General features: G+C 46.7%; 9 protein-coding genes, 1 long non-coding RNA gene and 14 other non-coding genes across 31 annotated transcripts; 8 read left to right on the forward strand and 16 right to left on the reverse strand.

The window, feature by feature from the left end:
• The first annotated feature begins 9,424 nt into the window (after positions 1–9,424).
• trnas-gcu lies at positions 9,425–9,506 on the forward strand. Its single transcript has one exon. It is a non-coding gene; the product is annotated as a tRNA-Ser (tRNA).
• A 544-nt stretch (positions 9,507–10,050) lies between these two features.
• On the forward strand, positions 10,051–34,196 carry gphna (gephyrin a). Of its 4 annotated transcripts, XR_005609385.1 has the most exons (24): positions 14,665–14,933; positions 19,068–19,146; positions 19,231–19,288; positions 19,729–19,821; positions 19,896–19,990; positions 20,531–20,597; positions 21,660–21,965; positions 22,975–23,076; positions 23,489–23,626; positions 25,853–25,895; positions 26,032–26,169; positions 26,847–26,939; positions 27,032–27,087; positions 27,541–27,660; positions 27,736–27,794; positions 27,877–28,152; positions 28,395–28,482; positions 28,877–28,950; positions 29,237–29,301; positions 29,819–29,922; positions 30,157–30,253; positions 30,907–31,045; positions 31,120–31,342; positions 31,516–34,196. XR_005609385.1 is itself a non-coding variant. In XM_039603253.1 (23 exons), the coding sequence occupies exons 1-22, from the start codon at positions 10,138–10,140 to the stop codon at positions 31,038–31,040; spliced, it is 2,301 nt and encodes a 766-aa protein (XP_039459187.1). In that variant the 5' UTR covers positions 10,051–10,137; the 3' UTR covers positions 31,041–31,045; positions 31,120–34,196. The 4 variants fall into 4 exon arrangements, 3 of the variants coding, with proteins under 3 accessions (XP_039459187.1, XP_031605548.1, XP_031605549.1); XM_039603253.1 differs by lacking the exon at positions 14,665–14,933 and adding an exon at positions 10,051–10,153 and having other exon boundaries at positions 31,120–34,196; XM_031749688.2 differs by having other exon boundaries at positions 31,120–34,196.
• Positions 10,057–13,287, forward strand: LOC120434829. Its single transcript, XM_039603254.1, has 3 exons — positions 10,057–10,109; positions 10,305–10,333; positions 11,993–13,287. The coding sequence occupies exon 3, from the start codon at positions 12,213–12,215 to the stop codon at positions 12,975–12,977; it is 765 nt and encodes a 254-aa protein (XP_039459188.1). The 5' UTR covers positions 10,057–10,109; positions 10,305–10,333; positions 11,993–12,212; the 3' UTR covers positions 12,978–13,287.
• On the forward strand, positions 15,353–17,417 carry LOC120434830. Its single transcript, XR_005609386.1, has 2 exons — positions 15,353–16,132; positions 16,275–17,417. It is a non-coding gene; the product is annotated as an uncharacterized LOC120434830 (long non-coding RNA).
• Positions 34,197–34,910: 714 nt separating the features above from the next.
• On the forward strand, positions 34,911–37,097 carry LOC116328023 (translocase of inner mitochondrial membrane 9 homolog). The gene is made up of 4 exons (XM_031749736.2): positions 34,911–35,157; positions 35,395–35,443; positions 36,466–36,561; positions 36,643–37,097. The coding sequence occupies exons 2-4, from the start codon at positions 35,405–35,407 to the stop codon at positions 36,775–36,777; spliced, it is 270 nt and encodes an 89-aa protein (XP_031605596.1). The 5' UTR covers positions 34,911–35,157; positions 35,395–35,404; the 3' UTR covers positions 36,778–37,097.
• A 613-nt stretch (positions 37,098–37,710) lies between these two features.
• On the reverse strand, positions 37,711–40,076 carry LOC116327996 (SRA stem-loop interacting RNA binding protein). The gene is made up of 4 exons (XM_031749702.2): positions 39,962–40,076; positions 38,600–38,658; positions 38,257–38,364; positions 37,711–38,001 (listed from the first exon to the last, which is right to left on the reverse strand). Exons 1-4 carry the CDS (start codon positions 40,023–40,025, stop codon positions 37,933–37,935), a joined length of 300 nt encoding a protein of 99 aa, XP_031605562.1. The 5' UTR covers positions 40,026–40,076; the 3' UTR covers positions 37,711–37,932.
• Positions 40,077–40,195: 119 nt separating this feature from the next.
• Positions 40,196–44,586, forward strand: alkbh1 (alkB homolog 1, histone H2A dioxygenase). The gene is made up of 6 exons (XM_031749679.2): positions 40,196–40,650; positions 41,167–41,275; positions 41,765–41,927; positions 43,034–43,124; positions 43,249–43,442; positions 43,518–44,586. The coding sequence occupies exons 1-6, from the start codon at positions 40,513–40,515 to the stop codon at positions 43,957–43,959; spliced, it is 1,137 nt and encodes a 378-aa protein (XP_031605539.1). The 5' UTR covers positions 40,196–40,512; the 3' UTR covers positions 43,960–44,586.
• Positions 44,587–45,150: 564 nt separating this feature from the next.
• LOC120435053 lies at positions 45,151–45,290 on the reverse strand. Its single transcript, XR_005609490.1, has one exon. It is a non-coding gene; the product is annotated as a U4 spliceosomal RNA (small nuclear RNA).
• A 375-nt stretch (positions 45,291–45,665) lies between these two features.
• On the reverse strand, positions 45,666–45,805 carry LOC116328032. Its single transcript, XR_004200046.2, has one exon. It is a non-coding gene; the product is annotated as a U4 spliceosomal RNA (small nuclear RNA).
• A 365-nt stretch (positions 45,806–46,170) lies between these two features.
• LOC116328031 lies at positions 46,171–46,308 on the reverse strand. The gene has a single exon (XR_004200045.2). It is a non-coding gene; the product is annotated as a U4 spliceosomal RNA (small nuclear RNA).
• A 365-nt stretch (positions 46,309–46,673) lies between these two features.
• Positions 46,674–46,811, reverse strand: LOC116328030. The gene has a single exon (XR_004200044.2). It is a non-coding gene; the product is annotated as a U4 spliceosomal RNA (small nuclear RNA).
• A 364-nt stretch (positions 46,812–47,175) lies between these two features.
• LOC116328029 lies at positions 47,176–47,311 on the reverse strand. The gene has a single exon (XR_004200043.2). It is a non-coding gene; the product is annotated as a U4 spliceosomal RNA (small nuclear RNA).
• Positions 47,312–47,685: 374 nt separating this feature from the next.
• Positions 47,686–47,824, reverse strand: LOC116328028. Its single transcript, XR_004200042.2, has one exon. It is a non-coding gene; the product is annotated as a U4 spliceosomal RNA (small nuclear RNA).
• A 366-nt stretch (positions 47,825–48,190) lies between these two features.
• LOC116328027 lies at positions 48,191–48,330 on the reverse strand. Its single transcript, XR_004200041.2, has one exon. It is a non-coding gene; the product is annotated as a U4 spliceosomal RNA (small nuclear RNA).
• Positions 48,331–48,705: 375 nt separating this feature from the next.
• On the reverse strand, positions 48,706–48,845 carry LOC116328026. The gene has a single exon (XR_004200040.2). It is a non-coding gene; the product is annotated as a U4 spliceosomal RNA (small nuclear RNA).
• Positions 48,846–49,211: 366 nt separating this feature from the next.
• Positions 49,212–49,351, reverse strand: LOC116328037. Its single transcript, XR_004200050.1, has one exon. It is a non-coding gene; the product is annotated as a U4 spliceosomal RNA (small nuclear RNA).
• A 365-nt stretch (positions 49,352–49,716) lies between these two features.
• Positions 49,717–49,854, reverse strand: LOC116328036. The gene has a single exon (XR_004200049.2). It is a non-coding gene; the product is annotated as a U4 spliceosomal RNA (small nuclear RNA).
• A 375-nt stretch (positions 49,855–50,229) lies between these two features.
• On the reverse strand, positions 50,230–50,369 carry LOC116328034. The gene has a single exon (XR_004200048.2). It is a non-coding gene; the product is annotated as a U4 spliceosomal RNA (small nuclear RNA).
• Positions 50,370–50,744: 375 nt separating this feature from the next.
• On the reverse strand, positions 50,745–50,882 carry LOC116328033. Its single transcript, XR_004200047.2, has one exon. It is a non-coding gene; the product is annotated as a U4 spliceosomal RNA (small nuclear RNA).
• Positions 50,883–51,247: 365 nt separating this feature from the next.
• LOC116328025 lies at positions 51,248–51,387 on the reverse strand. The gene has a single exon (XR_004200039.1). It is a non-coding gene; the product is annotated as a U4 spliceosomal RNA (small nuclear RNA).
• Positions 51,388–52,395: 1,008 nt separating this feature from the next.
• LOC116328010 (growth/differentiation factor 6-A-like) lies at positions 52,396–54,498 on the forward strand. Its single transcript, XM_031749718.1, has 2 exons — positions 52,396–52,609; positions 53,588–54,498. Exons 1-2 carry the CDS (start codon positions 52,396–52,398, stop codon positions 54,496–54,498), a joined length of 1,125 nt encoding a protein of 374 aa, XP_031605578.1.
• A 916-nt stretch (positions 54,499–55,414) lies between these two features.
• ldah (lipid droplet associated hydrolase) lies at positions 55,415–63,487 on the reverse strand. 3 transcript variants are annotated; one of them, XM_031749725.2, is made up of 7 exons: positions 62,578–63,461; positions 62,121–62,300; positions 59,797–59,931; positions 59,554–59,723; positions 56,927–57,167; positions 56,484–56,566; positions 55,415–56,101 (listed from the first exon to the last, which is right to left on the reverse strand). In XM_031749725.2, the coding sequence occupies exons 2-7, from the start codon at positions 62,236–62,238 to the stop codon at positions 55,862–55,864; spliced, it is 987 nt and encodes a 328-aa protein (XP_031605585.1). In that variant the 5' UTR covers positions 62,239–62,300; positions 62,578–63,461; the 3' UTR covers positions 55,415–55,861. The 3 variants fall into 3 exon arrangements, with proteins under 3 accessions (XP_031605585.1, XP_039459732.1, XP_031605587.1); XM_039603798.1 differs by having other exon boundaries at positions 62,121–63,459; XM_031749727.2 differs by having other exon boundaries at positions 55,945–56,101; positions 56,905–57,167; positions 62,121–63,487.
• Positions 63,488–65,836: 2,349 nt separating this feature from the next.
• Positions 65,837–89,791, reverse strand: apoba (apolipoprotein Ba). The gene is made up of 29 exons (XM_039603594.1): positions 89,272–89,791; positions 88,688–88,729; positions 88,175–88,287; positions 87,986–88,089; positions 87,586–87,733; positions 86,656–86,802; positions 86,244–86,368; positions 86,091–86,167; positions 84,514–84,970; positions 84,100–84,250; positions 83,847–83,993; positions 82,715–82,926; positions 80,819–81,026; positions 80,574–80,744; positions 80,284–80,487; positions 79,826–79,990; positions 79,549–79,754; positions 79,290–79,466; positions 79,043–79,173; positions 77,215–77,422; positions 76,943–77,115; positions 76,686–76,861; positions 76,467–76,588; positions 76,004–76,377; positions 67,968–75,503; positions 67,756–67,867; positions 67,522–67,554; positions 67,221–67,407; positions 65,837–67,104 (listed from the first exon to the last, which is right to left on the reverse strand). Exons 1-29 carry the CDS (start codon positions 89,324–89,326, stop codon positions 65,956–65,958), a joined length of 13,110 nt encoding a protein of 4,369 aa, XP_039459528.1. The 5' UTR covers positions 89,327–89,791; the 3' UTR covers positions 65,837–65,955.
• Positions 89,792–92,227: 2,436 nt separating this feature from the next.
• dglucy (D-glutamate cyclase) lies at positions 92,228–101,103 on the forward strand. 3 transcript variants are annotated; one of them, XM_031749687.2, is made up of 15 exons: positions 92,228–92,396; positions 93,489–93,574; positions 94,660–94,813; positions 95,399–95,485; positions 95,780–95,933; positions 96,400–96,550; positions 96,930–97,052; positions 97,127–97,348; positions 97,911–98,028; positions 98,217–98,359; positions 98,474–98,573; positions 99,033–99,181; positions 99,289–99,408; positions 99,831–99,991; positions 100,167–101,103. In XM_031749687.2, the coding sequence occupies exons 2-15, from the start codon at positions 93,499–93,501 to the stop codon at positions 100,323–100,325; spliced, it is 1,917 nt and encodes a 638-aa protein (XP_031605547.1). In that variant the 5' UTR covers positions 92,228–92,396; positions 93,489–93,498; the 3' UTR covers positions 100,326–101,103. The 3 variants fall into 3 exon arrangements, with proteins under 3 accessions (XP_031605547.1, XP_039459530.1, XP_039459529.1); XM_039603596.1 differs by lacking the exons at positions 92,228–92,396; positions 93,489–93,574 and adding an exon at positions 93,589–93,931; XM_039603595.1 differs by lacking the exons at positions 92,228–92,396; positions 93,489–93,574 and having other exon boundaries at positions 93,938–94,813.
• The last annotated feature ends 8,751 nt before the right edge of the window (positions 101,104–109,854 follow it).

Consider the following 109,854-nt stretch of genomic DNA (forward strand, 5'->3'; position numbering starts at 1 on the left):
AGACTTCAATGTCCAGCCAATCCGAATACTTCCTGCCAGCACAGTGAAAGAGTTCAGATAATGAAATGAAAAAATAAGAAAGTTTGAACTGAAGAGGAAAGAACTCAGCTGGAGTGTTTGTTGACATCACATTTCCAGGGTTAAGAAGGACATTCAAGCTTAACAAGATAATCTGGAAGACCTGAGAGTCAAAAAACCTCATGTGTTTTTCAAATTTTAGCCTGATTGAAACGGTTTCCTGTCCTGTGTTTGTGGATGAACTCGTCTGAGGTAAAGCACCATCACCAGCTAAAGCCTGTTCCTCACCTTGACCTTTTGTCTTACCCTTCACCTACTCCTGCTGTCTGTCCTATCACAGGAGCTCTTTGGTAATGTGACTGGATGTTCCTAAGAGAACCTGGCTGTGACCCAGTATGACCATGACTGGTTGGTAAGTTGGTGTTTGTGTCTAGGCTAAATTGGAAAGTCGTAGAACCAACTCCTCGTTGCTTTGGGCGCTGACAGATTGCTGTGGTCACTCAGAGGTTTCAGGGAAGATGCTGAGCTGCCTGTAGACACTCGTCATTTGCTCTCCCGTTGGCCTTCAAAGTAAAAGTCATCCTACCGCTGAAAACAACATACTTTAAAAGGCACAACTTTTACTTTGAAGGGGAACAGACTCTGTTTCTAGTTTGGTGGGTGTCTGCAGACAAGTCAGCCTCTTCCATGCTGGTGACTTTGGCAAATTGTTATCAACTAAAGCAACAACCTCCTGCAACCATCAACCAACTGGCAGTCAGCAGAAGGTTACTGACCGGTTTCTAGGCCTGTGTGAATGTGGCTTTAGCAACTACTCACACTCAGGTAACACACATCTTTGACCCTATGTGACCCATATCCAATCATGGTCTGACAGTGTGAACAGCACAAATCCGATCTGGGTCACTTTCGTATGTGGCACTGAATCCGATACATATCCGATGTTTTAGAAAGCGACTGCTGTTTGAACGGTCATGTCGCATTAAATCCGTCTTTTACGTCACTGACACAAGACAGATGCCAATAATCAGCGCCCGAGAAGACATCGTGAACGCTTCCTGGCCATCCCGTGTAGATGTCAGTGAAACTGTTGGGAAGACAACGTTGGAGAAACGTGAACATTTTTTTTGTACTGTATAATCTGCACATTCTGACAGAAATCTGCAGCTATCCTTTGAAGCACTGCTGGTCTCTAAAACAGCAATAAGGATCATTATTAGGCCAAATGTAAATAACAAAATAACTTTATGACTTAGAGCAAAATTGGGAAACGTAAAGTCCGAAGTCTTTATATTAAGGACCATCAGTCAAACAATACTGTTTGCTCTGGGTCTAAACAGAGCGCGCTGTGTGTGACGTCTTCTTTTGCGCATGCGGGCCGCTTTGAGCGTTCACACTAGAGCGCGTTTGCTGTCATATTTTATTTGTAGTGTGAACAAGCAGACAAAAAAATCTGATTTGATCAAAAAATCGGAATTGAGCATTAAGACCTGCAGTGTGAACGTAGCCTAAGTCGTCACTGGTGGTGACCCCAAAGGGAGAAAATCAGAAAGGTCAATTATAACCACGAAATGGGTTTTTTGTCCTCTGATTGAATGGATGCTAATGACGACCTGACACTATCAAACTCCTTTAAAAATAACCCCTTCACGCGCCCCCGTTGGCCTTATCTCTGTCTCCCTGGTGAGCATTAATTGAGTCATCTTCTCTTCTTCCTGCTGTTTGCTGTCTTTGTTGACCTGTTTGTTGTTCATTCCTTTTCTGGATGTTGGCCTAAACACTGAATTTCCTCTTTTAATTGAATCATGCATATTTTGTGGAAAACTCGCCATTTTTACCCCCCTGCCATCTGTCTCCCCAGGCTTCCTCTAACAACTTGTTATAAAACTGGAATTCATTTAGTGCGGTATCTAAACGAGCGACGAAGCCAACCCCTGGTTGCAATTTAGGAAATGAAACTTTAATTAGAGGTGCAGCGATTTCATTGATATCAAATCAGCGACATCGGGCTGTGTGATTAATCATTCCTGGGAAAACTGTGAGAGGATTGGAGACGCACAGCCAGCCTGCAGAGTCATCTGTGTGTTAAATAGTACATGGTGCAGGAGGAGCTGTGTCAGTAATGTAGGTCTGTCCATCTATTTAAGGCTGATTAATTAGAGCACTTTGAATAAGGCCACGGAGAATGAGAGAGAGAAAGGGGAGAGAGACCACCGTGATGAATGGATAATCCATGTGCCATTTGCACAGCCACCGCAGGGACTGTGGTGATTTACTGGGCCAGATGACACAGTCTGTTTGCAGCACAGTCTGAAAAAATATGCGAGCAGATTTCATCTGATTCTCGATCTAATTTGGAGAAACTTTTGAGGATCAGCGACGGTAAACACAGACAGGCGTCCTGCTCGCCACATGAAGACACATAAAGCAGTCATGGCGCCGAGCGCCTACAGGGACCTGCGAGGCTGAGACCGAGGCTTCGTTTACTGATGCCGGTGATTAACACATCTGAGCGCGCTCACGGTAACGCTGACACAGCCAGCGGAACGAAATCGGGATAAAGTTCCTCGCGAGAATCCAGATTTCCTCCTGATCGTCAAATAAAGACACTAAAGACGCTCTGAGGGATCTTCACGTAGGATGACGTTCTTGTCCACAGATCTGATTGGTCAGTTGGGGCATTTTTGGTACTCGCTGATCACCGATCAGGAGCAGGTCAGGCCTGCAGCGTCGGTTACCATGGTGAACGCCATTATAAAACACAGAATGATCCTCGGCGACCTCAAGTCCTCCTTCAAAGCACAGACGTCTGATTTTCAGGTGTCCTGTCAGCCACACAGTTGTTACTGTAACTAAACAATGAAGCGCTTCTGTTCCTATTAATGTGGCCACTTTGACCTGAGCCCCGTACTGTTTCTCCAGTCGTTGAGGCGTCTGTCCCGTCTGCTGCTCATTTCCTCCCCATCAGATCAAAATTAATTAGATGGCCCTTGGTTTTTCAGCAGACAGCTCTCTCTCTCTGGCTTTCCTCCGGCTCTTTGACCTGCAGTCAGGGCATGCTCAGCTCTGATTGGTCAGTTTAAGAGGAGACCAGAAAACTTTCTGAACCAACAAGTTTCATGCTCAGCGCCTAAATCCTAAAATCACATAGTCACCATAGCGATGCACCATCATGACGAAGATCTCTGTCTCACTGTTGAATTGTGGCTTTGCTGTCTCCTCTGTGCCGCGTCCTCACCGTCAGTCTGTCTGTTTGTCATGATGAATGTTAGCGTGTTGGTCTGCTGTGACTGCAGGGGTCATCATCTCCAACCTGTCCTCTACTGGTCCTCTGGATCATGGACCCAGCTGCAGATTAGTCATTGAAGAACAAAACGCATCATTCTGAGCCACAGTGAGAAAGGTTAGTCATCTAGCGTCAGGTTTAACCTTGAAGGTGGTTCAGTTCTTGGTGAGGTACGCCACCAGACCCCGGGCACGCCGGAGAGACAGCTGAGCGTGAAGGTAAAGGTGGTTTAGCATTCGATCGATGTCCTTACCCTCAGCTGTCACCGCGGGCAGCAGAAATGAGCTTCGTCTGAAGGGTGAGGAGGGTGAGGAGCTCAGCCACGAGCTGCTACTCCACATCGAAGGGAGTCAGCGGAGGTGGCTCCAGCAGGCCAGCTGGGTGAGGTGATTCAGGCAGGCGGAGAGAGTGGGGCTGTGTATGGACGGACAGACCAACACATGGGTGGATGCTCACTGAGGCACAAAAGGCCCTTAGCGTTTGAGCGAGTGTGTGTGTGTTCAGGGGTATGTATGTGCATGCATATGAGTGTGTGTGGGTGGCTGCTGGCTTTTGTCGTGGTGTGTGTGTGTGTGTGTGTGTGTGTGTGTGTGTGTTTGTGTGTGAGTGTGAGCTGTGTGGGTGCTGGCTGTTTGTATGCACTGCATGTGTGAAGAGAGGCTGCTGTATCTCAGCAGAATCTAACACACACACACACACACACACAGAGGAATATAAAGTGGAGGGCATCAGGATTCAAGGCTGACTCTCAGGCTTGTGAGATAAAAAGCCACATACTGAAGCATCAACACTCTCAGATCCTCCAGTAATATTAATAACTCTCATCATTATCATGGATATTCACCAGCAGTCACCTGTGACGTTTACAAATAAGCAGCTCTTATAAGTCAGTGTGCTCTGTAAGCAGGGTTTTGGGATCTCCTCTACGCTGGTCCAGGTGGGTAGCATCAAGAACCAGATGGCTCATAGCTTCGCCTTCGCCTGAATGAGGATAAGACAGGAACGGTCCTTTTCATCTCCTCTAACTCCATCAGAGGAGACATTCTGATCTGCTTGTCCACAGATGCCAAAAACCTCTGACCCTGGCTTTGACCTCAGGGTTTAAAAAGAGCTTCTTTCACCTCCGCTCCATATGCGGGCCAGAGCTGTGTGAGATCGTGAAATGCTCTCGTTTCCTGTCAGTTGTACACCTACACTGGTGTCAGTCGGGCCTCTCTGTCCCGCCTCCAGCTCTTCCACGATGCTGCTGTCGGCTCCTCGCAGGCTCCATTTTAGCTTCTCTGCACTGGCTGCAGTCAGGTCTATGAAGCCCTCCTCGGTCTGGGTCCTTCTTAAATGTCGGACCTCTTCCCTCAGCATCCAGGTCCCTCCGGTCAGATGATCTGTGTTTGACCCAAACTTTGAGTTTGGCTCTGAGTCGGTCTGATTTCTAGTTATTTCTTTTCCTTCACAGATCCTGGATTATTTCTTCAGGATTCAGGAATAAAAACTGAACAAGGATATTTTCAGGCTCTCTGATGACTCCATGTGTTAGAACATTTTGTTTTTATTCTTCACACGTATTCAGAAGGAAAACACTGGAAATTTGCAGCATTTAAAAAAATCGTCTGCAAAACTTCTTTAATAATCTGAGATGTTTCCATCATCTACAGCCCAGTGAGCTGCAGTGGCGCCCTGATCATCTGACATACTCACAGACATACACAGAGGATAATAGTTTAGTTTAACTTCTGATAATATAAATATGAACATTCATGAATTCGTATTTAATATTTGTGCTGGGAAACTAAAGCGAGCGAAGACACGCTCTGCTAAAAGGTATTAAACAGATTCTGTGTCTCAGTCGAGTTTCTGTCTTTGCTGTTTGTTGATGAATCACAGCCGTGGGCTCCTTTCACAGGAGCAGGAAATAATTCCACTAATGGCGACTCTGGTCCAGCGATCAGCGCGAGTCGCTGTGCCTCGGTGATGTAATCAGCCTCACCTGCATTCAGACAGGTCAAAGTGATGCAGCAATGGAGGATTACTCAACAGTCTGCAGCACGTTCATGCGGCGTCTCCAAAGACGGAAATCCACCCGGTAACGATTCAGATCAGTGATTTATTTATTCCCACCAAAGATACGAAGCAGGAGGTGAGGAAAGAGGGCGAAATAGAGACATTGTTCCCTTTAAAGCATCATGTTTGACTGACTCTGCACTGACCTCTGATAAGAACACGAGCACAAACTAAAGAACAGCTCCTGTTTGAAGAGTCCTCCTCCTCGTGTGATTTCCATATTCAATTCAATTCAATTCAATTCACTTTTATTTATATAGCGCCAAATCACAACAAAAGTCGCCTCAAGGCGCTTTATATTGTACAATAGATAGCACAATAATACATACAGAGAAAAACCCAACAATCATATGACCCCTATGAGCAGCACTTTGGCGACAGTGGGAAGGAAAAACCCTTTAACAGGAAGAAACCTCCGGCAGAACCAGGCTCAGGGAGGGGCGGGGCCATCTGCTGCGATTGGTTGGGGTGAGAGAAGGAAAACAGGATAAAGACATGCTGTGGAAGAGAGACAGAGATTAATAACAGATATGATTCGATGCAGAGAGGTCTATTAACACATAGTGAGTGAGAAAGGTGACTGGAAAGGAAAAACTCAATGCATCATGGGAATCCCGGCAGCTCACGTCTATTGCAGCATAACTAAGGGAGGATTCAGGGTCACCTGGTCCAGCCCTAACTATATGCTTTAGCAAAAAGGAAAGTTTGAAGCCTAATCTTGAAAGTAGAGATAGTGTCTGTCTCCTGAATCCAAACTGGAAGCTGGTTCCACAGAAGAGGGGCCTGAAAACTGAAGGCTCTGCCTCCCATTCTACTTTTAAATACTCTAGGAACAACAAGTAAGCCTGCAGTGTGAGAGCGAAGTGCTCTAATAGGGTGATATGGCACTACAAGGTCATTAAGATAAGATGGGGCCTGATTATTTAAGACCTTGTATGTGAGGAGCAGGATTTTGAATTCAATTCTGGATTTAACAGGAAGCCAATGAAGGGAAGCCAAAACAGGAGAAATATTCCAGCTGTGGCCACGCCTCTTTCAGAAAAGACACACCTGTGCATCCTCCTCTGTCCGTCTGATGCATAGCAGGATTTGAGAGGTCACCCGCAGGATGTCAGAGCAGCTAAAGTCCCAAAACCCCCTCAAAGCTCCGCGACACGAGGCTCCGCCCACTGTGCAGAGTGAAAACAGGCTTTAGTCTGGCGGTGACTTCAACATACGTAATCTGATCTGTCCTCAGAGTCCTAGGGTTTCAGTTCAGTCAGCTGATGAAACCCCTCTGTGGGGTCTGTGGAGACAGAGCCACAGCCTGCACAAGCTGCAGTTCCACCGACGTCCAGCAGAGGCAGCGGTGAGTCAGTGCACATAGACTCCCATGTTAGAACTGTACAGCAGAAACAAACATGCTTACAGGACGATACAGACGCTATTTCTGTGGATAATTTCCCCCTCATAACGTTTTTATAACTCACATTAAAGTTTGCACTATTGGGGGCGTGGCCTCTTTGACCCGCAGCCTCCCTGAGCTGGCCCTCTGCACCATGTTTGTGCTGTCTGTGCCTGTCGGAGCATCTTTAAAGACATCATGTGACCAATAATATGGCCGCTGTGAGGTCACTGTACCTACACAGCGCCCAGTGTGAGCCCGTCTCTGTTTCAGCGCTCCTATGTGCTGCATATTCGAGCCCAGCAGCCCGCAGTAAAGAGTGCACAGATAGACGAAGCTGTCACAGATAAACGGGCTCTTCAGTTTGTGTAGGTAGAGTAAAATGCAGGACCATTAGCGTAGTGATCATCCTTTGTGCTCGCTGCATGTTTACCTCATAGGCAGAGTGCGATGAAGCACAATGAAGAGGAGGATTTTTAATGTCTGTCTGTGTGAGGGCAGACGGGTAGGTCTCTCTGACAGATTCATCCTGCTGCTTTTGTCAGAGAGAGTGAAAGAGATTCAGGCAGAAAGAGAATGGGATACAAGCTCCAGCATGAAGAGGAAGAGGAGATCAGGAGGTGCCGATTATATAAAACCCTCACAAATATCAGCTGAGCTATTTTAAACCCAGGCTGGAGCTCAGAGAAAGCAGCAGTGTGGGCTGATATGTTGGCCATCACAGCAAACCGAGCGCTCGTGTGTGTGTGTGTTCCCTCCCTGGCGGACTGGGACTTTAAAGGCAGGTTACATAATGTGTAACTGGGGCTTTCGTCAGCATCGAGCTCCTCCAGGTTTCTCCTGGTCGGAGCATGCCCAGTCCTGACTCACAGAGGAGGCCCTGCATCCGTGCGTGGAGGGCGTGCGGACGAGATGCCGGGAATCTGTCAGCAGGGATTTGGACATGGCATGAAATCAAAGACAAAGTGTCTGCTATCTCTGAACGCTGAAAGCTTCACTTGAACGGATACCTGCTCTGCACGTCCACGCAGCCTTTGAACCCGAGCAGGGCTGTTTGGAGCTTTCTAACTCACACTCCATGCTGGCAGGATCCAATCAGACCCATGATACACAAAAACGTCTACCTTTGGTTTTCTGAGCTGAAATCCCACCAGTGTGCACTAAAAGAGCACCTCAACAATTCCTCTGAGTAACATTTTACATCTTTTGCTTTATATAAACCGACTGCCAAATAAAACAGGCCAAGCGGCGAGAATACGAGCTGTTCGCCACCTGTGAACGGCTGCGTTTGCACTCAAACCACAACCAGACGTCAAATGAATCTGCAAATGAGCAAAACGAGAAATGCAGAAAGCTGAGAACCGAACGAGGTTCTCCAGGCCGAGGAACCCCCAACTGATGAACGCGGGGCGACAAATAAAAGAGATGATCCCCCATCATGCGTGGATGGACAGCTCAGTTGGGAGAATCCAACCTGGAGGAAAAATAAATGCACACCTGCACAAAAAATAATAAATAGTGATAATAGTGGTGACGGAGGTTCTGGGACACAGGACGTGCTCACGAGGTGGAGGTTCAGAGGTCAGCAGTACCTGAGCCTTCAGGTACGTGAAGCCTTGAGCCATCTCTGGTCTCTGGTACAGTTTAGGGTTTACAAGCTGTGACCTGGCCCGTTTCCTCCACACCTCTCCCACCCGTGGGAGCGCAGAGTCCACGTCACACGCTCACCTACATATATTTATAACCATAAACCGATGTTCCCTTTTCCCCTGAGCTTTACGGGAAGCTGGAGCTCCTCAGAAAGCTGCCAGCTCTCGGCAGAGACCCAGATCTTTCGCTGCTCGGCCCCGTCCTCACACTCTGCGCCGTTCACGTCTGCAAACGGTGAGTAGTGCCAGCTGATCTGACACATCCGCGTGACGTCCTCCCTCCCCGCGGAGGCCAGGTGTCGGGTTCACCTTGAAATTCTCCCACGCAAACAAAAAGCGGCGTTTAGAGAACGAAGCTGGATGCTGGTTAAACATGACTCACTCCTGCTCTCACAGCGCCTCAGTGATCCTGCCTCAGATAAAAGCAGCAGAAGCCTCCAGGTGCAGCCAGGTGGGGCTCACAGCGCCTTCTGCTGGTGTAACTGTCGACACCCCACAGGCAGCTCCATCCTCCACAAACACGACACACGGGCAGCTGCAGTTTGCACGTTTAATGATCTCAGACTTTGGCTCTGTTGTCGCTTTAACTACAATAAAATCGCTGCCTCCAGTTTATTCGTTGTCATTTGAAGTGCTGCTGAAATACTCTCGTTACTCGTTACATTACTGTCACTGCTGCTAAACTTTTTATTATTATTTTTATATATTTTTCATCTTTATTTCAGTGTTTCTGTCTCTCGTTATAAATGAGCACACGTGGAATCTGTCTCCACCTTCAGGTTTGTCCTGCGCCTCCACACTCACTGACGGCTTCCTCCCACGGACGATCCGGACTGTTAACCCCCCACACACACACACACACACACACGCACACCCACAGCCCGAGTGATCCCCACAACCTCCCCGTACACTATTCTCCAGTGTGTGTTTTTCCTCAATCCCACGAACTCTGACCTCCGCGCTACTCTCTCCTAGTAGTTGCGCTCCGTGGATTGGTGTGGGTGGGGGTTGACGCGGGCACGCTGATAGGACGAGGTGGCCGAGTGGTTAAGGCGATGGACTGCTAATCCATTGTGCTCTGCACGCGTGGGTTCGAATCCCATCCTCGTCGGTCAGAAGTTTTTAGCGCGTGCACGACCCGCGGTTCACCTGCATCCAGAAAAACACTGGGGAACTTCCGGCGGCAGCTTTCACAATAAAATCACATCATTGTCGTTCTCATGATCAGCTTCTTTTAAAATCCATACATTATTCAATTCTTACATTTCTGGGCTGATTTCCTGACACCAGGGAGAGCTCCCGGGACTGATCCGCAGGGGGCGCTGTCGCGCTGGTTTCTGTTTAATCACATTAATGCTCAGATGTGCAGATTTATTCATACTGCCTCATCATAAACGCATCACAAATATAAAAACCTTCTTCAGATTAATTAAAGCCAGGAGTTTATGATCAAATAAAAATTCACGCCTCACACGTGACTTCGTCTCGTTATTATTATTATTACTGTTGTAGTTCCCGACATTGACCACAGGGGGGCAGTGTTCCCTCATGGTTCAGCTGTTTCTGCTTCATGTGCTCTGTGGGGTCATTTCCTGTTTCTGATTTTGTTTTTAATCACCACACATGTCACTACCGATAACACATCAATGCTGGCTCAGTGATGATGTCATCTTTACGGCTCAGACCTGTTCATGAAAAGAAGCACATTTCATTGGTAGAAGCGTTTTTCCCACGGTTACGGCATGCTGCACTTTATTCGTGAGTTTAAAACTGATCACAGACATTTTCTGTATGAAAACAAATTTTACTGGACGGTTTTTACATGTTTGGATCTTTTTGTTTGGGTGAAAACAAAAAGAGTCATATTCAGAGGGTAATAAGATCCTGTGTTAAATTCCTTGGTTTTTAGTGATTGCAGAGGAGTGGAACGACACCGAGGTAATCATAAACATTTATTTTAAAATCATTAGGAAATTAAGCCTGGTATAAACTGAATGTTTCATTAAGTTAAGTGTTTTACTTTGTGCTTGTGGAACAAAATTCCATGTAACCAACTTACTTAAAGCCCCCTCAGTCACAGCTTGATGTAAACAACTTCCTGTAGAACTTTAGCCAAAAACAGCTGTTCTGATCCAGGTCGATGATTATCAGGAGTCTGTGAAACAGCTGGATTACTGCAGGCTTAAAACAGGAAATACACCAGAAGCATCACAGCCTGTTCCATCAAAACTAGTGTGATAAACCAGAGTGGAAGAGGACACACACACACGCACACACACGCACACACACACACCTTCCTCGCTGGCTGTTGGTGGAAAGAGTGAGATCACCAGGTGAGTCTCGGCCTGTACAGGTGGTGTTCGGTGTCAGAGGCCATGCTGCAACTTTAGAGCTTTAGTTCATCAGATGCACTGTTGAGAGTGGCATGCACGTGTTTGTTGGCGGTGGACTGAACACGCTGAACTGTCTGGACATTTGACAGCGAGCCAATCAGCACACTGCAATAACTGCTAACCCCCCCACCCCCTCCTCCATGTGGACAGACTTTATTAGGTGAGCAGGAAGTGGGACTGGATGGAGGAGCTCTTTAAAAGAGAACGTGACTGGAAACTGAAGTCTCGGGTTTAGGTTTGCGGTCCTGCCGTCACTTCCTGCTCCGATGATCGCGTCCAACGTCCACGGCTGCAGATCAGATCTCACCTGTGAATACTTTACAGGAGGATTCATCAGGCGAGAGAGGCAGCTGAGAAATATATTTATTTAAATTCAGGTAGATTTCATCAGAGACGGGACAATAAACCGAAAACCCCGACATCAGGCCACGCGTACAGATGCAAAAAACTGCTAATAATAATAATAATAATAATGATAATAATAATGCTTTGGGGCATTTTAAAGACATCCTGTGGGGCTGTGCCAAACTTGCAGTTCCTCTGACGTCCAGCAGGGGCTCCAGCAGTGCGTCAGTCTCATAGACTCCCATGTTAAAACTTTACTGCAGAAATAAACATGTTTACAGCCTGATACACAAACTGTTTGGTCTCCATAGATAATTGAAAGTTTATTAGGGGCGTGGCCTCTGTGACTGACAGGTGGGTGGTGCTACAAGCAGCTGTCTGGTAGGCATCACCTCAGCTAACTCGAGTCCCATAACTGGACTTCTGTACCATTGTTTGCATACAGTCTATGGTTTTCCAGCTAAACTGCAGGGCCGGGTGAATAAATAATGTTTTTAATTAAGCGAAATTAGAAACGAAGTGCACCTGGACAGGAAGTTTAACCTGCAGACGTGATGATTTTGTGGTGTTCTGTTTCCTCTGACGGCCGATCCCAGAGAATAATTCCTTTTCTCAGAGTATAAAATATCACAGATGTGTTTTTATATCAAGAATCAATCGGATTTATAACTTCACTGAATCCATTGTGACTTGTTTCTTTTCTGAGGTTAAATCTGCACCTAAAATATTTACTGTGACGTCTGATTTCAGTTTTAATCAGTTTTTAATTTTTTTTATTGATTTACGATAATCGGAGAGTGCTGTAAAGACCTCCAGCCCTGTGCAAACATCACAGTTTCCTTTCTGCGCTTCTTTAAAGGCTCTGTGTTTGTGCACTGGTGATGGGTGGCTCATCGTCTGCAGTGAATGAGCTGATGAAGAGTCTGAGTCCTCGCCGGCCTGCCCGGAGTACTGTTACAGATCAGGTGACTCCTCGGGGCTGAGCTGGGACGTGGGTGGAGGAGGCACCGTCTCTCGGAGCGTTTAAAAGAAGGGCTCGGCGTCCGATCCGTCTCCTGAGCCAACAGCAAGCAGGAGCGATGAGAAGTTCGGACGCAGCCGTGCACAGAAAACACGATCGGTTCGATTTAAAGAGGAGCAGGAAGTCCGGGCGCTGGGGTCTGCCTGTCAGCGAGGGGACGAGTCAGACTCTGGAGAGCAGCGTCCAGCGGATCAACAGATCATCTTCTAAACTTCACACCGTGAGCAGGTTAACCACGGGTCAAAGGTCATCACAAACAGGCCAATCTGAGCTGAAACAGGCCGCTAACATCCCTCTGCCGCCCATCAGGGGCTCCAGACCCGTCGGCGGCAGAGGAGAAGTCCCTGCAGCTCCGCCTGCCATCAGAAATACGATCCTTCATGTGTTTGTGGCAAAGCGGGGGAAACCAATCCAGAAATCGGACAGACTCAGCGAAATCCACGGCAGACCGGCGCTCGCTGAGCGGCTGGAACAGCAGAAGAGTGATGACATCATTGGTGTGGACGGTGGCCGTGCGACGACGATGCTGGTCACGGTTAAAGATGATGGCGGCGCCTGTGAGGAGCGGCGGCAGCAGAGAGAGTTCTGCTCCGATGACTCAGCTGCTGAAACATTATCTGAGGACTCAGAGGTCAGAGGTCATGTAGAGACACCGGAGGAGGAGGATGGCAGTGATGACGAGTACTACAGCGAGGAGAGGATCACAGAGTGGATCCTCCAGGTCAACTCGAGCCTCTTCTCTACAGGAAACACTCAGAGAGGCGCCGAGTCTGCAGAGGAGCGAGACGTGGCCACCATAAAGATCATCTACAGCGGAGACTGAACTCCCAGCTCAGCCTCTTCCTCCTCCTCATCAGCCTGGACCTCCTTTCACAGGACGCACACAACCAGGGAGGAGCCTGAGGTCCTCGAGGAGCAACGCTGGCAAAAATACAGAAAAAGTTTCAGCAAATAGAACAGCTGTAATCTGGGACACTGGTGATACCAGCTCCAATTCACTTTCATTCAAATTCATGCATATAAACAAATAACTGTACATGAGTAACTTAAACTTGTTACTGTGGCCCACCTGCAGTACCATCGCAGCCCACCGGGGGGGGGGGGGGCACAGTGCATTAATTTAAATAAATGGAATCAACCTGGACGAGTGTCAGCAGATCCTTTCAGATCCCACCGAGGCTTTGCTCCAACCAGTGTTCTTCATCAGAAACAGAGCTTTTGATTGGTTAGTGATGTCCTGGGCTGAACGTTTCTCTGTAGCTTCTGCGCAGGTTGAATTCCCACAATCCTTTTCTGTGTGCCACCAGAGAGCAGGAGCATAAATCCTGCATACATGGGGCATAAATCAGTTCTATTAAATATTATTTATATAGCGTTAAATGAACATCAGCTTTTATTCACTGAGCCTCAAGTGAGAGACTAACCCGGCTCGGTCATTCTCACCTGATTTTCTCGATGGGCGGGGTTAGTGCTGATGACTCGAACTGCGATCTCGTCCTAATCTCAACAATACGAAGAAAAAAAGACCGAATTTAATTATCAGATAAAAAATAACTGTCCGTTATCTACGTTCACTTATCCTAACATCAGCCTGTTTCACCTGGCTGAGTTCACCCAGGGTCTAACCTGTACGTTCAAGGCGCGGGGCTAGCAGCATCTGACCAATCAGAAACATGGATAAATGTGCTCACAGCAGAGCGGCTGATTTCACAAAGGAGGACCCGTGTGTGTGTGTGTGTGTAAACACTGGAAGAGCTGCTGTATTAATAAAGTTTAGCCTGTGTGACAGAACAGACTGATTAATATCACAGCCGTGTCTTTACGATCGAGTGTTTCATTAATGTGTTAAAGACGGTCTTAGCTTTTATCCTCTGAGCTGCAGACTCGGTGGACTTTAACGCTGAGAGGAAAGAATAAAACCTGTTTAAATGCTGACAGAACAAAACACTGCTGAACAGCTCAGAGGGATCTTTAGGGAGTGTGACGCTAATTTCCAGAGATCTGATTGCTCAGTTATTTCATACCTGCTGATCTCTAATCTAGAAACTCCCCTACTCCTGGGCAACATCAGTTGCCATGATGATAAACCCTGATAAGAAGGATCCACCTTCACAGTACAGGATGGGTGACATTATGACTCCGACCTGACGTGGATGCTGTGGGTCTGTAAAGGTGAACATAACAGAAACAGATAACTTATTTTTAGAACCGGGGGTCTGATGGCGTGCACTCAGACGACAGCTTCCTGCTCCGTCCCGACTCTAATGCCACCAAGGTTTCCAAAATAAACTTCCAGTGTACTTCAGTCACACCTGAGAGCAGCGAATGAGCCTGTAAAGGCAGGAAGGTGTTCACTGAGCTCAGGTGAGCAGGACGCTCATTTCTGTTACACTTCTATCCAATCAGGCTTCAGAGGAGTCGCCCCCTGCTGGATGTTAGACAGAGCGCAGGTCTGAGTTTGGCACCTGCGTTTGTTTAAAGCTGCTCTGTGATTGGAGGAGATGGTGGGGTCAATGTCACGGTTCCACTCAGAGGTCATCCAGCTGCAGGTGCGGCTCTGGCGGTACCGGGTCACCCGATCGTATCGGTAGTTGGAGGGGATTCAGAATGCACGCGCATGCACACACCGGTCCTCCTCCAGAGGTGCAGCACCCCCTCCCCCTCCACCCCCCAGCCTCTGTATGCGCCGTCACAGTGCAGACAGAGGTTGTAAACATGGCGGCGGACGGGATGGTGCTCACCAACCACGACCATCAGACCCGCGTGGGGATCCTCACAGGTAAGGACACCGTGTCATCACATGCGCTAAAACGCCTCTGGGCAGCGCACCTGTGCGCCGTTTTGTGCCCGGCTGCCTGCGCACGTCGGTGTCACGATACGGGCTGTCTCCGCTGCAGAGCGGGCTAACGTTAGCCGCATGCTAACCGGTTTCCCCGAGAGCCGCGCGGCTGCTGGCGCACAGGTGCGCGTTTCACGCTAAAGAACGGGATTAACGTGTTTGTGTGTGACTGCGGATTAACGTGTGAGCACCGGTTGCACCTGTCAGCGAAACTGCGGCGCTCAGAGGTGTTTTATTCGGCGTGAAGCGGCCAGGAGGAAGGAGAAGGGCCGGGGAGCTCTTTCAAAATACGAGGCGAGCTGTGCGTGCTGCAGTGAGGGTCTACGAGAAACCGTGCTTTTATTTTGGAGGTAACCCCGCGGTGTTCCGGTGTTAGTGGCTAGCTTGCCGGTGATATTTTGAGCAGTGTGCCGTTACGGAGCCGACATGAGCTGCATTATTCATGTCTCTCTGCGGGTCTGACAAGGGCCTCGGCTCACGGTGGGCTTTTTTAAGATAACGGGACCTCGCGGCTGTTTAACGGCCGGGGTTTTACCCCGTTAGTGTCCGTTTAACGCAGTAATGAGCGTTTTTCCTCCTCACGCCATTTAGTCCAACATTAAACATGAACGCGCAGCGCGGCACCAAAGCTGTAGCTGATGTTTGCCCCGGAGTCGTGCTCGCGAGAGGACTGGGACCAGTGAACCCAGTATGCGAAACTGGACAGGGATGCTTAGCTAACTGAGGATAACATGGGCAGTCCACTGTGCGCCCAGCAGGGGGCGCTGTGGGAGGGCCCTCAATGATTTCCACCGGTTTCCACACAAAAACACGCTAGTTCCCACAAATCCAGAATCAGTACTGTGAACTGAAACAAATCAACTGTAATGATCAATATTTTATTCACTGTGACGCTGATTTTTGCCCACAAAACACTAGCATTCGGCTAACACGTGCTGATTGGTGAGTTTTAGAATAGGACGTCCTCTCTCGATGGCGTTCTTTTCCAGGTGATGCCTCCTGCAGGTGTTACCGTCGTAGTTACTATCAAGAAGCAGACGGTGGTTGAAGTGTTTGAAGGTGATGCTAACTGCTGCTGGCTTCATGCCCCAAATCAAAATGGAGGATGTATTAAAGTGGCTTGTGGTGCTCACAGAAAGGTACTTTACTGCATTAAAAACCTGTTAAAATGTCTAAAAATACAACTGTATATATTGTTTCAATCCTTTCTAGTAAAAACATGCTGAAGATTTCCATGAGAAAAATGTTTATGCCACGAAATGTACATTTTTTGTTCCTCAGCTCCATAGAGCTCCATTCATCCAGGATGAGCTCGAGAGTGCCCTCTGTGGAGCAGGAAGAGAACAGCTGCTCTTTCATCCGCCGTGCTCGCAGTTCTGTCCTCGTTAGTGACTTTAACGAGCAGAGAAAACAAAGTTTGAACACACCAAATAACACTGACAACCAGAGCATGATACTGCATCGTACACCTTTTGTCTGTCGTAAGGTTTTACATGTCAGGACATCAGAAAAAAATAGGTGTTAAAATTAAGAAAATACAACCTCAGATGAACAACACGTTGTACATTACACAGTAATTATTTAACAAAAAGACCAAATCCAGAAGTATTGTAGCTCCTCCTTCAGCAGCAGTAACCTGCAGTGATCGGTCTGTGTCATCACTGTGGGCGAGCTTTGGTCCGCTCTTCTTCAGGTCGTTGAGGTTTGCAGCATTCGTTCATGCACAGCTCTCTGAGCTCTGCAGCAGCTCCGTTCTTTCCTTTTTCAGCCGTTCCATTGGATCTTTGTCCTGTTGATGACCCAGTTTGGTCCCAGCTTTATCTGTGGGGCAGCCGGCCTCACACTGACTCTGGGACAGTTTGGAGTTCATGGTGCGCTCAGATCATCATCCCTCCTCCACCGTGCTCACAGCTGCTAGCTGTTTGTTTCTTCCAAACGTGCTGCTGCGCATGTTGGAGAAACATCTGCACTCTGGTCTCGTCTCAGAGCACATCGTTCCTGTTCAGTTCCTTTGAGCACTGCACGCTCTGATCCTGGGGTGAATTTGCTGCATCCACTGCTGGCAGAATGTGGATCCACCCTGTTCTCTCCTATAGAAGCAGCGAGGGTGGAGGTTTCACACAGTTTCTGTATTTTGACCTATTTTCCCTTAAATGAATACTGACTAAGTTTAATATGTCACTTTTTTTTTACGGTTGTATTTAAATCATTTTAAACTAGCTAAGGACTGGAGTAATAGTATTATGTTCTGCTCACTTTCCTACTTTCTTTTGACTGTGACTGTTTCTGCTAATATTCGTAGGGGAGCACTGATCAAACGTTTCTCAGTCCGGATGCTGACACCTTGTATTTGAGTTCCTGACGTAAAATAAAGTAATAAATGACGAGAGGAGCATGATAAATAAAATAAAAAAACAACCTATGTTTTGGCGTTACTCTTCTCGTTTATTGTTGCTCGTCAGATTGGAGTGTGAGAGTCTTTCCTGCTGTTATGTACACAAACAGTTTCAAACCTGCGAAGCAAACCACTGAAATCATACTGGAAACCAGACTGAGCTGTGAATCAGGTGAGGATACTCGGGTAGAGTCCAGGGATCAGAAAGCAGCAGGAGGAAATTAACCAAACAGCTGAAGTGGACTGACGTTGTCCCCCTTTGAAGTCCAAAGTCTGGATGAGGAAGATCAGGGCTTCCTGTCATGTGATGTGTGAGCTCTTGGTCTATTCTTGGTTCCTTAGATGCGCTGCTTTTTGCCATTTCATTGTTTGTCTTGGTCCGTTAACTCTGGACTTGCAGCGGCACTGAGCACGCCTGCAGGAGGGCGTTCTTCTACGAGCTTCGTAGTTGTGAGCAAGGGTTTTTTGAATCTGCCGAGGTCTTCCCTGCCCACCCCTCAGAGTTATCGGACCGCCGTTTCCTCCGTCTTCCTCTGCAGCACTTCACCCTGAGCAGGTCCTTGAAGACTAGTCCTTCAGCTCTGACGACACAGCCGCAACATTTCATCAGTAGATCTTCACATGGAGCTCTTCAGCTGTTACTTCATTGTGGTCATTGTTGGTCATGTGATCAGTGCAGGAGGTCTTCCCCGTGGCCGTGGTTTTGTTTGGACGCTCTGCTGGAGTCGACGAGGACCTGCAGGTCTTGTTTTGTCCCGCTGCTCTCAAACTGTGCAGTTGTTGTGTCTTGTTGGCACAGCGTTGCCAGGCGTCCTTGAATTTGTTGTTTCTGTCATTCTCATTTGTAAGTGCCATTTATTCTTTGTGATCATTACTCTCTCACTTCCCCTCAAAAATAAAGATTTGGTTCACACGGACGACGCTAACAACGACCTGTTCTGCTCACTTCCTGCTTTTTCATTTTGAGACTGGACGATGATATTTTGGTGTCTGTGTTCTTGTAACTTGTGGAGAATCTTCGATCCTCCAAAAAACTCATCCTGTTCATTTCCAGCTCCCTGTTGTTATCCTTGGACTCTGCTACAGCAGCTTTGCATGGTTCACAGCTGATAATAATCCTTCTTTATCTCACACTGAGCCCAGTGCAGCTCCTCAGTTCATCCATGCCTGAAATGAGCCGATTTAGCTCCTCCACCTTTAAGACAGCTTTGTTCTGATTGTCTGTGAAGGTTCTCAGTCATCCAGGTGATCGTAGTCGAAGGAGCTTGGAAAGAAAAGCGTCTGGACTTCTTTAAGTAGCTTGAAGACGTTTCACCCTCATCCATGAAGCTTCTTCAGTTCTTCAGAACTGAAAAAAACAACTTAAAGAAGTCCAGACACTTTTCTTTCCAAGCTCTGATTGGCTGCCTCTCACAAACAGAGGGTTCGTACAACAAGTAGGCGGGGCTTCCGCAGCTGAGATGAGCATACAAGGGCATCCCCTATTTGTGACATCATGCAGGTCCAGCCTGAGAGTTCAGAGCAGCCTGAGCTTTGAGCTCACAGCGTTCACACTCTGAGCTCAGTGTTAGAAACCTGCAGCACTGGAACTCGAGACGTGACAGGAAGTGAGGAGGAGCTGTGTGTGTGTGTGTGTGTGTGTGTGTGAGAAACCGTGCTGAGCTGTTCTTCCCCTGCAGTGAGCGACAGCTGCTTCAAGAACCTGGCTGAGGACCGCAGCGGCGTGAACCTGAAGGACCTGGTCCACGACCCCTCGCTGTGAGTCGTCATCAGCAGATCTGCAGCATGCATGTACACACACGAGCAGCGTGACAGTAACTGTCATTGTGTCACTTCCTGCAGACTAGGAGGAGTCATTGCGGCCTACAAGATCGTTCCAGATGAGATTGACGAGATCAAGGTAATCCCAAAAACAGGAGTCCTTTTTTAATATCTCAGTTTGTGCCACTAAAGGGAAAAGATTGAACGCTTTTTCACAGACATTTGTCTGTCAGTGGGCGGGGTCTTTGTGTAAGTGAGGTCATCCGTGGCTCTCGTCCTGTCAGATGTAAGTAAACTGGTTTAAACCCGCTGAGCATCATAAATACACGTTAAGGATTTGGATTGAAACAAATTGGAAATCAGTAAAAATTCTGAGTTGTGATTATTTCTAATTGTGTACTGACGTCTGCTCCAGCATGGCCGCTGTCTTTATGCATCCTTAGCTGTGTCCACGTGATCGCCACCGCCGCCATTTCAGACTCTGACACGTTTCTGTTTCTCTGACTACAGAGTCAGAGATTGCGGCCGCTCGGTGTTGGTGCTTTTATTTTGGCGGTGACGAGCTGTGTGTGTTTGCAGGAAACTCTGCTGGAGTGGTGCGACGAACAGGAGCTGAACCTCATCCTCACGACCGGAGGGACCGGCTTTGCTCCCAGAGATGTTACTCCTGAGGTACAGGAGGTTCAGAGGCGCGGCTCGACGGCAGACCGCCGTGTTCTAACTCGCTGTGGTTTGTCGTTTTCTAGGCCACCAAGGAGGTGATCGAGCGAGAGGCTCCGGGAATGGCTCTGGCCATGCTGATGGGATCTCTCAACGTCACGCCACTGGGCATGCTGTCCAGGTGAGCGCTCTCACTGCTCATTGACCAGTCACTGTAACGTGGCGTGCGTTTATTTTTGTAAATTCACATCTGGATCTGGAATGTTTTGGGAAACTGTCTGAATTTAATGCGGCAGCACGTCTGCCCACCGAGCTGCGTCGCTTTAACCCTCTGAGGTGATCAGCAGGTGTGTCAGAGGGTGATGTCATGGCTGTGCTCGGGTCAGTTACCGAGCTCCGTGAGGTTCGTTCACTGTCTGCCTGGATAAGAAGCAGACGGTGGCAGATGTTCCTCCTGAACCTCCAGATGTGCTGCAGCATTAATGGTGCCTTAACAGTCCTGTCACGTGACCATCTTGAACTCTCGGCCTCTCTGGGAGGATCTTCTTACAGCCAATCACATCTCTGATTCACCTGGTTAGGTGCTGTCAGTCACATTGAACGTGTCACTTCCTGTTTGTTTACACACAGGATTCTGATGAATGGTGTAGTTTAAGTTTGACACAGCGTGGAAACGGTTGTTTTCTAACCTGCTCTGTGTGCCGTGTCTTCTCCTCTGCAGGCCTGTTTGTGGTATTCGTGGTAAAACTCTGATCATCAACCTTCCAGGAAGCAAGAAAGGCTCTCAGGTACGAGTCTGACTTTACTCTGCTCAGTCTGCACCGTGTGGATCTTTGCACTGAACTCGCCGGGTAAGACGCGACGATCCGGTCAGGTGGAGCTCAGCGTTTGAGTTATTTACCGTTAAAGTAGGAAGAGTTGAACTGCGTTGTTACAAAACTACAGATGTTGGATTGCAGACCTCTGTGGGCGTCTCCAACCTTCTCCCTGACCAGCACGGTCTGAGTGCGTTTAGGCAATGTCCTGAAATGATGTCGAGCAGCTTTAAAAAGTACAACAGAGTCTAAAAATATAAAGTTTGAGCATCCAAGCCACCAAATCCACAGCTCAGAGTAACACAGGCTGAGTCAGGAGGACGGTGTATCTGAGCTCAGACTCTGTGTGCACCAGTGAAACCAGTACACTATACTGTCATACATCACTGCAATCCAGTTCACATGCATCTGTAAAGTGTGGGAGCTCATGGACCTCTGTGTGTCCCTAACGCCCACACTGAGTCCGAGCTCGCTCCGTGTTGCCGGCAGTGAGTCGGACTGTTTACAGACAGGATTTGTAGGCGGAGCCAGGTGGTGCAGGGTCTCACCTTTGTGCTCTTGAGATCTCGTAGTTCTGTTCAGGTGGCCTCCAGCTCACACAGGAGCAGTTCGCGGCGGGGATGAGAAAGCCAAAAAATGGCAGGGTAACCACCCCGACTCTGGAAAACTCTGAAAGGAGCAGCTCGCCCTTCGGTGGCTGACCTCTCCCTTACAGATGGAGGGAGGAGTTCAGACTTTTGACATGTGCTCAGAGTAGAGCTGCTGCTCCTCCACATCGAAGTTCAGATGGTTGGACATCTGACCAGGACGCCTCCTGGACGTCCTCTGGCTGAGGAAGCCCGGGGCAGACCCAGGACAGGCTTGGGAATGACTTGGATGAGCTGGAGGAGGTGGCTGGGTTTGGGATGGGGGAGTCTGGACTTCTGTGCTTGGACTACTCCGCGCAACTACCATTCGTGTAAACGATCCACTGTGCGTGCAGAGTCTGCCGTGAGCGTTTGACGCCATGATGATGATGAAACTTTGATTTTTCAGGAGTGTTTTCAGTTCATTCTCCCCGCTCTGCCTCATGCCATCGACCTGCTGCGCGAGGCCACGGTCCGGGTGAAATCCACGCACGCCGCCCTGGAGCAGCTGCCCTCCCCCTCCCCTCTGCAGGCCAACACGTACGCCAACACACACACCAACACACACACCATGGAGCGCGGGACCCAGTGTGAGGAGGAGGAGGACGAAGAGGAGGACCGGAGGAGAGGTCGGCACGCACACAACCACCACCATCATCACCACCACCACCAGCACGGCTCCTCCCACATCACCGCAGCCGCCATCGCTGCCAAGGTAAGCCACGCGCAGGCCGCATGTAGAGCGGCGGCGCTGCTGGAAGCTGCCAGATGAAAGTTTAATGATCAGTGTGGGGAAAGTGGGTCACTGCAGCAGCTACTGTACTACAGCCGCATGCAGCGGCTGCTGCAGGATGCACAGACACCACCGGGAAGCGAGCGCTCCACGGGCAGGAGGGAAGGCAGGAGGCCCGCCTCCCGGTAGCGCAATGACATTTACAAAACGCTTCCGACTCAGGGTCCCGCGGGTCATTACAGGCTCTGCCCACGGGGCATTGCTCTGCAGGTTCTTATAACCGTAGAAGAAATGAGCACCAACGTCTTGATGCATTCTCAATCATCCAGGAAAGTAAATCTCCAAAAGTTGAATCTGTTCATCTGGACGTAGCGTTTTGTGGGAGCGTTTTCTCCCACAAAACGCTACGTCCAGATGAACAGATTCAACTTTTGGAGAAAATGACCACCAAGAAAACTCGTTTTTCAAACTGTCATCGCGTTTAGACCCACAGGTCACATGACAGAGCATCACGTGACCTGTGTCGGACGCTGTCGAGAAGTTTAGATCAAACTGGTCATTATGGCTTGTTTATAAAAGGAATAAATTGTCAGGTTTTAACACTGAAGCCTCGTTATGGTTTATTAGAGAGAAGACGACAGGAAGTGATGACGTGAGGACAGTTTTGGTTCATCAATACGCATGTAAACATGACCTCCATGGTGTAAGGGTTTACCCAGTGCAGGGATGTCCGGTGTGGACTAACTGTTGGCTTTAGTGTTGTTAGTTTGTAACGTTCCTCTTAAAGCCACGCCCCCACAGTGACTGCGCACAGCCTCCCGTCGTATCAGTTTATTTACAGAATGAGTCTGTGTGTGAGCTCAGGTTTGAGCTGTGACGTGTGGAATGTTTCACTTCATCCCATTTCATGTCCTTCACCTCTGTGTGTGTGTGTGTGTGTGTGTGTGTGTGTGTGTGTGTGTGGGTGACTGCATGCCTGTGTGTCCATCAGATGAGCCATGCTGTGCTCATGGCTAAAGGGAGTCCCTACCTGCCTGGCAACACCCTCGCCCCTCCCACTCATTTCACCTGCTCCTCTGCTCATGGCCATCAGGTGAGACTCCACACGTGCACCTGTCCTCTCCTCTCATTGGTCAGTTCATTGTGTCAGTCACCATTCTTCATCCGCTCCTGCCTGAACTAGCTTGAAGATTATCTGATACAGCCTTTTTTTTAAGGTGGACCTATTATGAGTTCCCTTTTTCATTCTACATATGATACTTACGCTGGTAGTAAAAAAAAAAAAAAATCAGAAAGTAATTAGAGTATGAAAGTAAAACTTTGCATGACTTCATTAAATATAGTAAAGTTATAAAAAGAACAGCTGATTGTGAGGGGGTCAGGGGTTATGGAGTAAGTGTTCAGCTTTGCAGCTTTAGGTTCCAATAAAACAACTGAAGGAAATTCTTGGACTAGCATTAAGTGTGTGTGTGTGTGTGTGTGTGTGTGTGTGTGTGTGTGTGTAGATCCCGGACTCGATCATTTCTCGAGGTGTTCAGGTGCTTCCACGAGATTCGGCCTCTTTAAGCTCCACCCCCTCCGAGTCACCCCGGGCGACACAGGCGACTTCCCGCCTTTCCACCGCCTCGTGCCCGACACCCAAGGTACACACAAACCTTCACACATGCACACAGACAGCACCGCTAAGAGCTCGGCAACAAAGAACGCCATTCTGCATGAAACTGCAGCTTCCTGTTTGTGCTGTGTAACGGTCATAGAGCATGCCCAGTACATGTACGCTGATTGCTGATCGAAGCCCTTTATCAAACAATGACAAGCACTTCCTGCATGATGAGAGCTTTTAATTACTTTCTTTATTTCCTAACCTCCTCCGTTCACTTCATAGAACCAGAAAAATCACATTTGAGTTCCTGACATAAAAAGCGAGCTCCAGCTTCAGGGCCGAGCCGATTTATGGTGAATAACAAACTCGGTGTGTTCGATTTCACTGGAGCAGAAAAACGATTATTCACAGTTAGACTTGGTTCAGGTGCCATTTTTTTCAAATATCAAATACTTTCTTATTGCCAGTATCTGAACAGATTACCATGTAATTTAAAAAACACGCTAAGAAAAGTTTCTCCCTGTTTATCCCGTGGCGTTCCCTAAGGTGCTATCCTGGGTCCTCCATTATTCCTTATATACTTGTTTTCTTGTATATGTTTCCATATTTTGTTTTGTTTTGTTTTTTCGTTGTTGTTGTTGTTTTATTTTTTTTTAATCACTAGTATTTGAACTGATTGTAACATTACTGAATCAATTACATATTCCCCAGCTTTCTGGTCACCTCTAACATGTTATTTGAATGAGCGCCACTAGCTAATGTTAGCTTAGAAATAATTACCAAATGAACATCTCTCAAATACAAACCCTTCACACAGGGTTTAGATAAAGACTCTAGACAGCGAGTTAAGGTTAGCCAGCTACATGCTAAGTTGACTATGAAGTAATTTGTGTGTGTTAGCAGCTAAGTTCATATTAGCTACCATTAGCCAAAAAACCTGCCAATGTAATGAATAAAAAGCTATCTAAAATGAAACCCTAAATACAATCTGATCTGGGAGCTTTATTGGTTATTTTCACGTTTCTTTGTCAGTGAATATTACGAGCTAATCCTTACTAGATTCATGCAGTGTAGCTAAGTCATAGCTTGTTGGCTAACTTTGTCTAAATTATGCCTAAAATGAATTAAATGCTAGGTGGCTAGCTTGCCAAAATCATTTACCTGTTAAGTGAACCATTATTATAATTTACATTTTATATAAAAATATGATTTTAGTCAAAAATTAAATGGTGTAACCGTTTAAATAGATGGCGAACTAGCCTAGAGCGCGCTTGGTTACCTAGCTGGCTGTAGCTTAGCTTTACAGCCTGTATCAGACATTTATAACATCCAGGTCAGGTGTAGTGTGTGTATGCTGCTCTGTCAGCTGTTGGACAAACATACATGACATACAGACCATACAACAGAGAAACATGGCAAAGTAGGACAGTCTGTGTATGACTCAGCATATTTTAGATGCTAACGTGTTCTGAGCAACAGATCGGTTTCTGAGGTTTTATGCCTCATGCTTTTAATTTTAACTTGCAAAACAAACTTAAAACCGATAACTGATGAACGTGCCAACGGTCAAAGTCTGTTTTAAAGTTTGGACCAAAAAATCCATTTAACCAGAGTTAGCATTATGAAGCCCCCCCCCACGCTCCCAGTAACCATCGGTAACCATCATCACAACGTCATTAGACTGTTACAGATGAGTATCTTTAGGTCAGATTTGAATATCACTGTCAGTCCGGGTGTCAGCAGTGTCCTGAAGCTCTCGTTATGTGCATGAACTTTATTCAGGAAGTCTCGGGACGTGTGCTGTCTGTTGAATGGGAATGAATGGGACTGTGATGGTTGGAAACACTCAGATCTATTGAAATGTCTTCAGTTGTGGTACATTTAAAAATAAATGGGCTAAAAATGTAGCATCAAATTATGCTTAAATCATCTCTGCAAAGCAGCCAATCATTAACCTTATTTACCTTTGCTTTTAGTAAGAAGACGCCGGCTTTCTGACCTCTGGTTTTAATTTGCTGTTCATCTTCAGCTGTTAACATCAGCTAGGAGAGCAGAATTAAAGCTCTGGCTTATATCTGCTGTTTATTCAACACTCAGACTGCTCTGATGATTAAAATTAACCCAACTCGCTCTCTCGGTGCTCCTGAAATGCTTGAATGTTGCATCCAGAGTCATTGTTTGTGTTTCCACATCCTGTGAATGAGACGCATGAAAAGAAAATTATTCTATAAGATGATTTTAATCAAAATAATCTGTTTCTCTGCAGGTTCAGTCACGATGTGGCAGCAATGAGAACATACTGAGAGCCAGTGAGTTCAGTGTGTGTGTGTGTGTGTGTGTGTGTGTTTCGTTTACCTTTAAAGCTCGAAAAAATAGTTTGCAGGTGTTTACAGGTGTGTGTGTGTGTGTGTGTGTGTGTGTGTGTGTGCGCGCGCGCGCTCGTAGGCCACAGCGCAGTCGACATCAGTAAAGTGGCGCGCCGTCATCGCATGTCGCCGTTCCCGCTGACATCCATGGACAAAGCCTTCATCACTGTTCTTGAGATGACGCCTATTCTGGGAATTGAAGTCATTAACTACAGAGGTGAGTGTACAGTGTGTGTGTGTGTGTGTGTGTGTGAGTGTACAGTGTGTGTGTGTGTGTGTGAGTGTACAGTGTGTGTGTGTGTGTGTGTGTGTGTGTGTGTGTGTGTGTGAGTGTACAGTGAGTGTGTGTGTGTGTGAGTGTACAGTGTGTGTGTGAGTGTGTGTGTGTGTGAGTGTACAGTGTGTGTGTGAGTGTGTGTGTGTGAGTGTGTGTGTGTGTGTGTGAGTGTACAGTGTGTGTGTGTGTGTGTGTGTGTGTGTGTGTGAGTGTACAGTGTGTGTGTGTGTGTGTGTGTGTGTGTGTGTGTGTGTGTGTGTGTGCTGCTAATTAACTCTAACACAGGAGTATCGAGCCCTGCACGCCCACGTGTCCACTACAGAGCTGCTGCTGCTGCGGCATCTGATGGGAAATAGTAGTATTATAAAAAGTATTTCACCACCTGCACACGCTGTTTGAACTGTATACATGTTGCTCCACCTGAAAGTCAATCCAGGTTGACGTCAGTCTGATCGGCTTTTCCCCGCTGTCGGTCAGCTCGTCCGGTCAGGACCGTAGGCGGCCTCCTCCGTCGTTCCTCCACAGTCCACGAGAATCGCTCCTCCCACAGTGTTCAGATTGTAGTGAAACCATGAATTTGTCCTGCATGAGTCTCTGAGAAAGTCTTCTCTCCGCAGATGGTTTGGGTCGAGTTCTCGCTCAGGACATCTATGCCAAAGACAACCTTCCTCCGTTCCCCGCCTCCGTTAAAGACGGCTACGCTGTGCGAGGTGAGACTGTCGGCACCGCCTCAAACATCTGCGTTGTTTTACCTTTTAGCTGTTGAACTGAAAGCTCTAACCGACTCACGTTTGACTCTTAGCTGCCGATGGCCCAGGAGATCGCTTCATCATGGGGGAATCGCAGGCTGGACAGCAGGTCAGCTCTCACACAGCAGCTTTGTGCATAACCATCATCCGTCAATCAGATTCTGTGCAAGACGCTGCTAAGTAACCTCAGTGTTATCTATGAGTGGGCTCATGGTACACTCTCTATGAGCGGTGCAGCGTGAGCCATGCTCGGACTGTTCAAGTTCACGTATGTGCAGAATGTAGATCAGGAGGGCAGACTGATGCACATCACTGAGTTCGGTCTTTAGAGCCACACGTGTCACAGAGCAGGAAGTCCTGGGAGTCGACCTCTGCAGCCAGACGCTGGCGTACTAACAGCTGCAGTTCCTCTAACGTCCACTTGAGGCTCCAGAATTTAGAAAACTTGCTCCAGCAGAGAAGTCGTCGTCTTCTCCTGATTACTGTGAATTTCAACCTTGACTAAAAGCCTTATTACCTGATGATGTCATCGCTCTGTAAACTGTGCTTCTTGTGTTTTCAGCCCACCCACACAGTGATGCCAGGTCAGGTGATGAGGGTGACGACCGGCGCTCCGATTCCCTGCGGAGCTGACGCCGTGGTCCAAGTAGAAGACACGGAGCTGCTGAGGGAGTCTGAGGATGTAAGAACACCAGGATAAAGGTTGATGGAGTTGTGCGTGTGCCTGCTGGCTTTACTTCCTGTTCGTCTGTTACAGGGCACTGAGGAGCTGGAGGTGAGGATCATGGTCCAGGCCCGGCCTGGGCAGGACATCAGGTGAGAGGGGAACGCTTCTCAGGTCGTGGATGTCAAATGGGTGGAGCAGCGCAGACAATTTGGTGCTTTTGTGTCCACGCAGGCCGATAGGTCACGACATCAGGCGAGGAGAGTGCGTGCTGGCTAAAGGCACTCACATGGGCCCGTCTGAGATCGGCCTGCTCGCCACGGTGGGAGTGACCGAGGTCAGCGTGCACAAGTTCCCTGTGGTGGCCGTCATGTCCACCGGGAACGAGCTGCTGAACCCGGAGGATGACCTCCACCCGGGGAAGATCAGAGACTCCAACCGCTCCACTCTCCTCGCCACCATCCAGGAGCACGGATACCCGACCATCAACCTCGGCATCGTCGGAGACAAGTGAGCGCGTTTCCCTGCCTGTCACTGCGGTCTGATTATTTCCTGTTCTGACATCATAAAAAAGCTCCAGGAGGGTTTGGTAACCCCCCACCCCCACCCTCCAGCACGGTGCAGTCAGGGTCTAATCTTTCATCCACCGTCTGAGGTTCACGGATCCCTCAGTGGGGTCCCTTCACTGGTCGAGTCCGACCTCAGTCTGTATCCTGAACTTCCTGTGATGCCCGTGTGTCCTCTTTCTGCAGCCCCGACGACCTGCTGTCCGCTCTGCACGAGGGAATCAGCCGTGCTGATGTCATCATCACCTCAGGGGGTGTGTCCATGGGAGAGAAGGTACAGTAACTTCAGTAACTTAACTAACTTCAGACCACGCCACCTGCTGAGAGTCTCAGCTACAGTATCACCTGCACGCTCGCTCAGGAAGTGAAGCAGGACTGCGCGGACTTCTTTGCCGCTGCTGCAGGAAGTGTCTCTCTCTGTGGAGTGAGACGGCAGAGAGAGCCAAACGTGAAGGCGGAGCTGCCGATTTACCTTTCTTTCTTCAGCTCTGACCGCGAGCTGTAAATCCTACTCGAGCTGAGGGCCAGGTGAGGCAGCAGGTGGGCGTGGCCTAAAGTTTTTCAGTGTAAAGCTCACTGAGAGAGTGATGCACTGAGCAGATTTTCTGATCGTCAGTGTGCAGGAAACCTGACTCTGTGTGTGTGTGTGTGTGTGTGTGTGTGATCAGGACTACCTGAAACAGGTGCTGGATATTGACCTGCACGCGCAGATTCACTTTGGCCGAGTCTTCATGAAGCCAGGGTAAGACGGGAGCCGAGACTTCCTGCTTTAGTCCCAGAACTTGGGCACAGATCAGCTGATTTGACCTTCATCCACAGTCACTATGTGTGAAATACCTGAGAGCTTAAAGCGCTTCAGGCGGCTGTTAATGAGCCTCACCTGTGGCTGCACTGTTAGTCTGTTCACTGAAGTCACGAATGTTTCTTCTGATAGCTGAAGGAGTTCCTCACAGTACTGCAGGTACACCTGAAGGTTGATACCACAGTCTCTGCCTCTGCTCACACTGCTCTGTGTTTCTGTCCCTCAGTCTTCCCACTACCTTTGCCACAGTCGACATCGACGGGACACGAAAACTCATCTTCGCCCTGCCAGGTAACAAAATACCCCTGCTGTGTAATTCACCTGCCTTTGAAGCGTCCTCAGGTCGTCCCCACAGACGTCTGTGATCAGTGTCACGATTCCTGATTGTGGATCCGAAAGCGAAGCAGGAAGCTTGAGAGCGTCCTGAGCCCAGCCTTTAACCTCCTGGAGACCAGAAAGCTTCAGCGCAGGCTGAACGTCAGCAGCCTCCACAGAGACGGGCTGAGAATTAGCAGTTCATGTACTTCACAGTACACGATTGTACTGTGAAGTACATGAAGTAAGGAGGAAAAGAAATGAATACAAATCAACAGATGACGCAGAAACTCTGCAGCCATGTTTCATATTCGTTGCAGGCAGATATGTGTCTCTTAAAATAACTCCATCAGGCCTCATCGACACGAGTAACTCCAACCGACCACCGTCACGTTTATGACATCGTTCAGAGGCTGCTCGTAAACACGCCACATCATGTTATCGAGCTTCTGCACCATCATCACACGTGGTCTGTGTGTTTATTGTTTCCAAGGTAACCCAGTGTCCGCTGTGGTGACGTGTAACCTGTTTGTGATTCCTGCTCTGAGGAAGATGCAAGGCATTCTGGATCCTCGACCTACAATCATCAAAGCGAGGGTAACACACACACACACACACACACACACACACACACACACACACTCTGAGGTCATGCTGTAACCCTGCCTGCAGGCGAACGTGACCCTACAATAAATAAATAAAATAATAACATGATGGTAAAAAGAGCGCGCGAGTGTTTGATGCATCACTCGGGTTACATAACACAGTTATTGTCGTAGTAACAATAATATTAATAACAATAATAATAATAACAGCACAGTTTCTCTTCAGCTCTCCTGTGACGTTAAGCTGGACCCCCGGCCTGAGTACCACCGCTGTATTCTCACCTGGCATCACCAGGAGCCGCTGCCCTGGGCTCAGAGCACAGGTGAGTGCACACACACACACACGGTGATGGTGTGTATCGTCAGTCATTGCTGTCTAAGCGCTGCTTCATGTTTCCTCCTCGCCGTGGTAAACTCTGCCCTCTTCTCATCCACACGAGTGACTTTATTGTTCACATCATGGAACCGTCATAAAGATGCTGCACATGTTCATGCAGCATCGCGTCGTTCAGCTTCCTCACTGCACTTGGCCCAAATGAGCCGGTACGCTCGTGTCCTGTAGCGCCGCCCTGAGAGCTTTACATCAGCTCATCCAATCAGATTTGTCGTCCACCGGTGATTTTCCCGGCCGCTGCCACGGTGCTGAGTCCAGCTCACGGATACTCGCTCCAAAGTCTCTGAATCTCCCAACAAGGACTGATCTCCGACCGGCTTTCTTAGAGACGGAATCGACGTTTTCTCCCAAATTCATCGTGCATGTCCCCAGATACCCGAGGCTTCCGCAGAGCGTCCAGTGACGCGCCCGTTGCAGGCCCGGCCGTCAGCGCTGGCTCTGTGGTCAACATCAGTCAGCTGATTTACGTCAGAGGCGTCGTAAACGAGCCTCTTAAATGTTGTTCTGACCGCTGCCTCGGTTAGTGTCCTGTAAGACATCTCACTTGGGTAATGTGAGTAACCACGCCCCTCCTCCCTGCAGGTAACCAGGTGTCCAGCAGGCTGATGTCCATGCGCAGCGCCAACGGCCTGCTGATGCTGCCCCCTAAAACAGAGCAGTACGTGGAGCTGCACAAGGGAGAGGTCGTGGACGTCATGGTCATCGGACGGCTATGATGCAGGTACGGCGGCCCCGCAGACGCACTGAGCACGTGCGAAGCATGTGCTTTCTGTTAACACTCCTTTTTCTCTCCAGACTGAAACGTCACTCGCTACCGATTACCATGGCAACGCCAGGACTTCTTGTCTGCACAGGAAACAGTCGGGGTGGGGTGGGGGTGGGGGGGGGAACCGGTGCATGTCTACCTGGTCGCCATTAGCTGTGATGTCATATGCAACAGCCAATCGGAGCCAGCGCAGGCTGAGTCCTCATTGGTCTGCTCTGAGGAGATCACTGTATTTCAAAGGAGAAAAAAAATGTGAAAAAATATACGAAATATGAGATTTATTCTGTAATATTATTATTATCCTGATGATAATGATTATTAATATTCTATTTATTATTATCATGGTTCTGACAATATCATCATCTTAGTAGTATTCATGCCCTCTTCTCTCCTCTTCATTTGCTTTGTGCGTTTTTCCCGGATAGATTAGAGACATAGAGACCCTCCTCCTTTTTCTACCCTTGCTCTGCTCTGGCGTCCTCTCTCCTGCTATAGAAACTTCCTGCCGTTTCACTGCGTCTCCTCCTGGATCACACAGACTCCAAACATCAGCAAAACACGGCTGATGAAGACGTCCTCCGAGTGAAGCTGCTCACGTTGTTTGTGCCACTGAATATTTTCTGCCAAACAATGAAAAAAGAAAAGAGAACAAACTGCAGGCGTCCTCTGGTGTTCCTTTTTTACCTTTCTGCAGATTTAACCCTCTCAAACATCTGGAGACGTCTCAGCGAAGCCATGAAATCGTCCTCGGTGGGTCAGCGGCTCGTCTTTGGGGCGCCGAGCGATTTCTCCGCTCCGATATAAACGCGATAAAGACGTCTCTGATCGCGGTCGTATCAAAGCTGCGCCACGCTGGCGGTTCGGTCCAACCCTGCGTTCAAGTGGTGTTCGACCAGAGTGTGACGTTTACAGCAGGAAGACGTTTATGTTAACCTCTGGGATCACCCGTGTGACGGGCGCGATTACATGATTAATCCACATTTGCGTCTGGAGTTCTGGGTGTGGGATTTGTCCTTTCACTCGCTCTGATCAGGCTGTCCAATCAGGAGTCTTTATTCAGATTTTTACCCACGACCACATGTGCAGGAACCAACTGCTTCGGCGAGTTCGGAGCACAGACGCGATTCACGGTTTTCCCATCTGCTTGCATCACTTGAAGGCAGGGTGTCACATTCAGGTGCTCGTAACTACACCACGTGTATTTTTGCCATGACGGTGTTAAGGTGCTCGTTATGGTCGGTTCGAGGCTGTAAATCAAAACGTCATCTGACCGCCGTTCTCTCCGCGTACTGTATGAGCGTGCAGAAACCCTCCTTTGATAGTTCGCCGACTACAAACGCAGAAGCATCTGAGCTGCTGGCCGTAGATCCTGCTGATAAATGTTTACCGGTTACCGACAACCAGAAGCGTCCTGTGAGATCTGAGAGCTCCAACGCAAACTGCCCACTTCCTCTCATCCTTCCCGTTTAACCTGTTTTCCTGCAGCGCGGTGTGTGTGTGATGTATAATCGATAACCAGCTCATATTTTCCCAAATTTCCCAGAGTCCATGTTGGTGGTAAAATGGGAACACGGTTCTTCCTACTTTGACCCATTTTCCATCGATGTGGTACCGGGGTGCTACTTCATCAGATGTTAACAAATAAAAAGTGCCACAAAACCACTGGCACCTCAAAATCAGCGGTCCCAAAGCGCCCATTTCCATTTGTGATGCTTGGCATTCCGGCCTGTGAGACTGAGTCTGGTCTGCTGCACCCACACCAACAGCTCTGCTTTGGAAATCAAGTGGACAACTCATCCTGTTACCACCTTTTTCCAACAACTCAGTGCCGCTGCCTCACCCAGACCCGGGTCCTTTCCGGGTTGTCCCGTAGTTGGATTCATGGATCGATGGTGGGAGTGGGAACTGCACGAAATTTCTCTTCTTACCACAGACATTACGCCGGCTTGTGCTACCTAATGTTCTGGCGCTGCGTTTGTGGGAAAATGGATCCGATTCTTCCTGCTGGGACTTCTTTTCCACTGGTGTGGTACTGCTGCTAAATCTAGAAGCAGGTTATTGACTTTCCACTGAAATGACAGTTTTCCAAACATTGTAGCCCACGGTTGGACTCAGAGAGGTCACCAATGATTGGCCGAGGCAGCTCACAGCGGTGGTTGGTTCTCAGCCTGTTCTGGGAGAGAACCCAGGCAGAACCAGCTCTGTAACTTCTTCCTGTGAGGCTCTTCACCTCGACTCCCAAAACCAACCAAGAGCCGGCACCACGTCAGTGGAAAACCTGATTTAAATATGATCAACCAAACCCACAGGTCAAAGGTCAGGCGCTGCATTCAGGTCATACTGGAGTAACTGCTCTGTCTGATTTTAACGGTACTGACACGGCGTCCTGAATGCAGCGCGGCTCTTTGTCCTGAGCTCTGACCCATCCCTCTTTCCCCCTCCTTCTTGTCACACCTGCATGCCCATAAAAAAAGGGGGCGTGTCTTTCTCTTTGGGCAGGTGTGATTCCAGGCGTGAGAGTGGGGTGCAGCGCCTGGGCGGGTCCTCTGATCTGATTAAACGTGACACTGATGCTCTGGTGCCAACACTGTCTTTAAGTGCTCTGGCTTGGTTTCCAGAAACTTCCCAGTTACCTCAAATGCACCGTATATATACAGCATATATGTGAGTGGCTCGTGCTGCGTCCGTGTCACACGGGAATGGCGCGATGACAAATGGCTGTTCGTTCAGAGAAATTCCTAAAATAGTAAATATGAGCATTTCCTCGCTTGCCGTTTGGCGGCTCGCGTTTACGGCGGCTCGCGTTTACGGCACAAACGCAGCATCAGTGCGTGTCCTGCCGCCTGCCCAAGGAGGACCAATCAAACCCAGATAGATTCATCAGAGCGAGCAGAAGCAGGTTGTTGAGAAACTGCCTTTGTACCGAGTGATTCGTAACACTGGGCTGAACTCAGTGTCACACTGCACACACTATAAACTATGACCAGCACTTGTAATGAAGCAATGACACAGCATTCTACTACTACTGTATAAATATAATGAAGAGGATGTTTTTCTGTAATATTATTGAACCTGAAGATGAATTAATAAAAATAATCCTGATTATTCTGTAACTGCTGTTTGGCTCGCTTCATTCATAACAGCAGTCGTCTCAGAGCAGGGATGGTAAACGTCACTTCCTGTCAGTGTGAAGAGCTTTAACTGCACATTTAATCCCTCAGATAATTGAATCTGAGAGAAAAGCGCTGTTTTTCTATATGATAAAGAAATGCTGATGTAGGAAATGAAAGACCTCTGTCAGATGTAAACATCCAGAAAAAGCTCTGGTCGCTCATTTCCCAGATTCTCAGTAATTATAAATAAAGTTTTGTAGTAAATTATGAAGAAATGTGAACTTTTAAGATAAGATAAACCTTTATTAGTCCCACACGTGGAAAATTTGTTTTTTCAGAATATGAAAAATGTTATTATGATGAAATATATTATGTGTGATGAAATATTAAATATTTAATATTTCTTTGATTCTTTTTCCACAATATTACGTTTTTATAAATAATGAGTACTTCAGGCTTCCATACTGCATGTTTGAAGGCAGGTAGGAACCATCCAGCAGGAACCTTTTGTTGCTGCGCTTGTTGCTTTCCTGACCTGAACATTCGTCACATTTTTCTCTCAAATGTAATTTTTTATTCGTGTTTTAAATTTAATAAAATTATTAATTTAAATAGCTGAATATTAAGCTTAATGTAAGCCTCATGTTGAACGTGTGTGTTTTTTAATTTAAATGAAAAGTCGCAAAAAAATGGGAGAGAATCTGCTGTTCTGTGCGCATGCGTCCTTCAGTCCGTCACTCGGAGGCTCCCCTCCTGCAGTTGGGATCTCAGGTGGAATAAAAACTGTCTTCCTGCTGCTGTAAAGGGGAACTGAGCGCTGCTGCTCGGGAGGCTGAAGAGGAACATCTCCAGGAGAACACAGGAACCCTCATCGGAGGGCGGGATCACGGAGCTTACCGGGCTAGCCGATAGCCGTTAGCAGCAGCAGTCCGTTTAAACGCGCTGTTTTGTCAGGTAGGTTTGTTCATCATGTCACTAAATCCCGAGTAACTTCTGCTCCCTGAAGCGTTACTAAACCAGCCAACCTAAGCTGAACGGCACACCTGTAAGGTCACATTGAAAGAATAACACGTGAGCGCCGGGGAGCTTTAAAAGAGGCGGACCGAGGAGAGGGCTAAAATGGAGGATTTATGAAGGGAGTCTGGTGTGTTAGCATTGCTGCTAATTGTTGCCCCGTTTCCCCTCCTACAGAGTCCGAATCATGGCGGTCCAGGTGTCCGAGTCCGACCAGATCAAACAGGTAAGTGACCCCAAGAGTTTTCATGTGGACTCTGAGAACAGAGGCTCAGAATTCAGAGGCACAAAGTCCGGTTACTGTGGCCTCCGGGGTCCATAGAAAACCCGCACTGAACTACACAGCAAGGAGGCCTGTGAGGGACAAAACAGGAGAGAGCGACAGAACCGTAGGTTAAAATAAATAGATAAAAATAGAAATCAGTCAAAACAAACTGAAATACCGTCAATGCCAGAAAACTGTGGCAGCTTATTGGGACCAATACAGGAGTGACAGTGTGTGGATATAAAAAATATATTAATTGGAAATAATAAGATTAGTATAAAGCAAGAAATATATAACCGAAGCACAATTTAGATATTGAAAAAGTAAGAAAAACATTTTAGGTCAAAAGATAAAGTTTAAGAAGTTAAATACGCACAAAATCAAGTGATACAGGAAATGGTTTAAAAAGTAAATAAACGTAAAACAGCAGAGTCTGAGGAAAACATGACAAACATCTGAGTATTTAAAAAATTAAAAATGACAGGAAAAAACAAAAGGAATTTATCTGAAAGTTTTTTATGATGACTTCATAATCCCAAAAGTCGCCCCGTCGGTTCGCCTGGACGTTTTCAGTGGAAGAAACATTTGAATTTATACATTTATCAGAATAAAGTTCTTTGAACTAAAAGTCACAGCTTTGATCCAGTGGCATCGCTCTTATCATTTAAACCTGCAGCAGGAAGCCTCTGTCACACACGCAGATCTGAGGTAATAGATTTGATCCTGAGCTCCCACCTTGGGTCTTTAAGGCAGCTTCACAGTCTTGGAGGGCTTGAAGAAAACCAAAACTGTTGACTGCATCAGTAAAACTGAGCGTGCCTGGAGCAGCGAGAGGACGGAGGTCTCCGCTGAGCGTGAAACCTGTTTCAGGAAATTTCTTCCCAGACCTGAACCTCGGATCCTTCTCGGTCGTCTCTCAGATTGTTTTGTTGAATTGCTGCTCTGCAGCCGTTTTCTGAGTCGTGTCTGTTTCCTGTGTTCAGTTTAAGGAGTTTCTGGGGACGTACAACAAGGTGACGGAGAACTGCTTCATGGACTGCGTCCGAGACTTCACCACGAGAGACGTGAAGCCCGAGGAGGTAAAAAAAGATGATTGGATGACAGAACCATGTAAGTGAAGGAACATCTGGATAAAATCCTCACAGCTGTTTGTGTTTCAGTCGAGCTGCTCCGAGTCGTGCCTGCAGAAGTATCTGAAGATGACTCAGAGGATCTCCATGCGTTTCCAGGAGTATCACATCCAGCAGAACGAGGCTCTGGCGGCTAAAGCTGGCCTGCTGGGACAGCCGCGCTGACCCTGAACCTGTGCCGGGCCGTGCTGGTCCTGGTCCAGCGGATCCTCCGGCGCTGTAAAAACAGACTCTGAAGCTGCGCATGAGGACGTTTTGTTACAGTTTCTGACCGGAAGCTCCGCCCCCTCAGAGTCTGTCTGCAGGGTGAAGGAATCAGTCGGCTGTTCTGTGCATCATGGGAAATGTAGTTTCAGATTCTTTATTAACATGCAGAATATTCCTTTAATGTGCAGATTTGTCTTTTTATTGAACACAACAACGACGATGATGATGATGAGCTGACCTCATTTTTCATGTCTGGAAATAAAAATAATCCGACATCAGGAATGTGTGGACGTTTTCATCCCTGTTAGGAAGTACTTTACTGCATCCGACCTCACTCTGGCTCTGCTGCAGATCACACAGAGTCCTGAGAAACGTTCAGACCAGCTGCAGCGTTTCACATTTTCTTTCTGTTTACTGTATTTTTAACAACATGCAAAAGTATAAAGTTACTCAGTTACTTTTAAAGTGTTTTTCCTGCATATTACATGAAGTGTACTTTGTCTTGCATCATGATTCAGATCATTACCAAATAAAATCAAACTCAGAATGATGAGGTTAGATTCTGAATGCAGGGCTTTTATTTTGATAGTGTTGAAGGATTCTGATGTTCCCTCAGTGTGGAGCAAACTGCTTTAAAGACAGTCGTGCGGTTTCATCAGGATCGACGCTTTTCTATTGTTCAGTTTGGTTTTTATTGAAAAGTAAAAACTAAAATCTTTGTCGTTTTACAGTTTTGTGTGGAGTCCGTCTGCTATCCAGACACTTCCTCTGCTTTATTGGATTTTGAAAGAAGCATCCTCCTTTTTCTAAAGACTGTTCAAAGTTTTTCCTTCATTTTGTTCCCAAAGTCAAGGAGGAAGTCTTTTACTGACAATAGAACCACGAGACAAATGGAGTTTAGTTTGGTCTTTATTGGCTTTTTTCTGTACAGCTCGGCATGAACGGTTTCACGTTGCAACAGGAAGTCCAGCACGGCGGCTGACAATAAATAACAAGATGAGGACTGACGAATCGGTCATCAATTCACTGACGATAATCAAACAGGAAGTGTGACGTCGGCCCGAGCAGGCAGCCGGAGCACGGAGAGAAGAAGAGCGGCGCGTCCTCGGAGCGTCAGTCGTACTCGGCGTCTTTGTCCGACTTCTGTCCTGCAAATAGGCGTCTGTTCCTCTGAACCTGCAGCTGGAAACAGACCGAACGGTCAGGACATCTCACAGTGTCCCCGTCTGTGGGGGCGGGGACACTGAGCAATCAGAGGCAAAAAATTTTCTTTGTTGTTTCTGCGAACGTGCAGAAGATGACATCACAAAAGTGATCTGGTTTAATCCAGAAGATCAGAGGAGTACAGAGGTTTTCTGATTTGACCACTGCTGGTTCAAAGAGACCACAGCGACTCCATTACCCAGAAGCCCTTGCTTTGGTGACAGATGGTCTTACCTTGGCGCCCTCGAGCACGTGCGGGTCCTTCTGCAGAGCGTTGTTGAGTCCTTCCTCAGAGGAGAAGCCGATCCAGCAGAAGCCTCTGTGGAAGCCCGTTTCTTTATCCTGAGGACACGCAGAGACGTCACTGACATGCAGGTGCACACACACACACACACACTGCCACCACCTGCTGCTTGCATCATCATCTCAGGCAGTGCTCACACACTAAAAACATGCAGAGCTGAATTGAGGCGTGCGTGTGTGTGTGTGTGTGTGTGGCTGTGAGGCTACAGGTGGTCACTTCCTGTTGGGTCATGTGACTGTGTGACACGGTGTGATGTCAGTGATGACTACTTACAAACGGCAGCAGGCACTTCTTCACGGCTCCAAACTGCCCGAAGTACTCCTTCATCTCCTCTGAAACATACACACAGGAACATGTCAGTCCAAACACCTGAGTGTCTGCACCTCACCTGTCCTGCTTCCTCTCACGTCCCCTCACATCTGTCGTCATCTAGTGTTTCGAGTGGGTAGTGTCTCACACATCACAGACTGTCCACTCCCTCCCTCGACCCCACAGAGGATGCCATCACCCTTCACAGAGCGCTGAGCCACCTGGAGAAGAGGAAGAGCTCCGTGAGGATGCTCAACACCAAACTGGACCAACTTCAGATCCTGATCCTGGGATCCAGAGAACAACCTGAAGCTGAACATCCTTAAAACCAAAGAACTCATAATGGAGCTCAGGAGGCACAGACAGGTCCACTCCCCCCTCATTATAAATGAAGAACAGGCAGAATCTGTTTCCACCTTCATGTTTCTGGACACCCACATCTCCCCTGATCTCACCTGGACCTACAACACCATCGCCCTGGTAAAGGAGGCCCAGCAGCGCCTGCACGTCCTCGGTGTCCTGGGAAAAAGAATCTGGACCAGGAGCTGCTACTGGCTTTCTACTGCTGCTCAGTGGAGAGCGTGCTCTCCTCCTGCCTGGTGTTTGGTGCTCAGGGGCCACAACTGAGAACAGGAAGGCGGTGCAGACAGTCATTAACACCACCCAAAAAAGCACTGGCTGTCATCTGCCACCCCTGGAGGCCATCGCCAGATCCTTCTGTCTCAGGTAAACCAGAGCACAGCCGACCCCGCCCACCACCTGTTTGACCTCTGGTGGGCGCCTCAAGTCAGTCAGGTCCCACACCTCCAGACTCACTCACAGTTTCTTTCCCTGGGCCACTCGGACACCCACCCACACCCTGCCCACTATGAGCCAGTGTGTGAGTGACCCTCATCACTCAGGTCACTCACACACTGGCTGACTTTGACTTTGCTCTCCACTGTGGGCCTTCCTGTTGTTTCTGTACATATTCCTCCTCTTATTTATTCCTGTTGTCTACTTTTATATTTTGTTCCTGCACAGTGTGCTCCAGAGGTTGGATGGAAGCTCAGGATCAGACAGAGAATCACTCTGAACTGTGACTCAAGCAAAACTGCTCTGACGTCATCAGCCCGGCCTGTAATTAGGGCAGTCCTTTAATGTGAACTGCCTCAGGTAAAACACCTGTAAGCTGCAGCCACGTGACTGACCTACCGGACACCTTACTGCACGTTAAATTCTTCCCGTGCCAATCTACCTGACGATAATCGACATGCGTGATCGGCTGCACACGTCACATGTCGTCACAAAAATCAAACATGACTGATCGATAATGAGCAGACTCACTGGTGGCCACAGTCCACGGCACTTTGGACACGAACACCTCGAACACTTTCTTGGACGCCGCCATGTTGCTTTCTCTGACCCGTGACGTGATGTTGCGTTCAGGGCCACCTGGGACCTGAGAGCGATGAAACGGCGTCTGATTGGTGGCAGTGCAGGAGTTAAAATATGTGAACTCTTTCAAGCCTAACTTTGAACAAATGTATTTTTCTGAGTTGGTTGTTTTTCCTTTTTTCTCTCAAATCCTTTTAACCAATATTTCGATGTGTCTGCATTTTATTTGTAATCTGTTTCTTATTGCTCATCAATGCTCTGAAGAAAATCATTTTTAAGAAAAAATGATTTCCGAGGTTCAGTAAATGCAGCTTCGATCACGTGATTGAGCACCATAAGTCTGTGACCCGCGTGGACAGTGACGCTGAAACATGTTACAGTTTGTCTCTCCCCGCTCGCCCTGTTAACTGTTTAAATATATTTTTATTTGTTTGTTTGTTTTGTTCTTTAATTTTTGTTTGTTTTTACTTCCGGAGTAGGACGCGCAGGACAGTGACGTCATGGCTAAGATGGCAGCCTCCATGGTGGAGGGTGGAGAGGATGCGTTTCGGAAGATCTTTAAGTTTTACAGGAGGAGAAACCCCCCACCGGACCTCAGCGACGTCATCGACTTTTCCAGGTGTGCGCCCGGTGAACAGGTGAGAGCATAGCGCGCTCCCGGCGTTTAGCAGCCATCTTTCTCCTCCTTGTTCTTTTTCATGGGTCAGTTTGAAGTTTGACTTCTCTGACCAACAAAGTGAAAAGTTCCACAGGTGACCTCCACCTGCCCTCACCTGTCCACTTTCATTTCTGATCTGGTTTTCGTGTGAAGCAAACTCACCTGGATGAACAAATACTGATCAGTGATTGATCATTTCATTGGTCACACCGATGACTGTGTGTCACAGAGTGAAGGTTGAAGGTGGTCGACGCAGCAGACAGGTGTGAGGGTCAGAGTTCAAACACGAACAGTCTGAATCTGCAGATCACCTGAATCCACCTGACTGACGTCACAGTGGACTGGGTCTCACCTGACTGGTGCAGGTCTGCTGAAGAACAGGTGTAGACAGCATCTGAGCGAAAATGATTTTACAACCGTGACGTCTGCTAATGATGTAGGTGTGTGTGTGTGTGTGTGTGTGTGTGTGTGTGTGTGTGTGTGTGTGTGTGTGTAGATCATTCCAGTTAACCTCGCCGCCGCCGCAGTGAGCGATGTGGAAGCCACCAGAGTCGGATTACAGCCCGTCAGAGAATGGCAAGCCTTCGGCCTGCGAGGACACCCAGGTACACGCTCACGTTAGAGTTTAAATAAAGTTTTGATTGGAAGTGCAATGCATGCGGTCTGGTTCAATTCAATCCAGCTGTAAAGAACCAAATAACAGCGACAGTCGCCTCGCAGCGCCTCATACAATAAGGTAAAGCGTAGGGAGAAGCCGGCTCTGAGGTTACTGAGAGTTAGTCTTGTTTTTCCACGTTTCAGGAACTGAAGTGTTTTTAGTCTAGCTCAGTAGAATGGTCTCGACTGTAATGGACAGTTCTGATTGGCTGCCCACTGGGAATTTAATGTCAGCAGCGTGTTCCAGCGAGGACTCGCTGGATGAAGACGATGCTCTGCATTCATTCAGCTGTGGCCTGCTGCTGAACACACGAGCTGCTTTATGTCTTTTTACCTGCTTCAGATGAAACTGGGCTTCATGTGGCCCATGAACTGGACCGAGTTTAGTGCTCTGGGTACACGATGATGATGATGACTCTGCACTCTTCCTCGTTCAGGGTTCATCTTCATTTCCAATCCGTTCCTGCGTGGCACGCAGCCGTTCTGGCTCCGACAGTGTCTGAAGATTTACCCTCAGAAACCAAACATCTGCAACCTGGACATGCACATGTCCCCCTTAGAGACTCAGGACATCTGGGGACAGAGTGTGCACAGCCTGAGGTGAGACTCACAGGTGTCTACAGGTACATGCTGCACAGGTCACAGCAGGAGGAGCTCGAACTCCCAATGAAGGTAAACAGTCTACTACCAGCAGGGGTCACTGCGACGCCACCACAGCCCTCCGGCTGCTCAGGTGTATCTGTGCCTCGTCATGCATGTGCGTGTGTTTGGAGGTGGCGGTCTGAGCATGGCTAAAGATTATTAGAGCTCTGAGTTTACAGCTGATTTTCAAACCATTTCGCTTGTTCCAAATCCTCCAATTATGCAAATGACCCACTTTAAAATGCAGCTTTTTCTCCCCCATAGTTCCTCTGACATTTCCCCAGTGTTCCTCAGATGTTCCCCCAACGATCCTCTGATGTTGCCCCGACGTTCCTCTAATGTTCCTCAGACATCTCCCCAACGTTCCTCAGACGTTTCCCCGATGTTCCTCTGACGTTCCCATGACATTCCTCTGACGTTGCCCCGGGGCTCCTCTGACAATTCCTCTGTTTCCGCGACGTTCCCCCGACAATTCCTCTGACGTTGCCCCGACGTTCTTCTGACATTCCCCTGACGTTCCGCCGACGTTGACAGGAGCGCAGATTTTTTCTTTAACCTGATGTTCATATTGCCATCGTTGGTGTAGAGCAGCTGCTTTTTGTGACGTTCTGCTGTGAAAGCTGAGAGTGAAGTGAAAAAGTGAGGAAGGGTTAGTGTTTATGAGAACGCAAACAAAACCTCTGTTTCCTATTTTATGCGACAAAAAGCAGCTCAGGTGTTTAATTACTGAAAATCCTTGGTGCTCGACTGCTGTGGTGTCTAAAGAATTCAGTGCCACCAGGGGGCGCTGTTGTAAAGTCCGCTGTTGTTTGCAGGTTTGGAGAGCTCAGCTGCTGTCAGATCTTTGAACAAACTGTGTGGACGTCACTCAAACTCTTCATGTGTGCTCTCGTCTTACTCTTTAACCTATTTCAGAATCATACTTTACTGACCCCTAAGGAAATTATGTGGGTTACAGTTGCTCCAGTACAGTAACAGTAACAGACTAGCCTATTTAACAATACGATATGTTCCAGATTTACAGATTTAAGAAATAACACAATATGTACGAATTTGATCCGCAGATCTTCTCAGGCTGGAAAACGAGAAGCTCGGACTCTCCTGGAACGGCTGCGCTGGGTCACGCTGGGCTATCATTACAACTGGGACACAAAGGTGAGCATCTGCTTCACCGCTGCTCCCCCAGAAGCACAGGCGGCGACGGTTCTAGAGCAAACGTTTGCCACGGTCTGTTAGGCCGCTCTTTCTCTTCACCTCATTCCTCCCCTCCTGTTTGCAGACGTACTCTCCCAGCAGTCACACTCCTTTCCCACGTGACCTCCACCTCCTCTCCGCTCACGTGACAGCTGCCTGCGGCTTCCCTGGCTTTATCTCGGAAGCGGGAATCCTCAACTATTACCGATCGGACTCTTCTCTGGGAATCCACGTGGACGAGTCGGAGCTGGACCACACTCGGCCGCTGCTGTCGTTTAGGTGGGACGCTTGTTTTTTCACAGTCGTTATGGGAAGGACATGTTTGAATTCCATTTTTCCGTGTTGTCTTCACAGTTTTGGTCAGTCAGCCATCTTCCTCCTGGGCGGCCCCCGCAGACAGGACCCCCCTACAGCCATGCTCATGCACAGCGGGGATGTGATGGTGATGTCGGGGCCGAGCCGCCTTCTGTACCACGCGGTCCCACGAATCCTCCCCGCACCTCCAGAGCGTCTGGCGTTAGAGACGGGGGGATGCATCCAGGCCCCCCCCCCACAGGAAGGCTCCGTGGTGGAGCCGGTGTCCGAGGAGGAATGGGCCGTCTGCTCCAGGTACATCCAGAGCTCCAGAGTGAATGTGACCGTCAGACAGGTGCTGGCGCCTGGACAGAAATTTCCAGAAACTCCCTGTAGTCACCAAAACACAGACACTGGACAGACAGACGGATACAATGATGGAGAGAGCAGAAAGAGGAAGAGGAGCAGCAGCAGAGACTCTGCTGATGCTGCAGAGACATGAACTCACTGAGGGGCCTGTCCAGACTTACAGCACGGGCCTCAATGAAGGACGGCTTCTGATTGGTTACTGGGTTTACTTCTTAAAGGATTTATGAATGGGTCGGTGACGTAGATGCTGGCAGACATGGGACGAGACCTGATCTTAAAGATGAACTCTTAGGAGTCGGTGCTAATCTGGATCCAGTTCAGTGTCAAAATGATTTTTTTTTTCTTTTTAACCATTAGTGTGATCGGACTACGTGTTGAGTCCTCACTAATATCTTAAACTGATTCAGTTACGAACAGTGAGTGAACAATCAATGAACAAAACAAAACAAAACAAACCAAAAAAAAAAAAGATAATAATAAAATAATGATGAAAAATATCCACCTGGATCCTGATGCTACCACCAGGACTCTCTCCAGAACATTAGCTGCTGAAATGTTGCTTCATTGTGAACTTTTTTTTTGTGTCATTACAAAAGCCTGCTACTCTACTTCATAGATGCTGTGTACCATCACTTTGGTAATGCCTCATCACAATATCATTGTACCTGAGGTGCCTTTGAGCTGCCACCAGTTCAGTACTCTTGAACTTGCTCTCATTGCTCTCTCTCAATGAATTACAACCTTACATTCAAAGTTAAAATTCTAATGTCCCTTCTTCCTGATGTCGCCAACCTCGGGAAGGACGATATCTCCCCCCCTTACTTGGCGTCCTGGCTCCCCCTTGCCGTAGCATGTGTGTTGTACCTCATCACCATGAGAGCGAAGTACTGGATGCAGAGGCCCAAGTAGGACTTGAACTTGTGACTCCCACTCCAAAGGCGTGGAGTCTCACCACTACACTATCCAGCTGATATCGACTGAAGCATCAATACATTTATATATACGAGATTTCACTGAATCACACATTGTATTAAAGTTGCCATGTACGCATTTTCACACCTTGGCTCAGGGTCCGTGACCCTCTTCTCCACCACTTGCTCTAAGAACTGAAAAACCTTCTCAAATGAAATGTCGGTCAAGGACACTGAAAGAAGTTGAGCTGCTTAGCTACCAACAAATCTTAGTATCTAAACACGATTGGAATCCCATATTGTGTTAATGTTGCCAAGAAATCTTAATACCTGACAACCTCCCTCAATAAAAAGGACGGCTAGATATCGTAAATCGACAACTCCAGAAATTACCATTGAAACAAGCTACAAAGTCTCCTGAGAGACTAGCAAAAATTGCCATAGCTGACTGTGTTTCAAATCATCCAGGCGGGAATTGGTTAAAGTTTTCAACCAGCAATAATCACATCTCAGTAGAACTTCATAGACTATGAAATTGTCTCTGCACAAGAATAACCAGTGAGTTTCAGCTTTTCAGGTGGGTATGAATCAACACTCACATCACTGATGGTGCACTGTCAAATGTTGGGTGATGCAAGAACTAATTGGGTTTGAACTGGGGGATTACTCACGTGATTGGTTGATCATTTGGAAATCCCGCCCATTTACTGGCTCAGTGACTGTCGAATAAAGAATGTACGGTCCCTTTGTATGTATTGACCAAGAGCAAAGTGTCAATACTTTGTTTTACTGAATGCAGGATTGGAATCCCATATTGTGTTAATGTTGCCAAGAAATCTTAATACCTGACAACCTCCCTCAATAAAAAGAACGGCTAGATATCGTAAATCGACAACTCCAGAAATTACCATTGAAACAAGCTACAAAGTCTCCTGAGAGACTAGCAAAAATTGCCATAGCTGACTGTGTTTCAAGTCATCCAGGCGGGAATTGGTTAAAGTTTTCAACCAGCAATAATCACGTCTCAGTAGAGCTTCATAGACTATGAAATTGCCTCTGCACAAGAATAACCAGTGAGTTTCAGCTTTTGAGGTGGGTATGAATCAACACTCACATCAGTGATGGTGCACTGTCAAATGTTGGGTGATGCAAGAACTAATTGGGTTTGAACTGGGGGATTACTCACGTGATTGGTTGATCATTTGCCCATTTACTGGCTCAGTGACTGTCGAATAAAGAATGTACGGTCCCTTTGTATGTATTGACCAAGAGCAAAGTGTCAATACTTTGTTTTACTGAATGCAGGATTGGAATCCCATATTGTGTTAATGTTGCCAAGAAATCTTAATACCTGACAACCTCCCTCAATAAAAGGACGGCTAGATATCGTAAATCGACAACTCCAGAAATTACCATTGAAACAAGCTACAAAGTCTCCTGAGAGACTAGCAAAATTGCCATAGCTGACTGTGTTTCAAATCATCCAGGCGGAATTGGTTAAAGTTTTCAACCAGCAATAATCACGTCTCAGTAGAACTTCATAGACTATGAAATTGTCTCTGCACAAGAATAACCAGTGAGTTTCAGCTTTTCAGGTGGGTATGAATCAACACTCACATCACTGATGGTGCACTGTCAAATGTTGGGTGATGCAAGAACTAATTGGGTTTGAACTGGGGATTACTCACGTGATTGGTTGATCATTTGCCCATTTACTGGCTCAGTGACTGTCGAATAAAGAATGTACGGTCCCTTTGTATGTATTGACCAAGAGCAAAGTGTCAATACTTTGTTTTACTGAATGCAGGATTGGAATCCCATATTGTGTTAATGTTGCCAAGAAATCTTAATACCTGACAACCTCCCTCAATAAAAAGGACGGCTAGATATCGTAAATCGACAACTCCAGAAATTACCATTGAAACAAGCTACAAAGTCTCCTGAGAGACTAGCAAAATTGCCATAGCTGACTGTGTTTCAAATCATCCAGGCGGAATTGGTTAAAGTTTTCAACCAGCAATAATCACGTCTCAGTAGAACTTCATAGACTATGAAATTGTCTCTGCACAAGAATAACCAGTGAGTTTCAGCTTTTCAGGTGGGTATGAATCAACACTCACATCACTGATGGTGCACTGTCAAATGTTGGGTGATGCAAGAACTAATTGGGTTTGAACTGGGGATTACTCACGTGATTGGTTGATCATTTGCCCATTTACTGGCTCAGTGACTGTCGAATAAAGAATGTACGGTCCCTTTGTATGTATTGACCAAGAGCAAAGTGTCAATACTTTGTTTTACTGAATGCAGGATTGGAATCCCATATTGTGTTAATGTTGCCAAGAAATCTTAATACCTGACAACCTCCCTCAATAAAAGGACGGCTAGATATCGTAAATCGACAACTCCAGAAATTACCATTGAAACAAGCTACAAAGTCTCCTGAGAGACTAGCAAAATTGCCATAGCTGACTGTTTCAAATCATCCAGGCGGAATTGGTTAAAGTTTTCAACCAGCAATAATCACGTCTCAGTAGAACTTCATAGACTATGAAATTGTCTCTGCACAAGAATAACCAGTGAGTTTCAGCTTTTCAGGTGGGTATGAATCAACACTCACATCACTGATGGTGCACTGTCAAATGTTGGGTGATGCAAGAACTAATTGGGTTTGAACTGGGGGATTACTCACGTGATTGGTTGATCATTTGGAAATCCCGCCCATTTACTGGCTCAGTGACTGTCGAATAAAGAATGTACGGTCCCTTTGTATGTATTGACCAAGAGCAAAGTGTCAATACTTTGTTTTACTGAATGCAGGATTGGAATCCCATATTGTGTTAATGTTGCCAAGAAATCTTAATACCTGACAACTTCCCTCATAAAAAGGACGGCTAGATATCGTAAATCGACAACTCCAGAAATTACCATTGAAACAAGCTACAAAGTCTCCTGAGAGACTAGCAAAATTGCCATAGCTGACTGTGTTTCAAGTCATCCAGGCGGGAATTGGTTAAAGTTTTCAACCAGCAATAATCACGTCTCAGTAGAACTTCATAGACTATGAAATTGTCTCTGCACAAGAATAACCAGTGAGTTTCAGCTTTTCAGGTGGGTATGAATCAACACTCACATCACTGATGGTGCACTGTCAAATGTTGGGTGATGCAAGAACTAATTGGGTTTGAACTGGGGGATTACTCACGTGATTGGTTGATCATTTGCCCATTTACTGGCTCAGTGACTGTCGAATAAAGAATGTACGGTCCCTTTGTATGTATTGACCAAGAGCAAAGTGTCAATACTTTGTTTTACTGAATGCAGGATTGGAATCCCATATTGTGTTAATGTTGCCAAGAAATCTTAATACCTGACAACCTCCCTCAATAAAAAGGACGGCTAGATATCGTAAATCGACAACTCCAGAAATTACCATTGAAACAAGCTACAAAGTCTCCTGAGAGACTAGCAAAAATTGCCATAGCTGACTGTGTTTCAAATCATCCAGGCGGGAATTGGTTAAAGTTTTCAACCAGCAATAATCACGTCTCAGTAGAACTTCATAGACTATGAAATTGTCTCTGCACAAGAATAACCAGTGAGTTTCAGCTTTTCAGGTGGGTATGAATCAACACTCACATCACTGATGGTGCACTGTCAAATGTTGGGTGATGCAAGAACTAATTGGGTTTGAACTGGGGGATTACTCACGTGATTGGTTGATCATTTGGAAATCCCGCCCATTTACTGGCTCAGTGACTGTCGAATAAAGAATGTACGGTCCCTTTGTATGTATTGACCAAGAGCAAAGTGTCAATACTTTGTTTTACTGAATGCAGGATTGGAATCCCATATTGTGTTAATGTTGCCAAGAAATCTTAATACCTGACAACTTCCCTCAATAAAAAGGACGGCTAGATATCGTAAATCGACAACTCCAGAAATTACCATTGAAACAAGCTACAAAGTCTCCTGAGAGACTAGCAAAAATTGCCATAGCTGACTGTGTTTCAAGTCATCCAGGCGGGAATTGGTTAAAGTTTTCAACCAGCAATAATCACGTCTCAGTAGAACTTCATAGACTATGAAATTGCCTCTGCACAAGAATAACCAGTGAGTTTCAGCTTTTGAGGTGGGTATGAATCAACACTCACATCACTGATGGTGCACTGTCAAATGTTGGGTGATGCAAGAACTAATTGGGTTTGAACTGGGGGATTGCTCACGTGATTGGTTGATCATTTGCCCATTTACTGGCTCAGTGACTGTCGAATAAAGAATGTACGGTCCCTTTGTATGTATTGACAAAGAGCAAAGTGTCAATACTTTGTTTTACTGAATGCAGGATTGGAATCCCATATTGTGTTAATGTTGCCAAGAAATCTTAATACCTGACAACTTCCCTCAATAAAAAGGACGGCTAGATATCGTAAATCGACAACTCCAGAAATTACCATTGAAACAAGCTACAAAGTCTCCTGAGAGACTAGCAAAAATTGCCATAGCTGACTGTGTTTCAAGTCATCCAGGCGGGAATTGGTTAAAGTTTTCAACCAGCAATAATCACGTCTCAGTAGAACTTCATAGACTATGAAATTGTCTCTGCACAAGAATAACCAGTAAGGTTCAGCTTTTGAGGTGGGTATGAATCAACACTTACATCAGTGATGGTGCACTGTCAAATGTTGGGTGATGCAAGAACTAATTGGGTTTGAACTGGGGGATTACTCACGTGATTGGTTGATCATTTGCCCATTTACTGGCTCAGTGACTGTCGAATAAAGAATGTACGGTCCCTTTGTATGTATTGACCAAGAGCAAAGTGTCAATACTTTGTTTTACTGAATGCAGGATTGGAATCCCATATTGTGTTAATGTTGCCAAGAAATCTTAATACCTGACAACCTCCTCAATAAAAAGGACGGCTAGATATCGTAAATCGACAACTCCAGAAATTACCATTGAAACAAGCTACAAAGTCTCCTGAGAGACTAGCAAAATTGCCATAGCTGACTGTGTTTCAAGTCATCCAGGCGGAATTGGTTAAAGTTTTCAACCAGCAATAATCACGTCTCAGTAGAACTTCATAGACTATGAAATTGTCTCTGCACAAGAATAACCAGTGAGGTTCAGCTTTTGAGGTGGGTATGAATCAACACTTACATCAGTGATGGTGCACTGTCAAATGTTGGGTGATGCAAGAACTAATTGGGTTTGAACTGGGGGATTACTCACGTGATTGGTTGATCATTTGGAAATCCCGCCCATTTACTGGCTCAGTGACTGTCGAATAAAGAATGTACGGTCCCTTTGTATGTATTGACCAAGAGCAAAGTGTCAATACTTTGTTTTACTGAATGCAGGATTGGAATCCCATATTGTGTTAATGTTGCCAAGAAATCTTAATACCTGACAACCTCCCTCAATAAAAAGAACGGCTAGATATCGTAAATCGACAACTCCAGAAATTACCATTGAAACAAGCTACAAAGTCTCCTGAGAGACTAGCAAAATTGCCATAGCTGACTGTGTTTCAAATCATCCAGGCGGGGAATTGGTTAAAGTTTTCAACCAGCAATAATCACGTCTCAGTAGAACTTCATAGACTATGAAATTGTCTCTGCACAAGAATAACCAGTGAGTTTCAGCTTTTCAGGTGGGTATGAATCAACACTTACATCAGTGATGGTGCACTGTCAAATGTTGGGTGATGCAAGAACTAATTGGGTTTGAACTGGGGGATTACTCACGTGATTGGTTGATCATTTGGAAATCCCGCCCATTTACTGGCTCAGTGACTGTCGAATAAAGAATGTACGGTCCCTTTGTATGTATTGACCAAGAGCAAAGTGTCAATACTTTGTTTTACTGAATGCAGGATTGGAATCCCATATTGTGTTAATGTTGCCAAGAAATCTTAATACCTGACAACCTCCCTCAATAAAAAGAACGGCTAGATATCGTAAATCGACAACTCCAGAAATTACCATTGAAACAAGCTACAAAGTCTCCTGAGAGACTAGCAAAATTGCCATAGCTGACTGTGTTTCAAGTCATCCAGGCGGAATTGGTTAAAGTTTTCAACCAGCAATAATCACGTCTCAGTAGAGCTTCATAGACTATGAAATTGCCTCTGCACAAGAATAACCAGTGAGTTTCAGCTTTTGAGGTGGGTATGAATCAACACTCACATCACTGATGGTGCACTGTCAAATGTTGGGTGATGCAAGAACTAATTGGGTTTGAACTGGGGATTGCTCACGTGATTGGTTGATCATTTGCCCATTTACTGGCTCAGTGACTGTCGAATAAAGAATGTACGGTCCCTTTGTATGTATTGACAAAGAGCAAAGTGTCAATACTTTGTTTTACTGAATGCAGGATTGGAATCCCATATTGTGTTAATGTTGCCAAGAAATCTTAATACCTGACAACTTCCCTCAATAAAAAGGACGGCTAGATATCGTAAATCGACAACTCCAGAAATTACCATTGAAACAAGCTACAAAGTCTCCTGAGAGACTAGCAAAAATTGCCATAGCTGACTGTGTTTCAAGTCATCCAGGCGGGAATTGGTTAAAGTTTTCAACCAGCAATAATCACGTCTCAGTAGAACTTCATAGACTATGAAATTGTCTCTGCACAAGAATAACCAGTGAGGTTCAGCTTTTGAGGTGGGTATGAATCAACACTTACATCAGTGATGGTGCACTGTCAAATGTTGGGTGATGCAAGAACTAATTGGGTTTGAACTGGGGGATTACTCACATTAGAGCTATTTCTTATATTTTGTAAACTTTGTAATACTTTGTATTATTTAATTTAGTTCTCTCTGTTATTGTTTTTATCATCCTGGAGCTAGTGTAACCACATAATTTTTTCAGGGATTAATAAAATATTCTGATTCTGATCCAGGAGCTTATCTGACTTTTTTTATTTTTTGAGCAGTATATTCATGTAAAGATATATTTTCTAATCTATTCATTTTTTGTGTTGTATTATGAAAGTTAGTAATAATAATAATAACTATTTAAAATAATAATTTTAAATTGTGAAATATTCATAATTAGTATACATATGATGAGTGCATTGTATTGAAAAGGCAGGGTTAATAAGATATAATATATAAAAGCTACATTTCAAATTGAGTCTGTGTTGATCAACAAAACCTTGGATTCAAATATTCCGACATGTCAGAATGCATTCTTTACAAATCAGGACAAACCTGATGCTTCCACGCTCACAGTGAAGGCGTTGGTGGCTCTGCATGGCTGTAGGTTCGAGTTACACGTTAAACCAAAGGAGGGGTTATCTTCTGAAATGCTTAGATCCAGCTGTGTGTTAGACAATCAATCCCGGGAGCACTGAAGCTGTTTTTGAGGCATAAAATGGAACTTCTTTTCAAAACACTTTGTAGTCATTTTTCCTTTAATGTGACACATGTTTATAAATCTACAAAGCTGGCAGGGGGCACTGTCTACCTGTACACCTGCATGCAGGTACACAGACGATCTACATGAAGATGATCCTCTGATTGAAAGTCAGAGGGGATTTTTCTCAGTCTCACCCCTACCTGAAGCTCTTTATTTGACTTGAGGACAGCACCTCAGATGGATCATCCCGTGTTGTTTCAGCTCTGCTTTGCTTTCTGGGTCGGGATGGAGTGGACCGGAGCGTTGCAGTCCAGTTCGCTGTGGGGCGCGAACATGAGCATGATGAGGAGAGATCGGTCAGTTAACGGCTCGGTGGTCCTCCACGACTACATGGTGTTTTTATACCAAACGCTGTCCAAACCTCAAAGCAGAGACTTTGACGTTTCAGACAGAGCAGGAGCTGCTAACACAGTTACAAGTTTTGTGGACCAAGGACGAGGTTTGACACCAATTTAATTCACTTTCCCTCAAAAGCCTGCCTAAAAAACTGAATGTTCTAGTTTTATTACATCTATATTTGGTGTTATTCTGTTCTAAATAACCATATTTCCATTGTTGACACAGATTACTAAATATATCACTGATTTTTAAAGTTAGTAAAGAATTTAAAGTTAGCAGAAGTGATTATTTATGCTGGGTTTTTACTATGTTGTGACCATCAGACGGTCTCATCTCCAGGTTTACAGTTTTCATTGCTATTCACTTGCTGGGCTCTCGTCCTCATATTGGGTTTGACAGCGTTTCAGTTGACAAAGGTGAACAGCTTGCACATGAACTGAGCTGCGGTTTGGGGAAAGCCTCAGAGGGGACTGGCGTATCCCGGGCCTGGCAGATCCCCATGAACCAATGAGAAGTGAAGAAGTGAAAGGATTAAAAAGGGGAGGGAGGGACACAAAAACAAGAACAAACAGCTTGTACAACCGGGGGGGGGTCATATATAGATAAGAACCAGAAGGGGCGTGTTTGGAGGTGTGGTCCTGCTCCGGAAAATCTGATAATTTATCTCAAATTCTCTAAACCCTCCTCTAAGTCAGCCTGAAAAGCTTTTAATAGATATGAAATCCATGAATGAATCCACATACACCAACACATCAGTTTTATCATTTCAGCATCATTTTAGTGCATTTCTTTCTTAACTTCCTGTTTTTGTTAAACGGGTTAAACAACAGGAATGACATTTGTAAATATCATTCCTGTTTCTTGTTTAACAGCGCTCAGTTCCCTTTATGATGTTTATCACTGACTTTGATGAATGCCATAAAGACTTAGAGGTGACATCATATGAAGAGCCAAGGAGCTGTATTAGAGACTGAGGCTTGAGTCCCACATGTGGCCAAACACCAGTGTTGGTCTTTTCAGACCTCCACATAAAGTTAAATGTTGCGTGTTCTACCTTTACTTTCCTCCTTATCCACAGATCCTCCATCATGGGAGAGCGGTCAGCGCTACATATTCGACTTGTCCAGCCTGGCCAGGATGGAAGAGCTGGTGGAGGCCGAGCTGAGAATCCACAGGAAGCCTCCGGCAGACCTTCGACCTGCCCTAACAAGCGGAGGAAACCTTTATCACATCCGCCTGTACTCCTGCTCTTCAGAGAGACAACTGCTGGACTCCAGAACTGTCGAGGTTTTGGGTGGTGGTCTTCCCAGGTGGGAGGTGTTTGACGTATGGTCTGGCATGAAGGCCCATCTGAGGAATCCTTCGGAGCCACCACAGGCCTGCTTCCAGCTCCTGGCCTTCTCTGAACTGACCAACAAGGTGGCTGACCCTCTGGTCCTGGGGCTGGGTCGCACCCCTTGCCCACCCCAGGAGAAAGCTTTGCTGGTGGCTTTCTGGCATACCGACACCGCCGACAGTCTGTTCGGAGAGGTAACGCGCAGAATGAAGAGCGGTGGATTTAGCCTCCTGAAGCCTCCGAAACGTATTCCAAAACACGTAAAGAAGAACCGCCGGCATCGACAGAGAGCTCTGTCCAAACGGTCTTTCGGTGGGGCGGCGAGAGCAGGCAGGAGGAGCCGCTGCAGCCGGAAACCGCTGCATGTGAACTTCAGAGACTTGGGCTGGGACGACTGGATCATCGCCCCTTTGGACTACGAGGCGCGCCGCTGCGACGGCACGTGCGACTTCCCGCTGCGCGCCCACCTGGAGCCCACCAACCATGCTGTCATCCAGACCCTGATGAACTCCATGGACCCTGATCTCAGCCCACCCAGCTGCTGCGTCCCCTCCAGTCTCAGCCCCATCAGCATCCTCTACATCGACTCAGCCGGCAGCGTGGTCTACAAGCAGTACGACAACATGGTGGTGGAGAGCTGTGGGTGCCGGTAGCACAGGCACAAACACAGGCCTCAGCTCGTGTACTGGTCTGAGATTAGAGCAACACCTGTTTGTGTGTTTGCTCTGGTCTTTGTGGCCAATCACGGCAGAACAAGCTGAAAATACGCCTCTGATAGATGCCGATGCTTCGCCATCTGAAGTCGTGTTAACGAGTCATTTCTGCTCCATTTGCATATTTGTAACTCTCACTTCCTGCATTTGGATTTTTCTCAGCATGAACCAAGAAGCAAAGATTTAGTCTCACAGATGTCCGTCACCTCATTACATCTGACACCACATCTGGAATATTAGTTTGTGTTTATTGTTAGTTTACTGAGCTCAGCACCGGCTGTTCAGTCTATAACCATGAACCTGCCCTCACACAGCCGCGTTTCACTGACTGAGAAATTAATAAATGTTTTTGTTCTGATGTAACTGCTTCAGTTTGTGTTTTTTATTCATACCGACCGCTGTGCAGTTCCAGCTACGTTAACATCACGCGTGATCTTTACTGTAAAGGTCGTGCAGTCAAAGTTATCTGCACGGTGATGAGTGCACGCCTTCATGTGCTCACTCTGGAACGACCTGTCAGGATTCGTGCAGTGAGACTCGGTGAGAGTTTAATCTTCATCATCAGCGCTGAACACTTTTCCACTGGCTGTACGCACACCTGTAAAAGTGGCCTGATAGATACTGGTGTTCGGGAACTTTTCCAAGATTTTTAAGCTGGGAGGTATCGAGGACCCATCGAGGTCGAGCAGCGGGGAAATCGGGAAGATAGAAAAGAGAAATAAAATCTGCTCCGAGAACACAGAGTGAGGCTTTCACTGCTTCATGCTGCAACACACTTACAGGAGCCTGGAGTGGGATTAACTTTATCTTCAGACCGAACCTGAAGCAGTAACACGGCCTGTTGTAGTTATCTGTGTGTTTAATAAATTAAGTTTTCATTTATTCCCAAAATGATAAACAACAGTTAATATTACAGCAGTTATTTCACATGGATTAAAAATACTGTTCCTCACATCTGCGGCTTCATCTGGACTTCTTTGAAATTTCACTGTAAATTTTCAAAACTTTAAAAAATGTTTGGTCTCTATGATGAGCGCCCTCATGCAATCGTTGTGCATTTTTATATAATGGATTGGATTGGATTTATATAGCGCTTTACAATGCCACTATTCATTCACGCTCACATTCATACACTGATATGATTTGCCAAGATATAAGAGTTGCATGTGGTCACAGCTACAGGCCTCTAAAGGCTGATGCTGTGTTTAGTGTTTTCACTGAGCACAAACTTGTACAGCTTCCACGCCTGCACATCTTATTACACAAAGACAACATGAACCTCTGGTTTGGCTCTGTGGTCTCGTTACAAACGTCCAGCTGAGGCGCTGAATGAAGCATTTTGGTCACCGGGAACTCGGCTCCTTAAATCTTCACAGATCCATTCAAACACCATTTCGGCGACTTCGCGTCCGGCGTCCAGCACGAAGGCGTGACGGAAGCCGTTTTCACACAGCCTGAAGTCGCCAAGAGGAAAGTCCTGCTTGATCTCGTGATAATACTGCAGCGGGCACCAGTGGTCAGTCGCTCCGTAATAAAATATCAGCTGAAAGCACAGACAGACAGACTGTTAGAGAGAAAAGGGGAAACGTGGTTTTAGAGGGTGTGATCAAAACTGAGCTCCGTCAAAGCCTGATCAGGCTTTCACAGGCTCAGCGCGACAAAGGGAACAACAGGTTTGACCTTTGACCCTCAGAGTCAGACCGCTGACGCTAAGCTCTGCTGTAACATCTGACAGGAGCGCTGGGGGCGGCGTCAGGTCATGTGGTCGGTAAAGTGTCCAAAGTGTACAGAACAGAGCAGTAAGTGAAGCGTGAGCAGTCAGGAGGACCGGCAGGGCGCTGTCTTTAATAAAAAGGCGACAGCACCTGCACAGGTATCTGGCTTTCATTTTCATTCGCTCCTCTTGCAGGCGGGGCTTTTCTTACCTTGTCGAGATGTTTCCCGATAGTCGTGTCGTCTCTTTTTAGAACTTTCTTCATTTCCTGCCCGCCCAGGTACATGGCATTGGCTGCACGTGGAAACAAACCACAGAGATTAAAGCTGGTCCGGCTCTCGCTGCAAACTCAACATTTCAAACCTCGGCTGTTAAATCTGAACCGGCTGCCAGCCTGCTGGGGGAATTCCCATCATGCACTGAGCTCTTTCACTCCCTGTATATTAATATGCAGCCACTGCATGTTGTAAATGTAACCCCCTCACCTTTCTGCAGGCACCTCTGGTGCTGACAGGGTTTCTCTCCATAATTCTGTCTCTGTGTTATCACATAAAAGCTTCTTATCAAAGACAAATGTCTGCAGTCTGAAAAGCATCTGCCCTCGCTGCATATGGAGGAGTTTGTATTCTCACAGAAGAACGAAGCATGGCCGACCTGCAGAGTCTCCACTGAGCAGACCCAGGGTGGGCTGCACCACAGTGAGGTCCAGAGAGCGGATTCCCCCCAGCATCAGTCTGATGAGGCCGACTTTGAGCCTGTCGGGCAGCAGCGAGAGCAGGAAGAGGGGCAGGTAGACCACGTAACGCATGTGACACAGCACGGGGGTCATGACCTTCCCCTGAGGGCTCTGAGCCATGCGCTCGATGGTGGGAAACAGCAGGAGCGCCTTCAGGACCTGCATTAAAAACAGAGAGGAGACAGAAGGTTTCAGACAGACAACAGAAAGCTCCGAGACGGGAAGCTGCAAACTGTGGAAACTCCCGGATTAGAGGCAGGGAGATTTTCATGTCATTTAATCCGTTTCCTGAAAAAGTGATGGGAGAGAAGTGAAGGGAGGGCTCAGAGCCCTCAGCCGGGAACTCACCGGGCGCCACCCGAGCTGGTCACGCGCTCCAAAGACAGAGTTTGTGAACAAACCCCCACAGAGTGCTCTGCGGTGTAGCGGGTACACATTCACCTAACAAAGGCTAACAAACCGTTTGATCCCGGGAGGAGAGAAAGGAAGGGCGTACCAAATCAAACATGTGGCACTCCCGCTGTGAACGACAGCAGCAGGCGAAGGATGAAATAAACAACAATAAAAACATAAAGAGTCTCCGTTTCTGAACGACAGATGAAATGAAACCTCAGCGCGGCCGTTGGATTCCAGATTTAAACGATCCCAATAATTAAAAACTCATTTGGCTTGTTTTTAGTTTCGTTCTCACACACAGCCTCCGTCCTGCTGATTAGAGCTGCCACGATTAGTCGACTAGTCACGATTACGTCGACTATTAAAATCGTCGACGACTAATTTAATAGTCGACGCGTCGTTTGAAGCTAAGATCGCAAAAGACGCAGGATTAAGTAGTAGGATTTAAGAGTGTAATAACGGACTGAAACAGAAGATGGCAGCACTGCATGTACAAGGATGCCAGCTGCCGTTAAACCCCGAAGAAGAAACTGTGTCCCAGAATTCATAGCGCGACCCAGCGCAGTTGTCAACAATGGCGGCAGCTAGTTAGTTTTAATATCACTCTTATTATTCTTTCTGGGTCACAAAATAAACGTTTAACATATTTTCAGGCGAGAATGTAGCTGTGTTAACTTAAAATATGTGCTCAGTTTATCAAGACATCACATATTTTCAAAAGTGCTCCGACGTTTTCGGAGACGTCTGTTACCCACCAGCTCGATAGCGAGCCGGGGTTCAAGGCTCACTAGAGCCCGTGAGAACACCGGACTCCCGGCAAATCGTTTTCAAACCCACCGTCGTCTTTCGCTACTCAGGTTAAACATGATATATAAGTCACTGTAAATGACCTCATTAATATTTTGTAAAGTAGTTTGTAAAGTTATGAGTGACTATTATATTGTTGGAGCGGATGCTTTTATTTTGAAAGTCACAGGGCAACAAGGTGCCGTAAATTAAGTGGCGTAAACCATATAGCAGAAGCGCGGGTTTTAATGCACAGAGAGAAGGTGTGCTCTATGGTTAATGGACGGGAATGGGAAAAAGAACGGCTATTAAGGTGCAATCCTGAGTTGTAAGCAGTTCCTAGCGCCTGGTTGATGAGGGAACAAGGTTTGTAACAAAGTTTGTCCTGTGGATTTGTACTTTGTTGTTTTACAGAGCATATAGCTGCTGACCGCTACTAAGGATAAAGGCTAAGTTTTCACCCACTAGAGGGTGCTAACGTACCTCGTCATGTTTAGGCAGCGATGCAACGATTTCACTGTTATATGTTATGTAAGTTAAAGATAATTACTTTGTGATTAATGAATAAGTCAAAAGGTTAAAGGTAACACACTGTTTGATTTACTAATAGTCTTTTATTCTGTATGTTGTAGCTCTTACGGTGTGTTCACATACACGGCTGTTTAATAAAAGGATTGTGAACCATCAGTTTGAGAGACCATCTTTTCAACCGGGGATGCTACAGTCACTTAGATAACTTAAAAATGTTATTGTTTGGCTTTTTTTTAGTATTTTATTTGTTCCTGAGTAAATCGGTTTGGCTGAGATTAAAGTTATAGTTTTTACACAGCTGAATAAACGTCAAGCAGACAGCTGATTATCAGAAGTGTGAGATGCTCGAGAATATACTCCGATAGCAAGGAGCAGAGTTTATTAAACTCCACCAAAACAATCTGCAGATTTCATTAAAATTTAATAAAATATCATCTTGTCTTTATTTTTAGTTAGCACATACCTTAAACACTTAAAGCTGTAAGCTAATGATAGTTATATAAGAGCAGATGCTGCTGGTGCAATAAGCTGTATGTTTTACGTCCAATGGATGATGATCTGATTAGTTGACTAATCGCAAAAATAATCGGTGACTAGTCGACTATCAAAATAATCATTTGTGGCAGCCCTACTGCTGATCATGTGATCAGGCTGAGAAGACCACGCTTCGGCACGGTCATGTCTGAGCTCTGGAGCCTTCCCTCCGTCCACTGTCCCTGCATGCTTCACTGTTTGGGTTCAGGCGTGTTGGTGCATGCTGTAAGCTGTGTGTTTTTGTGGATCGAGGCTGATTTGTGGTTTCTCTTCAGACCGGAGAACTGCGATGACTCACCTTCTGCTCAGGATTTCTCTTCATCATCTCCAGAATGATGTAGCAGCCGATGGAGTGACCGATCAGGACCAGGCTGGTTTCTCTGGGAACGTGATTCCTGAGGAAAGCCAGCTTGTGTTCGACCTGCCCGTCCAGACCGAACACGTCGTCCTCTGCCGCCGAGGCGCCGTCTGCAATAGGAGTAGAGATGTCAAAACACCCGAACGAGCTGCTCCTCTCTCCTGCGAGCAGAGCCGTGCGTACCTTCGATCATGTCCATGGAGGCCGGAGGAGCGCAGTGGCCGGCGTGGCTTACGGCCCACACCGGGTGCTGGTAGCCACACCTGCTGTGGAGCGTCTGCATGAAGGTCCTGTAGAAGCCCACCACACCTGGGTTACCTGTGATAGACAGCACGAGGTCAGCGAGACCTGTGGTAACCACGGTAACCAAAGCTGAGGCACGAACCTGATCCGGAGCACGTCACGGTCCAAATCAGAGTACTGCACTGTACTATAACAATAATAATAATAATGATAAATTTTATTTATGAGCGCCTTTCAAGTCACCCAAGGACACTTTACAATAGGATAAAACACATAATAGAACAATGACAAAATAAGAACAATAAAACAAAAGCACAAGATAAAATTAACAAACAGTGGATTCACAGTGAATATGCAGATTTGAACAGATGGATTTGAGTTGAGATTTAAACTGGGGGAGAGAACCAGTGTTTCTCATATCTGTGGGTAGAGAGCTCCACAGCCTGGAAGCAGAGCAGCTGAAAGCTCTGCTTCCCATGGTGGTGAGGCAGAAGGAAGGCACAGCAAGCTGGATAGAAGAGGAAGATCGAAGCGAGCGGGCAGAAGAGATGGTGCTTAACAGCTCAGAAAGGTGAGGAGGAGCCTTGAAGGTGAGCAGAAGAAGTTTGTATATTATCTGGAATTTCACAGGGAGCCAGTGAAGTTCCTGAAGAACAGGGGTGATGTGCTGGTAGGAGGGGGTTCTGGTGATAATGCGAGCAGCAGAGTTCTGAACCAGTTGAAGCTTATGGAGGGAATTTTGGGGGAGACCATGCAGAAGAGAATTGCAGTAGTCAATACAGGAGGTAACAAGACTGTGGACAAGAATGGACGTAGACTGGGTGGAAAGAGAAGGATGTAATCTGTTAATGTTGCGTAGATGGAACGGGTGAGATTACTGATGTGAGATTTATAGGAAAGTGAACTGTCTAGGATGACACCGAGGCTCTTAACCTGAGGAGAAGGGAAAACTGTGGAGTTATCGATGGTAAGTGAGAAATGGTTCGCCTTCAAAAGGTTGGATTTGGTGCCAATAAGGAGGATCTCAGTTTTATCCTCATTGAGCTTTAGAAAATTAAAGCTAAACCAGGATTTTAACTCGGATAGACATTCTGAAAGAGAGGAAGGAGGGAGGGAGGAATCAGGTCTGCAAGAGAGATATAACTGGGTGTCATCAGCCAAACAGTGAAACTGGAGATCAAATTTGCGGAAAATGGTACCTAGAGGGAGGATGTATATTATGAAGAGAAGAGGGCTTAAAACTGAGCCTTGGGGTACACCAGAGGTGACGGGAATAGACGAGAGTGGAATGATCTTAGTTGAATAAACTGGGAGCGGTCGAGGAGATATGATTGAAACCAGGCGAGGGGTGTGTCAGAGATGCCGAGAGAGGAAAGTCTGCTTAGAAGTACAGAGTGAGAGATGGTGAGAAGACCAGAGTCAGCTCCGATTAGAAGATCGTTAGTGACCTTCAGTAAAGCAGTTTCTGTACTGTGACATGAGCGAAAACCAGATTGAAATCTCTCGTAGATGTTATTATTAACCAAGTGTAAATGAAGTTGAGCTGCAACCACTTTTTCGAGTATTTTATAAATGATGGGTAGATTGGAAATCGGACGGAGGTTGTTAAAGTTGTTGGGATCTAAAGAAGGTTTTTTCAGTATAGGAGTGACTAGAGCAGTCTTGAATAAGGAGGGAACGATACCAGTGGTGAGAGAAGAGTGAATGATAGCAGAGATGAGTGGGAGTAAAGAAGAGAGGCAGGATTTCACAAGCCCCGTGGGCATGGGGTCAAGATGACATGTGGCAGGCTTTGATTTACATATAAACTCGGAAATATCGGATAAATCAGGAAGATGAAAAGTGGAAAACAGCTCAAAAAGGAGAAAAGGTTCTGGAGAGGGCGTAGACACAACATTTGATCTGAGTTGCTGGTGGATGTTACTGATTTTCGTAGTCCAGAACAGCATCAAGGAGTTGCAGGTTTCAGAGGAACAGAAGTGTGGTGGTAAAGCGTTGGGGGGTTGAATTAGTTTGTTGAGAACTGAAAGTTCACAGTTCACAGTAATACTGCATCTGTACTACAGTAATACTGCATTTGTACTACAGTAATACTGCATCTGTACTACAGTAATACTGCATCTGTACTACAGTATTACTGTGCTGTACTGCAGTATTCCTTCAGTACAGGGTATGTCGTGATGTTTGAACTCCTGAGCACAGCTTCCTCCGGAAGTATGAAACACAACAGGTACTGCTGAGCTGTGGATGTGGGTGGGGCTCACCTGGGATGATGAGGAAGAGCACCTTGTGTGCAGAGGTTAGGGGGCAGGATCCAAACCTGAGCAGCTCCGTGGCGGCTCCGCAGCAGTAGAAGAAGTCTGTGTGTGGTGGGTCCATCATCAGCCCCGAGGACAGACACGCAGGTGTATCACAGGTGTATCAGCAGGTCCAAAGGTTCCAGTCTGATCAAAGGTTCAGACTGAGCTTCACATTCACAGCTGCAGGTGTTCACTCTGCAGGTTTCAGCTGGTCACGTGTCTCACTAACAGCTGATCTGAGATCTGAAAATAACCTTTCACTTACCTGAAAACCCAATAACTAACTAACCACCACCTAACTAACTATCTATCTAACTAGCCAACCACCGTTAACCGCTAACAGACTGCAGACTAAACCGCTCACAGGCTAACGTCACACCGGAAGCTGATACTATGACACGCTGTAAATAAAACTGTTTACCTGTCAGAATAATTACGATTAAGTACTAAAATATCCTCTCCATGCAGGTCCTGCTCGCTTTCAACCGCTTCCTGCTTTGCACTGCTGTACGCTGATTGGCCAGCTGCAACGCAGCTTCTTCTTTTTATTGGGCGGCTCAGTTTCCAGCTCATTACCGCCCCCACGGGCCCGGAGTGTAACTACACTCGCTGCTTAATTTAACGTACCAAATGACCATTATTATTTTATTTTGTTCATTATTAGTCTTTAAAAAAGATTTTATCCGTTATTTTTATTTTCCTCAGTTTATTATGTTACGAGATTTACCTTTTTGTTTGTCATATTGTGTGTTTCAGTTTTTATAAGTCATATTTATCGTCTTGGCTTCTGTAACATATTTATATTCATCCCAGACATGAAGATAAATATCTCATCTTTAAATTCACATTAAATTACATAAATGATAGAAAGGACTGGCATTAATTTCAAATACAACATGCATGTGCTGAGGTGAATTTGTCCTTTCATTATGATAATAATAAGAAAAATGAACTTTGCACTTTTCCTCTCTGCCATTCATTTTTGCAATTTATGTCATTTTTGCGCATCTTAATGTAAAGAAAAACTTTGTGAATGATTGTAAATAAAATTACACAAATTTGGGGGGGGGGTTCAGTTGCATCCAGACTGAAACTCTAGCTTATTAAACCTGCGCCCTTTTTTTATTAAACATGTTTTCAGCACAAACAAAACAAAAAAATAATCAGTCCTTAGTTTTTATCAGCTGATTTAACATCACAAAATGATATACATTCATTTGTGTGAAGTGTTTACTATTAAAGCCAGTCACTTTCACAGAGGCCCTCAGCATCAGACATCTGTGTTGGCAACACATTGGTGTGAACGTGATAAATAATAGTGATCCACACACTGAGCTCGTGTGGCTGTCGTCACACACGAAGAGCTTTCAGTTTTATCCCGGTTATTTTAGTTTCATCCTGAGCTCATTCTTACACCCTCAGAGCCCAGCACAGCCCAGACCAAAGATGTGAAGGGTTTGTTCTTTGCTTTGGTCTGCTGGTCTGGGCCCAGGTTTGAGTTTTTGGGTTTAAGGGTCTAGTTTTTCATTTTTATATCTTCGAGTTACTTTAACATTTTGCATTGTTGATTTTGGATTGTTTCTTTCTGTTAGCATGTTGTGCTTATTCCTGGGACTTATAGAAGTTCCTGATGGTCTTTTTATTTATTCTCCTCGTTCAGTTGCTTCTGTCTTCCTGTTGTATTTTGGTGGTTGCTGTTCTCTGTGTCTGTCTTCAGTTTAACTTTCTCCTGAGTCATTATTAGTTATCCTCAGCTGTGCTCCAACCTGCTGCCTCTCCCTCGTTATCCTCGTTATTATGGTCTCTGTCTTGGATTTCCTGCGAGGTCTCAGCATTAAATGTTTGCTTTCTGAGTCCACGGTCTGCCTGCTGCACAGCCGATCATTGGTTACACATAATATCCCAATAATCAATCACAGGTCTGGTACAGGTGTGTCACAGGTGGCCTCCCCCTGTATCTGTGTCTCTCTCTGTGGCTGCCTAGCTTCCTCCCACACTCCACACACAAAGATGTGAGTGCGACTGGTTGTGTGTCCCTCTGTGTGCAACCCTGAGGAGGATGAGTGATGAAGAACGGAGAAGATAAAGTAATGAAGGCAGCAGCGTGAGGGCCATTGTTCTAACGTGAGGAGCAGATGAACTGACAAAGATTCACATCGTATCAGGTGTCTTTGTTTTGTCTGAGCTCAGTCATGGCAGCGCGGACACGCATGCACACACACACACACACACACAGTCTCACAAACACACACACACACACACAGACTCACACACACAGACACACACACACAGTCTCACACACACAACACACACACACACACACAGACAGACACACAGTCTCACGAACACACACACACACACAGACACCTGATATTGTACAAGAGCATCTCTCCATGTTGTACTTCATGCACATGTGTGGTTTCCCCTCGCAGTGACTCATGATGATGATGATGATGATGATGTGGTAAAACTTGTCATTTCCTCCTAAAACTTTCACATTGTTTTTATGCTAACGACGCCGTGAGGCTCAAACATGGTGACTTAGGTATGGACCTCCTGCGTGAAGCAAATTACACATCTGGATCATTTTACACCGACTCACGACACATTAATAAAGAGGAGTTATTATCATCTACAATAACAGTGCATCATCATCATCATCATCACCACAGGAGGTCATGGAGAGGTCGGTGTTTTGGAGCAGACCTTTTAAAATAAGACTGAACAGTTCCTCTGTCACAGCAGCTAAAGCACAAAACAGGACGGACACAAACAATTCTCCTTATTTAATAAAAACTAATAATAAAAATCTGAACCTGTGTTATTGTGTGTTGATATTTTTTCTTTATTTGGACTGAAAACCTCAAACACAACTAAACAAAAGAAAGACATAAAAGATCATAAATGTGGTGCTTGGCTTTGAGCTTTTTGTCATGCATGGAAAAATGCTTATGCTGAATAGAACAGTTTTAAAGCCAGCCAGCATCTCTTTCCCTGCTCCTCACTCCACACTGGACCTAGAGAGTGTTTCTCTTCTCGTCAGACATGGCTGAATACCTTCTTCAAGTCCAGGAAGCACATGTTTGGCAGATTCTCCTGTCTAGCTCCCTGGTGTAGAGCTTCCCCATGGAAGCTGAGGATGTTGCACCACACCCTCTGGTCCCCCCTTCCTGAAAAAGAGGGACCACCACCCCAGTGTGCCAATCACAGACATTACAGACTGTTGTTAAAAGAAGACGGGATGTTGCAGAATTTTCTTATTGTACCTAAAATGGTACGTTTTCTCAGTTTAGCCGTTTGATATGTTTTCGCTGTTCTTCTGCAGGTAAAATAGAAGTTTATTAGATTTTCATTTCCTTCTGTTTGTTTACATTTTACAGCTTTTTGGACTTGGAGGCTGACTGGGGATGAGACACAGGTGGAACAAAGGAGGCCGGAGCAGACAACCTAAAAACAGGAAGTAAACCAACACGAGAAAACTGATCTTCAAAGTTTAACAGGAAGAAGCCAAACAACAAAGGAGGAAATGAATAAGAACCACAGAAAGCTTCGATGCTTCTTATTCTTATAGATTTCTGATGTTATTTGTGTAAATGAGTCCAGGAGTTCAGCGTCTGTTTAACTGAACACCAACAAACAGCAACGTGCAGGCTGAACCACATTCAGTGAATCTCACAGAAGAAACATGATTTATTTTTATTATTTATGAATATCACTTTAAAACAGTTTTTATTGTCAAAAAAGGGGGTTTTCAAATTTTTCATCCATTATGAAACCACTTTATCTTCAAAGTTGTGATTCACTGCCTGAGCGGCGTCGGCCATTCGCTGAAAGACCTCCAGAGGAAGGGTAAAGGTATCTCAATGTCCATCTTCTTATCGCTGACTCTAACGTAGGGGGCTGTGCTCTGGGAGACCCTGGTCATTACAGCCACACCGGCATCAAGTCCCTCATAGAAGCGTACCTGCAAAATACTGATGATCCTGCTGGTCCCATCATTTACTCGCTCCATGCTCAGAGCATTTAAGGCTTTCTGGGTCTTGAGTTTGATGAGGTCTCTGTACTCAGTTGTGCACCTCTGCGCCTCCTCGCTGTGCTGTTCTGAAAACTGCAGAACATCTGCATAAATGGCATCAACTTTGGAGGAAATTTCAGAGTTTTGATCTTGCAGGTAGGCGAGGAAACTCTCAGCTTTTTCAGCAACGACGCGTAAACATCCAGCAGCTGTCAGGTGGAGCACGTTGATCACCCTGATCACACCCTCTCTCAGCTGGTCCAGAATATTCCCCACCTTATCCATGATCTCATCTCCGCTAACAAAAGCATCACTTCCAGGTACGGCGAACCTGATTTTCCTCATGTCTGTAGAGATGTTCTCCACGAGGCTGTTGATCCTTTGAATGGCACTACGGGCTTCCTGGACCGCTTCCATGAGAGAGAGCTTCCTCTCCGATCCCGGCACCATGAACCGTGTGTCATTCAAAAACTGCAAGGCTGCATGTAGCAGCACATTCATGTTGTTTTCACACTGTTTCATGACACGCTTCACCGTCTCAAACAGCCTGTCTATAGCATCCTGCACACTCATGGACATCAAGACGTCAGAGGCCTTCCGGTAATTATCTCGCGCTCCATCAGCAAAGTTTTGGACCCAATCCTGCAGTGTGGTACAAGACACGGGAACCTCGTCGTAGGCTCGCTCTATGGCGTAAGAAAGTGTGTTTTTCAGCTTCTTGCTGCCACGGTTGATATCAAAGCCAAAGTGGGAGGTGTGATACTTGTTAATGCACTTGAACACAGCGTCTGTCATTGCAGGAACTCTGTGCTTGGTGCCTTCCATCACATCCCACAGGAAGTCCCGATTCCATGAAGTCTGCACGATGAATTTTTGCGAGTTTCTCAGTGAGACTTTTGCAGCGAAGACATCGGTATCCCTCTCTGGAGACGACTGAGAGTTAGGGAAGATATCAAGAAGAGTATGATTTTAAACAGAGCATCAAACAGTCTGGAAAGCTGCACTCACAGTAACAATAATATGAAATAAAAGAGTCTGAGATGTAATACCAGGTATCGACTGAACAGCTTCCCATACAGCTGTGATGGAGACCTCCTCTGTAAATGCACTCCAAGGAAACCAGATGATGGCGAAGACACGGATGCAGTGATGCCATCTTTGCGGGAAGCAAAGCGGAAGCTCACATCTGTGAACGTTCGGCTGCTGATGTCAACGCTAAGAGTGTGACGAGGCTCCCTTTGAAACAGACACACCGTTAGTACAGATATGCTCCAGTTCATATGTGATAAACACCTGACAGAGAACTATGGAGAGATGTGAAACATCAGGATCTGGGTGAAATAAACTCACAGTGACTCAGCTGCTGAGACTTGGCGCTTCATTCTGAAAGAAAACGAGCGATCAAGGGTTTAATTCCAGACTTTGAATGTTTATCGGATGGGATCTGAGACAGTTCATCACAGCTTCTGATGCACTTTAATGATGTGCATGAAATGTTTACCAGTGTACAGAAATTGGGAAACTTATTTAAAGTTAAACCAGTGTTTCCAGTCGACTCTAGAATGCAGCGTTTATCTAACTTACCGGACATTTTGTGCCAAAACATGTTGCCAGTTGACATTTCCATCACTGTGAATCAATTTGCCCTTCCCAGTTAGACTCATTGCCCCATTATCATATCCCATGGTTGCATCAGCTGGGGAAACATGGGCAAGATTAGGTTTTATATTGCCTTACATGCAGTAATTCATACAAATGTGTGGTATCAGGTAAAGTGGCGTATGCTTTAGTCTTACCAGAGAGGTCGTATTCCAAGAAGTTCATGGTAGAAACACATCTGGATTTCAGTGAAGTTAATAGGTCAGAGTCCTTTTTCTCGACACTGGAAGTTGTCAACACACTATAAATGGGAGATGAAACCTTCACAGAGACGCTGAGGGCACCAAAAGATGGGATAAACACACTTGAAGGCAGATGGAGGGTCGTTGCAGGGATTTCGATTCTTTGCTCTGGAATGGTGATGGCTGGAAGGTCAAAGTTGGAAATCTGGCGTGCGATGTAATTTAGGCTGATGGTTTGCTCCCCGATGGTCACTGATTTTGGTAGAGTAAAAGGCAAGACTGTGATTTCATATTGTGGTATCTTAAATGAAAGGAATGATGTTTTTCCCTGCAGGTACTCTGTGTTAATATCATAACCAGGCACTGACAGTACTGGCAGGCCAGGCAGCATGATTTCAAAGGCCTCAGTGCTGATCACCCTCGGGATGCTGAGGTTTTTAGGATCAAGTGTGAAGGGCTCCACATGCAGTGTCGTGAATGGTACGTTAAAGGCAGGAACTGAGATCACAGGGGGAAGTGTGAGATGATCCGGGACGTCAGGGTTTTCCAGACGCTCGTCTATGTTCCTTACGGAGCTCGGAATTCCTTTGAGCCATGAAGGCACTGCAATGCTGATCTGAGGGACGCTAAAAGTGACACCATTTTCCAAAAGTGTAAACGGTATTGCATATTCATGGCCATCCATGCTCTTTGTGTACACAATACTAGTAGAGACATTGAGGAATTGTAATTTATTCATACTGGTGACCTGATCAAACCTGAGCACATCCCAGAGGGTATTCTGATAAACAGGAATCTTAACTGTCTTCAAAAAAGCAAGGGGACCTTCTACTGATCCAGCCAAATCCAAGCGCACTGCTGATTCATCATTGGACAGCAGTAAATGATGAGCATGGACGAAAGATGCGAGCTGTTCCTTAACTCTCCAGGTGAGAGACTGCTTCTCTGAGCTGATGGCCAGGTTAACGCTCTGAATGAGTCGAGCATCACCCAAACTACTCGGCTGGCTCGCTTCGAGGTTCAGTTTGGTCTTGAAGGTCGTTAAAGGAATAAAGTCCAGTTCTCCTTTAGCGACATGTTTTCCATTTGTTGTGAAAAATGCCAAATCGACATTGTTGGTGCTCGTGCATTCAGCCGTCGCAAAAATTCGCTGCAAGGAAACCGCCAGAGCTAACTCCTTATTCAAGTCAAACAGGAAGATGTTGTTGGAGTTTCGTTTTTGTTTCTCCTGTTTGTCGAGGTTTGAGTTTAAGACAGTTTTGACAGTTGAACGCAGGCTGTTGGCAGTGAAGTAGAAACTGGCTTTATTCTCTAGATCTCCAGAAAAGTTACAGCCGTTCACCATCGTGATGTCTGTCTTCCCCTGGGTGCAGGTCTCCAGAGACACATAAGAAGGAAGTGCTTCCAGTTCCCAGTTCATGTCAAAGTTTCCTGCAGCCTCAATCAGAGGAATGCTAAAAATGTACTTTAACTTTTTCTTGGATGCGAGATTTGTCTTTGTCTTGGTGTTTCCGATGAGCTCTTGATTCAGCTCCAGGTTGAGGAAGGGTAGCTTGACCTTTGCAGTGTTGGTTAAAGAAGCTTCCATGCCCCTTTTGTTGAGGTTGACAGCACATTCGTGGTTTGCATTGATGTTGTCGTGCTCCAGGGAAACAGCTGAGGCCACTTTTATTCCTCTCGTCCTCGTCAAGCTGGAGGTGCCATCGATTTTTATGTTCAAAATGTCAAATGCTGACGTTGAAGAGGTGCCAAAACGAGCAACAATGTCAGACTGATTGTAAAGGCCTGCGCTGGCAATGAACGAAATCACAGCGGATTTGAAGGAGAAATCAAATGTCATGTTACCCATAGCTGGGATCGCTATGTTGTTCTGCATGCGTGGCAGTCTAAAAGTGGGCAAGGTTACTTCACTTAACGTTTCTGGAACATGAATGACAGCAAACTTTAATAATGGCAGCACAAGCGTATAGGACGGCACAGAGAACCCCAGAGCTGGGACTTTAAAGCTTGGGGTTCTGACCTCTTTGGGAATGAAATAGCTAAAGGCCGGCATCTCGGCTCTGAAAGGTGAAACCTGTATATCCAGGATTGGTATTTTATATCCGGGGACTCTGAAGATGCTAGGTGGCAGGCTAGATGTGTCAGTTCTGTGTTTGATGTACTGTGGCCTTGCTTGGTTGTATGAATCTTTTAAAAATGCAACCACTTTGTCCCGAAACTCTTCAAACTGAGCCTGGAGGACGGTGGCTTTGTCGCTGATTGCACCGTAGATCGGTTTAAGGTACAGTTCAAAGCTGTGGGTGTCAGGGTTCTTGTAATAGTGAAGCTTCAAGTTCATGTCAAATGATTGCTGAGGTGTGGTGAGCAAAGTTTGGAATCCAGCATTTTCCCACAGCGGAAATTCTCTGACTTCAGGGGTTTTAACCTGGAAATAAGGTATGGTCATCTCTGGGATAGAGAGCGGAATCGTCAAAAATTCCAAGTTAGCCTCTCCGATTGCCGAAGAGTGGAAGAAGATGTCCATATCATTGTTTTCTGCGGTGATGTTGTGACTGTACTTGTACTGATTGAACCTTGCCAAAGCAAAGCAGGACACGTGCTGTTTCACAGAGTTTAATGCAACACCACAGTCATGCTGCAGAGCTACCTTTCCAGTCAGTCTCAGGGGAAAGAAAACCTTCGAGTTTACTTTATTCTTAACATCAAAGGCCACCTCAAATGGATGGATTGTGAACTCCAGCGAGTTGGACATGGATCCAGTCAGTTTTCCATTGAATTCAACATCGTGAAAGGCTGTGAGTGCAACCTTCAGGTCCCCGATATCAGCCACTCCATCTAAAACCAAAACACTCTTCTTCACAGATGGAATTTCAGTTTCACATTTTGCATCAATGCTAATCCGATTTAAGAGCACTGATTCAGCTCTTAGCGTGTGCTTGGCTTTTAAGGCCTCACAGTCAGTTTCTCCAACAAATGTTAACTTTGCAGTGCTGAAATTTACATCAAACTCCATGTTGCTTTTGTGAGTGCCTTCATCAGCGTAGTCATAAATCGACCACTTTCCATTTCCAGTAGTCTCTCCAGTCACAGTGACTCTGCCAGATTCTGCAGAGGCTGCTATATTCTGTCTCACTGATGCCTGACTTGAAGTTTCATGTGACGGGATATTCAAGCTGTGGTTGTAGGTTGTGGCTACGGCTGCATGGACTCCACTCTTTAAAGTAAGGTCCATTTTACTGACCAAGTCTGCTGTGTACATTTGGGTTGCAGCTCTGGCGACAGTCTTGGCAGAAGCCTCAGCAGCGGTGCCAGTGAGTGTCAGGGATCCTTCGTGGTCAATAGCAAAGGCCATGTGTGCAGCCTTCAGTGTTTCTGTGAACTGCAGCTTCTTCATTCTGGGAGCCTCCAGCTGAGCTGTGACTTCAAACGTGTACTCCAGCGGCTTGAAGTGCGACTTGGCATGAGACGCAACGGTGGCTGTAAACTGTGGGTTTTTTGGTGTGGATGTTGAGTTTTCAATTTTTCCTGTTGTAACGAGAGTCAGGTCTTCCGAGTACACCCTAAATTCTCCATGGAGTTTTCCAAAACGTGGGACACAAATGTCACTGGGAATCCTGGGATAAGTTATCTCTGGAATTGGGCGTGTTAAGACGTCAAAGCCTCTCCACTGTAACTTGGGAATGTTGATTGCTGGAAATGTTATTTCCGATAGAGTTATTTCTGGGAAGGTGAGATCGGGTAGTTCAGACAGGTAGAGAACTTTCAGATCACCAAAGATTTCCTCTGGGTCAGGTGTTTGGATCTCAAAGTCTCTGATTTCATCTATCAGAGCAATGATCCTAGCTTTGAGCTCATCGACATCTATCGTGAAGCCAGGGATGGTGAACAAGTTGAGGATGGTGAACCGAGGGAGTGAAATTTGAGCTGGGATGCTAATGTCCTGCAGATTCTTCATGTCAACTGTAAAGCCTTGAATAACAAGATCAGTGAGAGGTACTGTAAAAGTAGGAACTTCAATCTTACCTCTTTTCAGTAAGCTCAGAAGTTCATCTACAGCCTGCTTCGTCTGGTTAATGAACTCATTGTCCTTTGCTGTTTTTACAATCTGCTCCATCATTTGGTTAAACTTTGCAGACATTAATTCAACAATATTTCTGTAAGACTCGCTTGCTCTTTCGAGGAATAAATACAGTTCGCCTCTGATGTCCATGTCAACAATTCTCTCCCTTGCATCCTCGAGGATATCCTGCACCTTCAGTTTGATGTCGTTGTAAAATGTAGTATCGATCACATTTTTTAGTCTTTTTAGAGCATCAGCCACTTTTGTGTTTTTTAGTTCATCCAAATATGTAAAAATGGAAGTTTGGATCTCTCTGAAAAAGTCCCTAACAGCCTCAATTTTTTTCACCAGCTCATATATTTTAATCTGCTCGTTTATATAGTTTGTTAGTTCAGCAATCTTCTTGTTAGCGTCATCAACAAAGGCACCGTACCAAAATGTCCTCATTGATTTAAGAGTCGAAGAAATATATTCATTAAGGTCATCGATGCTCTTCTTAAAGTCGATCGCTCTGAGCTGATTTGTCACACTGGACAGAAATTGCATTATTTTATCATAAATATATTCAAATTTGACAGACTTCAAAGCTTCTACCAGTGTCTGCACAGTCTTTTCAATTTTAAACTGCTCGACCAGAATCACCACCTGATCCATCAGCTGTTTGAATATATCATCAAGGTCGTATTTTAAAACAAGATCCCTGGTGTAGAAATACACTTCATTGATTTTGTTGGGGATTTCATATTCATCAATCCAGTTGACGATAACATCATGGATAGACTCCATGACCTTTGCTATCTCCGAAGGGGGGATATTATAAGATAACTGCTCAACATACGCAGCCCAGTCAATTGAAAGGAGATACTCCTTCAGATCCTCAAAAATCGACTTGATGTTAAAATCCTCAATGACTCGTTTCAGTTCTGATAGTTTGGTTTTAATCGTCTCCAAGATTTCATATTTGGAGTCTAGCTCCTGGAGAAACACAGCACCGCTTATCCGGAGTTTCTGGAAATCGATCTGTTTCATAATGTCCTCGATGATATCAAGAACTCTGAGAAATGACCGCTTAATTTTATATTGGTCATCGAAGGCCCACATGTGATTTCCGACATCAGAAAGAACATTTGTTATCTGGGCTTCAAGACGTCCACCCTTGATGTACTCTTCAACGGAAAAAACAAGCTTTTGAATTTTGGTAATGATGTCCGTTACTGTAGTTTCTAAATTCTTCCTCAGATTCTTCACAGCAAGCTCCAAGTCATTCATCGTGACAGCGGAGGCACCGATCCAATCATCAAGTTTCACTTTCACTTGATTTACTTTGTTCTCCAACTCTAGCTCTTGCATGAAGTTACTCACTTGTGTCGGCAGCCGTTCTAGCTTTTCTCTAAAGTTGCTGATGAGCCCATCGATATCGACGTCACGGATGACCTGCTGCAGTGACTCTAAGGTTTGTACCAGTGTGTTTTTGAGCTGCTGAAAAGCTGCAGGAAAGCTCTTGATGAGTGGAATCTTGATGATATGACAGTCATTGTTCTTATCATACTGCAGGAAACCAGACATGTTGAATTTTGCATTTTCTCGTAAATCTTCTAACATTACTGCCGAAAACTCCAATTCAGCTTTCTCTGGATTGTTGGAAATACTGGTCGCCTGGTTGTAAGCACGGTCGTTCAGTTTAGACTTTACTTCCCAAGATAATAATTGATCGCTTGGAGTCAGGAAACCTTCAAATATGTTCTTTAAACCAGCAGAGGACTCCCCACTTGGAAGCTTATGAGCTGTTGATATGCCGCTTTTATGTGCAAATGAAAGAGCTAGGGGCTCAGCTTTCAGCAGCAGCTGGCTGTACGTGTCTCCGGTGTGCTGCCCACGTAGATTCATTTCTCCCGCAGCGTTGAAACCAGCATCCACAATGAGGCGAAAAGGCAGCGCCATGGTGCGAACGCTGCTGTTAAACCGCACAGGTGCAGAGTTTACCTGTGCCTCACAGTCTGATGTTAAAGACAGTCCAGCAAACTCCAGTTCACAGCTGTGACTGAGCTGGGCGTCCATCACGTTTCCAGATGTGCTGTATTTCATGGTCCCAGCCATAGGTGAGTCATAGGTGAGTTCATAGGTATGTTTGACGCTGTGTTGTTCTCTGTAAGCTGCAGTCATGCTTCCACGGAGAGCCACCTTAACTGGCTCGAGCCTTACGTGACCCTCGTGGTTCAAAGCGATGTCATAAAACCTGAGGTCATTTCTCATATTGAATCGTGTAAAAAATGGCTTCACATCGAGCTTGGTGTCTTGCTTGTAGTAAATATCGTCACAGATGAAGTTGTTTGACTCGGAGCGGAGGCTGAGAGTCCACAGGGTGAGGGTGAGTGTGTGGCTGTTTTCTGTTTTCATCTGTCTGAGTGTTCCTTTTGTGTTTCCGGTAAAACTCAGAGCTCTTCTGTCCAGCATCATTTTCACGCTGCTTAATGTCGTTGCGTCGTACGCATATCCCTTCAGGTCACCGTAAAGAGAGGCTTTAGCAGCTGTGACTTCACCCTCGATTTTCAGCTCCCCTCTGCTCTCGTCACCCATCGCTTTGGTAGTGGAGGACAGGGATGCTCCACCGCTGTCTATCGCACAGTTGAAGACATTCTCCACTGTCACAGGACTGCACTGTATGCTGTTTATGCCACTTGTGGTCAGACCATTTTTTCCAGCTGTTACAGAAGCCTTATGCCAGACACGCCCTGTTTCAAAGGTGAGGGAACCCTCAGAGTTTACCTGAAGCCCATTTGAATCCAGAGATCCTGATATCAGGGAGTATACCCTGTTTTTGTCATCATATGCCTGGGATTCAATTGTGAGAAGGGCCATTTGGTTGGACACTCCAAACTCAACTTGGTTACTTAGTGATTCCCCCATGGCTTTGGCCAAGGCGCTGCACTTCAGGGTCAGCTGCGCATCCTTATATCTGAGTTCTGCCACATGCTGGAGCATGTCCCTCTGAGCGCGCGTTTGGGACATGATGTATAACTCTGAGTTTTTGCAGACTCCACGGACTGTGTTGTGAACTTGTAGGACTGGTGAGTCAAACTGCAGAGTGGATTCTCCTCGTCCTTCTCGATCTAGTGGGCGTAGGTTGTAGCTGTGAAGGTAGGAACCGTTGGTGTGGAATGAACCAATTTTGAGGAGTCCGTTGACGGTGCCATCTCCTGAGACTTCGTCTGAATTTAGGGAGGAAGTCGCATGAGCAGAGTAGTAGAGGGTGGCTTGCAAGCCTAAAGCACTAGAAGCTTCCATCTTGTAATTGGCTCTTGCCTTGAGTTTGTCCGTCACCCTTAATGTTTCTAAGACGCTGACGCTTGTGTCGATGAGGCTATGGCTGAAGGAGCTATTCAGAAGATACTTGAGATTATCATCGCCTCTTCCTGACATCATCCCGGTGCCTTAAAACAGACACAAATGATACTATATTAGTATGCAAACATGGAAACATGACGTTTTACCTGCTTTAAGACAGAATGTTGGTAAGTGAAAACTCTTCTCACTGCACCATCAGGGCTTTCCAGGCACTGATTGAGAGGTGGTGATCTTACTGAAGTGCTGTTGCTGCACTTGCAGTTTGTTTTGGACCACAACCCAAATGTGCACTAACCAGTAACAGGAAATGAATCTGCAGAAATATCACGGTACATGGAAGTTTTCAGAGGACCCCACCGGTTCGATCTCTCTTTGCCGTAAAACCAACATAGAGTCTAACTCAAACTGATCTTAACAAAGACCAACTTAACAGTAGTATGACGCTCTGGCTGACAGGTGCATGAGCCTACCACACGTGCTGATTTAAATACTTCGTGAGCACAGAGCTCATTGTTAACCAGCCTCAATCTTATCCTGTCAGATTTCATGGAGTCTTAAGTGACTTGACAGAAGAATAACTTTTTACCTTCAAGCTTGTATGACAACAGGCTGAAAGGTGACTGAGCCATGGCCCTGAACTGTGCAGTGTAGCTGGGGACATCGGCGGTGATGTTGCCCCCAGAGATCGAGCCTTCCCAGCTGTAGAAGTTGCTGCTGATCTTTGTGGATGCTTCAGCCAGACCGAGAAGGGGGAGAGACAAATCCAGAGACGGTGGTATGGTGAACCGTGGGAGCTGATAGGCCCTGGGTGGGATGTACAGACCTATCTGTGGTAAATCTATGAGGGGCACTGACAGGGAGTTTGGTACGTTCAGCTCTTCTGACTTTTTGCCTCCAAGTGGAAGAGGAAGTGAGATGGCCATCTTGTCCTTGTTGAACTGGTACCGGAACAAAGTGTCGCTGTTGAGGTAAAATGAAAGGTGAACACTGAAGCACTGCAGAACAGGTGGAGCCCATTCATATCTGGAAGCTGATTTTTAAACACTTACGACTGCAGGAACAGTTTTTCTGGCAGAGCTGGCAGAGTGAGATCAGAGAGGCTTCTCTTACTTCGCAGTTTTGCTAGCGTGGGGATGCGTGCCGTCAGTTTGTCCAGCCATATGTTACCGGCCTTCAAAGTGAAACAAAGACCCGTTAGATCTCAATGTAAAGCTGTAAAACTCTCTGTAAAAGCTGCGTAACACTCTGAACCCGATGTTTTATGACACCTCGATTCCTTTTGTGATGATGTGACGCAGTTTCATGTCTGTCTGCGCCACCCTCTGGTCCAGGATCTCATCAATGAGCTGTTGAAGCTGCCTGCGATGATCCTCCACATTAGGGATCATTTTCTGCGTCTCTGAATTCAGGTCAGATTTCAGTTCCACCTCAAACTTGTCATTATCTGGAGAGAAAATCCAGAAAACCCTCAAATGACTGAATCCATGCAGCTGTCCCCTGTATTGATGAAAGGAGGCACAGTTACCGTATTTTAGGGAAGCTTTTTGCTGGTATGATATCTCAGAGAGGTGCACGATGGTCTCCAGGTCCATGACCACATCTTCATCCTTCTTTAAGTTTGCAGTGAGAGATGCATCAGCTTTCAGAGAAGGAACGACCATCTGGAGTTGCAGCATGCCATTATTCATCATGCTAAGCCTGCATTTAAAACAAAGACGTGTACTGTCGGCTTTCCCATCCACTCAGCACAACCGAAACCTCAGAAAGGACCCAAGACTCGTTTAATGAACTCTGTACCTGGCACGTCCAACAAGCGTCAGCTGTGGGATGTTCTTGTTGGTGATATCGACGGTGATGCCCCTCATCTTCCTCTCAGCACCGCTCTCAGTTAAAACCAGTTTGACTCCTGCTTCCACGTCATAGTCAGGAATGACGACCTCAGCAGAGACGGTGTTTTTTAAGCGATTGTATTTCAGAGCTGCCGAGGCCTCCGATGAATCGTCACCTGTTAAGATAAAAATTAAAGTAATTAGCCGGCTGTCAGCTGCAGGGAGCAACAGGTGGACTTTTATCCAGTATGCACAGGAAAAGAATACATGCGTCAGCAAAAATGTGCTTAATTTTTATGAATTCTTTCACCGACGCATTCGGGACCATTACACCTCAAAGACACTCCAAAATCCCTGACAACAGTTTAAAGAAAACAAGGATTTACATAATGTGTACTTTATTGATCCCTGTAGGGAAATTCCTCTCTGCATTTAACCCACTCACTCAGTGAAGCAGTGGGCAGCCACCAATCCAGCGCCCGGGGAGCAGCGTACAGAGAGAGTACCTTGCTCCAGGGTACCTCAGGGTAGCCGTTCAGTGGATTTGAACCCCTGACCTTCCGATCATGGGGTGACCACTCCTACTGAGCTATCCCTGCCCAGATATAAAATATGATTTAGACAGATATGAGCCAAAGTAAACACAGCACCCTTTGTTTTGTGAGAACGACTCATATTTGTTCATGATGCTGGGAGAGCTGGGAGAGCATGATGGTTTAACCCAGTGGTTCCCAAACTTTTTTTGCTGTGACCCCCTTGTTTTACAAGAAAAATGTTCGCGCACGCACAAACACATCCTCCAACCACACACACCCATATTTTGCTCCATTGCGGTTTATTTCACACCTCAAACATTTAGTAAACAATTAAGCAAATACAAGTTATCTGCAATAACTTACAGGTAGTAAGAAAATAAACTACTAATTCTTTTACGCTACGTCCGCACCTACACGGGTATTTTTGAAAACGCAGCTGTTTCGTCAACACGTAAACGCCGTTTCGAATCACTGAGAACGGAGATTTTTTTTAAACTTCTTTTTTGCATTTACGTGTGGACGAGGATTACAGAGTCCGTCACGCAACGTCAAAGGTATGTGCCTCTTTTCACGTCACGCTGTGCGCCACGTTATTGTTTACATGGGATGAATTGCAGAATGGCAGATAGAGACAAAATACTGTTACTGTTAATCTGACTATCTTCAGGTTTTACACGCTTACATACACACGCAGTTACTGTCCCTGCATTTAGAAAGGCAGAGGCTTCACGGTGTGATTATTTTACGTGTAGTTGTTTTTTTCCCCTGTGTAATAATGTTCAACATTGCTGTCAATACATTTTTCAATCCCTCTGCAAAATGGGTTCAAAAACATGAACAACTGTGGGATACTGTTTGTCTGTGATTTAAACAGCCCAGCGCTGCTCCCGACGAAGGGAAACTAATTTTGCAGGGGAGACCTACCTCAGCACTTGTGCAGGTGAAGCCAAAGGGAAGATATGCTTCACCATATTTTCTAGTCTTTGGCTTGGAAGGAAGTTGGTTTGGAAACATATTCAGCGATGCTTCATCTCCTGCTTTGCGTTTGTGTGGCCGCCCCGTGCTAGCAGTGTCCAAGCATTGTTTTGGTTTTTTTCCCTTTTCATGCCTCGCCCCCCCCCCCTGCAATGGCTCTGCGCCCCCCCTAGGGGGCGGGCCCCACACTTTGGGAAGGTCTGGTTTAACTTTATGCATCCTTCTCAGTCTTATGAACTGAGCTTGCACACAAACACGTCCAGACATCATATTTAATAGTGTTACCTTCTGCCTTCAGGGTTAATTTCAGCGTTTCCACCTTATGGCGCCCTCGTTTGCCCTCTCTGACCGTTTCATCGGTGATGGTGGCGGTGTACTCTGAAACTGTTCCTGTTGGCTGGATTTCAACTGCAAACCTGAAAGAACAAACTCTCATTAATCCAGGATTTGTTAGCTGTGTGGTAAAAAGCAGCATTAGATCTCGAAGTCAAATCACAAAGGATCAACTCAGATGAGCTGATCGTCTTCTTACCTGGTTTCTCCGGTTAGGGGGGAACATGGTGCCTGATCCACAGATGTAGGATTGGAGTAACGCACTCCTGTGCAGAGCTTCAGACCACTGAACAGAGGCTGGCAATCGACTGAGTCGGTCCGGTCTCTGCATGGCCCTGTCGTTGTTTGACCAGATGACAGAGACAGCACCTTGGTGCTGCATTTCAGAAAGAACGTGGAGTGAGGTGAGTGAGAACAACACAACTCTGTCAAACAGAGAAAGACTGTGGGTCACTGACCTCACGCTGAACAGCTGAGTGTTTGACTGAGGAGCAGGGATGGACAGTTTGACCTGCCTTCGGTTAACTGTAGCTTTAGCATTAAGGGAACTTTCATGGTACATGTTGGTGTGCATCTGAATCCCGGCGTCCACGTAGTCTGGAATGTGCACGCCCATCTGGGTGATGAACTCCAGTCCAACCGAAGGCATGAAGGACAACTCAGTCTGCAAAGGCACAGAGCAGCTGTAACACCGGGATTCATGACTTGTAATGTGATGAAGAGCAGCTAACATACCGCTGCCGAGGGCGTCAGGCCTCCTCTGACACCTGGTGCAAACACACCAGCCAGTGAGAACTTGAGAGGGAAGCCAGATGCGGTGGGTAGAGCAAAGGCATTCTCCATGAAGATGTAGTGGGCAAAGACTTCATTGTCAGTCCTGGATATCAGTTCAGAGAACACCTTTTGGAAAGAAAACAGGAGAAAACAAACATGATGGGAGAGTCCACTATCACATCTGGATCCTCTAAAAGCACCACAAAGGTTGCTCCAGAGGTTCAAACCTACCCGAGTAGTTTTTAGATCCTAAACCTAAGCAGCAAATAAAATTAAAAAGTGAAACAAAACTAATGAACTAAATCATCTGTGATTCTCTCCTGATGCTGGCTCCATCGAGGCACCGATGCACACTGAAGCTGTGTGCCACATCCTGCCATGATCAACACACCAAACGGTCAGGAGACAGAAAATCTCACCTGTGCAGGTAGTACCCTGATGAAGACGTGGTAGTACATGAACAGAGTCTCAAACATTTTCCTCATCTCGCCGGTCTTCAGATATCCAATCTCATTCCCCAAAAGCCGGAGGTAGGCGGTGGCTTCAGGCGCTGGAGAGGAGCTCACATCGTTCACAAGTCTCTGGATACTGTCTGCCATGTCTTTCAGAAAGTCTTCTGGGATCTGAGAGCACAGGACCAGTCTATGTTTCAGCATGTGACACAACATCTGCTCATGTGGTAGCTCCGTGTATGCGGAGAACCTCTCACCTGTCTCTTCCTTCTGTCTCGTTGGGGTGCTATTCTGTCCAAAATGGCTTTGAGGATCGGGGCTTTGTCCTGCGCCAAGTACATCAGTCTGGACATGGATTCAGGGAAGAAACCTCTCTCCCCAAAAAGAGCATCGATCGTCGGTTCGAATCCCGTTCCTTCAACGCCGACCTTAAAAAGAAGATTTTAAATGTTTGGACCTCGACAGAAAACTGATTTTTGTACTGCAGATTAAATAATAATACCTCAAAGATGTCGTAGCTGTAGTCAAACACCTTCAGCGTGGTCTCCAGCATCATCTCCTTGGGTAAGGTGTCGCTTCCATCAAAGATGATGCTGCTCTGGATTGATCCCAAGGAGGAGTCCAGCTTGTAGTTGCGGGACATGCCATCAAAGATGGCGCCTGTGGGTGACAGCTGGCCATTCAGGGCCAACTCAGTGTACTCCCTGAGTCTTTGGAAAGGACAATAAATGATATTTAATAGTGTTTGTTAATATAATGCAGAATCAGCAGCGCTTTTGTTTTTTCAGTCATGATCAGTCGTGTACAGATCAGGTGCCCTCCTCTTGTTACCGTGGCATCTATCAGTCCAGAGTAATCACAGATACAGACTATACATGAGACATCTAGTGGTGAGGTGAAGAAGTGCATGTACAATCTGTGACAATATGAGCGTATTTTCAAACAAAGCTTCTTTCTCTGCTTTAACTTCCCTCAGCTGTGAAAGCCTAACGAGGGCTTTAACGAGGTAAAGAGCAGGGAAGCCTGGATGGATGGTTCCTGTCCTTTCTCCACTTTGCACTCTGATATTTGGACCGATACCATCTTTGCTCATTACACATGTCAGCCTCAGCTTCTGTTTATTTCTTATTTTTAAAGTCTGCTGCAGTACTGTGTAACATGGTAGACTAATGTGCCTGTGTTAATTCAGCTCCATATTATTGTGTGAAGTTGCACTGGGTTTGGATTGGTTGTGTGTGTGTGTGTCACATTTTTGGTGAGCCAATGGCTGGAATGGGGTTGGACTAATTAGAGGCAGGTGTACTTGATTGCACTGATACACTGGTCTACTTATAGCCCACACTACAAACACTGCTGTGTCATTTTGTCTCTCTGTGCAGGCCAGGGCCAATTATATGCCACAGCCTAAAGGCAGCAGAGTTGCAGAGGCTGGAGTGACCACTGGCTATATGCCTGCAGGGTGGTGGGTCTCAGACGACAACTTCTAACCCTGTTGAAGGCAACACGTGGAGTGCAACTGGCAGTGTGGCATAGCTGGCTCTGTCCTTGGGACTGTGTGTTTTATTTGATTCATAAATGGGACACTGGACTGTTTTATCTTTTATCTCTTGATTATTTGTCAATAAATTATCTTCTAGAATTTTATTGACTGTCATCTTTTTGCCCACGGCTGAGACGGTTGGTCAGACCTAGAATCTTTTTTATTGGGTGCGTTACAACTGTTGTTCAGAAAACTTCAGTTTATTTTTTACTTTACTTTGATTTCAACCAGCTAAAGATATGTGGCTGCTCAGCGAGTTTCTGACTTTGTCTGTCTGTAGTTTTGGTACTTAGTCCATTTAATGTCATCATATAATAACATAAATGTGTGAATGTGCTGGAAACATGAATAACATAGGAGGATGAGTTCAATGTGCAGGTAACACTGTTCCAGTCTGAGATTGTTTATAACAGGAGGATGTAACCACTGTAGCGTCGAACAGGCCACATGGTTTCTATCATTGCCCTGTAACCATCATCATCCACGTCACATCTTTGCCCTCAGAGTCAAACACACTTTGAAGGCTTGATGTTTAAAAACCTCAAGTGAACATTCTGGATGTTTCTATCGAACCATGCGTGACAAGCAAACAATGAAGCTGACATAAAACCAAGACAGCCGACGCTCAGGTGCTAGTAACAAAGTAGCCCCGCCCTAAATCGTTTCCAAAATGAACTTCATGTTTTCTTCAGTCAGACCTGAAACTAGAGACGGAGCCCACTGAAAGAGTTCACTGAGCTCAGAGATGACCATCCGCCTCATTTTCTCACAGACCTCTATACAATCAGATTTCAGAGGAGTCGCCCCCTGCAGGACATTCCTGGTCGTTCAGCACCTGCTTCATGGATGATTACTCACTGCTGTATTTGTGGTCCGTCGGAGTTCCTGATGTTGTTCAGGTAAGACACCACGAAGCTCCTGAGCTGCTCGTCCCTCGTGTTCTCCAAACTGCTGACGATGTCTCTGATGGTCGCTCGGTCCGGGCTCTTCATCAGAATCAGGAAAGCTGCTACACGCTTTTCTACGGGGCTCTGATCGTCCCGGTACACCTCCATGAACACATCTCTGACCTGTGACCAACCACACGGTCAGTGACACATGAATACAATCACGTGTGTACTGAACATTTTCAGAGTCAGAATCTGTTCATTTTGAATTTGATGCCAGCCTCACGTTTGAAATGGTTAGAGGTATGTCTGTGGGTACCTGCTGTGCAGGTGTTTGAACTGAGGAGCTGGACTGGTGTGTTCTTGTGTTTGTGGCTCCAGATGTTTCAGTGGTCATGACTGTACTCAGGTGCCCCCTGCCATACTAGCAGAGATGCTGCTTTAACCTGTAAGCTGAGAAGCTGTGGTGATTCCTCTCCTCCTCAACCCAGAGGAATTACCACAGCTTCTACTCGGCGCCAGTCCACCTAAAATAAGCTCAGAGGAGGTGGAGGTGTTTCTGGTTCAGTCTGAGCTCCCTGTGTGGATGCAGTGATGAGCTACGTTCATGATGATGGTTCTCAGACGTGTCCTGAGTCCATCCAGTGATTTCCAGATCAGAGTCAGCTCAGAGGGTCTGAACCCCACCAACATCCACCAACATCCATCAACATTCACCAGCATCCACCAACATCCATCAACATCCACCTGCATCCACCAGCTCTGCAGCTGTTTCCTTCACATTTCTCTGAGTCTGTTCTTCAGATCATGACGTAGATGATGGAGTCACTGATTCTTCTGACTTTATTAATAATGTGTCTGCCCTCCACATCATTACTTGCCAGCCTCTCTGACATGTTCACCAAGTCATGTGACTCATTAACCTCATTACCTGTCAGATGTTCCTCCAGCTCCCAGATTTTGTTGTTGCTTCTGGGAAAAACGTACTTAAACATGCTGGCTACAGATTTAAAATGAGCAGATGAGTCTGACATGTCATTTTTGGACTGTTTCAATCATTCCCAGATCAGTCTGTGTGTGTCCATGTAACAGAGAGACTTTACCTCATCACTGACGTCCATCAGTCTAAAGGCCTGTATGGCTGCCTTTTGATGTGATAGTGGGACTTCTGCTTTCTTTGCACATCGTAAAATGGACGAGATCAGGCTGGGGCTGACGGCTTGCATGGCCTGACCCATGACCCCAACGACCTGCAGATTAGAAATCAACATTTATGTGGAGGACTGAAGCCCTGAGACAGCTTTCAGCAGAAAAGTACGTCCATGGATCCATGACTACACGACACGCTTCACGTACCCTCAGGACAAGGAAGGACATCTCTGCAGGGTCAGGAGGAAGGTCAGAGTCGTAGTGTGGGACTGAGCAGTCGTTTAAGAGCACCTCCATGAACTTTGACACGTCTGTGAGCACATCCGTGACCTCCGGCATTACCGCGTTTTTATGGAACCTGTGGATAAAAAAGAGTGTGGTCAGCTGCTCAGGTCAGATGATGCGTGATGCTGCAGGTTAAAGGCATGACTGAGATGGAAACTGTTATGATCAAGGGTGTGCTAAACAACACCACGCTGTCTGCCCGGCATGGTGACGACCACACCCTGTCGGCCTTTTATGGCTGACGACGGTTTCACCTCCGTGTGTGACACTGAGACTTGGGGACCATGGGTCTCCCTCTAGTGGTCACCTGAAGCACTGCATCATAACCTCACTTACTTCTTCACTGTGTTGGCCAGAGCGTACATGATGGGCTTGCTCTGTTTATACTGAGCCATGCTGAGCATGTCTCGCACACGTGCAGCATCAGGGTCAGCCTGCAGACTCAGGGCGTAGACCAGAGCGTCTGTCTCCAGGGAAACGCCGTCGATGGTCCGGATAATCTGCAGGATGGCGCTGGTGCACTCTGAGGTCCCGCACTGGAACAGGGCCTGCCAGGTGAGCCAGCCTGATGCCGCTCGCATCTCAGGAACCGCCCGGCTCAGGGTCTCGTTCCTCAGGGCGCGCAGGCCGGATACCAGTTTATGGAAAAGCCCCGCCCTTTTTTGACCCTGGTCTGTGCCTGCTAACGTCACCAGCTCCCGTAAGGTGGTCAGAACATCTTCTCCCGTCTGCACTGGAGATTTATCTTCAGGATCTTCAAAGTGAAGGGGCCTCACCTGGTCGCGCTCCACACCTGCACACAGACACATGTGGTGTCACTTATTCATTTCCCAGTCAGAGGTGAGTCTCATTTAAAAATGGACTTCAACAGTGGTTTATAAAACTTTAATGAAGACACTTAAATTATTTTCCTGCTGGTCATGTAGGGGTACAGCTGCCTGTTGCACCGACGTGTATGGATGGATGTGGTCACATGACCTCACCCACATTTCAAGCCTTCAGAATTCAGAACTGACAATATTTTGTTGTCCAAATTAAATCCTCAAACTTCACTAAAACTCAAAGTCAGACTTCTTGGATGATCTGTTAGTCAGTGACCTCCCAGCAGCCTTATTATTGGTCACATAATGTCATTAAAAGTCCTCAAAAAGGATCCAACAGCACAAACATGGTCCAGAGGTCCAGTTCAGGTGAAGTTAGCAGACAGCTATATCCACCTGTGTCACCATCCACCTGTCAGTCAAAGAGGCCACGCCCCAATAATGCAAACTTTAAGCCTTAAGTCAATTTAAACAAGTGTTACGAACCAGGAAATTATCTACAGAGACCAAACTGTTTGTGTATCAGGCTGTGACCATGTTTATTTCTGCTGTAAAGTTTTAACATCAGTCTGTGGGGGGGGCTCACTCACTGCTGCCCCTACTGGACACTAGAAGAACTGCATGTTTTGGTGCTTTTGGTGAACTTGATACGACTTCAGAAATAATGTGAAGGAAATCACAAAATACAGATGTGTGCAGCTGGCTGTGCTTCCAAAGGTGAGAGTTTTTTCTGAGTTATTTCTTTTATTTTTAGGTCTTTTGCAGACGCTCTACAGAGAAACATAAAGTTTGACAGGTTAGAGTAAAATGTCAATCACACATATTTCACCTCTGAAAAAAATGCTCGACATTTATAACTGAGCTGTCTGTGTGTATTAGAGCTTTTCCTTCTATTTAACAGTCTGTTACGGTTCTTATTGTCCCGGAGTGACTGTAACCACATCAAGGACTGATAAAACACTGATTCTGAACCCTCGTCTGGACTGCAGACAGAAGGTCAGAGGGCCGCAGTTTAAGTGTGAATCAAAGAAATGGCAGGTAACAATAATCCCCAGGTGTGAAACTCCACAGCTGACTGGAAAGCTCACTCACTGAAGTCTCTGTTGCTGGTCCTCCTGTTGCTTTGGAAGCGCAGCTCCTGCATCAGCTCTGACGACACTGTGCTGTCCCTGCAGAGCAGATTAAAGCTGAGGCGTAACGGCGCCCTGTGCGCGCACACAAACATGCAGTCAGACGGTGACTCACGTGTGGGAGAGCGGCAGGTAGCTGTGGTTTTCTGTGCACGAGGCTGTGGTGATGTGCCTTTCCCTCCGATCAAACTGGTAGCTGCAGCTTTGAGTGCTTGTGATCAGCTTGGACATCGGGCTGTGCTGGAAACACAAACCTGACTTCAGAAAACATGTTTGCACCATTTAAACTCCTTTTTCGTGACTATTGTGAGACACAGAGGCTGTATTACTGTGACATTACTGTCACGATGTCTGCGGTCAGCCTCAGCGAGCTCACAGACAGGACAACATTAAGTAGAATAATTACAGGTGATGTAACATCATTAAGGTGTGTGGAGCCGTCTGAGTGCTTCGTGCATTTGTTTCTGCAGTAATCAGGAAATCAAACTGAGGGTAAAGAAAAGAACAAACTGCTTCTGAGTTCCCACCAGTCTTTGCAGCAGGGCCAGCGGGCTGTTGGTCAGCTCTCTGCTGTAGAACTGGTCACACTGGGACAGATCTCTGACCAGCGTCACACCTGTGGCAACATCACTGCTCGAGTTCACCAGAGTGACGCACTGACCGTGCACGGTGCTCTGAAAAAGGAGAAAACATGATAGTAGACAGATCCTGAGGTCACACAGGGATGGGCACAGTGAGCGTGGTCAGGGGCCAAACGACCCACACCATCACACCATCACACAGCAGCCTGAGCACCGATACAGGCAGGAGGGATCCAGGCTTTCATGCATTTGCAGCAGAAATCAGGAAATGGTTTCCCATCTGCTGTCGTCCTGTTTTATGAGTCTGTGTCAGCCGTAGCCTTTGTTTCCTAGTGTGGTCTTCTGCTGCTGGAGCCCATCTGCTTCAAGGCACAGAGATGGTCTTCTCATGAGTTTATTTGAGTTCCTGTTTCCTTCCTGTCAGCTTCCTGCTCATTCTCCTGTGGCATCAACAAGGACTTCCTCCCTGCTGCTGCTCACCGATATTTCCTCTGTAAGCTCAGAGATGGTTGGTGGGAAAACCGCAGCAACACTCAGACCAACAACCTCGCCACAGTCACAGTCAGTGAAATCACTTTTCTTCGCGATGCTGAAGCTCAGGTTGAACATCAGCAGGTCGTCTTCATCACGTCTGAATGCAGTGAAGAGGCGTTACCCTGCTGTGACCTTTGTTAATCTTGTGGATACAAACACATAGTCGAAGCAGGAAGTGGGCTTAAAACTCAAAACCTTCATGTTTTCCACTCTTGGTAAGTTTGAATTTCTTTACTGACAGAAAAAAAATCCTGATAAAAGAAATCTTTTCGTTTTTCCTGAAATAAACTATTTCCTGTGACAACACTGATTATGGTTTGGAGTGTTTCAGAGGATGCTCACCGTGCGGCTGCCCTGCTGCTCCTCCACGTCCGGCACCATGAGAGCAGAAACGATCCCTCTCTTGATGTTGAGGATGCCGATCGCTTCATCGGCCTCGGGGTAAAGCTGAATGTTGGAGACACCCTGCAGGGTGAACTTCAGAGGGTTCCTGGATGAACAAAGACAGTGAAACCTGATCAGAGGGGGGCGTGTTCAGCCGGTGAAGGTGCTGCTCCTGAACACACCGCTGCTGTGGACACGAAGGCTCGATCTTTAAAACGTAACACATCTAATGTTTTCTGGGGGGAGCAGAGTCTCGAGTGTCATAAACCAGCCTCACTCAAAAATGTGCTCGCTGCTCCAAAAACCAACATGGCAGCAGCATGCCATTTTAATATACAGTCTGTGTTTTTGCACTCACCTTTCCATGGCGGCCTGGAAGGCGTCCGAGCTGGGGGCCGGCCTGAGGGTGCAGCCCCTGGTGTGCATGATGAACTTGCACAGGTGGGGGACCTCGACCTCCACCTGACGAGCGGCGATAGCAGAGCCACGGTCAGAGAGGAACATCGTGTCATCAGGTGAAAAACGGGACGCACAAACAGCTGTTTACCTGACAGGTGAGCGCATGGCCGTCTCTCAGGTCGGCGGCGCCGGTCACGCTGTTCCGGCTCTCTGTGCTGTACCGATACACGTACTTCCTGAAGGCCTTGAATCTGGATGCTGCTGCGGAGGAGGAGAGGGTCACATGGTCAGGGCTTTGCTCCTTTATGTGAAAAGGCTTCGATGGTTGTCCTCTTGCTTCATCTCAGGACTGGCTTTCCACACCAGGACTCAGCAGCTGACCTTTGACCCCGTGGCAGGTGAGTGCTGTTCTAAGAGCGAGCAGCAGCTCATTCACAAACAGGACAGGAGTCCACGAGCTGCTATCTCCAGAAAACAGGCCGTGTGTTTATCAGTGTGCCATTGATCTGTTAGCAGGTCGATGTGTGTGTTTGCACACACACTCGACTTTCTCCCGCAAGCAGAGAGTCCAGAGTTCTTTAAATATTTAATATTTTTCAGCTCAAACTTAATAAAAATGAATAAAAATGAGTTTGCATGTTTGAGAGTGAGGATGACTTACACTGACATGCTGGAGTTTGTTGGTCCACGTCCTGCTCGTCCTCTGGAAGAAAACACGATCAACATATTTAACAGTATTTTAATATTTGAGTAATGAGAGCGGCTTCTAGAGCCCAGAAGGACGCGATTATAATAAAACCTTAAAAAAGAGCCAAATATTTTAGATCACACCCGACGACTGAAGCTTTCCATTAGAAATAATACATTATACACTTGAATATAAACATTTGAAATTTAGATTTGTTTGTGGAAAAAGTGATTTTTGCTGCGTTTGGAGATGGGCTGGCACGCGTCAGAGAGACGAGTGTTTCCTGTTTCTGTTCTGATGGGTCATATTCACACTTATACAATATGAACTGCATGAAAAGCTGACGCGCCCCAAAGGGGACCCGTGTCTCCGGCTGGAGTCAAACAGACAGGTGGACGTGAGGACGACTACACCGCTGGAAGCACCGAGTTTAAAGTAGGAAAGAAAAAGAATTTAAATCAGTGAGAGAACAACTTTTTCATCCATGTAGAAAAACGGCTTGAGTGAGACTAACAGAGCGTCCTCGTGTGCGCGCACCAGGACGGGTCGGTACTTACGAGCCCGCGCGCAGCAGCTGAGCAGCAGCAGCAGACACAGCTTCCTGTGAGCCATGATGGGCTGCAGGCCTCCTCCACACTAACACAGCAGCACCTCTGCTCAGCGTTTATGAAGACCCTCCTTCTGTCCCGCTCAGAGGTCAAAGTTCAACTCTGCCTGGTCGTTACTTGAATTCATCCTTCAGAATTAAAGTCTGGTCTGTGATCAGCACTGCCCCCCCCTCCCGAGAATTCAGTCAATCATTTACATGATGATGAGACGCAGCAGGTAAAACCACACAGAGGTCAGAGTGGTGACATCAGCACGCTGTTTATTTTTTCTTTTATTCATCTTAATTCTTATATATGTACAAGCTCTGTGACCCCGCCCCCCCAGTGGTGATAAAACCCAGGTGTGACTTCACCTGTTTAGATGTGCTGATCCAGGAGCACGACACACCTCACAGACACAGGTGTCCCATTCAAAACACCACACTCACTGACTGCCCCTGTTTAGCTGTAAATAAAAGATGGACATGGCCGCCATGACTGGTGTTTCCGGCTGTAAACGTGAGGTTTAACACGGGACTCTATGGGGACTGACTCACTGCTGCCTCTGCTGGACGATTATTATTATTATTATTGTTTGAATTTATTGTCAGATTTGAGCTGGGCTCCTGCTTTAATCACGCTGCTGTGATCTTTGCGTGTGAGCTGAGCTCTCTGGAAGCTGAACGTTGCACAACGCTGGACTCACCCATACCCTCGGCAGGTCAGAGGGAGTATATGAGGTGAATGAGGGACAGTTTAAAGTACGTATGGATTAAAAAGATAAGACGTGAAAGGGCAGCAGAGTATAGCTGGTCACACCATGTCAGCTCATCAAACAGCTCCCGCCTGACCGTCACAGTTACCTGACAAAATCCAGGTTAAAGATCGATTTATGCAAAATTTCAGCTCCCTGCTGTGTGTGTTCTGCAGCTCTATATACATATTGACAGAATTAACAGAGGAAAGGTGCTCTTATAAAATGTACAAAGCTAAGTACTAAGCCAACTAAACAAAAGAAAGGAGTACTGAGAGGGAGAGCTGTGAGCCGCTGCAACAGTGTGCGCCGCCATCGTGGATCACTTGGAGGGGTCAGAAGTGAGTCCATCAGAGGGACAGCTCAGAGCCACAGAGGCTGACATGAGCATGTGCAGAGGAGGGAGGGTGGAGGATGAAGATGGAGCTGTATGCAGGAGAAGAAGAGGAAGAGCTCAGAGGTGGTTCATGGATGTAGGAGGAGGACATGCAGAGGGCCGGAGTGACAGAGGAGGATGCTGGGATAGGAGGAGATGGAGGACCTCTAAAGGGAGCAGAAGAAGAAGACGACTGCAGAGCAGCAGGAAATGTAAACTGTACTCTCTGTTTGTGCTACTATGATGTTGGTAAACCTGCATTTAAATCAAATACAGTATTTATCCATCTTTCTGTGTGAGCGACTGCAGAGCCATGAACGACGCCAGACAGCTCCGCCCACCTATGGACACGTCACCATCTAACAGCAGGTCCGCGGACCCACAGCGGGTCACCAAACACCATTTTTTAATCATTTTCACATTTTAGCAGCTGCTTTCACACAGAGCGCTGGAGAGTGGGAACACTGGATCTTCATTATAAAGACCGACCTGTCAACAGCTGATATATCAATGTCTTCAACGTGCTGTTCAGTTCATAAAATTACTAAATTTGTCTGAAGCTGTGATTAACTGCATGTTTTGGTATGAAGAGTAGGGCTGATACTGATATATTAAATATTCCTTTATTGGGTGAGAAAATCAGGCCACATTATAAATACATATCAGAGCCTTAAACAGGCTGACAGGCTGGGTCAAACTGGGCTGAGATGATCCAAACACAGAACATCCTTATGATGTAACACTATGGATCAACTTTCCTCAGAATATATAAAGCATATAATCATTATGATGCAACCAATACAGCACTAATCCAATACTGTGGAAAAAAACATGGACATTTATTTTCAGGTACATTGGGTGCTGGCTCTTCCTCCTCCTCTTCCTCACACACTGCTGAGTTTGTCCTGGTGGATCATCAGGGGTGCAAAGCCTCACAGATGATGTGCAGCAGTGGGTCCCTCAGTCTGTCCTCACTCTGGACACTTGCAGTTGTCACACATGGAAATCAAATGTGTGATAAGCTGCAGGATTCAAACACAAGTGTAACTTATAAATACATGTTCATACTTTTATTCCACAATCAGAGAGAAAGAAACAGAGAGAGAGTGCAGGACAGACAGACAGGTGACAGTCTCAGGTGTACACACTGCTACAAAACAGCACAAGAGAAGGAGGATTTAGTGTTTGTGTTATTACGAGTGCTAAACAAGAAGAGTTCCCAGATGGTCCAGTGGACACATGTGTGACTCCTGTGATTAAAGCATCTTTCTTTCAGCTTAACGAGTGAACCGTCAGCTCGTTCAAACACACGTTAAAGTCCGTTTGGCTCGACACCACCGAACAGAGGCAGCAATATAACATAGCTAACATTAACAGTGCAGTGAATCCTGCTTGTGCCGTCATATTCAGGCCTGCAAACCGAGCAGCATCACTGACTTTCAGCTTGTTGTGTTTGTGGATATATGACTGACTTTAATTATCCATAAAATCATCGCATTCTCTGTAAGATTAAGGTCGACTATTGAACGGCGTGTATTTCAAAGTAAAAGCTTTAAAACCAAGTAGAACATGAACCTGACATCACTAATGTCACGTGACAGTCATGTTTTCGTGTTCTTCGTTATTGGAACATTTGTATCGCTGCATAAATAAAAGACATAAAACTCAGTACTTACGTTCAAAACTTTCCTCTTCGGCCGCCCGCCATTTTTTCGAAAATTTCTCCACCGCCACGCTATGAATGCTGGGATACGGTGGGCCACGAAGGACCCACTCGACACGTCCTTCAAATCCGGGAAACTGAGGACGCACTGGAGTAACCTTCGTCGCCTCGCTGTGATGTAATGGGCCCTGGAAGGCTGCAGCCCCTGGACTTAGCTGTTAGCAGTTGTTAGCTGCTAGCAGCTGTTAGCCTGTGGAGCTGTCATCACCGAGCCCGACACTCCGCGGATAACCCGTCACACCGTGAGTTTAATCACACTGTCGGAGGGACTTTAGGACCGTTAGCTTAACGGCTCTGGTCCCTCCGAGAGGAGATTTTCATATTAAAATAGAGGTTTCTATTTTTAATGTAGTGTACAGTGCGAGAAACTCGTCCAGCTAACTTCTTCAGTCTCAGTTGACTGCAGGTTTCCAACCTTATAAACAGATCAAAGATCATTGATCACTGTCATAGCCGATCAATGATCAATCACAGTTTGCATATCATTGATCATAAACTGACCTCACAGCCCATTGTGAGTCAGGGGTGCGAGTGTCAGCCATTGAGCAGAAGTTCTGTTTATAAAGTCGAAACCTGATGATGACGAAACGTTTCTCCCACTGAAAGCGTCCAGCCTTCCTGGACCCTGGACCCTGACCCCTTCCTGGACCCTGACCCCTTCCTGGGGTATTAATAAAACGTTTCTCAGCTGTAAAATTATTTTTCAGTGTTAACTGAAGATTTCAACTTGTGAGTATTGACTTTTCAGATTTTGTTTTTCCTTGTAAGATAATTCTTCATGATTAAACAAGAGGAATAACAGTGTGATGTCTTGTATTCATCATGAAGGTATAATTTGATATATAATAGTTTTGATTTTCCAAACACATTATGTTTTTGTGCAAAGTATCGGATCAGTGTAGCCTGAACTTTACTGTCAGGTGGTCTCTGAGCCACTTCCTGTTTGCAGTGGTGATGGACAGGTGGCATCGGGTAGGAGCATCTGCAAGGAGGTGAGTGCAGGCAGGGAGGAGACGAGAAGGAGAACAGTATGAGTAACAGGTTTAAAGGTGGCAGTGAGACCTGCTGTGATGGTTGGAGATGAGTGGGAGCGAGCAGAGCGGGTTACCCTGATGAATCCTCACCTGGCAGGTGTTCGATCCCTGCTCTCAGCTTCATTTACACCAATGTTCTGCTGTTCTGACAGTTTAGGAAGTTTCACATAAATAAGCGTCTGAATCTAAGATCACAAAGTGTTGCCACAGATTATATTTCATTGGCTGTTCACCAGTGAATTAACCAATCAGACAGCTCGCCTATTCCTCAGTTTACTCATTACATTTTTTAACGTTTAGGTGAAGAAGCATGCTGTCTGCAGTGAGAGCTGCTCGATGCGCCATCAGATACCTCAGGGGTATCGGTACCTCTGCCATGGACACAGGTGATACACACACACACACACACACACACACACACACACACACACAAAAGAAAACACTGATGGAGGAGAGCAGTGAGGGAAGGAGAAAGAGTGAGTGGGGTTCAAAGATTAACTTCATCGCCTGCTGCCCGCTCAAACATTAACTGTGGTGAAGCAGATAAGAGCAGCTCATTGTTCTCTCGGGTCTTTCACCTCCTGCTCCGTGACAGTGACAGGTAAACAGGAAGCAGCTCACTGACATGTTTGTGTGTGAGATGATGAAGTCGGAACATTTAAATAATCTGAGTCCTGCTAATCTGAGGCTGTTAATCCGGCAGAAAGACCCCAGAATAAAGACCACAACAGGATTAGCCAACGGTAAGAGATCATCTGAACTGGACAGGCTTAGGACAGACTCGGGACGGCTTAGAGGTGAAATTTCTGCTGATTTGTTGGTTTGGTAAAGGAGCTGCTTTAGCGAGTTAGCGTCCAGTAAGAATGTTAGCTTGTTCTACCAGTAAACATGTATACTCTCGAGTCATCCTCAGTTAGTATCCATGAGTGTTGTGGACGTGTCTCCCGGAGTGTCTGGGGGGTGTATGGGGTATCAGGTCAGGTGGATGCTGGACTCAGCCAGGCGGTGGAGGGTTTGGGGTCCTCGGGATCTTTGCCTTTTGCAGATGATGTGGTCCTTCTGGCTTCGCTCACTGGCAGCCTCCAGCTTCCTCTGGGCTGCTTTTCAGCCGAGGGTGAAGCAGCAGGAATGAGAAACGGCTGCTCCGAGTCTGAAAAAGCGTGGAGTGCTTGCTCCGGGTTGGCGAGGAGTTTCTGCCTCCAGCGGAGACGATCAGGTGTCTTCGGGGTCATGTTGACGAGTTTGAGCAGATTGATGGACAGGTTGGTGTGGAGGCTGGAGCGGTGTGGTGCAGATGGAGCTGAGAGCGAGGGTGGAGGTGTCGACGTACTGGTTCCCGCCCTCAGCGGTGACCACGAGCTCTGGAAGTGCTTGAAAAGGATGATGTCATCCTGCAGAGCTGCCCGGAGGGTCAGGGCTTCTTGGTTTCTCTCTATTGTATCATCTGTGTGTGTGTGTGTGTGTGTTTCAGGATACCAGCAGGCTAATGTGGTCGTCCTGCCAAACCAGCTCGCCGACGACTTCCATGCCTTCTGTCGCAGTAACCCCGCCCCCCTGCCGCTCCTTTATCGCAGCCAGTCAGGAGAGACTTCCAGTCCGCCTCTGGCTCAGCACGCTGACATCAGGTAGGACTTCCTGTCCGCTCAGACGTGCTGCAGAAGGTTTACGTTTGGTTCTGTGAGCCGATGATTTTAAATCGTTCTCCATGCAGCACAAAGCTCCTGCTGACTCTCAGTAACCTTTGGCGTGGTCACCTGTGAGGCGAGAGTCTATTCAGATAACAAGCACATCACATTTCAGCACATCACATTATAAAATCTGCTCATTTTGAATATGATTCAGAAAAGCTGGAACAAAGAAGAAGGTGTTTGATCCTGAAACTACGTGATGTGATGAAATGATTGAACTTCTGTTCTGCAAACTGAGAGGAGCGAGCACGAAGAGACAGACGCCAGACCAGACAGACGGTTTGGTGGATGTTTGTTTGGGACACCCCTCAGCCTGAGAAGACGGGGTTTTGTTGTCACGCCGCCTGTAGCCGGGCCGGCAGGTGCTGTGACACCACGGGTGCATCGACCAGAAGCCCGAGGGCTCACGGTGTTCTTATTTTTCTGCCCTATACCCGTCTGACTCCAACGAAGGGCGGAGCTTTCCGACTGTGTCTGTTTTATTTTTCCTGATCGAGTGTTTCCTGGTTGTGTTTCCTGTAGGACGGACATCTCGCAGTACTGTGTGTATGAGGATGGTCGGCTGGTGAAAACCGTCTCCAGCCTGCAGACGTACAGTGACGCACACAGGTAATGTTAAACATGAGTCGGGGTAATCATTGAGCCTCAGCCGTGACTGCGTCCTGATAATAACTTACTGTTGAAATGGGCTCTGGTTAAAGCATACCGACATCTCCGGCAGGATCTCTCCTGAAATCTAACGTGCTTTTAGCTTGTGTCCCAGGAATTACTCTACACCAGCTCCTCTGTGCTGCTTTCACTGAAAACTTGACATTAAAGCACAAACACAAGCTGCTGCTTCCTGCCTCACCTGTTGGTTCCTGTAGCATAATAGTCAGTGATCAACCTCCCTCTGCCTCGCAGGTCTCCACCCGGGCAGCAGGCGGAGCGTCCCGGGTCGTGGTCAGACATGGTGTGTTTCTATCTGGGCTGCAGCTTTGGCTTTGAGGGCCGACTGAAAGAAGCCGGAGTCCCCGTCAGGAACGTGGAGCAGGGCAAGAACGTCAGCATGTACAGGGTACGCTGGGCCGCGCTGGGTCGCTGACAGTGTGCTGTGCAGCTCAGGCTGGAGCACTGTGGGTGCAGTGAAAGGATCAGTCAGTCGAGCAGATGTTTTGGTTGGATCATCATCAGTGATTTTATGACCAGTCGTGTTTTCTCAGTATTCATTTATGCTCTCAGGTCCAGTCGACTTCCTGAATTATTTCACGTTCACTGTGACACACTCGTGAAGTGTCCGAGGGGTAGAAGTGAAGTGGGAGTAGTCACGCCCATCAGCAGCGTGTGTTTGGCAGCGTTTGTGTCATTCTGTCGGTAAACACGAGCTCGGAAATTCTCAATGAACTCTGATGAAACTCTGCAGGAGCGTAGAGCGGGGTCATGTGACAGTGCACATTTAGCTTTTCAAAGAGCAGAGAGGCGTCACGCTTCTCCACCAGCTCATCAGTGTGTGTGTGTGTGTGTGTGTGTGTGTGTGTGTGCAGACTGCAGTTCCCTGTGTTCCTGCAGGAGCGTTCAGCTGCCCTCTGGTGGTCACGATGCGTCCCGTCCCAGCCGCTCTGTTGGATGCAGCAGTGAAGGTCACTCATCTCAACCCACTGGCACATGGAGCTCCTGTACACATAGGAGATCCAGGTACACACACACACACACACACCTGCAGCCCCTCTAACAGCCAGCAGAGGCAGCAGTGAGTCAGTCCTCATGTTAAAACCTTACAGCAGAAAAAACATGTTTACAGGATGATACACAAACTGTTTGGCCTCTGTGGTCTTTTCAGAACAACAGTTTACTCTGCATTATTAGGGGCGTGGCCTCTGTGACTGACAGGTGGATGGTGACACAGGTGGCTGTAGCTGCTAGCTGTCTGCTAGCTTCACCTCAGCTAATCTGAACAAAACTCAGATGATGAGGCTTCAATGTGGTGTCAAGATGACTATGGCCATCTTTTATATACAGTGTGTGTGTGTGTGTGTGTTTGTGTTTGTGTGTGTGTGTGTGTGTGTGCATGTAGCTCTCCTCGGCATCCAGGACCTGTCCAGGCCGGATTATGGTGATGCGGTGGAGCTGCAGCCTGGTGATGTCACAGTCTTTTGGGCGTGTGGCGTGACTGCGATCGAGGCGATCCTCAGCAGCAGTGAGCACTCTGATTGGCTGATACTGTGCTTACATCACAGCCTGCAGAGGACCTGAACAGTTTGTGTCTTTCAGAGCCTCCACTGGCCTTCAGCCACTCGCCCGGCTGCATGTTCCTCACCGACATTCCTGACTCACCTACCTCCACCATAACTCCGCCCACTGAGGCCAAACCCCATCCTGAGCTGACCCCCCTGTGCTTCCAGGTGTCCCAGAATCCCTTGCTGTACAGCCTGGTTTCTCAGGGGACGGTGGCGAAGATCAGACAGCTTGAGGTGATGATCGGAGAAGATCCAGGTAGAAGGTCCAGGATGCTTTTTTAGGAGCGAATAACTGAGCTGATTAGATCTGATGGAGCAGGTAGAGCCTGATGAAGCTCCTCAGGTGCTTCAGGTGAATCCATGACTAAAGTTTATTCTGCAGGAAAAACAAACAGAGCAACACAGTCAGGATGAAAAACCAGCTGTGGGTTCATTAAAGTCCTTACTTTAAAGAACCCAGTTACACCTGTGCATGGCGTCCACGGCCGCGCGCACAGACATATGAAGCTCCTGTACTGTCATACGGGTGGTGCTGCTTTTTATTATTGTGCATCACAGAGGCTAAAATAGGCGGATTTATCATTGCTGTTGGGCTAAACCCTGCTGCGTGTGTTTGACAGGTCCTGATGAAGGGACAGTTCTGGGGTTTTTTCTGCCAGTTTACCTGCAGACTGAACTTTAGTTGTCCTTTCACCTGCAGCCAGAGCTCCTCGGGAGTTTCATGTGGTCGTCCTCCTACCTGCCCGTCTGAGCAGCGCCTGTCGCGTCGCCGCTTCCTTTTCTTCTTTGTTTGAACGTTTGTGTCTGTGCGTCTGCAGGTGAGCGAGGGATCAGAGCTTTATTCGTTCAGGATGAACTCCTGCGCTCCTGTCTGGCTCTATCCCATTCCTCCTCTGTTGCCATAACAACGGGCTTCCCAACACACTACATGCACAGGTACACACACACAGAGTGCTGCTTCCTGGTTCTGTGTGACCAGGAAGTTCAACATCGGATTATATCAGACTGTAAACAAATGATGGCGGCGGCGTCAGAAGCTGCCTCCATCATTTGTTTACAGTCTGTGATGGGGGAGAGGTCACGAGTAACACAGGTGATTCTCAGCGTTTGCGTCTCCTCTTCAGCCCTCCCGATGAAACCGACGGCCCACCAGGAGCAATTGCCATGGCAACCATGCTGCTGTCTCTGGGGAAACAGGTGACCATGGTGACGGATCGCCGGGCGCTTGAGATGAACCGCGCCATCATCGATGAAGCAGTGAGGACAGGTGAGAGTTTTAATTCTGCTCTGGGATTAATTTAATTTAGAAATGTTCAGAATGAGAAAATAAAACGTGACTTTCAAAATAAAGTGCAAGAAACTGCTGTGATGTCACCCTCAGGAGTCCTGAAGGCTGCTATCCCATTGGTCACATTTGAAGACGGCGGTCCAGATGCTGCGCGGCACTTCCTGTGTCACCATGGAGACCCTAACAAGCCCAGGTGAGCTGGCGTGTGAGGCACCTTCATAGATAGGCTGGATTTGTTGGTCCAGCTGAGCTGTGCATGATGGGAAAAAGTCCAGTTTACTAGTCGCAGTCAGAGATCAGCAGCTGTCCTTCACAGACCTGCTCCACCCTCTGCAGCGAGTCCAAACACACGTGAGGACTGTCATGTGACGAGTCACCTGACTTCAAACCCCGTGAGCCCTTAAAATAACGACATGCAGTGTGTGCAGCACGAGTGCTGCTGTGACTAAAGCAAAAGGACACGTGTAACATTACGATGATAGAAAGAAGAATCTGCAGGTTTGTTATGGAATCATCAGATCACACGTGAGCCCAAACAACAGGAAACGAGCACAGACTGTGTTCTTTAACTGTCTCATGCATACAGCCCCGTTATTCACACCTGCACAGGTACGGCTGCAGGTTCTAATGTGACACTGATACTCGTTACCAGATTCGACCACCTGGTGGCGATAGAGCGCAGCGGACGCGCCGCAGATGGGAACTACTACAACATGAGAGCAGTGAACATCAAACACCTGGTGGATCCCGTGGACGACCTGTTCATCGCTGCCAAGCACATACCTGGAATCGGCACCACAGGCGGGAACCCCCCCACCATCTGATCATTACACTCTGTGATAAAACCAGCAGCCAATCACGACTCAGCCTTACAGAAGACTGAATGATGTGTGTGTCTGTGTGTGCAGGAATCGGTGATGGTGGGAACGAGCTGGGGATGGGGAAGGTGAAGGAGAAGGTGCAGAGCCTGATGCCCAAAGGCGGTCTGATCGCCTGTGAGGTTCCTGCAGACCACGCCGTCACCGCAGGTACGGCCTCTGCGAACACAGCAGCTGTCGCAGCATCATGCTGCTCACTGTAGCAGCACTGATGGATGCTGTAAATGAGCAGGTAGAAGCAGAACATCAGTTAGCTCGCTGTGACCTCGTCTGCCATCTTAACCTGGTGTGACTTCCTGCACCAACACTGAGCTGCTGTGACCGTTTCAGCTTTTCTTCCTCTTTGAAGAGCAGCTATGAAAGCTGCATCAGCAAAAGAAGGTAGAAGGTTTGGACAGTTGGTCACAGCGCTGCTGTCCAAACACTGACAGACAGCAGCTTCAGTAACAGCAGAGGAGGGCGGAGCCAGCAGCAGGTGTATGCAGGCTGAGCGATCAGCTGGTGTGAGCTGCAGGTCAGTTTGAACTTACCCTGTGCTCCATCTTCTCTGACCTCCTTCCGTGCTCCTGCAGGCGTGTCTAACTGGGGAGGCTACGCTGTGGCCTGCGGGCTCTACCTGCTCCACACCTGCCCGGCACACCTGCGCTACCTGAGGAAGGGGCTGGGACTGGAACCTGTGACCTCCACGGAGCAGCTGCAGGACTGGACCACTAACCTGCCGTCTGTGGAAAAGGTAACACACAAATGCTCATTAAAAAGCACCAAATGTCCCCCCACAGTCTCATCTGGAGCCTCTGTGCCTGTAAATGTTCACAGCGTGAAGCTAACGTGAAGCTAACGTGACTTGATTAAATAAACTGTAGTTAATGCTGGCGGCCGATCTCATCTCCCTCTCTCCCTAAACCCAGGAGGAGTCCTTCCTCTCCACTCTGGTCCAGTTTGGGATCCGAAGTGGGAAAACTGGTCACCTGGCCATGGAGGTGGATGGCCTGACCTTTCACCCCACCCACTCTGACATGATCACCAGACTGCTGGAAGTGACACGAGGAGGGCGCGGCGCATTTTAATCTGAACTCTTTATTATTCCCTGATGTGATCCCAATCCTGATGCAGGGAAACACAGAGGAAGGAGGAGAGGAGTGTGAGGGTGCCTTAGCCGCTGCCTGGTAACCGCTCAGCCTGCCTTTAAATGCTCACAAAGCAGAGTGACCCCCCCACCCCCCGGTGTCCAGCTCTGCACTGTAATGAACCAATCACAGCTTAATTCTTCCGTTGGGGTAAAAATAGTCTGTGAGATGCATGGCTGCTTGTACCGTCTGAGCAGATGTACAGATCGCAGCACTCATCATCGTTGATGAGGATGATGAGGGAACATGTTTGGGTCGAGGCTGTGAAAGGCTCCGCACCACAAATCAGTTTGTTCTGGAAGCGCCTCAGGCCACGTTAACTGTTTGTGCTCCTGCAGATGGAAGGACGTCCACCTCCAGGTGCAGAGCTGCGGGAAGCAGCTGAAATGTGTCTCACCTGTCAGTCAAAGAGGCCACGCCCCCATTAATGCAAATTTTAAACCTTAATAATGATAATAATAATAATTATGAGTTAATACGAGTTAATCTGGTGTTACGAGGGAGAAAATTATCTCTAGAGACCAAACAGGCTGCGAGCAGGTTTCATTTTACCTGGGAGTCTATGGGACCGACTCACTGCTGCCTCTGCTGGACGCTGGAGGAACTGCAGGGTTAAATCGTTCTCTCTCTGTTTGTTTATCAGTAAATGAGCTGAAGATGATTTATATGTTTTGTAGAAATGAGATGTGAATAAAAGAAATCAATGATCTGCGTTAAACAGCTTTCTTTTACCTTTTTTGATTCTTTCTTGGATGATTTGCAGGTTGGAGTTTGTCCAAACTTACAGGAGCTCCATCAGCCTTAAAAACACTGAGTCAGTCTTTTCTGGCTGTTATTAACATGCTAAACTGGAAACAGAGCGACGCTGAGACCATGTTTCTTATTCTCTGATACTCGATGAAGAGATTTAATTTTAATTGAAAGTAAAGCTTTTTTGTTTGATGTTCTACTTATCCAACGGAGGGACACGTATGACGCCCCAGAGAGCAGACATGCTGACATCTACATACCTGCTGTTTGTGAGGGGCAGCCAATGAGAAGGTTTTCTCAAAGGGGGTGGAGACGGGCGGAGCAGCCAGTTGTCTGTGTCAGCGCTGTAATGATCCAAACACCATCACACCTCCATCCTGCAGCTTCTTTTACTCAGACATGCCACTAATTAGACTGAACCGTGCTGCAGGTCCACTCAGGACTAAACGTGACAGAATAACACAGACCTTTATAAAACAGTTACTGCCTGTTTACCTCAGTGCACTGTAAGCAAAGCACTAAATAAATGTGCATGAAAACAGTTTATTCAAAATAAAATCATTTGTTCTTTTTCGCTGTTTTTTTAACAACTTTTACTACAAATATCAGAATTTTCATGTGTCAGATTTGCTACATCTGCAGTTTTTTCCTTAAAAATGTATTTTTCTGTTTCTTTAGGTTTTCGAGGGAAACAATCACTCTGATGATGTAGACGTCTCAGAAACTGTATGTTCCTAATATGATGCACGAGGCGTTCAGGGGTTAAAACCTGGTGATTCACCTCTGCTTTTATTGTGTTTTTATTTTCAGGCTGTGACTGTAGAAAGTACATTTCATGTGACGCGTCAGAGCAAAGCTCAGATATCGGCCTGGAGGGGGAATGGTGTCCTGATTGAATGTTGGACTGTAAATGTGCTGCAGGCGAGGCGTGCTGACGTGATTGAGTTGGAGGGGAAATGATATCGAGGAAGGTGGAGGAGGATGGAGCGCTGCGCTATTACAGAAATCACCTTTAAACGCGCTCAGAGGAAAATAAGCTGCCCGGGTCACACAAGTCCAACACGTCCTGGCGCCTGCCATCAGAACGCTGGCAGCTCTGCGTCCTTTGGGTCCACGTGTTATTAATACTCACGTGTCCACGCCGTGGCCTGTTCGTGCAGCTGGCTCTGAAATGAAAACAACACGATGCTTCAGAAGGAAAAAACAGGTCATTTTATTCTGTTGCTAGGCAACATGATGACATCACTATATCTGATGTAGGTAAAAACCTTTTGGGGCCTGTGATGTACCTGTGTGGCAGCTGTGTTTCACCTGTTGGGTAAGAACAGTTGTAAAGAGAACCGGCTCTTCAAGTTGTTTTGTTGACAATAATATAAAATTATGCACAAAAGGAATTACTAATGTAAAAAAAGTGGTTTTATTTATATATGTTTATAAATAAATATATGTGGTGGTCCTAGAGACAAAGCACGTACAAACTCCAAAACACATTTCTAGCTTTAACTGAACTTCCAAAACAGAGCTACTAGTTTGTGTATTTATACACAAGCACTCATATAAATTCAAATAATTAAAAATAATGTTCATTTACCTGTTACTACCACACACCAAATCCGGTCGTTGATACTTCCTGGCTTGTGTAGCCACCACTAACAAAAGCTCAACACTGCCCCCTAGCGTCCTGGAGCACTTCTGTTGTGTTTTGTACGTGCTTTGTCTCTAGGGGCCACCGTAAATATACTTTTATTTATTCACTCCACATAAAATGTAATAAATAAATCATATAATACAAAAACCAACTATTCACATTTCAACTTTTAACTATTTAAATTTTCAGCTTTTTCCTTTTAAACAAATTTAAAGTGAAACAACACAAAACACTGCAAACCACAACACAATTAAATATAAATTAAAATATAAAAACAAGAAGAAGATGCACATTCTCTGTCATATGGGCCTGCATGAATCAACTTTCTGAATCCTTTATCATCTGCAACTGCAAATAGTTGTGGATGATTACTATACCTTTCTAATGTGACGTTGTTGTCCCTGGCTCTCTCTCCCTCCCGCTCTGTTCCTGTGCTACTGCGAGTGTAACTACCGCCCCTCATCCCAGCGCAAGCACAAGGCTCGCGTGCGGAGTGAAGCAGGAAAAAGTGCGAGAGAGAGGGTGAGAGAAAGGGAAAAAAACCCCCACGGCTCGTGATAAGGAGCCGGCTCACATCGTTCACGTCAAAGACCCGGCTCTAAGAGCCGTTTCGTTCACGAACGACACATCACTAGCCTGCTGCACGCCAGCTACAGGCGGAGGCGGCTCAGCTCCACCCTGAAACAGTCTGGAAAAGTTGATCTGAGGGTTTCAGTAAGAAGGATGCTCTGAGTCTGCAGCACAAAGAAGTCGACGCATCACCACAGAAACCGTGAAAATGCGCTTTAAAAGCCCGAGCGGCTGCTGTAGTTTAACATAACCAGTCATCCAGTTTATAACGTAGTGATATTATCATGTTTCAAACCCGAGGAAACGACTCCGCCCCTCCGGCCTCCAATCAGATTCCCCCTCTGTAGCGTTCGTTTCACGTGCAGGTGGATAAATGAGAGCTGCTGTGGTTCAGATCAGACACGCTCTGCTTCCTGTCTAAGATTTCTGATCTCAGTATTTTCATCCTTTTAGTCCTGACTCTGCACTTCACACTGATGTGGCCAAAACCAGCTGCTCCTCTGCGGCGGTGGAAACGGCTGAGGTCGGATTCACCGTTTAAAGCGTCGTTCAGCAGAAGCATCACAGGAGTCGCTGAGCGTCCTCTCAGCTGTGGCTGCAGTGACGGCTGAGCGACCTCGTGGTTGTGTTTAGTGTTCGAGCAGCTGCATTTGTGCAGCCATGTGCTGAATGTACAACTCACCACAACACAGGAGGAGAGGCGGACCTCAAAGCCAGATAATGACGAGTGTGGTGAGGCGTTTTCAGTGGCTGGACCTGAGTCAATGCAGGCTGATGAGAGAAGGCAAAGAAGGAATCAGCAGAAATCAGACCTGTAAGCAGGCTGACTGACACATCTTAATGAGGTTAACAAGTGCTTTAATCAGCTTACAGAGATAAGCTGCTCCTCACTGACAGCTTGGATCATTAATGCTCCCCAGGGAGCGCAGGAGCTGCAGACACCTGTGAAAAGCAGGGATCCTCTTACTGTCCACGCACCGAGCAGACAAGATTTTCCATGAGAGGTCACGCCACACATCACAGAGCTGATTAGTCAGACTGCAGGCTGAAGAAAGGCTTCTTACCTGAATTCTCTCTAATGTCCAGCAGGGGGCGACTCCTCTGGCGTCTGATTAGATAGAAGTCTGACAAAACACATGCATGAAAGCATCAAAGCTGAGCAAGGTAAAAATGGACTAAGACAGAATCATCTGTATGCAGTCCTGAACAGATGGTTTTGAGACGTGATTTAAAAGTAGAGAGTTTGTGGTCCGGAGATCTGTGGAAGTGCATCCAAAGTCTCGGGCAGAACAGCTAAAGGCTCTGAGTCCCAGGACAGTCAGGCGAGCAGGTGGAACAGACAGAAGGGAAGCTGAGTGTAGGAGGGCGCGAGTACGTATGGAGATCAGATAAATATGGAGGAGCGAGGTTATGAAGCGCTTTGAAAGTAAGAAGCAGGATCTGACACGGAGGTGAACTGGAAGCCAGCGGAGCTGTTTAAGAACAGCTGTTATATGTTCAGTGGATGTAATTCTGGATACAAAACGAGCAGCTGTGTTTTGAACTAACTGCAATTTATGGAGAGATTTATGAGGGACTAGAAGGAGCAGATTTCTTCCCTTCATTGGCTTCCTGTTAAATCCAGAATTCAAAATCCTGCTCATACAAGGTCTTAAATAATCAGGCCCCTGTGTATTGACAGCATACTGCAGGAAAAATAAATGGTATATGTCACAGCATGAATAACTCGCCTCGTAGTCAGCTGATGATTATTAAGACTGCAGAGGACATGAGCTTCATGTTTCACCAACCCAACAGTTAACATGGAAGGATCACTTCACGGTCACACAGTCACGTTCGTGGATAAGTGCATCCTCGAGTACACCACAGAAGAAGAAGTCCTGCGCTCAGTCAGTATCACAGCTGGTAAATCCTGTAAAGAAGCTTCAGGGCCTCTCTAATTACCTCTGTAGCAGGAGCTGGTTTCACACAGGCTCATATTCCCAGCTTGAGTCTGCTCCATTAGGTGGCTAGAGAGGGTCACAGGTCACAGGCACGAAGACACGCCCTCTGACCTGAGGCCTCAACAGACACCGCTCTCGTCTTTCAGTCCTTATACTCAGATAAGATTGGTTGATCTCGGCAGCTGCTCCGTGGACCTCAGAGTATCATTCACATGTTGGGACATTAACTAAGCATCACAGCAAAGCTCAAAGATAACGCTGTAAGCAGCTGATCAGTGTGCTCGACAGCTGTCAGCAGGTTTAAACATACAAACCTGTAAACAAAGATGAGTTTGAGGCCGACTTCAGGTGGTTCTGTCTGAACGAAGGAGGAGCTGCACTTTATATTGTCAGATAAAGACCTACTGCCCCCTATGAGCAAGCACTTTGGTGACAGTGGGAAGGAAAAACTCCCTTTGAACAGGAAGAAACTCCAAACAGAATCAGGCTCAGGGAGGGGCGGGGCCATCTGCCGAGACAGCTGGGATATGAGGACAGGGACATGCTAATTAGCAGGTATGTGACCTTCTCTGTGTAATGGTCTCTGAGTTTTGTCGTTTTCCGTCCTTAGTTTATATTCTTCATGTGTGAGGTTGAGTCTGAGTTATTCTCTGTTCTTGATGTTTTGAAATCCTAGTTTCTCTGCAGAGTCGTAGCTTCATAGTTCGATGTTTTAGCTGAACTCTCCGTGTCTTTTAGTTTTACTTCCCATGTCTTGTTTTTCATGCTTCATTTCACCTGTCTGTGGTTACCCAGGTGTTTCCACTCCCCTCTGTGTCACGTGTTCCCTGCTTGTTTTGGGATTTCATGGACTTTGAATTCTTGGAGCGTCTCATCAGCTACTTTTTGTCTTCACCTCGTTACCTGAGAGTCTGCTTCCTGCTCGTGTTTCCTGCCTCAGAGCTCCGAGCTGATCACAGATTTCGGATGGGATTAGGATTAACGGACTTTTCTGAGGTTTTCCAATAAATTGAATCACTTGGTTTTCATTCTGGCCTCCGTTTCTCTGTCATGCTGGAAAATGCTTGGAGCGTCCTCACACTGCTCCCGGGTGAAGTTGATTTCTGTTTATTGTGGAACAAAGTGAACCGTCACATCAGGATCTCTCCAACATTACAGTCTTACCAGGCGGCTCCTCGAGCTCCGGCTGGCCACAAAGAGCTGCAGCGATGAAGAAGCAGAGACTGTAGATCCTGACTCTGTGTGCATATTTCATTTATTTGGAAACACATATGAAATGCTTTTGATGGATCTTTATGACAGACACATGTAAACAAAGATGTGTCACTGACACACTCGTCTCGTTTCATCAGGCTGTCACGTGCAGTGTTGCAGGTACCTGACCGCAGACAGGTTTACGACTCAGACGGGGTTTCCTCTTCACTGTGTTTACTCTGCATTCAATCATCAGTTATGATGAATCTGTGACTCTCCTCCACCTCTGTCACTTTGTCCTGCACTGTATTTACTATCACACAAACACATCTCCAGCATCTTTAAGGGCATCTCATATCACTGCTATGCAGATGATGTCCTGTGGTACTGATGCCAAAAACATCTGGATGGCTGCTAATCGTCTGTCACTTGTCAGAAATGTAGGTGTTACATTTACAACGACGTCCAAGCTGGAATGAGAAGTGCTTTTCGATGCCTGTGTTTTGTGCTGTGTCGTCTTCAGATGGCCTGTGAACGCTCCAAAATGCTGCTGCGAGGCTGCTGACGTCCTGTCACTGGCCTTGTGACAGGACACAGACCGCCAACGGGTCTGTGTCCTGTGAGAGCGCGTGCACAGACGGAGAAGTCTGTGCACGCGCTCTCAGACTCGAGTCGTGCAGGTCACCGACGGCCTCTGACAGACCCGTTGGCGGTTCCTCGTTCTAGACTGAAAACTAAACAGTGAAGGACCTTTGATTGTGTCTGTGGACTCGTTTGGCCTGAGCCGTGCTGTAAATATCAGTGCTGTGTTTTAATGTTGTTGAGGTTTATTACTTGCTCATCGCTGTTGAGCAACAAACTGTTCCAACTTCTGCAATCAGGTAGAAGGTTCCTCATCATCCAGGCAAGGACAGAGAGACTCAGGGGGAGCTGCTATCCCCCCACACACACACACACACACACACACACACACACACACACACACACACACACACACACACACACACACACACACACACACACACACACACACACCACACACGCACACACACACACACCTACACGCACACACACACACCTACCTACACGCACACACACACACACCTACACGCACACACACACACACACACACACACACCCTCTCACATCATCCATAAGTGACTGAGACAGGACTCTCTCCCAGACACGCTAAACCCACCTGAACAGTGTGGTTTCAGGAGGGTGGTTGGCGTCATGGTTAACTGATGTGAAAGGCAAAAGACTCAAACTGAGAAAACGGGGGATTCTGTGGCTGTGATTGGTTATTCATTATGAGGTGAAACATTTCACTGGGGACTGAGATGTGTTCATATATTAAACGGTGTAACAAATGTTATTTAGATCGTTTCCATATCTGCTCAGAGTGTCGCTGACGCCGTCAGCATCAGAAAGGTCAGACTTTGAAACCGCTGCATCACTCGCCGCAGGCCTGAAACTAAGACAGGAAAACCACATGCATATGTACACACATGCACGCACACACACACACACACACACACAGACGAGGCTGACCACTTCTGTTTAGAACTCAGTTTAAAGCTTTATAAAAATATTCTCTGTCACTTTCATGTTAGCGAGCAGGGTACAGCACACAGATCTATAACCACAGAGTCAACACACAGATTCTTACATATTGAACATATTCAGACTTAGAGGCATTTCCATGCATGCAGAGAGCAACATACAGACCCTGGAGTGAGTCTCTTTCCTCAGCGTTAAAGTGCTGAAACGGGCTCAAAGGGAGGCTATGAAGACATGCTGTGACCTGTGTGTGTGTGTGTGTGTGTGTGTGTGTGTGTGCACGCGTGTGTGTGCGTCTGTGTGTGTGTGTGTGTGTGTGTGTGTGTGTGCACGCGTGTGTGTGCGTCTGTGTGTGTGTGCGTCTGTGTGTGTGTGTGGGGGGGGGGGTAAAATGTAAAATGAATAAGTAAAATGAAGAGGAAACTGTGAGTCGTGTTTTTCACAGACGGGAGGCGGTCTGACTGCTGTACGCCGGCCAAACGCTTCCAGAATAAAAGTTACCTGACTGAAATTTGGCTAATCTCCCGCTCACGGTCACCTTCTCGTGTACCTCGTCCCAGCTCTCAGTGCCGCTGCTGCGTTTAGGTCCCGCCCCCTGGCCTTTCATTGTCAGCAAGGTGGGTGCAGCCATGTTGGTCCTACATGTTTTTAACACTGACCCAGGACCATCAGTGCAATGTGATGTCATAGTTTGGTAGGCAGACTGTGTGAGGTCGTGCAGCACTTCTCAGAAACAGTCCGCTAACACGTGGATCGACATGCAAACAGCTGTTGTTTCAGAGAAGCACCGCGGACAGGAGGACTTCTCTTTATTTAGCTGTTAACATTTCCAAAACAACACAAGTTTGTGTTTGAATCTAAGATACCTGTGAGGTGTACTAGACACCACGAGGGCTCGCAGATGACACAAGATGTCCTGAAATGATCTGTTTGCTGAGGAAGTACTTCTGGTTCTTGAACCAAACCAAAGTGAAACTTAAAACTAAGAATAATAACAAAGTCAAATATGAAACAACTGTTGGAGCAGGTCCTCAGGGACTCACGGCCTTGCTTGCTGCAGCAGCTCTGCTCACCAACCCGACACAGATCGCAGGAAACACTCCCAGTGACTGCTGGCCGATCGGCTCGGGTGTAAAAAAACAGTGATTGGTCAGTTGCTATGAACACTGAGATAAAGTTACAGAACAGCAAATTCATAGTACACAAACTCAAAAACCACAGAGGACTGAACTCTGAACTCTACAAGGTCACGAGAAGATGATCTTGAAGGGCAGCAGGCCAGCTTCAGATCAGGGTAACCGAAGCTTTTTGACTTTTATGGACTCGTCAGGTTGCGTCAAAGATCCTGTCAAACTTAAATTTGAATTCATTGATGGCGCTGCATCGTCTGAAGCTCCTCATGCTAACATAAACCCTGCTGCCTTTAAACATGAAGGAATCCGTGAGGAATCCGTGAGGTTCACATTATCAATAACTGAAGTCTACTGATGCTAACGATGAGGTTTGTTATCAGCTCTGCTTCAAGTAGAGACAGATTTGTCCTGAATCTGAATCCTCTGCACTTTTGTTCCTAGAGTATTTAAAAGTAGAATGGGAGGCAGAGCCTTCAGTTTTCAGGCCCCTCTTCTGTGGAACCAGCTTCCAGTTTGGATTCAGGAGACAGACACTATCTCTACTTTCAAGATTAGGCTTCAAACTTTCCTTTTGCTAAAGCATATAGTTAGGGCTGGACCAGGTGACCCTGAATCCTCCCTTAGTTATGCTGCAACAGACGAGGCTGCCGGGATTCCCATGATGCATTGAG

Source organism: Oreochromis aureus, linkage group 19 (genome assembly GCF_013358895.1).
Source record: "Oreochromis aureus strain Israel breed Guangdong linkage group 19, ZZ_aureus, whole genome shotgun sequence".
NCBI lineage: Eukaryota > Metazoa > Chordata > Actinopteri > Cichliformes > Cichlidae > Oreochromis > Oreochromis aureus.

Bases quoted from the DNA above. Each gene is read 5' to 3' on its own strand.
- dglucy (XM_039603595.1), top strand. From the start codon at position 94,077: ATGTATACTCTCGAGTCATCCTCAGTTAGTATCCATGAGTGTTGTGGA. The intron at 95,934-96,399 runs GTACGCTGGGCC...GTGTGTGTGCAG, and splicing joins AGAACGTCAGCATGTACAGG to ACTGCAGTTCCCTGTGTTCC. The intron at 99,182-99,288 runs GCGGGAACCCCC...CTGTGTGTGCAG, and splicing joins ACCTGGAATCGGCACCACAG to GAATCGGTGATGGTGGGAAC.
- gphna (XM_031749688.2), top strand. From the start codon at position 14,762: ATGCACGCGCATGCACACACCGGTCCTCCTCCAGAGGTGCAGCACCCC. The intron at 29,302-29,818 runs GTAACAAAATAC...ATTGTTTCCAAG, and splicing joins ACTCATCTTCGCCCTGCCAG to GTAACCCAGTGTCCGCTGTG. The intron at 29,923-30,156 runs GTAACACACACA...GTTTCTCTTCAG, and splicing joins CTACAATCATCAAAGCGAGG to CTCTCCTGTGACGTTAAGCT.
- LOC120434829 (XM_039603254.1), top strand. From the start codon at position 12,213: ATGAGAAGTTCGGACGCAGCCGTGCACAGAAAACACGATCGGTTCGAT.
- LOC116328010 (XM_031749718.1), top strand. From the start codon at position 52,396: ATGGAGTGGACCGGAGCGTTGCAGTCCAGTTCGCTGTGGGGCGCGAAC. The intron at 52,610-53,587 runs GTTTGACACCAA...CCTTATCCACAG, and splicing joins TTTTGTGGACCAAGGACGAG to ATCCTCCATCATGGGAGAGC.
- LOC116327996 (XM_031749702.2), bottom strand. From the start codon at position 40,025: ATGGCGGCGTCCAAGAAAGTGTTCGAGGTGTTCGTGTCCAAAGTGCCG. The intron at 38,365-38,599 runs GTAAGTAGTCAT...GCGTGTCCTCAG, and splicing joins AGAAGTGCCTGCTGCCGTTT to GATAAAGAAACGGGCTTCCA. The intron at 38,002-38,256 runs GTAAGACCATCT...GTCTGTTTCCAG, and splicing joins ACGTGCTCGAGGGCGCCAAG to CTGCAGGTTCAGAGGAACAG.
- LOC116328023 (XM_031749736.2), top strand. From the start codon at position 35,405: ATGGCGGTCCAGGTGTCCGAGTCCGACCAGATCAAACAG. The intron at 35,444-36,465 runs GTAAGTGACCCC...TCCTGTGTTCAG, and splicing joins AGTCCGACCAGATCAAACAG to TTTAAGGAGTTTCTGGGGAC. The intron at 36,562-36,642 runs GTAAAAAAAGAT...TTTGTGTTTCAG, and splicing joins GAGACGTGAAGCCCGAGGAG to TCGAGCTGCTCCGAGTCGTG.
- alkbh1 (XM_031749679.2), top strand. From the start codon at position 40,513: ATGGCTAAGATGGCAGCCTCCATGGTGGAGGGTGGAGAGGATGCGTTT. The intron at 41,276-41,764 runs GTACACGCTCAC...TTCCTCGTTCAG, and splicing joins CGGCCTGCGAGGACACCCAG to GGTTCATCTTCATTTCCAAT. The intron at 43,125-43,248 runs GTGAGCATCTGC...TCCTGTTTGCAG, and splicing joins ATTACAACTGGGACACAAAG to ACGTACTCTCCCAGCAGTCA.
- apoba (XM_039603594.1), bottom strand. From the start codon at position 89,326: ATGGCTCACAGGAAGCTGTGTCTGCTGCTGCTGCTCAGCTGCTGCGCG. The intron at 86,803-87,585 runs GTGAGCATCCTC...CTCCTTTTTCAG, and splicing joins AGCAGCAGGGCAGCCGCACG to AGCACCGTGCACGGTCAGTG. The intron at 67,868-67,967 runs GTAAGACTAAAG...ATGTTTCCCCAG, and splicing joins CTTGGAATACGACCTCTCTG to CTGATGCAACCATGGGATAT.
- ldah (XM_031749725.2), bottom strand. From the start codon at position 62,238: ATGATGGACCCACCACACACAGACTTCTTCTACTGCTGCGGAGCCGCC. The intron at 59,932-62,120 runs GTGAGCCCCACC...TGTCTATCACAG, and splicing joins GCTCTTCCTCATCATCCCAG to GTAACCCAGGTGTGGTGGGC. The intron at 59,724-59,796 runs GTACGCACGGCT...CTCCTATTGCAG, and splicing joins CTCCATGGACATGATCGAAG to ACGGCGCCTCGGCGGCAGAG.